The sequence below is a fragment of the Cyprinus carpio genome, chromosome B10 (genome assembly GCF_018340385.1).
Source record: "Cyprinus carpio isolate SPL01 chromosome B10, ASM1834038v1, whole genome shotgun sequence".
NCBI lineage: Eukaryota > Metazoa > Chordata > Actinopteri > Cypriniformes > Cyprinidae > Cyprinus > Cyprinus carpio.
Genome location: NC_056606.1, coordinates 9,020,791 through 9,164,969, shown reverse-complemented (window position 1 = coordinate 9,164,969; position 144,179 = coordinate 9,020,791). Strand labels below are relative to the sequence as shown.

At 35.6% G+C, this 144,179-nt stretch overlaps 4 protein-coding genes and 1 pseudogene across 6 annotated transcripts; 1 reads left to right on the top strand and 4 right to left on the bottom strand.

Moving 5' to 3' along the window:
• Positions 1-48,875: 48,875 nt before the first annotated feature.
• Positions 48,876-52,033, bottom strand: LOC109080227 (uncharacterized protein PB18E9.04c-like). Its single transcript, XM_019095312.2, has 3 exons — positions 51,927-52,033; positions 51,802-51,854; positions 48,876-51,720 (listed from the first exon to the last, which is right to left on the bottom strand). The coding sequence occupies exons 1-3, from the start codon at positions 51,944-51,946 to the stop codon at positions 48,947-48,949; spliced, it is 2,847 nt and encodes a 948-aa protein (XP_018950857.2). The 5' UTR covers positions 51,947-52,033; the 3' UTR covers positions 48,876-48,946.
• A 514-nt stretch (positions 52,034-52,547) lies between these two features.
• On the bottom strand, positions 52,548-61,997 carry LOC122134544 (V-type proton ATPase subunit B, brain isoform). The gene is made up of 14 exons (XM_042732369.1): positions 61,790-61,997; positions 59,871-59,926; positions 59,376-59,474; positions 59,178-59,271; positions 59,018-59,095; positions 58,769-58,908; positions 57,498-57,599; positions 57,326-57,423; positions 56,798-56,921; positions 56,353-56,503; positions 56,177-56,259; positions 55,978-56,082; positions 53,647-53,776; positions 52,548-53,490 (listed from the first exon to the last, which is right to left on the bottom strand). The coding sequence occupies exons 1-14, from the start codon at positions 61,920-61,922 to the stop codon at positions 53,354-53,356; spliced, it is 1,530 nt and encodes a 509-aa protein (XP_042588303.1). The 5' UTR covers positions 61,923-61,997; the 3' UTR covers positions 52,548-53,353.
• Positions 61,998-62,628: 631 nt separating this feature from the next.
• On the bottom strand, positions 62,629-68,886 carry LOC109080246 (coxsackievirus and adenovirus receptor homolog). Of its 2 annotated transcripts, XM_042732368.1 has the most exons (9): positions 68,814-68,886; positions 68,497-68,557; positions 67,165-67,259; positions 65,455-65,624; positions 65,137-65,341; positions 64,449-64,601; positions 63,393-63,515; positions 63,180-63,318; positions 62,630-63,067 (listed from the first exon to the last, which is right to left on the bottom strand). In XM_042732368.1, the coding sequence occupies exons 2-9, from the start codon at positions 68,514-68,516 to the stop codon at positions 62,902-62,904; spliced, it is 1,071 nt and encodes a 356-aa protein (XP_042588302.1). In that variant the 5' UTR covers positions 68,517-68,557; positions 68,814-68,886; the 3' UTR covers positions 62,630-62,901. The 2 variants fall into 2 exon arrangements, with proteins under 2 accessions (XP_042588301.1, XP_042588302.1); XM_042732367.1 differs by lacking the exon at positions 68,814-68,886 and having other exon boundaries at positions 62,629-63,067; positions 68,497-68,745.
• Positions 68,887-70,170: 1,284 nt separating this feature from the next.
• Positions 70,171-102,319, top strand: LOC109071190 (annotated as a pseudogene).
• Positions 102,320-113,040: 10,721 nt separating this feature from the next.
• LOC109061971 (leucine-rich repeat transmembrane neuronal protein 4-like) lies at positions 113,041-143,654 on the bottom strand. Of its 2 annotated transcripts, none has more exons than XR_006155729.1 (3): positions 142,999-143,654; positions 131,210-132,922; positions 113,041-115,354 (listed from the first exon to the last, which is right to left on the bottom strand). XR_006155729.1 is itself a non-coding variant. In XM_042732366.1 (3 exons), exons 1-3 carry the CDS (start codon positions 143,219-143,221, stop codon positions 115,289-115,291), a joined length of 1,935 nt encoding a protein of 644 aa, XP_042588300.1. In that variant the 5' UTR covers positions 143,222-143,651; the 3' UTR covers positions 113,041-115,288. The 2 variants fall into 2 exon arrangements, 1 of the variants encoding a protein (XP_042588300.1); XM_042732366.1 differs by having other exon boundaries at positions 131,277-132,922; positions 142,999-143,651.
• Between the last annotated feature and the right edge of the window lie 525 nt (positions 143,655-144,179).

The following is a 144,179-nucleotide window of genomic DNA, read 5'->3' as shown; positions in this document are numbered from 1 at the left end:
GCTGAATGAAAGCACATTCACTCACTGACAGCAGATGGCACTAAACTCCAGAAAAGTATGCCCTTACCCTGGAAACCCCATAAATAAAGCAGCTGCTACTTTCTAAAACATATTTAAATAATTTTAATTAGCCATTAAGATTTGTATAATAAACATGGTGTTAATCACAGAGCCAAATACTTAAATATTTAGATTAATAGGCTATTTATTTTCAAACATGCCCTAGATATTGTTTTAAAGTTTTTTGATTCTTTATTGTTCATTCACACTTTACATTAGGGCTTCATTAGTTAACATAAACTGCCAATGAAAAATTCTTCTGAACATTCATTCATCCAATATTTAATAACACATTGTTAAAATCAAAAGTTGCAACTGTGTTATTTAATGAGCTAACATTAATATATATATATATATATATATATATATATATATATATATATATATATATATATATATATATATATATATATATGTAAATATATATATGTATATATATGTATATATATGTATATATATATATGTATATATATGTATATATATATGTATATATATATATATATATATATATATATTGAGCAGCAAATCAGAATATTTGAATGATGATTATTTGAATGATTATTATTTTTATTATTATTACGTTGAAAAGAGCGGAGGAGAATTTTTTTCAGTTTTTTTTTGATGACTAGAAAGTTCAGAAGAACAGCATTATTTGTAACATGATAAATGTCTTTATCATCACTTGTGTGCTAAATAAAAGTTTTATTTTCTATATATACTGACTTATTCCTCTCAGCGCGAAGCGAAAAGTAACATGTAAAAAACTCACTGCTTTGTTTGCTGTTATGGGGGCATTTACACGCTGCGTGCTTCATGTGAACCATTATAATATCAATAGCACGCTCGGCGCGTGGGCGTGGTCGCATTAGATACATGAAAGACTGGACATCGCGTTGGTTTCATATGGATTACTTTATCACAAAATATTTGTTTTCGATAAGACTTGCTTAGTTAAAAAGCAGACCTGTCAAGCTTTCTTTAGATATCTCTCTCATGTCTCTGTGTTGAGTATTTGCTGAGTTACAGCTCATTTTAATGATGCGTTTCTAAATGAGGATCACCGCAGACTGAGGCTGCAGACAGCACAACCTGTTTGTTTTCTTTATTTTATAAATGCACAAAGTTTTGTTGTTATTATGTGTGTATACACATAAAATTAGACCCTTTACAGATTTGATTGATGTACTGCTCTTATTTGTAAGATCAAAACTGAAAGTGTAATTTAAGTTATTTTCGGCCTATAATACTGCTAATACTATTACTACTACTACTACTGAAAATATTATTGACAAATACATTTTTGAGGAATAATCTAACAACATTTCTTCCATGTTTATTGTTAATAGTAAATCCCCTTTCTTTGCCAAAAAAATAAAGTTTGTTTAATTTTCAATAATTAAAAGATTAATGAAATTAATGTATTATGCCTTCATTTGATAACCAGCAAAATGTAAATACATAACAAAGAATTTATGAGGGAAAAAAATTCATAAGGTTATTTTAAGAATAAATTTGAATAAATTAAATTGTTTTATGCATTATGCCTATCTGAAGAAAGCATTTGTGATTTTGATAATCCTGGTTCATTTGACTTTTTATATGTACTTTTTGTAAACAGGTTTGATTGAAGTTTTTGCCAATCCATTTATGATTATCAGAACAAGTCTGTGACTAGATATTTCACAGTAAGTAGTAGAGTCGGTAAAGTCATGCATGACAAATAAATGGAAGTCTGGTTCCTGGTTTGACACAAGATGTTTATTTCCATTAAGTATTTCCATTAGGCAAGTTATTACTTTGTTCCCATTATGGTAATTTTGTTATAATACAATAATATTATGATACAACTAATGCATCGTCAATACAAGCCTCACAATCTACAGGAATTAAGACCCTAATGATTGCAGCACAAAGAAGGAACAAAATGAACCAGCAGTTGCTAGGAGATATACAGGAATAATTCTGTTGCTGTGTGGCTTCAAAATAAGATCTACAGTTTTAGATTTTCCGCTAATCTAAATTAGTTTTCCCCTTGTGCTATTATTTTCTCTTTGTATGCGTCAGTAGCCCCTTCCTGTATCATACTGGAGTCTGTCTACCATTACGGACAGATGTATTGTCTTTTGACAAGCTCCGACAACTTAATGGTCCTTCCATAATGTGTATGGTTTCTAACCGCCGACAGCAGCATACAAATAGCATTGATTGCCACGTAGGACTACAGCAGGGTGAAGTCAGGTTAAGTATAGCTGTACTGTACCTGCTTAAGCGTTCCTTCTATTCACAATACAGCTAAGGCTGCAGTCATCAAGGCAACTGGAATTTAGAAATCAATCTTTCAGCAGAGCGAGATTTCTCTTATTGACCACTTAAATACACAAAGTAATGCTGAATCCCTGCAACTTGTTCAATATAGACTGATCAGGGCTGCTGCTGGCCAAATGGGTGCCCTACGCAGAATTGTATTGTTGTGCCCCCTAGTAAAAAAAAAAAAAAACTAGTATGGGGTCAAAATAAAACTTTAATAAAATATAAAAGTAACTAACTAAATTGTAATTAAAGGGATCATATGGTGATAACTTTATAAAAGTTAAGAGTCAACCACAGCCCCCTAAAATGACTCATTCTAACACGCCTCCACATCTCTACATCCCTATGTGGGAAGATTTGTATAAAGCCGCCCAAATGTTCACGCAAAGAAAGGCGGCGTAACTTTTATTCTCTCTGTTGCCGCCACTGCCATGTCGTGGAGTCACTGTGTGTTTCGCTGTGCAAGCGAAACTACTTTGTTTGGCCTTCCAAAAGAGGACAGAAATCAGTGGTTAAGTTGTATTTCAACCTGTTCCAGAACAGTTCAACCCAAATATTCAGATGTGTGCTGCGCATTTTATGGAGGATGAGGACTGATTCCTGAACCAGTAGCCTGCAATGCGTCTGTGGCACAACAGCTGTTTTTATAAAGTTGCGCAGTTGAAACTTTATAAAAACAGCTGTTGTGCCACAGACGCATATTTTGAGCAGTACAGTAGGCTTGTTGTTTGTTGTTTCTTAGATCACAAATGCAGACATAGTTTTATGTTTATGCAGCTCGATACGCAACGCAATGGGTAAAAAGACAGTATAAGTCATTATAATCAGTATAATGCAACAAATGGCTCGTTTGTAATGGGTTTTATTGTTTTTGTCTCGTCTAGTAATGTCCAGATCGCGAACAAATCTTTCTATTTAACCAGATCTTCTTAGTGAACCACTCGAACCAGTTCACCAAATTGAACTGAATCGTTTGAAACGGTTCGCGTCTCCAGTACGCACTAATCCACAAATTACTTAAGTTATTTGGTTTATAAATGTGTCTTACACTCCCTCTGACGCGAAATAAACCAATATCCTGAGTTATTCAGTTACTCCTTACAGTACATTGACTGAACTTCTAAAAGACAACCGATGATGGGATGTTTACGAGCAGAGCAGCTGGACTGAGTCTCCTGCTGCTGGCCTGAGAGACGGCATCACTGTATGTTAAGGGGCGTAACATTTCCGTCACACGCTTGAGGCATTCGGCCAATCACAACGCACTGGATAGCTGGCCAATCAGAGCACACCTCGCTTTTTCAGAACAATGAGCTTTGTAAAAATCGATGCATTTTAGAAAGGCTGGGCATAGAGGATAAACGATAATGTACATTATATGGAAAATAATGTGTTTTTTGAACCTTAAACTGCATAAACACATTGCATTACACCAAATAATGTTCTTTTCAGCAGCATCATATGACCTCTTTAAATTTTATTATTTACAAATTACAACTGAAACAACTGAAAAAATCAGTAAGTAGTAACTTTTATAAAAAAGAAAAAAAAGACTAACGTCCAACTAAAATGTTTCAGAAAAAAAATGTTCCACGATCAACATATGTATAACATTTTTGTGCTAACATTTTAATAATGTTAATAAAGACCAGGGGTCTCATTTATAAAACTCTCCGTAGATTTCATCCTAAAAGTGTACGTATGCACAAAAGCTAGATTCTGTGCCAGAACCTGTGCAAAAATCCCTTTATAAATCCCAGTCAGGGGAAGATTGTGCATATGTGCATCTCCACCCCGACTCCTCCCCGAAATCACCATATATGGAGCTTACAACACCTAGTTTTACTATGCATAACCTCATCTGCATATCATTTCCATGCATATTCCCATCCACGTGACACCATATTTACTGTAACACCGTTAAAGGTACATGACATTAAGGAAATATAAGATACGGACTATAAATGCCATTTAATTTAATTTTTATTGCTAAAAATCATCCAACTTCTGCGTAATGACTATGTATTTTCAGTGCTTATCTCCATTAATGAGAGTGGAATATTTAATGTAAAAGCAACATTTATAAATGAGACCCCTGATATCTTTGAACAAATCTAGTAATATTTTTGGAATACAAGGTTTGCTTATAACTTTGAAAGAACCTTTCCAGAACAGTTGACAAAGAAAGTTTCCTCTTAGCTGGGTAATTCTTTTCAGTGCAAACGTATGTCTTCACTCCAGACAGGTTTAGTTAGTTGGTTAGTTGGCTATTTTTATTGCCATTTCAGCATCTAAAGCTATGTTCATGGCAAAAACTGGGTTGAAATAATACGAGATTTACACAAAATAACACAAAATAAAACCAAATAAACACAAAAATGCAACAGATAAAATTATACAAGATTTAAATTTTTTTGCATATGATTAAAAATCTTTCCAGGTACTTCATAAAAATGTTTTCTAATTGCATTAAAACTAGGACAGTTCAATAAAATATGTTTAATTGAAAGGCCTCTTGCGGAACATGCAATAAGTTGGGTTTTCGCATGGCTCAATCTTCTATGACTTATACATCTGGTAAACACCACTTCTCCAGATAGGGTTATTATAGAATATGTTTTATTCACGGATTCAGGCTCTAACATTGCTAGGTCAAAATATTTGTCTCTTGAAATAGTACCTTTAAAAAAACGCTGTCTGCTTTTGTGGTTTCTTAGAATTTATAACAGTGTAACGAAGAGGCAGATATTGCATTTATACAAAAGTTTCATAAACCAGAACGTAATATTAAGTAACTCACTTTTATTATCATTATTATTTATTATTTATTATTATTACCAATTACTTTAATTATGTTTTTCTCCACCAACAAAGTGACAGAACAGTCTCAGCAGCACACAATACTGTTCTTTAGTGCCTGAATAAACTGTCAGTTTTGAACAAATCAGTTGAACTAATGATTCCAGTGACTCACAAAGAAACTGTCTGTGATCGCAATTGAGTCTGAGTAGGTACTATATTTGATGAAGAACTTACTTCACAACTGTTAAAAAGAATTCAGAATTTTGTTTTAGAGAAGCAAACATATTGAGACACTGAGTCTATTTTTTCTCCTGAATAAATCCAAGCAAACTGGTTGAATTAATGAGTCATTGACACACTAACTGGTTAAACAATGTAACCTGCAGAAGTCGTCGCTGAAAAATCACAACCAGTAGTAGAAAGGTTTGAGGTGGGGGTTGACTGAAAATGTAAACTAAATGCGGGTAAAATGGATTTCAGCACTTCATATGTTCTCTTCTACAAAAATGTGCTATTTGTTCACAATGGAGGTTGTTGTGATCCATCTGTGATGTTTGGCCTTGCAGGACAGTTTGTTTGTAACCAACAATTTTGTTGACAATGGGCTAAGGCAATTGACAACTACTTGGTAAGACAGAGTCTGTTACTGCCTAATGCAGACATGACTTTCTCAACCTTGTGTTCACTTTCCAGCTGATTTTCCTAAAAAGTCATCAGGCTTATGATCAGCTTAAAAAACATGATAGTAAAAACAAACAATACACACAAGGAAATTCAGTAATCTTGTCATCTTAAATACATCTTTGTGAATATTAATAAGCAAAAGCAGCAGACATTTACACCCAAGAAAGAAGTGTAATTTCAATGTAACAGTCTAACAATATATGTTAGCACTTGCTAAGATATTTACCGGGAGCAATGAAACCCAGCCACTGTGCATTTCTTCAAGAACAGCGTGAGGCCTGAGGGATGTTATGGCCCTTTGTTGGGAGTTAGGCAGACTGCTGTGTGTAAGCTTGTGGCTTGTTAATGAGTCCAGTTGTGAAACAGCAAAACTGATTTTTTTGATTAGTAAAATCATGAAATATTATTACATATTAAAAGAACAGTTTTCTATTTTAATATATAAAATAAAATTAAATTAATCTATTCTAAAGCTAAATTTAAAACTAAAATAAAAACAAAATAAATAATTATTACATTAATATAAAATTTATTTAAATATATTCTAACAGTCGGAGCCAATACCCTTGTATAGGCAGAGTTTGGAGATGCAGTGCAGTTGTGCTTCGGGGAACGCGAGGTTGAGTCCCAGCTTAGGGACCTTTCGTGATCCAATTAATAAATATTTAATATCTTCTAATTAAAACAGTAAGGGTTCCTACGCAGTTTAGAAATATGGAAATTGATTTAAAGGGGTCATATGATGCTACTAAAAAGAACATTATTTTGTGTATTTGGTGTAATGCAATGTGTTTATGCAGTTTAAGGTTAAAAAAACACATTATTTTCCATATAATATACATTATTGTTTATCCTCTATACCCCGCCTTTCTTAAACTCGTCGATTTTTACAAAGCTCATCGTTCTGAAAAAGATAGGTGTGCTCTGATTGGCCAGCTATCCAGTGCGTTGTGATTGGCCGAATGCCTCAAGCATGTGAAGGAAATGTTACGCCCCTTAACATACAATGCCATCTCCCAGGCCAGCAGCTGGAGACTCAGTTCAGCTGCTTTGCTCGTGCACATCCCATCATCGGTTCTCTTTTAGCAGTTCAGTCAATGTACTGTTGGGAGTAACTGAGTAACTCAGGATATTGTTTTATTTCACATCAGAGGGAGTGTAAGACATGTTTATGAACCATATCGCGCTGCGTAAACAAAACCATGTCTGCATTTGTGATCTGAGAAATGACAAACAGCAAGCCTACTCTGCTCAAAACTTGCGTTTGAATCATCATTGACAAATTATTTAAATATAAAAAACGTACTTACAGGCTGTGAGTCAGAATCGCCAAACTGTCCTTGCAAAGTTTGAACTGCCCAACTTTATAGAAACAGCCTTTGTGCCACAGACGCATTGCAGGCTACTGGTTCAGGGAACAGTCCTCATCCTCCATAAAGTGTGCAGCACACATCTGAATATTTGGGTTGGACTGTTCTGGAACAGTGTTGAAATACAACTTAACCACTGATTTCTAGTTGTGTCCTCTTTTGGAAGGCCAAACAAAGTAATTTCACTTTCACAACGAAACACACAGTGACTCCACGACAAGGCATCGGCGGCAACAGAGAGAATAAAAGTTACGCCTTCTTTCTTTGCGTGAACATTTGGGCGGCATTATGCAAATCTTCCCACATAGTGGCGTAGAGATATGGGGGCTTTTTACAATTATCAATTTTAGGGGGGTGTGGTTGACTCTTAACTTTTATAAAGACTATCTCTTTGGATTTGAGACTTTAGTCTTTGCAACTTTACAGATCTTCTTTATGCACCAAGAGCGTTTAACACTCGAAAGAGAAAGGAAAAATTGAAATCGGATCATATGACCCCTTTAAGTAATTTCCAGGAAATGCATGGATAAGGCAACTGCAACACTGCTATTTTATGTGCGCTTATTTCATTCATAGAGTTTACACTCATATACTTCACATACTTACTGCATTGTAATTTTAGAAGTTTACTGTATGATAAACAACATGCTTTCCTTTGGCTTATAATTTTCAGATCTGGAAAAGTATGGAAAAAACTATTTGCCCTATTCAGTGTTCTAAGATATAAAATTAATAATTTCTAAAAAAAAATACATTTATCATACAATCAGAGAGATTTTATGACAAACATTTAGTGATCATTTGAATAAGACTGAATTAATTCAAGGCACACATTTTCATTACGCAGAATTCTTTAAGCCAGTCTCTTTTTTTTTTACTTCACTAAACAAACCAGCAAAAGATAAAGAAGCAAACATGTAGGCCTAGTAGAAAATGTATCTGTTTTTAAATTTATTATTAGACAATACACTACACAAAACCTGATTTCTTATGAGAGACAGAGATGCGCAGAAACGGGAACGCAGCTGTTTGATTGGTGATCGGTGTGCTTATTCCATTCATTCGTGTATCATATAGTAGACTATAAGGTTTAAATCATTGCCTTTTAAATATACACCAATAGTAGAACTATCATTTTAGTTGATATTACACTTGCCAAGCTCTGATTTCTGATACATGTAGAGGCAACAGCAATGCTGTGTTTGATATGCAATCTTTTCAATCATAAATTATACATTCATAGGTATTTGAATAAGGTATTTGGCTTTGGCACACCCCTAATTCCTCCAGTCTTCAGTATCACATGATCCTTCAGAAAACATTTTAATTTGCTGATTTGGTGCTCAATTTGGTACTCAATTATTAATAATCATATTTTTCTTATCCGTGTTGCTTAATAGTTTTTGCGGAAATCACAATGCATTTTTTAGGATCCTTTGATGAATAGAAATTTCAGAAGAAAAGCATTTATTTAAAATAGAAATATCTTGTAAAATTAGAAATGCCTTTACTGTCACGTTTGATCAATTTAATACAACCTTGAATAAAAGAATTAATTTTATCTTTTATTAATTAATCTTTTTTTTTTTTTTTTTTGGATGATAGTTATAACATTCTCCACAAAAAAAAAAATAAACAAAAAAAAAACAATGTTTCAACATTGATAATAATAATAATAAATGTTTCTTCACCAAATCAGCATATTAGAATGATTTCTGAAGGATCATGTGACACTGAAGACTGGAGTAATGATGCTGAAAATACAGCTTTGCATCACAGGAATAAATTACATTTTAAAATATATTTAAATAGAAAACAGTGATTTTAAATTGTAATAATATATCACAATATTAGTGTTTTCACAAAATATTACATCAAAGTATTAAACAATCATCCTTAAACAATAAAACTTTTATTACAAAACATTTTAAAAAAAAAAAAGTAAAATAAAAAAATAAGCAAAATTTAACATTGATCAGTGATTCAGAAAATCAATAACTGAATATATTATTAACTCATTTTAACTGCTTCCAAAACAGCCTAGAAGAGGAACCCATGGCAACAGAATAATGATAATGAGGCTTGTCTCTTCATTGAAGCATTGCGTTAAATGACTAGATGAAATAAGACACATAACTGCTCATGAATTATTCTTATGTTCAGCTATGCTGAAGAACACATGATGTCTTATCTTGAATGAATATGAAATTAGAAACAAAAATTTACAAGTGAAATGTGCCATGGCAAAAGGAAGTCTAAATATTGACAGTGTCACCTTAAGAACTGATGCATTTGGGGCACTGTTGTTCTTTAATGCATGAATATTCATAGCATGAATATTCAAAGCAATGCTGTAACTGTGTCCACATTAAGCATTTACTATGCTCCAGTTTGCATAGTGACAGAATGGAGCCTCTTAAATTTCTCACTACCCACAATCAACAACAAAACAGAGCTTCAGAGTTTCACCCAAAAATGAAAATTCGTTCATCATTTACTAAGCTAATGTCATTTCAAACCTTAATGACTTTCTTTTATTCTGTGGCACACAAAAGAAGATTAAAAGTCTTTTTTTTGTCCATAAATTAAAGTCAATGGTGTCTAATGTTCTTCATAAACTCTTCTCTTGTTGTTATGCATCAGTGGTTGAGTAGTACCGTTAATACTGGCAGTGCTCTGTGTACTCAGTTCAGTATGTGGTCCGCAGTTTTGACTGTAAGCAGAAACCTGAGTGCATCTTTCATGCACTGCAATTACTAAAACATCAGTATTGAGAATTTTTTTTTTAGCCTGATTTAAATGTAATAATAGTTGCGGTGTCAATATTTGATTCTGAGAAATAGCAGTCTATTAAATTGAAAATTGCTGCTAGCGTAAAACCAAGAAAGAATAACTTGTGTTTCCTTTAAAAAGCACTAATTATGTGAGCCGTGAATAGTGTGACAGTGTGTCTTGTTAGCAAATTGCCTCATCATGCAAGTCCTAAAGCTGTGATCCAAATGTACAGATATTCAGTTGCCTAAATGGATTTAAGTGTTTAATTATTTGAGTAAGAGTGGAAACAAGCGGAAAATCCTGACAGATTTAAGTTAAATGTTTGAATTTAATGTATTTGTTTAATTCTTTAACTCTGTGTTCCATTTTATGGGCGATGTTTAAAGGAAAAATTGAAAATGTTACTGATCCTCAGGCCATCCAAGATGTAGATGAGTTTGTTTCTTCATTGGAAAAATTTTGGAGAAATTTAGCATACATGCAATATGACCAAAATCTTTTATCACGGTATGAGTAATTTTATTTCATGATAACGATACATATTACAATATAGTTATTTTTGCTTAAATAAGGTCTTTATGATATCTACATTTTTGATAACAGAGAAATTTCATAATTCTTGTCACCACTGTCAATACCACAAAAAACTAATACTAACTTATAAAAACACTCAAGCTCACAGAAGAGAAGTAAACAGTCAATGATTAAATAAGAATAAGAAACTAATTACATGCAATGGGACAAAAACAAAAACCAAAAAAAAAAATACAGTAGAACAAATAAATAAGCAACGGTACATACATTGTAAAGAAATCAAATGTATAAAACACTGCATACTCTTCACTGCGTAAATTAAATCTATATTTCTTCTTATTAAAGTTACAAAAGTGATTTAGTCAAGAGCAGTGAGAGATTTTTGTTGTTTGATTAACATGAATGACAAACAGCAGGAATATTAGACTGCTATGACTTTAAGAGCTGCCCAGATCCAATATACTATTACATGTGTTTTCTTTCCCAGCTGTTTGCTTTTACTTAAAACATGTATTACTGTGTTAATGAGGATACTTGCAAAGACGGGCATTTTGACATAAAAGTCACTAACATAAAAGACATAAAAGAAACTGTTCAAGGCTTATAAAGCAGCAAAAAATAACTCTATGAGTACAGTCTTTCAGACAGTTAGTGCACATAGCAAAATGAGTTCTCCTTATAGCTGATTGCATTTCAAAGGCTTAAAATCACTTGCTTTTAAACTACAAAAAAAAAAAAAATAATAATAATAATAAAAAATAAAAAAAACTGGATACATTGCAAATCGAGAAATGATTCTGCCTCGATTCTGAGATTTTGCGAATGCATCACGATTCTTTCTTGAATCGTTTCTAAACTTTTTAAAACAGATGGCACTGCATGCTTTAGAAACAGTTGTAATCTGCTTGCTTCCAATTTCTGTCACATGCACTACTTGAACCTAAAATAATCATTCGTAAAGTTCGAAAAGGTTGAAGCGAAAATCAAAAGAGTTCACACAGTGCTCTGTTTATATAAAAATCACACCACAAAAAAACAAAAAATAAGATGCAAAAAAAAATAAAAACCACCATCACTAATACACCAATTAGTCTCGCGTAGCCAGACCTTCAGACTGACGGCAGAAGGTCTGGGAACTTTGGTTGCTTTGAATGGCCAAGGCCCGCCCCAAGAGGCCATATGACTGACAGGTAAAGCAATCATGTTTTGTGCCGCGTCATGTTTAGGGGTGTGGAAATGTCGCCACAATAACAGACCGGTGTGTAAAACTCTGACATATTTTAAAGATTCTATGTCACAAATTAAACATTTTTCACATACTTTTGAAAATCCAGCATTTAATTGATCCTGATAAGCGCTCGTCGTCATAATTGTAAACACAACGGCTCTTCTTTCATGAGGGGGTTTGGTGCAACAGCATTTTTGTTTCCAGGCGGAATGTTAAAGAACATGACACACACATCTCCCGGAAATCCTGTGTAATCTAACTTGAGATGCACCGATCGATCGGTCAGGGATCGGAATCGGCCGATTTTCCTCATGATCGGCCTGGATCGGTGACCGGCCAATCAGTCTCACTACTTTCTGATTTCAAGCCGATCCGTTTTGTTACCAGCGGCACAGGCAATAACATCAGCCGCGCATTCTCGCTCTCTTCTCTCTAATGCCCCCTCTCATACACACGTCTAATTCACACCAGTTAAATAGTGCTTGTACTGTGCATTATTTGAGTAATTCCCGCAGGTTTCACGTTTACACCAAAAGCGCGCACACCACCACTGATCTATAGGCTATGAGTGTAGCGCACAAGCCGCACTCAGTCTCAAACAGCTTGTGAGCCACAAATACCAAAATGAGTGGCTAACTGCGCTAAAACGTTCAAATGCATACAAAATTATGTCAAAATGCATGTCTTGGCGAGTATGCAGTTAAACAAAGTCAGTTTTGGAACAATAAATAGTTGAAAAAGACAACGCATGTTGTGTAATATTGAGTCCGTGGATAAACTCTTAAAAGGACCGCTGTCCAATATTCGTGCTGCTGTCTGTCATGTTAATCAAAGAAAAAAAGACAAAGAAAATCACTTTCTGCTCTTGACTGAATAACTGAATACGTTTTATAAGCATTAATTTGTATTTATTTTTTTACAATGAAGACTACAGAAATTTAATTTGAGAAAAAATTAAATTTAATTACTTTAATTTCTGTAATATTTCTTACCTGAATAAAAACTTACTTATCCTGAAAAACTTAGTTTCATCGCTCTCTTTATTCTATTGCAATTATTTGTGCTGTTGTTTGCAATTTTTTTTTTATTTGTTCTTATTTTATTACTGACCTTTTTACTTGTGTTTTTTTTATGAAAATAAAACCTTGTGTTGAAGTAGATTTTTTTTTTTGTATATGCTGTCAGTTATAGTTTTTAGAAAAAAAAAAACGGAATCGGCAAAAATCGGTATTGGCAGATCACACAAACAAAAACTCGAAAATCAGAATCAGCAAAGAAAATTGCAATCAGTGAATTTCTAAACCTAACCGATCCGATGACGACTTTGAAACTCCAAGTATTTCCAGCTAAGTGTGCCATATGCATCAGCTGTTTAGCCAGGGGTTCGTGGTCGATGACGCAACCAAATGCACTCTTCTTCATGAGTGTGTGATTAAAAACTAGCCTAGAACACCATCTGATGTTAAAAACTAAGCTCAGAATCGATTCAAGAGAGAATTGCGATGCATTCACAAGATCTCTGAATCAATCCACGAATCAAGATGCAGAAATTTATAATTCTAGACCTATTAAAATGTGTCCAAACTATACGATTTTGTGACCACGTAGCACAGCAACATCTCATGAGCGTGTCACCACAACAGAGACAATTGTCCAAAATCTTTAATGGTTGACACATTTATACCGGTTAATTGTGGCTACCAGTATATCACCCACCAATAATATCAATTGCTCACAAATGGATCCTCTTGCAGTGAATGGGTGCCATCAAAATGAAAGTCCAAACAATTGATAAAAACATCACAATAATCCACAAGTAATCCACACCACTACAGTCCATCAATTAACATCTTGTGAAGTGAAATGCTGTGTGTTTTTACATTGATTAATAGTCCTAAAACGAAATCTGTGGCAATACTATAGCTAACTGTATGAGGTCACTGTTATGGGCCAAAGAGACCAAATGAGATCATGGATCATAACCTGCCATTTCAAATTCCCAACATACAGCTGATTGTTCACAAATTGGCCTACAGGAATAAAAAGCTGCAGCACTAGCAATGCTAATCACACCATTCCGTATTTCAGCATCAGCTGCAACCAACCATACAGCACATCTTGCAAATCAGCACAATAAATAAAGTCATAATCCAATTTAGCTGCATTCTAACTTGTCTGCACTCGCCTGAGCTCACATAATTATAGTGATTTTCAATAGGCACAAATGTTGAGCACATCAGGCTAGTCCCTCAATTATATTAGCATTCATCCCAAAATATTGTTGAAGCTAGTGGTGGCATTGTGAATTTTCAGTCTACTTTTTATGCTTGTGATTCGCTTGAGCGTCATCTACTCCTCTTGTCACTCACTGTCAAAATCTGGCCATTTATATTTATATCATCAGCATATGTTAGCATAGCACTTGTGACTGAGCCACCATTCTGACAAGGATACAAGAAGATTGTCACCAAAGATTAAAATTTTTCTGCAGCTATAGGTTTCATAAGCTATATGGAACAAGAAATTGCAAAGCTTGTTAGCCGTCTCAAGGCTTAATATATTGTCAATAATGTTGAGGAACGAGCAAGAATTGTTGTATACTCACTTACCCGCTACAAGCTCTGCTGAATAGTTTCAGCTGTTCATTATTCAAACAGCTCTGAGGATGAAGCAAAATATATTTCCCATGTTCGGGTGCAGTATGCTTTAATGAGTTTCCTTAACCAATTCAATAATTCATCTCACCACCAATGCCAACAGCCGCATAAAGTTGTAGACAGCGTGAGCCTGAATCTGCTGCTCCCATTTAATAAGTTCCATAAAGGAAAAAAACAGCTTGAATCAAATCCATCCCATGAGATTCCTAACTTATTAAAACACATTACTTCCAACAATCCCATTCTCCCCGAACTAAATCAGTGAAGAACTTGGACAGTGGGATGTTTTGCTATTTCCATTAGAAAAAACAAACTAAACTAAGACTCTTTATTTCACTCCCTACGGAGCTGGTTATAATTGTGTTGGTTTGCTTGGACTCTGTTTGATCTGCCGTTCTTTAATGCCGGATGCCACAAAATGCTCACAAGACACTCTGTCAGAGTTGATTATGGTAGAAAAAGGTGTTAATAAGAAAGAGACTTCTCCCCCTCAGGATTTTTGATTCACGATACGAGCGGAATTTATAAATGTCAGCATGCTTTCAAGGATGACGTCAAAAAATTATTACTCATTATGCTCTTTGAATATGGCAAGGATTTTCAAACCTATACTGTTAAGTTTAAAGCTATAATTATGCTCTTATTTAGCATACAGACACTACCCAAAGTGCTCTTGTGACTTTTGAGTGACTCACATTGAAACTGCATACAAAAGGTCTGTTAGAATCATCCAGACGTGTGAATAGAAAGAAAAGTGCGCAAAAAAAAAAAAATCCAAAATAGCATTCGTGACAGGTGAACGTTGTCATCCCTGCTATTTTTCTGTGAACTGATTACTTTTGTGTTCTGAAACACTGCTTTAATTAGACACCGCATTATAAAGTTCGTACTCTTAAAGGATGCGTGTGTCATTTGTATGTCATACTGTAGATCACTCTGACCGTGTGGGCTGCTAGTTTCCATTATTAAATCGGACTTAATGACTAAATGATGAATAGGAAGGTCTCACTCAACATCCTGCAGGGATCCAAATGGCACGTTAAGGTGCCAGTTAAAGGGAACTCTCAAAACAAGAGATAATGGATTGGTCGACATCCAACAAACACTAACATTTAGCTGCAGAAATGTGTGCTTAATTAGTCTGGATGCTGATTAGAGACAAACGCACAGCGTGTGGGAGAATAATTGAAATAAAAAGCCTTGTCACAAAGCTAGCGTAAAGTCACAGCCAAAACGTGGTCACTCCATGGGGTCTGAATTTGCCAAGCCCACGCAATAATTGCCGACAGACCACCAGTTCTGGAGAGAATAGTGTTGCAAGTTAAAAAGCTCCAATGTATCTCTGTATAAACATGAGCTACAGAAGTGAGCTGATGAAATAGCCACTCATATATTCTCTATTTATCAGACTAAAAATCATTCTCACACCCACAGCGTGATGAGTCATATATTTAGTTTGCTCTAACAGTGACTTTCCAACAAGCGCTAATGGCTACCATGCAAACACTTTTGAATCTCCCCACGGACCGTGGAAAGAATTAGCCCTACTTTTCTCCTGTAACATGCAGATTAATCCTGAGCCCTTGACCTTCTTAATGAAAAACCGCCATAGAGACTTGAGGGTTAGTGCCTATCGCCAGATATTTTTTACTTTTCTTGATAGACAAGCCCATTCAGCCAGGGAACTTCAAAATGCTTCAGCGTCATTTTTTTCTGAACACAAAAGACTAAAAACCAATCTACTCTTTTAATCAACACGTCTGTAAAGCACAAAGCCACAAAAGGCAAAGACGACTGTGTCACATATTAGAGAATCTCACATTTGTGTGAAATAGCTCTTTTTGTCTGCACAATCGACAGACAGTAAGTCTTATATAAAGGAAGATTATCCAAATCGCCGAAGTACACTTGTTCTGTCGCACAGACTGACAAACCGCCTTTACTTATGTTTCTGAATGTGTCATCGGTAGGTTTTTTTAACGATTTCTCCAATTGTCTGAACAGGTCGGAGCTTAAAATTAAATGGGTTGTGATTGCACCGCAAAAAAAGATCAATCAGTACATGTCAGTACAGATCAATCAGAGCAAAAATGTTTCAAGCGGGTCGCTGGCAATCTAAACGTAAGAATGCTGGAGACAATTTCTGAGGAAATCTTGTGAAGCATTATTCTAAAGATAATTACAAAAGTGAATGCGTCGCATTGAGTTCCTGGATTAATTGTGCATAATTGTGTGTTGTGGTCATGCTACCTTTGCCAGTTTATTTGTTGATGTATTTTTTATTTTTTTAAGTAGAGCACTAAAAAAAAAAAACACAGTAGCAAAAGAAACTTTTTTTATGTGAATCCCTCCATATATTTGATCAGAGTTAGTGCAGCAGGGTTCTTAAATTAAGATAATAAAACATATTAAGTACAGGAACACAGGGAAAACCAAGAAACAATACAGAGAACACAGAAACATCCATGTATCAACTTCCCAGGCTGGACAAGGAATAAATGAAACATTATGTATCTGAAATCACATACTTCCCTACTACAGTAGGCAGAAAACAGCATGTACACCAAGTAAAAATCCTTGGGTAACATACTATTTCCAGTGAGATTCTGGAGTGTACATCTGATGGGCATTTTACTATCCCATGAGGCCACGTGAGAAGTTGTGAATGACAGTGAAGTGACACAACTGATGCTGGTAGTTCATGATGAATTTGGTACGTCCAGATTACATTCATACTATATAGAACATACTTTTTAATGGTTTAACCAGTTTTCTCCTACAATTTTAATTAACGGATGCTAACATTGTCTTTTATGATTTGCAACACAAACACCTCTGCTAAAATCTCACAATAAGTAGGCTAGTCTGGGGTTTCATGACCCTTTAATTACTGACCCTCAAGACGTTCGTTCATTTTAGGAACACAAATTAAGATATTTTTGATGAAGTCCAAGAGCCTTCTGACCATCCATAGACAGCAAGGGTACTATCATGGTCATTGCGCAGAAAGGTAGTAATGACATTTTTAAAATAGTCCATGCGACAGCAGCAGTGGCTCAACTGTAATGTTATGAAGCTACTAGAATACTTTTTATGCACAAAGAAAACAAAAATAGCTATAAATCTAATATTTCCTTTAAAAGAACTTGCCTGAAAATTCTGATGGGGAACATGTTTAAATGAGGATGGCATGTTACTGTAATTCTAATACAGACCTGGTTCCATCATCTGTGCAACACAATTGACCACAAAGTTATTTTGCCTTATTTCTGTTTTGAGGACACCCATTTACACTATTTTGCCTCTGGCCAAGTTCATACACTGAAACTGGGATTTTCCTTCATCTGATAATAAGGGAAACACAGGTGTTTAAAAAATGCAACAGTAAGTTATTAGGTACAATTTTTTAGAGCTGCCTGAGGATTTGAAAGAGGCAGGCCCGATATTCATGCTAAAGGCAACAGTAAGTTATTAGGTACAAGTTAGCTCTGGGAAGATGATGTACAGTACAATGCCTTACATTCATGGCAGAAAATGTGACCATACGACAATGTGGCAATAAATACATTCATTATATGCACTTCAGGCATTTAGTCTCTTATGGGCTTGACTTTAACTCTCTATTTCAAAAGCATGTAAGCCCACAGTATACTACATTGTAATATTGCATATTGTGCGTATGTGTTAACACTGCTGAGCCGTATAGTCCAAAAACTGTATTGTTAACTATGTTCATTATTTCTACATTTGCTTATTATTCTGTTGCATGCTGCTCTGTGTTATAGCTTAACATCATCAGAACTATTTTGCAGGAAACTAGCAGTGTTGGACATTACAAACAAAGCAGAAACCTAATTTACAAAAACAGAACTGATAACCGTATCCTGCTGCTGTTTGGTGAAGGCCTAGAATGACTTCACAACCTGTTGTGCTGTCTGTCCACTGAGCTTAGTGTTACCCTGTCTTAGGACTCGATAAGAACCAAATGTTAGAAAACCATAGGGGGTACACTTCTTTTCATCTGTGCTGATAATATGCTTCTTTTAAACTAAAAATATACTTTCTGTCTACTTTTTAATGTACTTAGAGATATAATTAACAAATTTATACATAAAGGGAGGTGTCACACCTCATGGACCTGTTTTGTTGTATTTTCTTTCTCCATGTGTCCCTGCTCTTCTCCCACCTTTGTCTGAACTCTCTGTCTGCCCTGAAATGTCTGCCCATCCCGAACTGTCTGTATATCCTGAAACGACAACAGAGGTCATTCCCCTGTCACTGGCGCTCACCGTCCCTGAACCCTCTACCTGTCTGGATTTCCTACACACTCTCACTCTCCTGTCATCCCAGTTTCTTCAGCTCCACCACCTCTGCTTCCTGGCAGCCCCTCTGCTCACCATCTGTGTGGTGGGATGGCTGCGGGTCTGCCAGTCTCCATCAGGGTCATGCCTTGAGGATCCCTTGTCTACGCCTCCAGCCTCCGAGTCCTGGACTCCGCCTCTGCCCTTCGACCCATCGGCTCCACCATGGCTACTAGCTCCCTCCTCTCCACTGTGGCCCGTCAGTCCACCAACTCCGCTGGGCTCCCTTGTCCCTCTGGCTCTGCCTTGGTCTGTCGTCGACCATCTGCCACCTCGGAACTCCACTCCTCAGGCTACACCTCGTCCCCCGTCCCTCTGGCTCTGTCAGGCTCCTCCTTCCCTTCAGCTCCACCTTGGTCCTCTGTCGCGCCGGCTCTACCGCGGCCTTCTGGATCTCCGCCTCTGCTCCGCCTTGGCCCTCCTGATCCTCCCTGTCACCCTGGCTCATTTGCTCTCCATTGCCGCCTCGGCTTCCACCAACTGCTCTGCCACCATCGGTTGGACGCCTAGAGCCATCAGCCCTTCCTCCACCATGGCTCCTCCCTCCGTCGGCTCCACTGTGAGTTGCCATCATGGCTGTGATCTGGGTTCTGCTTGGCTCCTCCAGCTCCCTCCTGTCTTCTCCCTGGCTCCTCCCTCCATCTGGTCCGCCCTGGCCCCTCCTTTCTTCTCACTGGATCCTCCCTCCATCATCACCACCCTCGACTCTGTTGGTCACCCTCCTCCCAGTCATCCGGCCACCTCCTGAACCTCCTACTGCCTGCCTTCCTGCTGGCCCTTTGCCATCCAGTCACCATTCCACATCCACTCCTTTTTCCTCCTCCTAAAGGCTGATTTATACTTCTGCATCAGACCTATGCCGTAGCCTTTATGCCGTAGGCTATGCATCAGTTTTCATTTATAATTCTGCATCATTGTCTGCGTCGACGTGCAGTACACATGCAGACCATTAGTCCGCAGTACCACGGCAAAAGCCGAAGAAGAAGCGGCTTGTCGGAGAAGCAGCCATGACGGCAGCAAATAAATATCAAACCATTAAAATCATTATTTAAAACTACAAAAAGGAGACAACAACGAAACAGGAGAATATAGCATTCTTTCAATCTCCACAAGACTTGTCCCACGGCAGATCAACATTGTTTTTTCGTGGACAACTAGAGATGCTATGTAGTATATAATTTAAATAATTGATATTTATAATGTAAATTATAAGACACTTGTTCTTTGCTTTGTTTTATTTTAAATAAGAAGGTGTAACATAGGGCTGTGCGATATGGGGAAAATATCTAATTGCAATTTTTTTTTGACAGATATTGCGATTGCGATTTGATTTGCGATTTTAAAATTGCAAAGTCAAGCTTCAGCTCAATATTGTCAATAATGTGCAGCACAGTATGAGTATCATTACCCTGCTGAAATAAAAGCATAAATTCTTACAGTTTCCGTTAAACCATTACAAAATTCCTTTTTTTGATTTTTGCATTATTCCAGTAGGAATTACTCTTGTTCTATTGGTTGCCATCTGCCATATTACATCCCACCAATAGAATCCATCAAATAGACACCATTATAGTTTACATTAAAACCAATAAAATTCCCATTATAACCCTGAAATCCATTCAATCCATTCAGTTTTGGGAGGAGTTTTATATATATATATATATATATGAATATTTTAAGAACAAGTGGAAAATGTGCTGAATGTTTCATTTCATCCAAGTTAGCAAATTAGCAAGCAGTTAGACTGAATTTACATTCGTTTTTAAGTCGACGCGGGTTGCGCGCGTGCTTCAAGCTTCATCCATACTGCCAGATGCGCTCGTGGAGATTTGCAGTGCAGGTCCGCGCGACAATATAACCGAGCGTTACGAAACAGGCTGCGTGAGTGCGGCAAGTGTGAACGGCTCGTCCGTGATGCAGGATTCGCACCGCGTGGGGAAGAGAGGAGCGAGTATGAGAAGCATTCAGAGACATAGGCTGTGTGTGCGGTCTTCTGAAATGGGAATAGCGAACATGCAATAAGGGATGCTCTTGATATGCATTGTGATGCAGCTCTTGCAAATTACCTTTTTTGTTTGTTGTCTGTCATTTCGAAGCGTAAGTTACATAACGTTTTTCTTTAGGTTTCATTTGCCTAACTATTGATCTGACCCTGTAAACGCCATAATCCCACTCTGTCTCTCTCCGGCTCTGTTTGTTTTTTTTTGTTGTTTTTTTTTTTTAATGGTGGGCGTTTACGCAGTTGGCTAGAGCAGAGCTGATTGGAGAGAACGGAGGTGCGCTCACTCTATTGGTTAGTAAGGCTGCCACTCAAGGCTGGCAGTCATGCATATGTTCTGGAACAGAGTAATATCGCGTCCACATCGCAGGCTTTTGCAATTAGCAAATCGCAACGTCTCAAATCGCGATTTCGATTCGATTTCGATTAATCGCACAGCCCTAGTGTGACATTAAAATATATTAAAGTGCACATATTAAAGTGCACATAAACACACAAAACTCAAGTACATACTAAGGGAAGGGTTCTAGAAGACCAATCACAGCGCTTGCGGTCCGCGTAGAACTGACGCGCTGTTAGATTTTTGGAGAGGTGCATGTCAGGCTATGCTATACTACACATAGGCTTCGGCGTAACTACAGCATAGGTTCGACGCAAAAGTATAAACTGGGCTTAAGTCCCTCTCCGTCCCTCCCTTTATCTCTGTGGCGCGAGGTTGCACCTTTGGGGAGGGAGGCTAACTGTCACACCTCATGGACATGTTTTCTACCCCAATGTGCTCTGTTTGATCTACTTTCTGTCTCCATTTGATTATGGCATTTGGATCAGTTGTGTCTGGTAAATATCCTCATTTGCTCCACTATATTATTTGAGTTCTGTTCTCTGTTTGTCATCCGGTCTACTCTGTCCCTATGAGTGCTCCTGCCTGTTCTGTCCTGGATTTACCCGTGTGTGGATTTCTTAAAGACTTTTTGGATTAATCTTTATCTCCGTGCATTTATCTCACCATAGCTTAGACAGCAGGGTAGGAGATTTGGCTCAAAACCATTTTTATGCTGGTTAAAATTCATTTCATATCCCAAAAGTATTCAGTATTAAGTGGTATAAATGTATTTATAACTATTCTATTCTATTCTATTCTATTCTATTCTATTCTATTCTATTCTATTCTATAAGCTATGTGTACTGTGCTAGACTAACTGAGACTTGTCAACAGCAATTGTATATTGTTGCTCTCTTGTTTGTAAGTCGCTTTGGATAAAAGTGTCTACTAAATGATTAAATGTATGTATTTGTCTGTGGAAGCCATAGGACCATAAACTGTTTGTATATTCCTTGGTCCAAGGGCTACGATATATTGCCCTACCTGCCTGTCAACATATGTATTTGCATACCTCTGTGAAACCTGTTCAACTACAGTAGAGCTACAATAAATAAAAAGAAAAGAAAATTGCAAACTGCGAGCTACTATCGGTGATTTGTTCATTCTCTTTAACTTTTATTTAATTGACAAAAGTACAAAGAGAAGATTTCCAAAGTTTTCACTGACCAATGTAAATGTATTTTGTACACACTACAAAAAAGTTGGGACGGGGCATTTTTAACACTGTTACATCAACGGTCCTTTTAATTACAGTATTTCATTGTTTAGGAATTGAGGATACTAATTGTTAAAGATCTGCAAGCTAAATTTTTGTCCAGTCTTGCTTGATACAAGACTTCAGAAGCTCAGCAGTCTGTGATTGTTGTTGTCTGATTCTCCTTATGATGAGCCATAAATTTTCAATAGGAAACAGATCTGCGGGCCAGTTTAGTGCATTTACTCAGTCTACAAAACCATGCTGTTGTAGCACATGCAGAATGAGACTAGAAATTGTCTTGACATAATAACGTGGACCTCCCATGAAAGACATCTTGATGGCAGTATATATCTCTGTACAATCCCAGTATATGCCTCCATGTCATTGGTACATTCGCGCACATGCCAGTCACCCATGCTGTTTGCTCTGCTGCACCCCCATACCATCACAGACGTTTGCTTTTGCTTCTGTCGCTACTGAAAGTCTGGATGGTCCCTTTGGTCTTAGGGACTGAGAACTCGAAATTCATTTTTCCCAGTTGAAATGTGGACTCACCGGAGTACAGCACATGTTTTCTTACACAGTCTTTTTGACTATTTAAGATGAGCTCTGGCCCGGAGAACTTGGCAGCATCGCTGCATTGAATTTATGTATAGCTTTCTCCTAGAGTAACAGATATTCAAGTTGATTTCTTGATGCAGCAACAGACTGTGGTAAATGACAGTGGTTTTCTGAAGTACTTCTGAGCCCATGTGGCTATATTTAACACCGCAGCATGACGGTTTCTTATGCAATGCCATCTGAGGGCTCAAAGGTCAAGCATATTCAACTGAGGTTTCCTGCCTTGTCCTACATGTACTGTGATTTCTCTGGATTCCCTGAATCTTTTCACAATATTATGTACGATACTTGGTGAAAGACCTAAATTCTTTGCAATTTTGCATTGCTAAATGTGATTTTTGATTTGCTTGACACTTCTCTCGTGAAATTTGCCACAAAGTGATGAGCCATGATCCAGCTTTGCTTGCAAAGACTGAGATGCTCCTTTTATACCCAAACATGATACCTTTACATACTGTATTACAAATTCATCTGCTTACTGTGAACTGTTTCAAAATAGCTTAACGTGGATATTCTATAACCTTTTCACTTTTATTTTGCCTCTGTCCCAACTTTTTTGGAATGTGTTGCAGCCATCAAAAACAAAATTTGTTCATATTTACAAAATGCATTTACATTGGTCAATGAAAATTTTGGAAATCTTTTCTTTGTACTTCTGTCAATTAAATAAAAAGTGAATTAACAAATCAAAGATTCTTGATTTTATTGCATTTTACAAAATGCCCCAACTTCTCTGGAATTGAGGTTGTACTAGAACAGTGATTTTAGTATACTTACTTGGAAAATATACTTTATCTTTAAGCTTGCTTTATAAAATTAACTTGAAGTAAACATTTGTGTAAGGGTATATATATATATATATATATATATATATATATATATATATATATATATATATATATATATATATCAGCTTTAAGATAACAAAAATTGTCCATTACCAAGTAGAAAACAGCCTAAATGAACACTGTACATGTAACACTATTATTTTGGGATTCTTTAGCTAACATATTTTATTTATTTACTTAGAATGTGACATGCTTTCTCTATTTTAAGATTCAAGTTAAGTTATTTGAGCCTTTTACTGATTCTTTATTCTTTAAAAGGTTAAAGGCCACCATAAAATTAATAAAGAAGTCACCATAATGTTTTTCCAACTATTTCATTCTTTTCATTTCAAAAAATCATGTTTCATTTAGTATGTTACTTGCTGTTTCTGTGTAATTGTTTGTGAAATTTACAAAGTAAATCCAAATTTCTTTCAGTGTAACTGTGCATGCACTGAGATTCTTGCTAGTCTTTTTATAAATCATTTTATAAAGAAGACTGTGTCAGATCTAAAGATTATCAACAAAAATTTAATTTCAACCTTCAAATGAGAAAACGGCAAAAAAAAAAAAAATAGAATAAAAATCTGTGCTCAAAGGCAAACAAGTGTTATCAACTTAATTCTGGAGTCAGTGGGAAGCTAATTGACCCCAACAAGAGGCACATTGAGTTGACTCATGTATTATTTGAGCCTGATGAAGCGCTTTATAGATAATCGCATTGAGGCTGTCTAATCTTAGCATGAATGAAAAATGACAATGAAAAAGAAACAACCGGGAAGGCCTGGACAATTTATCTGATGTCTCAATCTGCAAACCTGTTTTAACTAAGCATGTCTTGTTTAGTGTGATCTATGATCAGTTGTTCAATTATTTATAATGGAAGTAGTTTCTTAACAAATGCTTGCATCATCTCTGTGAGCCTTCTCGCAATAGATCACAGTATCACGGGGCAGAAAATGGCATATTTTTGAGTGTTAGCATATGTGAACTCACACAGTTTCTAAAGATATGTAGCCACACAAGCTGTTTAACCGAAAAAGGGGTTTTTCAAAACTGATCAAGGGAACTATGATTAATTAAATATTCCTTTCTTTGACCTTAAACTCACAATACAAATGAGTAGAAATATCTGTATGTTAGTTAAAGACTTTGTTCCTTTCATTACGCTCATTGTCACCTAGTTGGTCATTTTATTGATATTGGGTTGCTTGTCTGTGGGTAACAGGGTGAATTCAGTTGAATGAATCATTGTTTTTTCCATCTTCGTGCCTCTGTTTTTTGAAAAGTCTTTGTAACAATGTCACTTTGTGACTTTCACTACTAGATTAATACTGATGAAATATTGACAGCCCACATTCTAAGCATCTCTTAATAGCTCGACCTTGGTTTCTGATTTCATGTCTTTTGTAGATCTTGAAAAAGGTATTGTGAAAGGAGAGGATGGTGACTGAGAGGAGTGTTAAAAAAAGATTCTTTATTCTTTGACTGATTTAGCTGGGGTCAAGGTTTGGCTGGTTAGCATCAGCAGGCCCTATTTAAGCTTATTTAGGCTTAGTTCTGTTGAAGACTTTGAAAAAGTTAAACAAATTAGCTTTATGTCTAAGGAATTCAACTTTTTAATCAATCTACTATCAGATGGAAAATATTACATATATAAGAATGTTAATTAGATATGTGCAGTAGCCTATTTGAGTTACATACTACTGCACGACTTTTTGCAATAAATAATTTAGTAACAGTAAGTTGTCTTCTTGCATGAGACATTACACTTTTCGATTTAACACTTAAGCAATTAGTGTACTTTCAAACTCAGATCCTAATAAGAAATCCTGAACACAAAAAGTCTAATTTTTAAAGGATAGTTCACTCAAAAAGTAAAATTTACTCGACCTCATGTCCTTGTAAGCCTGTATGTCTTTTTTCTTCAGCAGAACACAAAAGGAGAGATTTTATTGATTTTCTAAATTGCTCTTTGAAATGTTAAAGCTCCAAAGTTTCAAAAAGCACCATTAAAGTATTACAAATATAGTTATGAATCATGAAATATATATTTGAATATATATTTCCGAAAAGCCATTTAACAGCATTGTGCGAAACGCTGACGTAAGTTTAACTTGGTTTTCATCATAACTTAAAATTCAGTTTGACAGCAGTAGTCACCATTCATTGTACAAAGAAAGAAAATCTAAATCTGACAAAAAATATTAATTTTGAGTGAATTATTTAACATGAGAGGCAGTGAAAAAAATTCACACTCAGGAAAAAATATTTTACAGTATTTTTGCCTTGTTGTCCAGTACATATATCCAAACATTCTTAAATCAAGATACATTTACTTGATATGCAAAATGACAAAATGTCACAAAATTTAGTTTTGCTCAAAAAAAAAAGAGAAAGAATATCTTAGAATAAACATAATTCAAAAGGAAAATAATTTATCTTACCCCACTGACAGACATTTTGTTCTTGTTTTAAGCAAATACTCACTTAAAGGGAATTTTCACCCAAAGATGAAAATTACCCCATGATTTACTCAACCTCAAGCCATCATACACTGAAAAAAGTTTTCCAAGCAGTACTTCATCCAAATAATAATTTGTCTTTCAGTTTAATTTACCATTATTTGTTTTATTTTTCAAGTAATATTTTATTTTAGTTCAAAACATTGATAAATGTAAATATTTTTCATTAAGAGCTCAACTAAGATATACAGTATTTGTTTAGACGAATGTAAAATATCAGGTTAGATTAACTTATATTATTACGTTTATATTATGACCGCGGCTCCTCACACTGCTGCTGCGAGTCCGTAGAAGTGTAACTAAACCCCTGGTCAGAGCCTGACTCCACCCACTGGCAATATTTGAAAAATGCTAAAAAGTGGGCAGAGCACAGCAGAGATAGAGGGGACGAACTGAGGGCGGGGCTGAGCGGGTGGGGTGTGAACCTGAGACCCGTAGTAACGGATTTATTGACAGCTGCTGTCAGAGTCGCTAAAATGGAGAGTGACTGTAGTGACGCAAGTAGTTTTGCAACAGAGCATTCATTTAAAGTAGAGGACTTTTCTCCCCCACCTTCACCTGAAGTGGAGGATGTCGAGGTGTCTATGGACACAGGGCCAGGGCCTGAGCCATATCAATTCGAGCCGCTGGCTGAAACTGCGGTCTTAACTCCTGCATCGCGATCGGCATCCGACAATGCTAGCAAAGCAGCCCAAACACTTACTTCAACTAAAAAAGATGGTTTTATACTGCCATGGGCGTGGTAGCTCGTACCAAGGGCGTGGTGAGCTGGAAACTGCTTACGTCACCTGCCACCGCTTACGTCACGTACCACCGCAAACATCCAATAGAAAAAATCAACTGCAGTAGCCACCTGAAGAGGGCAGCACTCAAGACGTTTTTACACCATATATTGTAGAATTAAAACACTTTATACTCAAATGTCAAAAAAGTTACTCGAATCAATGAACAGCACTAATAAAGCCCCATTCTTACAGAACATTAACTAAAAAATTTTGGTTTAGGGTTTAGTTACCCTTTAATGACACCATTTTGTCACCGTAATGTGATTGTGTGTGAATTCAACGAGCTGTCGATGAGAAGGTGGAAACTTAGTTTTAGATAAATTAGGTGTATGGACGTTATTTTCCGCTATCCACCTTTTTTCGCTCTTTCTTTTCCTCAAGAGACTGTTTGTGATCAGCGAAAATTGTTGTTTGTCTAAATGACGGGACATTTCTCATCCGTTAGCTAAGTTAACTAGTTTTCTCACGCGCCTGGAGCGGAAAAAAAATGTGCTTGAATTCCGGATCCAGCGAAATCGACTGAGATTATTTTCGTCTTTTCCTTTTTCTTTTTCCTTAGATGTTGTTTATGAGGAGTGCAAGTTAATTTTACTCATACAGCAGGCGTGAATGCAGCAGAGGAGAGACGATGGTGGCGCTAATATGGTGAGTGCAATAATTTAATGACCACATTTAATAGACATTGCTGTTGTTTGAAAGAGTAAGTTTAAAGTAATTAACGGTATAAATATAAAAACGGATGAATATACTTCTGTTCTGTCTAGGTTCAGAGCCCTCTTAACGACTATCTTGTTTTTGAAGGAAGAAGAAATGGAAGAGATGCTTTGGAATTATAAGTATGGCCCTCATAATCTTCACAGAAAAGTTGTCAACGACAAGCCTGACATCACCCACATCACCACTCATTTTTACAGTAAACCAGGTTTGTATAAGTGCATTCATTCCATGTTGTATTTGCCATAATTACAAGATTCCAACTTGGAAAAAGAATTTGTGTCCTTGTAGAACTCATAATTACTATCTGTAATCTGGGAATTTTCTGAGAGCTTCTACTTGTATCACGTGACTGTACCTGACTGCTGCAGATTAATTTAGGCATCGACAGTGTTGCCATAGAAACACACAGTTCCTGGTCCAAAGACATGAACAGCTCTAAGTAGAACATGGTGTGAACACAGCATATGATCTTAAGTATTTGACAACAGCATTATCTAACTGACTTGATAATGTCTTTATTGATCTGTTTCTTCATCTGTTAGGACGCAGCTGACAGGACAGACTCCAGTAAGAATTCTCCGCATTGATCAAGCAAGTCCACAACTAAACCCGTCTAGAGTGGGAATCATCTTGGAAGAAAACTTTGTAATGAATGAACTGACCGATCTCAGGCCTTCTGTGTCCATTTTTTCAGACTGATTTATGCCCTGTACCTGGACTAAGTGCTTGATATTTATTTTGTGAAGAACAAAATTACTGTAAAAGTGTACAGAATTCAAAAACATGAAATGTTCGTCATGTTCTGACCATAAAGAGTAGTTTAAAACCACAATTAACTCTTTCCCTGCCAGTATTTTTGAAAAAAGTTGCCAGCGATTTTGATGATTTTCCCTAAAATTGTATGGCCTACAGTATATTTTGCTATATGAATATTTGAATATGCAATACACCAAAATGTAACCACTTGAATATAGGTAGGTTTTATAAAAAATTTGAGCAAAAAGGTCAGAAAATCACATTTTTATCAAAAACTACATCTGGATAATATTCAGTACGATTCTCAAAGCATAAATCCAGTAAATAGCTTCCATCAACACCTCCAAAGCCAAAAAACACAAACTGGATCATCATTTCACTCCATAACATTATGCAGCTTTCATTTATATGCTGTCAATTTCTGATCATCGCATTATTTATCATATGCATTTTTGTTCAGGTATGTACATCTGTTTTCTACAACTTTTATTAAGGAGCAAAAATCTGCCTTTAAACTTGAAAGAAATAAAGATTTGAAATGTAATATTAAATAAACCAAAGGAGCAAAAATCTGCCTTTAAACTTGAAAGAAATAAAGATTTGAAATGTATTATTATATTATCGGTATTGACCGATATGAAAATATTTTGGGCCATATCACCTGGCCCTACTTGAGGGTGAGTAAATCATGGGGTTCATTTTAATTTTGGGGGGAACTATCCCTTTTTAATTTTGGTAACTTTTTCTAAAAAAAAAAAAAAAAAAAAAAAGATTTAATATTTGAAATCATTCTGCATCACATTTTTTTTGACAAGTATTGAGAACATTTAGATAATTGTACTTGAAAACAAGACAAAAAAAATCTTTTTTTGCAGTGCAACCTCATAAAAGGTGTTGTGTAACCCTTTTTTTGTAATTTTCATGTACATAATGTTAAAGAGCTGCAAAATGATGTAAGAGTATGACAGCATTTCAACATGAACACTTTCTATAATAACAATGATTATGTTCACATAAGTAGCGAAGCCGTGTCTTTGAGAGTCACTTTTACATTCATGCAATCTGAACAGCATTTAAGATGAGAGCTCTAATGCATAAAGAACTTACATTTCTGTGAAATGTGAAATGTTACAGGATTTCTAAACTTGTTACATGACGCTGTATACTAATAATACATGTATTATTTTCTTAATGTCATTCTGAACATTTTTGATTTCAGAAGACTTGAAATATAATTACATGGACTAATTTTATGGTTGCATTTTCCTTTCCGGTATAAAAAAGGCTGTTCAATCTAAGTTCTTGTTCCACAGAAGAACGTAAGCCATACGGGTTTGGAACAACATGAGGGTGAGTAAATAATGACAGAATCCTCACAGCTGGAGATGACTTAATGGTGAAGTTGTATGAGGTTTTACCATATCAAAAGTTTATCCTGCTATTTGATTCACAGGCAATGGTCTACCGCAGAGCTGAAATGGAGCAGTTTTTTGGCTCCAATAGCACGGCAGACTCTTTCAACCTCTCTGCTCTTGATTTGATTAGAAGGCTGCCATGGTCATGAGAGACGCACTGGATGTTAGCATCTGCAAATTACCACACAAAGCAGCACGAGCAAGAACACTATTTCACCCACAGCTATGCAACTCATTAGCGCAGCACATTCTTTCAACAGCAGATCTGGTGTGCCAACACAAGGTCAGCAGAAAAAAATGATTAAGAACTGATAATTAAAGAAAAACTGTCTGATATATGTGGCATTTAAGAAATATCCACATTAATTGTAGCATGTTTGACCTGCCATTGTAAAGTTCACAAAAATTATTTATTATGACTGAAGCCATCTACAGTACAACCGAAATTTCACACAAAGCTAATGTTTTGCTTCAGGAAACTTGGAATAGAGAGCATGAATCATATAAACTACACTTTTATGGTGCATTTATGTCATTTTTGGAGCTTGATAGCTCTTAGTAACAATTTACTTTTATTAAAACAGTTCAGTCAACAATGACATTTAGATTTTTCGTGTTCCGTACACAATACACAATCAACTGACATGAAAATGACAGAATATTAATTTTAAGTGAACTATTTATTTAAGAATTTTGAATTATTATTAAAATTGAAGCTAAATTAAAGGTGCTGTATGTAAGATTTTGACTCTATTAAAGCATACCAAAAAAAACAACCATAATATGTTTGCAGATATTTAAGAAACATACTAAGTTAACATACTTGTTTATCTGAAAAACAATGCTACAGTCAGTTATTCTCGTTTGAAAATGTGCATTCTGGCCGGAATGTCGGTCTCTGTTTTGGTTTGTGAAACACGCCCACTTGTATTTCAGCACCCCGGGTTGCCAGTTGGCGGAAGACACAGCGTATTTCATTTCATTCATCATCAAGTCACTCGTTCCTGTTTGTGTCGTCAATTTGGCAACCTGTGTGTGCGTCAAGTCTGAGGAGGAGGGGCTGGGTGAAAAAAAAACCCTCCAATATTTTTAATTTGGACTGCAATACCTAGTTCTACCATTCGGTGTCAATCCTAAATACAGCACCTTTAAATTAGCACCAAAATTAATAAAACAGTAGTATATTTTATAATATTTACTGCTATTTAATAATGTAAGAGTGAATGTATAAAGTATTACTGTCGGCACATCCCCTATGTCAATATTTGTGGAACATTATTTTATTTTATTTTACTCCCTAAAAAACTGTATTTCTAACAAAATAAGAGTGGTACATTTTAAGATTGTACATACTGTGTCTACAACCAGCTCCCAACCAGCTCTTATTTTGTTGATGTCTCTTAACTCCTGCAAAGTTGAGGAAGAAACATTTCTTAATTTATTCTACCACTGCAATCAGGTTAAATCCCTTTGGGAGAACATTTCATTGAAAGATATATTTCCTTATTTTTCAGGTAGTGACCATGTTATTGATCTTCTTGTTCATTTCTTTGTGTTGCATTGGAAATGTTTTATTCACAAAAAAACAAATTCTCAAGACATTTGATGTCTTTCCTGTTAAGATTTCCCTTATTGTAAAATCTCATTATAAACTCATTGATAACAAGTTTCTTAAATTACGATCACTTTTTTTTACTAGTTGAGGTGATGTTGTTATTTCTGTAATAGCTATTTCTGTTGTTATGTCTAATCTTTTTTTTTTTTTCTTGAGATAAAACATTAATAAATGAAAATTCACAGCCATTTATCATATTACACTGTAATCAATCCAGGGCGTTTCCCTGCAAATGGATGAACTGATGGCACTTGCAGTAGTGGAACCAAGATATTTTGACCAAGGTGGTGTGGCAAAGGCCAGCAATATTAATTTTTCAAATAAAAATTAATGATTTTTGACTATAAAATACTGTTTTAGTGCTTACACCACAACTGTCACACTTATTGGAATAGATCAACACTGGGTGAATTTGACAAATTTGTCTTATTCATCACCAGGCACCAGGAATATTAACAGAAAAGAAACTCATACTAGAGCTAAAGTTTAATTTGCCCAGCTCAACTTGCAACTTCTTCATTATTGCATCTTCAGGCATACAGAGAGATCGTTTTATTCCACCTTCACTTAATAATGACCTCTTCCATTCTTCTAATTGTGGATTAGACAGTCAGGTCTGTCAGTACTAGTCTTTGAAATTGAAAATTAAACATTCTGTTAGCTATCCAACTAAATGAACTTCAACAGTTCTGTCATACCTTAATGAACTTAGTACAAAGGAAAATATGTTCTTTTCGAAACCCCATGTACTGTAACAAACTGAATCTGATTTGAGTGGCAGAATAAAAGAATTCCTACCTTAAAGCAACTGTAAGTTTTTTCATCTTGAAATATCAATTTCAAAATCATTCTGATGGTTCACTTACTTCTGATAAATCGCCTGACTTCTGTTTCTTTCATGCTCCCCTCCAAACTTCTGTTCTGGGAGGATGTAAGCTCGTTGAGTGGGTGCGAAATTTCTGTGAAAGGGCGTATTGCTTTTCGTCAGTTACAAATGCACGTGTACAGCTATATTTACGACAGTGAATTCCACTTACTCAACTATAGGGGGCTCCAAAGTTAAAAATTAAACCATTTTATTATAAACAAATAAATCAATTTCCAGTTTTATTTTATCCTCTAACACAAAATGATTTTTTTAATGACTTATTTGTGCATTAACTTCAAATCATCAGCTACATATAAAAATCACATGTATTTGTTCCTTACTGTACTGGCTGTTTTTCCTGCTACTTCAGCTCAAAAAGTCCAGTTCAACTGCTGCCTGCAGTTTTTAAGTATAATCAATGTATGTACAAGTCAGATAATTGGTTAAATTTATTTGATGAGTTAAAGCAATGGAAAAAACATATGTTGACAATGATCATAATTTTTATTGATATAAGCATTTAATTTAGTGAGAAATATTCATACATGTGGCACATGTTATGGATAGATGCGTTTGCTATGACTTTTGGTGCGCAGCCATTTAATTATATATATATATATATATATATATATATATATATATATATATATATATATATATATATATATATATATATATCCATAATAGTGTATACTACAGTTGGCCAATGACTAGTACATTAATACAATTAGTATAAATATGCACATATAAATATAAGACAGTTTTTTTATCTTGAAATATTGCTTGCTTAAGCATAAAGGTCAGGTTACCCTTAGTTGTTTTCTAATTGGAAGATAAATTTACCTTCTTTAAACTCCCATTGCATACACTCCAGTGATTCCTGATCAGGCCATTAAACTACCTTGCTGCATGTTGTACTGTGTGGTCAACCAATCAATCACCACTATACATGGTAATTGTGGTTTAATTGCAAGACACCTGCCCAGAGAGTGTGTTTCTTTATATAGTTACCCTGTAAACCCATTTGTAACCATGACATTATGCGTGACAATTACCTGCAGATCTTTCAAACAAATGTATACAAGAATGTGGGGGAAGAAACTGTGTCATAAAGCTTCATCTAATTAACAGAGAATGCTATAAATGCACCCATTGCACAATCAGAGTAAGGGTGTGTGGTGTGTATCAACACAGCAGCTCAAAACACCCATTGGTATTCAACACATGCAAACGTGTGAAATCTCACAATTACCGTGAACCACTGAATATGTGCACTTCGCTCAAATTCAGATTAGCTGCTGGATCTGCTTCTTCATTATTTACGAATTTCACCTTTGAATACGCTTTTACAGCAAAAGCACATGCCTGTTTTTCCTCCTTAGTCCGATGGCAGTTACTCGAGACCCTCTCCTTCACCTTCATATCTGTTGGCAGGAGAAGAGACCATCAATCAAAAAATCAGAGAGCTGGAGAGGAATCTGACAACATTCACCTGTTCTCTTGAAGGTGAACTGACACGGGCAGCGTATAGCCTATTGGCTTTTCCTCCTTTTCCTACTATTCTGTATTCTAGTCTTTGATATTCTCCAATGGAGTCTGCATGGAACATGTTTAAAAATCTGTCTAACAGTCCAGAGAGCTTGGAAAACTGCTGTTGGAAAATCCATATTAAGATGGTAGCTTGGCAGCTCGACAGTCACCTAAATTACATATATAACTGCATTCACAAAATATTTCATTTGAAATATTTTCATATGCATGGAAAAAATAATACTTTGTGATTCACAGAAGAACGTTTTTGAGTGAAATCTTGTAAAGGCTAATGACTAACTGTGAACTAAAGAGGAACTGACTTCATACTTCCAATAAAAATATTGGGACCAGAAGGTTACAAAAAGTAACCGGAAAAGGAATGGCTCAGAAAAGTTAAAAGGTCTATTTTCTTTTGTTTGCACATCATTGGTTTGATATTTTGATGTCTACACCTTTTTAAACATCTTTTCAATATCAAGAACAGTGTAAATGCTTGTAATAGTGACAGTTTATGAAACTGCATATCCAGTTCAGTGGGACATCTAAGGGCTGTTTTTGCACTGAAAAACGTGAGACGCGGGGCAGTGAAATGTAGAAAATAAAGGGTCCAAGTTTTTTAAACTTATTTTAACTTGTGCACTGCCTTTTAAGTTGACATGTCCATTTAGTGCATGTTTAAATAGCAAAGCTATTGAAAAGCAGAGAAGTGGAATGCAATAAATGTGTCCTTTATAGGGGCAATTCGCACAAAACAAACTACTGGAAAGGGTTGCCATGTTTGTGCAACAAAAATAGGCCAAAGACCAAATTAAAAATAGCCCATAACAAGCCCAATGATCCTATCCAAATATCAAAACTCAATGCTTGCCAGCCCCATACCTAAAATAGATATTTTACTGTCACTGTTATGCGTTATACACAATTTCAAATTGAAAATCACTAGTCATAATCATAAACAGTCAGCTTATGGCCCCTCCCTCACAAAACTCATATCTAGCACAGTTTTATCATTGGCAGATTGTAAAATATTTACATTTCAGTCAAAACTGTTCCCAGTTCCCAGGGAAAACCGCGAACCTGGCAACATTGCTACTGGAAACCACTAGGTAATGGTTTTAATCATTAACAATTGATGTTTTGTAATGTTTTAGTGTCACTTGTAGCGGAAACCATTAGAACTTCTGTAATAGTTTCTATTGTTTTGTTTTTTGTTTTCTTTTTCAGCAGGGGTGTTTGAGTTGAATGTTAAAGAGTTTGCACATGTTTACCTAGAACAACAGTGAAAAAGTAGCACAGTTGAATGCAAAAGCGCAGTCTGTGTGAACGGACACTAAGTGTTTTAATACTGCTGAAACAAAATGTGATCTGGATCAAGTTCACACATAGAAGCACCACCATTTTGTCTTTTTCTCTAGTTTTCTTACTGTATGCACTTGATAAGATTGTTCACAAAGGCGAGAAAATAATTAATTTCCCAGTTAATGTCCCTCAACGATATTCCAGCGATAGTGTTCTCACGGCTCTGTTGCTGTTCGGCTGCTTGGCTGACTCTCACTGAGATGGTCTTTTGGATGACACTCCAGAAAATGTTATTTCCAGCAAATGTCACCCTGACTTTGCTGATCTCTCTGACAGTGCTCGGGATGGCTCAGATGAACGCCCGTTCTGGAAAAGCTGATCATGTTCTATGCTTCTGCTGCCCGGAGTACCCTTCTCAACATCCCATTTACTTTAGACTGAATGCTCTGCTTTAGAACAGACTGCCTCCTTTGAGAGGAAAACAACCTTGGAGCTTTCTCCCCATCTGGGATGTGAGAAAGCATTTACACACCCGCCATCCCATTAATCAATGTTTGGAAATTATTTTTGGGGGAAATTTTGGTTGTGCCTGGCAGAGCCAACCTTGTTTGGCCACCTGACTGTTCCCCAGTCAGCTAACCGTGTGCCTTTCCTTCTGCACAGTGGTTGATGATAGGCCGCAGCTCTCTGGCTGATATCCCTTTGGTTTGCAAAGCTGCAGCAGCTGTCAGTAGTGCACTTTCAGACAGGTGGTTATTTGATATCACACCAGAAATAAAATGGGCTATGGCTGGATTTCAGGTTTTAGTGTTCCTCTTTCCATCGCCATTGTTTTCGGCCTCACATGTTTACAGATGTGTGGAGTAAAAGGGTGACCTCAGCTGTTTGGATGAAAACATAATTGATTTCTACAGTCCCATTTAACTCTGCTTTGTGCCTCCATGTTTCACTTTATCTAAAGTTGAAGATTAAGAGCCAAATGTGTGGAATAATTGGTTCAAAACATTTTTTCTTATGCTGGTTGAAAGTCTCTTCACATCCCGATAGCAATCCCTAAATTAATTGGTATAAATGTATTTATATGTATGTAGGACAACAGTGGTGGATAACTGGATAATCCTCTCCATAGTTAAGAAGAAACCTTTCCAGCCGAGTGAAGAACTATCTCCGGGAAGTGGGCATGTCACTGTCAAAGTCTACAATCAAGAGAAGATTTCGTGAGAGCAAATACAGAAGGTTCACCACAAGGTGCAAACAAAACCAGATTAGACGTTGCCAAAAAACATCTAAATAGCCAGACCACTTCTGGCAGAGCAATTTTTGGACAGTTGAAATTAAGATCAATGTGTAGCCTACCAGAATGACGGGAAGAAAAAAGTATGGAGAAGGCTTGGAACAGATCATGATCCAAATTATACAACATCATCTGTGAAACATGGTGGAGCAGTGTGATGGCATGAGCATGCATGGCTTCCCACACAGCAAATGGTCTTGGCCCAAATGTGACCTCAAGCTGGCACTGCTGGTCTCCTGTCGGCAATGGCATGTATGCTTTCAGCCAGAGCTGGGCCATGTGTGGCAATGATGGCACAGCGTGGATCACGGCAAACAATATGAGGGCCGACTGTACAGTAGGTTGGAGGAGTGTGGCCCAGATCAGTCCAGTGATATGTGGCCCAAATCAGGCTTGGGATCTGACAGTATAATATGTGACCCATAATAAACAAGATAGATACAATATTGCATGATAATGGTTAAATGATCACATACATTTTAATGAAGTGTACTATTGTTTAAATTTAAACAGTAAAAAAGTTCAAAACAGAATGAAACATTATCATTTCAAAATTAAGCAAATCAGTAAATCAGTCAACTGCATTAAACTGCACTTAAATTATAATTTCATTAAATTTTATATTATTATTTTCAGTACAAATAATCTTAGAATCCTTACATAGAGAGAGAGAGAGAGAGAAAGAGAGAGAGAGAGAGAGCTCATTTAACCACTATCATGTAATATTTATTTGGTTTACCATGGGGCACATAATTTTATTAGTATGCTGTCATGCACAAGCATTAAATAAAATGATCATAAAAGTATCTCCTTACTCTGTAGCTATAGTAACAATTTAAAAATTTTGCCATTAAGACGTGTACAACAACTTTTATGGCAGCGATATCAAATGTTCATTGGCTCTTGCCGGTTTCGTCATAGATTGCGACATTCTGTGTTTCCGGTGATGTGTGTTTTGAATAAGAAACGCACGCCTTCCACCTTGACGGAGTGGATTGGGATAGTATTTGCAGTGTTTAACAACTTATGATTAAGTTACATGAGTCTATGTGTTACTTTTCTCTTATAGACTGTATACTTCATACGCTCACTCTTTATTGGTTAATTTGTTCTTTATAAAAAAAATCAATGCAATATGTTTTTATTGCACAGTTACATGATTTGTGGGTTTTAAGGCTGATTTTCTATTCAGTTTAATGTAATTTATTGGCATAGTTTGTGTGTACATTACCAAAGCATTTCACAAAATGAATAATGGCGATTGTAGTAATACACAATGCAATAATATCAAATATTAAGATTCTGTATTGGGTCTGGGCTATATAAGGATCAGGTGTGGCTCAGATTTGGGGATTCTGGTTTACTTAAGGCTGAGAATTGGTACCAATAAAACCTGTTTTGGCCCAGATTCAGGCCGGTTATGGCCCTTGTCTTCCGGTTCTGGGCCACTTCAGGGGCATCATCAGGGAAAAGTGAAAGTGACGTGACATACAGCCAAGCCATCCAAAGTGCACACACACAGCAGTGGACATACACACACCGTGAACACACACCCGGAGCAGTGGGCAGCCATTTATGCTGCGGCGCCCGGGGAGCAATTCGGGGTTCAGCACCTTGCTCAAGGGCACCTCAGTCGTGGTATTGAGGGTGGAGAGAGCACTGTACGTTCACTCCCCCCACCTACAATTCCTGCCGGCCTGAGACTCGAACTTGCAACCTTTGGATTGCAAGTCCAACTCAGACGTGTAATCTGGATTATATGAAGTGACGGGAACACTTTTTGTAAGCGAAGAAAACAAAAATAACGACTTTATTCAACAATTCCTTTGTCAACAGTCTCCTCTGTGTCTCTCCATATCACCGTATGCTGCTTATGCTCTTCTGTATCATCCATGCCACAAGGATGTGCTGTTTCTACATGTATTTAGCTTTGATTTGAAATAAAACAGTGCATCCTTGTGGCACTGACATAGGAATTTCTTCATATAACCCAGATTGCAGGTCTGATGACAGATGGAGTATTCTGACAATGACTTTCATACCTTTTATGAACCTTGACACTGTTATTTACTTGGCAGTCTATGGGCCATCACAGACCTCCTGGTTTTCATCCAAAATAATTTAAATTGTGTTCCGAAGATGAACAAAGCTTTTACGGGTTTGGAATGACATGGGAGTAAGTGATTAATGACAAAAATTTCAATCCCTTTAATATTATCCCTTTAACATTACAAATTATAAAATAAAAAAAAAATAATTATACAGAATAAAATTTTCTTTGTAAAATGTGCTGGAATTATGTTAACCTCTCAATTCCAGGTGTTCATGCATCTTAATTTATGACCTTTATTAAGGGTCACCTGGTTTCATAAATCATCCAGAAGAATAATTGACAAGTTCATTGATTTTAAGATTGGAGTCATATCCAAGCACATGATAATGTGCTACTTATTGTATTACGCAAGAAGAAAATGTGTTTTATTAGTTTAGGAAATAATGTTAATTTGACCACACAACTCTCTCTTGTAAGCATGTGGGTTTATTAGTGCAGTGACCAGTGCTACGATAATCATATTACTCTTCCTTTACTTCTGGCCAGTTTCATTACACTCCAAACAAGCTCTAATGTGCCTGCTGAAGAATCCCATGGATGCCTCAAATGTAAATAATTGGAGGAATCAGGCCATCTAATCAGTCATCTGCTAGGCTGCTTAAAGAGAGCCAGATCACTACTCTCCATATGTTTGCAACGGTGAAACTCTGCCAGCTCTGTAAGATCTGTCGCTGTTAGGACGCACACACATATTTCCCATTTTTATCTGAGCATTATTACAGCTAAAGCATTACTACACAACCTTGAAACATGTATCACATTTCTTTATGCCTATGGCACTTTTCCTGGGTTCAACACGCAGTCAAAAAAGGCTGTGATCTTTTCCGAGTTCAGTTTCAGGGCATCATAAATGGCATTTGTATTGCTGGCTGTAGTTTCTCTTACCTCATCTTACAGGCTTCACTAAATGGACAATGAAAAGCATATAGTTGTTACAGAAATATGATGGCTGACACATTTAATTTTTTTGTACAAAAGGCTTTGCTAGACCCTGATTTGGGAAGTTTTTGCCATGTTTTCATCTCAGAATCATGAAAATCTGCTAGTTCAGTCATCAGTGCCCTTAAAAATCTGTGATTATGTCTCAGTTCATGTTGACTAAAACAGAGGCCGAATTGCCTCTTTAGTGTTAAAAACTGTAAAGTTCATTAAATTAAGTATTATCTTTCAGTGACATAAATGCTTTATAATAGATATTTAATAATATTTTTAAATAAATGTGATTCAACACTGAATTTTAAATGAATAATTATTGCTTAAATGTTTTAAATAGTAATTTAAATAATAATTTAAGTGAATTTGATTTATAATACATTTTAACACTGATTAATAAATGTTGCATTTTAAATAATTTTAATTGAACTGATAATTAAAATAGCTTGTATAAATAAAATTTGCATTTAATTTTAATTCACATTTTAATGATTTTTTTTTTACTTTATGTCATAGGTCGAGCAATGCACTTAGGCAACTAATATTCCTCTGAGTCACAACACCTCATGTTCAACCCTGCTTAAACTGAAATCTTTGAATCACCCTGGGCATGAACTTTCCGAAATTTGATTTATTTGTATTGCTTTTTGCTGCTTCATTTCATTTCTTTATGTCACATGCTAACACTGCCACCTCAGTTGTTTAAATTGCTTAAGTATTTTGTTGCTTGCATCAGCCTGTGCTATGGCACGGGGGATTGAATATCTATAATGATGTCTCGAATCCTCAGCTTAAAATTGGCAGTAATCAACCTGATTATAACAGCAATACAAACTAATAAAGTAAAAGTTAAATATTTCATCATTGCAGGCGGCATATTAATGCAACATTCTTGCCAGGGGCTCCATATTAAAATGTATGAGCAAAAGGGCAGCAGACTTAAAAATACACTGACATCATTAGAATTGTTGAGGATGCTCACAGTATGAATAAACATAATCCAGGAGGACTGCTGCAATGAGAGGTGGCATCAGAGCCCCAGGACACCAGGTAAATGATGTGACTTAAAGTACATGGACATGTGATTAATGTTCTCATAAAGTAGGGCAAATATTGTTGCCAAGAGAGCTCATTGGGATTGTAAAGCTGTTAGGGAGGCCAGAGAAGATAATGATGATAACTGTTTCATAGCACACATTAAATATGCTACGCTTTACCAGTTCTTCATATTTAGATGATAATACAATAAATCGATACCTGAGAGGTAGGGATAAAAAGGTCTTTGGTTTTCCACTCCACTCTTCTCATGGACTTCTACTACACCCACCATTCAATTTGTTGTTAACATGTGACAAATCAAAAGGTGATATGTCATGACAATAATCCATTACTAGCTTTTGGCACCAGAGTGCTGCCACCTCCTGAGGGCCCGCTGACACCTCCGTCCATGACAGTGGCCTTAGTGTTTGGCAGACACATGTTGACCTATGGGACGTGACAATGAGGTCACACCGGAGCAGCAGGACGAACAATTTTAATGATGATTACAAAAAAGAGATATGAGCTGTCAAGCGGAGCACTGTATGCTAGGATTTGTCCCTTTGCAAAAGATAAGAGTGGTACAAGAGCTTTCATCAAAAACATTTCTCATTCACAAAAGCCTGCTGGTTGGCTATGAAGAGCCTGACAGATGCTCTGAAGTGAGCATTTAGTCAGAGAGCGGGAAACAGTCTATATGCTGATTATTACGCTCATTTTTATTTATTTTTTTTCAGACAAGATTGAGCATTTTCAGACAGTGATACATGAATTGAGCATATTGCCAAAAGTCTTATGGCAGTTCATACAGAAATCATTTTTGTGTTTACAAATTGCGTGATGAAGTACAGATGCATTCAAAAGTTGGACTTTTAATTTGACCCTACGGTTAAATGCATGTCTCAAGCATGAGCAAGACATGTTTGTGTCGAAAACAATTAAAGCAGTGAATGGTTGCAGAGGTTCCACAGCTGATAAAAACCATGACAAAATCCAAAAGTAATCCACTCAACTCCAGTCCATCAGCTAATGTTTTGTGAAGTAAAAAAATAAATTCATACATGTTTGGAACCCCTAGAGGGAGTGGACATAATTTTAAGTTTTGGGTGAACTATCCCTCAGCACGTCACAGTAAGATTGTGGTTTTCCTGGTTATTCAATGACCATGACTTCTAATTTTTATTAACACAATATTCATAAAATGTTTGCTTTACTATTCAGCAACAATTAAATCTCAGTTTGTGTCCATAGTTTGTGTCCACAGAAGAAATAAACTCCGAAGCCAAGCTTTAGATGTTGAACACACTCTTAAAAATAAAGGCACTCCTCGATGCCATAAAAGAACATTTTTGTCTAAATGGTTCCATAAAGAACCTTTAACATATGAAGAACCTTTCTGTTTCATAAACGGTTCTTTGTGGCGAAAGAAGGTTCTTCAGATTATAAAAAGGTAAGAAAGAGATAGTTCTTTAAAGAACCTTTCACTGAATGGTTCTTTGTGGATTCAAAAATGGTTCTTCTATGGCATCGCTGTAAAGAGCCTTTTAAGCATCATTTTTAAGAGTGCAGATGGCCTCGAATTTGTCCCTAGAATACTTTGGTATACAGTGTTCAAGGTGGACTCAGAGACTGGTAGCTGTCCAGATCCTGCGGCTGCAAAACAAGCCTAAAGCATCACCCTCCAGCAACATGCTTGATATCTCATAACTTTTGTGCTTTTTATGATACCTTTTGTTAGGGTTGTGTTGAAATTGGCACTGTGCATTATGCCCAAACACCTTCACTTTGGTCTCTCCTGTGCAAATGGCATGACTATTTCCATGACTTTGTAATTTTAGATACAAACACATGGACATAATATTCCATTTCTATCAGGAAATGGCCTCAAACACTGAACCCACACATTTCGGTCGCCAGCAATTTCATACACACATCTAAACAGAAAGGAAAACATACACTGCGTGTCCTGTAAAGCAACATTTTGACAGAAGAGCATTACATAAAAAAGAGAAAAAAGGTCTGAATCACATCACAATCGTCAAACTTCTAGTAAATACACAGCAATATTTAGGATTCCGCCTTTAAATTCGTCTCATGTTCTCTCTGTTTATTGTACAGTGTTATCAGTATAGTCAGACGTTAACATTCTCATAATGTTTTATTTTTTCCCATCAACACTAGAAAGCATACATACAATTACGTCCACACTGTTGCCCACTAAAATGTCTCAGAAATGGTCTCAAAGGGCAGCCCAGTGGGAAACGGATTCTTTATTAGATAGTCTTTACATGACTAATTTATGATTTTAATGACCACAGCGCCACTCTGTGGTAGCATCCTCAAAGTCATGCACAACTGTTTAAGGCAGTGGGCAAATGAAATAAAACATTGGAATTTGAGAAAATTAGCCCAAAGATTAAAACCTAATATTACATGTACTACGCAGACTACATTTACCTTTTGTTAAATATATTTATATACAATAGACACAAACCAAAAGATAACATTAGCATTAACAAATTTAATTAAATATATATATATATATATATATATATATATATATATATATATATATATATTTTTTTTTTTTTTTTTTTTTTTTTTTTTTTTACAGTTGATGGATAGACTTAAATTCTGATCGAATGAGCTGCATAACCATTCTATAATATAATATAATATAATATAATATAATATAATATAATATAATATAATATAATATAATATAATATAATATACCAAGGTGAAAAGGTCTATAATATAATATATGCAGACCTGTGACCACTTCGTCCTAAATCTAGTGTGGTATAAATAACATTTTCTACTGTATGACACATTGCTGCTGCTGCACAATCATAGTCTATTATCACAACCAGGCCTGCCTTTATTTATCACAGATTATTTTATACAAAAGCTACTGTTATGCTATTTTCTTTTACTGGTCAGATTTTTTTTTTTTTTTTTTTGTCTGACCAGTAAAAGTACCCCTAGCCACACATTAATATACTGCAATTAAAAAATAAATTGTAACATTTGGTGAAATACTAAGAAGTTTGTGATGAATAGTTCTGTTGTTACTATCAGTGGCAAGTAGTTGGTAGTCACTTTATAAAGAAATGCTACGCACCTGCACACATATGCATTCCTGAATGTATATGTGTGAACATAGCCTGAACACGCAATATGACACCTTTTCTCACAAATATTTTTTTATATATATATATATACATATGATTAACACAGAGCTGTTTTTGAAAATTGAAACTAGGATTTTTCATCTGTACAACCAAATGCTTTGAATTAATGTTGCAATCTATCTAGTTTTTTTAATTTTTTATAATGTATACCTTTCATTTTTCCTTATGTTGGTCAATTATATTATGATAGATTGTATGGCGACTTTGCCATTTTTTTTTTATTTGACTGTATTTTCCCTGTAAATTACCAGCTATGTAAATGGTCTGTCAGTGATTCATTGATTTGATTAGATACACACGTGTTGATATGTGAGGAACTGAATAGAAAAATTAACAATTTCCATTGTATGTGAACACTGAGGAAGGTTCTTAGTGGTGGAAAGAGTACTAAGAAATTATACTTAAGTAAAATTGTTGCTACTTAAGGAATTATTTACTTGAGTACAAGTAAAAGTACTGAAAAATAATATGACTCATGTAAGAGTAAAAAAGTAGTTTGCTGAAAAACTACTCAAGTTACTGTGTTACAAAGTACTATAGTATAATTTTTCTATTTTTACCCAAAATGAGACGATGGGCGCATTATGGAGCAGGGTTAACCCTAATCCTTACACGCATGTACTGTCTGTTTCACAAGTGAAATCCCTTATGGACAAATGCATCAGATATTACTACGTGCATCTCTATATGCTTTGACTGATGAAATGTGGAAGACAATAAACCCATAATTGCAATGCTAAATGACATAGCTTGTATCACAGTATAAAATTTTATATATATAAAAAAAATTCTGTCTCACTGTGATAAGAAGCAACATGGAACCACAGAAGCTAACTGTTTCAAACACGACTGATGTTATATAGGGATTTTGAAGCAAAACATGATATTAGTCTCATAAATTGTCAAGTTTGATGCTATGTTAAGCAAACATACTACCTATCCCTGTTGCCAGGAGCAACTGTTTTATAACTAATTTGGAAAAGTACATTTATGTATAAGATTATGTGGTTGTTTTTAAGAAGAGCAAAAGAAAAGAAGGGTAAATGAAGGTTTAAAAGAAAAGAAAGGGTTTAAAAAAGTGTGAATAGAAAGGTGCCAGTAAAAAATAATGTGGGGTGTGGGTAAGGCGGGGCATCATTTGAATTTTTATGATTCCGATTCTTGTCAATTCATAATTTTGATTCCAATAAGGTAAACAATAAATAAATTAAATAAATAAATAAATAAAATATGCAATATCTTATTGCAAAATATTTCATAGTTAGCCCATTACTATGAATGAAAATCAACAGGCGGATGATGTGACGGCAGCCACAGGACAATGGTGCCAGTGTGCTCACTACACACCAGCTACAGGTGGAGAGGAGAGAGAGTCATATAGCCAATCAAGTGGTTGGGGATTATTAGGAGGCCATGATTGTCAAAGGCCTGGGGGGCAATTTGGCCAGGACACCAGGGTTACACCCCTACTCTTTACGAGAAGTGCCATGGGTTTTTAATGACCACAGAGAGTCAGGACCTCAGTTTAACATCTCATCCGAAGGACGGTGCTTTTGACAGTATAGTGTCCCCATCACTATACTGGGGCGTTACGACCCACACAGACCACAGGGTGAGCACCCCCTGCTGGCCTCACTAACACCTCTTCCAACAGCAACCTAGTTTTCCCAGGAGCTCTCCCATCCAGATACTGACCAGGCTCAACCCTGCTTAGCTTCAGTGGGCAACCAGTCTTGGGCTGCAGGGTGATATGGCTTGGGAATCCAAAATCACCTGCAGGGTGATATGACTTGGGAATCCAAAATCTATTCCAATTCTGGAAATTTCTTTGTGCGCATTTTAATATGACTTTAAATCATTCAAGCACAAGAAGACTCATGCTCTGTTTTCTGTACTGCACACATAGGGGTGTAGCCATCATTTCAGAAATGAGGGGGACAGAAATGTAAAAAAAAAGGACAAATTTTGATTTTTGTCTAATTGACAGGCTTTATTTTTCCTTGTCTTTTAATGGGCTAAGAAATCAAATCCACTGCTAAAGGATAACCAATCATTTGTATTTTATATTATTTTTTTCTGTGTTTTACTAATTACAATTTTAGGATTGGCTTGGACACATAAAAAGGCAGAATAGTTTCTATATTCTTATAAATATTATGTCAGTTAGCACTGCATTATTCATATATTATATTTATTACCTGGAAATATCCTGAAGGTGCCCTTTTTTAGCTACAACCATAGCTGGTTGCCTTATTAGTAATGTCCTGCATGTCATAAGTTATTATGGGCCGCTTTGGCTACTTTATCACTGTTGCTGCAGGTTAAAGCGACCCCGATAACGTGATATTTAGCTGCTGGAGTGTGATTTTTACAATGGGAACCCCGCCAAAAATGTGTATTTTACCCCCCGGAACGTGATTTTTAACGGGGAGCCCCCCTTGAAATGCGATTGGGCTAGTTTTGAGTAGCCATTGGGAGGGTTTTGTTGTGAAAACCTGGCAACCCTGGCCCTCTGGCTTCGAGTATGAATGAAACATGCACTGCATGTTCACATCGTCTCGTTTTGGATATGAATACATCGTCTGGTCATATTAAAGATCATTATTTTGTGTATTTGGAGTAACAGAATATGTTGACATGCTTTAATGTTCAAAAACACATTATTTTTCAAATACTGTACATTATTGCCATGCCTTTCTCAAACGCGTCGTTTCCTAGTCCCTCCTTCTGACAAGCGCAGTCTGCTCTGATTGGCCAACTGATCCAGTGTATTGTGATTAACCGAACACTGTGAGCACTTGTCGGAAATGTAACACCCCTTTCCATAATCGCAAGCTTCATCTTTCAAAATAAATGTAAAGACAGTTAATAATGTCCTTAGTTTTACCATCAGTTCAAGCCCGAAAGGGGAACAGAGTTGAGTGACAGACACAGTGATGAAGCTCCTATGTGTTTGCAGTACACAAGCCACGGACGGTTAAGACAGCTGACTCCACTGTGACCCTGTCTCTCTCTCTCACACACACACACACACACACACACACACACACACACACACACACACACACATACACGATGCACAAAACTCCGCATTTGAACAGTCAATAGCAAATACTTAAACTAATAACAAAACATAATTACAGTAGCTGATTTAGAAGCGCCAGATTGTCTTAGCAAAGTCAGAATTTCCTCCTCTCCTAGGTTCACGAAACGGTCATCCATAAAATGCATTGCTGTTCTGTTGTAAGTAATCTTAAAGATTCCTAAATGCATCTACTTTTGGAAGGCCAAATAAAGTGCTTTTGCTTTCGCCTAGAACTAACTGCGGTTACTGAAACCACGCCTTCTTTCTTTGCTTGAACATTTGGGCGGCATTGCGCAAATATTTCCACATAGTGATGTAGAGATGTAATAATTTTATTCAAAATATCCAATATGTGTATCTCTTCAGGGAGAAACACCTTTTACATAATCATGCTTTTATATATTCAACTTCCTTCATACATTTGAAACATACAATATGAAAAAAGAATGAATGAAACATTAAAACAAACAAAAAAAATACCTCTGAAACCTCAACTCATTGCTGGGTAGACAGGCCGCAGAGAAAATGGCAATTTTTTGTCCTCTTGCAATACTGTTCATGACATCAATGGCAGAGAGGCCAGTCTGATCATTTCCTCAGGATAAATATGACACTGAGGATTAATCGGCTAACCTATCGGAAGCAGGGGGAAATTGAATGGTACACATATTATCAATATTCAAAAATGCCACTGATGACAATTTGTGAGCATAATTTATGTGCCTTACTGTCTAAGTAGTCCTCCACCACAGACCCTCAGTCAATCTGCTTTTCTGAGCCATAGATGCAAACCAAAAGATAACATTAGCATGAGGCAAAACAAAATTCAAAAGTTAAACAAGTATTAGAAAATTGATAGTTGAGACATACATTCTGACTGAATGAGCTGCTTAAGATAACCATTCTATAATAGTAGATATATGCAGACCTGTGACTGCTCGTCATTTTGTCCTAAATCTACTGTGGCGTAAATAACATTTTCTACCGGATGATGCCACTGCTGCACTAGTCTATTATCACAACCAGGCCTGCCTACACACTAGTTATTACATAGACTATATCATATAAAAATGCTACTGTGCTACTGCTTTTACAAGTCAGAAATTTCTACATATGTGAAGAGTTCAGATGCAAAACCTCAAAGTATTGTTTGAAATTTTCGTATAAAATGAGCATTTTTATCATGTTCCTATGTGTAGGTTCAGTAATTTCACTTTTTAATTTTCAAAAATTTTTTTTTCTTTTTTTAAATAACAGAACATAGGAGACTGAGAAAAATGCTAATTTTAGAAGAAAATTTCAGATGGCACTTAGAGGCTTATGCATCGGAACTCAAGTGTTGCACTAATGAAAAAAAAAAAAAAATTATATAGATCACTGATATTTTAATACCACGATTAAACCTACACCAATATCACATTTTTTAAACTTGACCCAAGCCACACATTTAAAATACAGCTTTAAAAAAAAAAAAAAAAAAAAAAGTTACAATCAGTAAATCAGCCACTTTGGAAATAAATAACTTCTATAGTATACCTGCACACAATGTTTTTCTTATAGCCTGAAAACACAACAGGTGTCCTCTTTTCCATAAATTCCCATTTTCATGTGTTTGCTTTTGCAGCCCCCCCCCCCCAAAAAAAAAAACCATGGTCAGGTAACATGCAAAACATGTTTACTCCCCCCCCCAGGTGGGCATTAAAACCCTTGGTCAGTATAAAGAAATCAGAAAGCAAGTGGCATGGTTCCAACCCTTCAGCATATTAAACCAAAAGTTTGCAGGAAAGCAGTTTAACCATTCATGGCACCCTTTCACACTTACAGCAACTAAACTAGGAAGACTCCCACCATTCTTTAAATAGTAAATTTTAATATAAAACCAAGACAAAGAAAAACATTTTCATTGAAAGATTTATTGGGGTTTGCTCTGGAAGACATTTGCATCTTGTGGCAGTTTACCAGAGTCTCTTATCCCTTGATAGAGTAGAAGCGCCTTGAGGAAGAGCTGCGGGATGGAACCGGAACATTCTGATTGTTCATGGAACTGTAGCTACTTGAGATCTCAGAAGCTGAAGCACTGGATGTACCTTGACCAGCAACACTTGGATCATAGGACAAGAGCTGGGACCCAGGGGTATACTTGGTAGAGAGGCTTTGAGATCGGAAAGAGCCATCATAACTGGTGCTACCACCCAGCGCAGAAACAAGTGGACTAGAAACTCTTGATGAGCCTCTTGCAGATGATAGGGAGGAGACATGCATTGGAGAGCTTGAAGATGAACTACCCTGTGATGCAGCTGCATCTGATGTCTGAATACCTTGTGTCCAATGAGCGGCTAAAGGCTGCCATCTTTGGGACTTCTGGCTTTGGGACACAGAATAGCCTTGATATGCTTGGTTGGACTGACTAGCAACACCTTGAGGTGAGGGCAATGATACACTTGCATATGGGGATGAAGACCCAGGGACAGATTGACTAGCATCTTGGGGAGATGATCCACCATAGGCAGTGCTTCCCTGCAGGGTGAAAGAGGACCCAGCCTGGGTGCCAGAGCTGCCATGGGAGGCAGAGGTAAACTGCTTCCATGAACTAGATTGCCTGGCAACACCTAGGGGTGAGGACAACGATAAACTTTGATATGAGGATGACAACCCAGGGCTAAACTGGCTAGCAGTATGTTGAGGCTGAGATGATCCACCATAAGCAGCATGATGCAGGGTGACGGGAGTAGAGGACCCTGCCTGGGTGCCAGAGCTGCCTGTGTAGGTAGACGTAAGCGGCTTCTGAGAATCCCGAACAGTAGTAGACTGACTGGCAACACCTTGGGATGATACACTTGGATATGATTGAGACACCAGTGCAAACTGACTTGCAGCAACTTTAGGCTGTGGTGATCCATCATAAGTAACACTTCCTTGCAGGGTGAAGGGGATAGACTCTGACTGGGTGCCATAGCTAGATGCAAGACGCTTATGTGAACTGGGAGTAGTCTGACTGCCTACATCTAGGGGTGGCAATGCACACTTGCAATATAAATCTAAGGTACCTTGAGACTGGATCGAACCACTGGAAGAGCTGCTCATTCCCTGCAAGGCCCCAAACTGAGCCCCAAAGCTGCCCTGGGAGGCAGAGACAGGTTGCTTATGGGAACTCAAGACACTGGCAGACTGACTGGAAGTGCCCTGGGGTGAGGAAATGGGCTTGGAGTAGCCAAGAGCATATTGACCAGAGGCAGCTTGTGACTGTGGAAGCAACCCACTGTAATGGTTCCCTCCCTGAGATAGAAGTGGACCAGAAGCTTCCATTTGAGACAGAGAGCCAACCTGTGAAACTGCTCCATAGGTAGTCCTGCTACTTGTGGGACCTTTTATATATTTGGTAGGGGACATGGGAGTATACCGACCAAGTGTGCCCAGAGGCTTGAGAGATAATGTTGAGCTACCTCCTTGTACAGGGACATAACGACTAGAAGTTGCTAACTGCGTCCCAGACCTGCTCTGGGTGTTTGACATAGAAACAATAGGTGAACTTTGAGCATTTGTGGACTGGCTAGAAACCTGCAGGGGTAAAGCATCAAGCTTGTTAGACAAGGATCCTGGAGTATACAGACTAGAGGCAGTGAGAGACTGGGACACGCCACTGTAACTGTCACTCCCTACTTGTGTGGGGATAGATTGGACAGAACTTGCTGACAATTTAGCCCCAGAGCTGCCCTGAGAAGTGGTAGAGCCTTGAGCCTGGCTAGACAAGCTACTGTAAGGGATAGTGCCCCAAGTGTATGGAGATGCAGCAGCAGCACCTGTTGACTTTGAATCAGAACTGATCTGAGGGCTAACTACATGCAAACTAGGGGAGCTTTGACCACTAGTAGAGTGGCTAGATACCACCAAGGGCAGAAGCTGACTGGATGTCTCACGAGGACTAAGCCCTGTCACTTTTGCTAGAAAGGAACCAGAAGCTAAAGGTGCACCAGAACTATCCTGAGATCTGGAACTAAACCAACTGGGGGAGCTCTGGCCACCAGAGGACTGGTGAGAAATGGTTGAAGAACTGAGCTTTGTACTTGAGACTGAGGTATATGGACTAGAAGCACCTCGAGACAAACCACTGTAACTACCTTCACCCCAAGACACCGGTTGACCTGAACTTTCTGGAAGTAGTACAGGGCTACTTTGAGAAGTGGAAACAGCACCTGGAGCAGATGAACTGCTGTAAGAGATACTTTGAGAGAACACAGGCAAACGGGCTTCTGCTGATTGATGAACAGAGGTTCCCTGGGAGCTAGACACATGCAAACCATCACTGGTGGACTGACCAGAAGTGCCAAGTTCTGCAGCGTAGCTACTACTCCCTCCTTGCATAGAAATAAGGGATCCAGAACCACCTGTAGCATACTGGGTCTCCAAACTTAATCCACTAGCAACACCTGGGACGGTTGATCCAGAGGACATCAAACTACTTGAAGGCTTTTGAACTGGGGGCAGAGGTAAGGAAGCTGAGGCATAGCTGCTTGGAGCAGTCTGGGCATGGGACATTGACTGATAGCTACTAGAACCACCTTTAACAGACTGGAGTAGATTCAACTTTGACCTGCTTTTTAAGGGTTTGTTAGGGAACAAAGTGGAGCCCACTTCTTCAACAGGCAAAGTCCCAGTCACATGGGTCTCTGACATAGAAGACTGGACCGCAAGAGGCAAGGTGTCAGGAGGCTGATCCCATGGGTCACTGGAATAAGCAACCCCTATAGAGTCAAACAGAAAAGACTCATACACAACCCTAATATACAAGATTACTTGCAAGACAAGAGTGGTGGTTACCTCACCTTTAAATCCATCAGCATTCTTCCAAAGTAGCAAGACTACCATCAAGGATAACCTACAAATAATAATAAAAAAACTAAAGCATCTGCAGAGTCATTGACAAACACAGATCAAATGAACAACTCACCTTTTCCATCTTTGACCCATAACAAAAACCCCCAATAGTCACGTTTTCAAATCACTCCACAAAATCTACAAAGCCCAGCATACATGCAGCTACAGGTATGTGTATTTTATAGGCCTTCACCAGTCCAATTAGAGCAAATGACTAATTACATGAAATATTGTTCACCTGGGAACCTGGTCATTAAAAGATAATTGATGCTTGTTTTGTCAAGACTCTGATACCCTCTGCAGTTTAAACATTTTAAAGCAACTAATTAATCCCAGAACATTATTTTCACTGTGTAATGTCTACATAAGATGTGTAAGACACCTTACACAAAATATACCACATCATGTTTTATATACTATATATATATACACACACATACACACACACACACATACATATACACAAACAAATTTTCTCTCTCGCTATTTTGTTCATATTTTCATTTGCAATATATATATATATATATATATATATATATATATATATATATATATATATATTACTTGTCTTAGTAGAACATGGCTAAGCAATACTACAATATTTTCTGGTTAAATGAGTATGCAATTCATATTTTGTAAAGTACTGTTGCGCTAATTACACCAGTATCAAAATAAATCAACACTAAACCATTAATTATATTTGGTTACTATCAGCATGACAGTATTTTATACCACATCAAGGTTTATTTCATGAAGCGAATGTTAACATACATATTTTCAATATAGCATTCATGCATTAGGACAACAATCACTTCATTATGAATTCACTTGACACACTTTAACACAGTACATATATTCATGGCACCAAAATAAATAAAAATAAACATACTGCTTACACAATCATAAATTACACATTTTTTCTACAAAATGTAAAATAACTAACCATACACGACAAAAGATAAATCTATTGCTCAGTGTTTGGTTTTTGTCCTTTGATTTGATTGGGCCACTATGCTTTTCTATTCCTTTGTAATGCATTCTAGAGCTTCTTTTCATACTTCATGTTAAATATGTACTTTTATATATAGTGTATTCAATATAACGATGAAGAATTCATAGAATGCATTAATCCATTATACATTCAAATTGGCACTTCTGAAACATTGGCTGCTTTGTAGTAGCTTTGTCAGCTGCTCTAAAATTTTGCCAGCAAAGAGAAAAATTGGCCTTTCCTGCATTGTTCAGAACACAGTTTGACACTGAGCTACATACACACACAAAACTTTCACACTGCAGTGTAGCAACAATATTCATATAATATTTGCTTTACTATTCAGCAACACTTACATAATAAATCAATACCAAGAGCAGCAATGAAAACTATTGTATTCCATCAATGTACTTGATCTGAGCAGAAAGAGCGAGTAACATCTAAAAGTATAGAGGACAGATTCACAGTTGATTGAGAGACAAAATGAATAAACGTGGAAGGAAGCAATACTAATGTTTGGAGTCTCGGGGATAAAACTCAGCTAGAGTGTTCTGAGGAATCCTCTTCAGCATCTCCTTGGGGAAGATTCTTAACAGCTGCCAGCCAATGTCCAGTGTTTCAAACACAGTTCGGTTCTCATATGCACCTGTGGCACAAAACATGTTAGGAAGTCTGAAGTCACATAATAGTGCTGCCCGTTGCCATTCACATAATTATATATATTACTACATATTAGATATTGTCTTAAGACAAGATTTTTTTTTTAATCATTCCACAGGCGATCTCCTATTGCTATACTTACCCTGGGAAATAAAATTCTTCTCAAATTTCTGTAAGAACTCCAGGTACAACAAGTCATCTGATGTCAGTGCTTCTTCCCCAACCACAGCCTTCATTGCCTGCACATCTTTCCCAATGGCATAGCAAGCATACTGCAAAAGATGAGAAATAATTGAAATCAAATTTAAATCTCGATGTGCTCAATGTGCTCAAAACATCAGATGGATAAAATAAACTAATATTTAATATTTTTCTTTATTTATTTATTGAGAGTTTACGCTACAGTTTAAAGGTTTGGGGTTAGCAAGATTTTTTTTTTTGTTTGTTTTTCTTCTTTTTGGAAGAATTTGATTTTTTTTTTTTTTTAACAAGGAGGCAATAAATTGATCAAAAGTAACAAAAAAAAAAACTACATATTTCTTTCAAATAAATGCTGTTCTTTTGAACTTTAAATCCATCAAAGGATCCTGGGAACTTCATCCCTTTTCCACAAAATTAATAAGCTACACAACTGTTTTATACTACATATTAAAATGATTTCTGATGGATCACTTGACTCTGAAGCCAGGAGTAATGATGCTGAAAATTCAGGTTTACACCACAAGAATAAATTACATTTTATAATATATTCAAAGAGAAAACTATTTTAATTGTTATTAAATATTAATTAAATTATATATATATATATATATACACACACACACACTGTGAAAAAGATGGGGGATGCCACACACACAAACACACATCACATATATATATATTATGTATATATACACACATATATATTATATATATATATATATATATATATATATATATATATAAAAAGTGTCTACACTTAGACATGTTAGTTATATATATATGCGATCACCGATACAGATCATTTAAATTGATACTCCTTTTATAGTGATAACCATCATTTTCATCATGTAAAATTATTTATAGTGATACTCTTTTTATAGTGATACTCATTTGTAAAAAATATATATATTTATCTCACCTAAATGTTTGATAACGCAGTGCTTTTTTTTTTGTTTTTTCAATCGTGCAATTGTAGCACAATAGCACAAGCCTGATTCTGTGAGCTGTATGTGAGGCGGATTTTTATGCCAGGTTCACACATACTCTTGTTTGCAGTGCTTTGTACTTTCACACTGGCTGTTTACAACCAACACAACATTTATCCATTATTCTGATTTCAAATCCAAACATTGTTACTGAAAATACATTTTCAGCATTGTGTTTCTTTTTTTTTCCCACAGTACAGTAATACAATCTTTCATAGATGTGTTTAAACATAATAAATATAAGCAACACATCATTCAATGCTTTTTACTTTTGCATCTACTGCTAGATTTACATATTAAGTTGCTCAAGCAAGTGGCAAAATATTTAAACTACTTTTCTTATGTTATCACAAACATTCTAAATGAAAACTTACCATTTACAGAAACCGTCAGCTCTACTGCCTTTTCTTTTGCATTTAAATCTTTATTACAAGCAATCCAGCGGTTTATAAAGAACTTTGTTTTCCTACCTCCACGGGTGCCATCTATTATTGCCTTGTTCATCTAAAAATGCTCTTTTCCTTTAAACCTACCCAAAAAGACATGTGTTGACTGTGAAACACAGAAGACTTTAATTATAGGCATTAATGGTGCAATTACTACATTTTTGTGTCAATCCATGTTCATATTTACCGCAAACAATGCACTGTCACTTTAATTCAAACTCACTTAAACTCGGCGATGCACCGCTCATGAAACGCACTGCCAGACCGGCAACCGTGTGCAGTGTGAACGCTCTGATCCATTAACATGAGCGCAGAAAAAAACACACTGCGCATACACTGCTAACGGAGTATGTGTGAACCTGTCGTTATGTGTGTGCACTTCAAGTTTGCATGGAGAGCGCACGGGTGCTGAATGGTTAAACACTGGCAAGAATTGAAAAGAAATTGAAATTACGTCTTGCATAAGGTTTTCAAATTACTTAAGTTATTTAATGAAGAAATATGAATTGTACCTCAACCTTCAGCATTATAATTATTTCACCCGCGCCGGACAGAGACTGGGACGCACGTCGTGCCAAACCTCTCACGGCAGGCACGTCATCAGCTTGAGATCGGTTACTGAGATCGGCCTTTATAGAGACCGCCGATCAAAGATCCCAAAGCGATTATCGGCAGATAGTGATTGGTAGCTGATCAATCGGGGCACTAGTAATTATGCATAATTTATTGCTATTATAATAGTAAGTACATGTAGTGTGTAACAAGGACACCTTAAATTGTTACCAAAAATTTAAATATTGTAAGAAATAATTAGCAAATCTAAAATGAGTCCATACTTACCAGCTGATTAGAGACATCTGAGTGGTCTTTGCGTGTCATTCCTTCACCAATGGCTGACTTCATCAATCGAGACAAAGAAGGTAGTACATTGATGGGAGGATAGATCTGTATAGAAATATCAACAGTTGCTATTAAACAGCACAAAGGATTCAATAATGTTCAAAATAAATAATATTCAGACTATGTTTCCATTACTCGCCTGTCTGTTATGAAGCTGCCTGTCCACATAAATTTGACCCTCAGTGATGTAGCCGGTTAAATCGGGAATAGGATGAGTAATATCTGTGGACAGGAGATTAAATTAAGCAAGTAAACCATTTATGATGATTAAAGTATTAAAAGAGGAGTAGGAAAAAGTACTGTAGGTTTGCTAACCATCATTGGGCATAGTGAGGATCGGGATTTGGGTGATGGAGCCATTGCGTCCCTCTACACGTCCGGCCCTCTCGTATATTGTTGCCAGATCAGTGTACATGTAACCTGGGAACCCACGTCTACCAGGAACCTCTTCTCTAGCTGCTGAGACCTTCAAGATGATAGGGGTTAATGTACAGTCACGAGTAGCATGTTTAGCCCTGACGCTAATGGCTGACAGTATAAATTCACTAGGGATGCCAAAACGATTAATCGCAACCAAAATAAAAGTTTACGTAATATATGTGTGTGTACTATATATATTTATATGCATATATAAATATGCATACACATGTATACTGTATATTTAAGATATGTTTATATATTATGCAAACACAAACTCTTATTTTGGAAGAGATTAATCGAAATTAATCGATTTGACAGCCCTAAAATTAACACATCGTACCTCTCGTAAAGCCTCAGCATAAGAGCTCATGTCAGTCAATATGACCAGCACGTGTTTCTCACACTGGTAAGCCAGAAACTCAGCTGAGGTAAGCGCAAGGCGAGGGGTGATGATGCGTTCAATCCTGCAACAGGAAATCAAACATTTTGGTCCAAGTCACATTAAAATACTTTTTCTGAATCATTATTTACTCACGTTCATGTCATTCCAAACCTGCATGACTTTCTGAAGAATTGTACTGGTTGTTCTTCTGTAACGCATTTAATTTTCGTTCACTTCGAATCATTTAGACCAGCGGTTCTCAGTTCCAGTCCTCGGAATATCATGGCGGAATATCCCGTGATGCCCACTTCGCAGAGCACTGATTTAGACTATGGATGTTTTTATGGTGCTTTTATGCATATTTGAATCCCAAAAGTCTATATGTGTTTGGAATGACATGAGAGTGACGTAAGTAAATTATGACATTATTTCATTTTTGGGTGAACTATGCGTTAATCGTTCAAGAATATTTGAGAGGATACTGACGTGGGATCATTGGCCAAATTTAAAAAGAGGCACACATTGTCCATGGACCCGTTCTCTTCGAAATCAGACTTAAAAAATCTTGCTGTCTCCATGTTGACCTAAAGACACAAGTAACTTCATGAAGATTTCCCATTGGTATGGATGTAGACTTTTAATCAGAAGTGCTCCTCACCCCCATGGCAGCAAACACAATGGCAAAGTTCTCCTCACTGTAATCCATCACATCTTTGGACTTCTTCACCAATCCTGCCTGACGACAGATCTGTGCAGCAATCTGAAAAACAGTTAAATTACAGTGTGAGAGAAAAAACAGGTTCAATTGTTAGGTAATTAGTCTTGAATTAAAATGGCCATTTTGGGTATTTTGCATAATATTGCTAATTATATTGTTAATTACCATTAACATCAAGATGGTGCCACAAATGGCAGCCACAATGCTGAGCTTCACAATTCCTCTGCTGTTTTTGTTTGTTTTTTCTGTGTGTTTTGTCATTCTTCTTCTATAAGTTTTAGTTTTAGACAAACTCCTTAACATTATGCAACACATCCCAGACAGTATTTTTCTGTTTTTGAATTATTCAGACGTTTTGTTGGACCATCATGAACAGCACTTTAACAACAGTGGAGTCATTCAGATTCCTGGGCACCACCATCTCTCAGGACCTGAACTCACATAGACTTTAAAAAGGCCCAGCAGAGGTTGTACTTCCTTCGCCAACTGAAGAAATTCAACATGCCACAAGAGATGCTGAAACAGTTCTACTCGGCCATCATTAGGTCCGTCTGTGTTCATCCATAACTGTCTGGTTTGGTTCAGCTACCAAATCAGACATCAAAAGACTACAACGGTCAGTTAGGACTGCTAAGAGGATTATCAATGCCCCTTAGCCCTCCCTCCGAAAACTTTACATCTCCAGAGTGAGGAAAGGGGCTAACAAAATCACCTTGGACCCCACACACCCAGCCCACTCTCTCTTCCAGCTGTTGCCTTTTACCAGAAGAACCAGGCACAAGAATAGTTTTTCCCTGCAGGCTATCTTCAGCCCGAACAACTAAAACTTCCATAACTATACATTGTTCATCATAAATGACACATTTATGTTTATACATAGAATTCAAAATTTCTACATTTGTAAACTGCACACTTGTAAATAAAATACTTGCACACTTGTAAATAACATATCTGTACATCCATTGAAACAATTTAAAAACATTTCTACACTTCTACGTCTGCAGCTATATAGTGCATTATTTAATTTAAAGTTTTTCTTATTAATTATATTCCATATATATATATATATATATATATATATATATATATATATATATATATATATATATATATATATATATATATATATATAACATCCTTCTTACATTTAAGATGAAAAACAGAAGAAAATAAAACATTTAAAAAAACAACAACAACAGCAGCAGTCTTACCTCATTGTGCGGTAGACCAGCTGCAGAAAAAATTGGAATTTTTTGGCCTCTTGCAATACTGTTCATTCCATCAATGGCAGAGATGCCAGTCTGGATCATTTCCTCAGGATAAATACGACACTGAGGATTAATCGGCTGACCTACAGGAAGCAGGAGGAAATCGGATGGTACACATATCATCAATACTCAAAAATGCCACTGATGACTATTTGTGAGCGTAAAAATTTATGTGGCCTCATTGAAATGTACCATTAATGTCTAAGTATTCCTCCGCCAGCACCACAGGTCCTCGATCAATTGGCTTTCCTGAGCCGTTGAAGACCCGACCTGTAACAGACTTATTGTTTTAGCAAGTACACATGATAAAAAATATCACCTGGCTTCAGCATGTATCCTATTTTCTTCTTACCCAGCATATCCTCAGACACAGGGATGCGCAAAATGTCCCCAGTAAATTCACATGTGGTTTTTTTGGCATCGATACCAGATGTTCCCTCAAACACCTAAAAATGAAATAATGAGGGATGATACTGATCAGATTTCCGCAATGGAGGATTTAAAAAAAAAAAAAAAAAAACAGGTATTTCAGAAGGTCTCGTTCCCTGACCTGGACCACAGCTTTGGAGCCTGTGACCTCCAGCACTTGTCCGCTCCTCTTGGTGCCATCAGGTAGAGTCAGATGAACAATCTCAGCAAACCTGGGGAACTGAACTACATGTTACTAAACAACCAGTTAACATTACATCAAGAACTTTAGTGTAATCCAGTACTTTCCAAACAAATGAGATGATTGTCTTCTCTTCTGAATGCATGGTTATAAAAATAATTTTCTTAGCTTCTGAATGCATGCATATAAAGACAATAATGAACATCTCAGTAATGGTACATCTGTACAGCTGTAACTAGATGGATTATTGAGAAGAAGTGACCAAGTTGTCCTTACCATTTACATGAAAATATTTTATATAGGTTTTTATTTTATATTTTATACTCTATAAGCAAGCAGACAGCTGTGGTGCCACATTTGGATGCATTATGTTTCTAAAACACAATAAAAATCAGACATGTAACAACGGTAATAAATAATATAGAAATCCAATACCTTCACTTGATCCAAAATCACCAGGGGTCCATTAACACCAGCAACAGTTTTATATCAAACAAAAACAAAAAAAATAAACTTCAAAATATTTTATTACACAAACAAAAACAAACAACCTAACAAAAAAAAAATTATAAAATTTATAAACTTAATATCATAAACAAAAATTATTAAACACTGCATTAAGAAAAATAAATACAGTAGAAAAATAAAGCACATATCACCTAATAAAATATGACATCATGTTATGGTCAAAGTGTCTTAAAAAGAAAAATAAAGAAAAAGAATGAGAATGTCATAACATACAAAAACATAAAACCTAAAAGGAAATAAATAACATAGATGCTCATAATCAGAAACTCAAAAGTCATGATGCTTTAAAAATGTGTTTTTCCTAACATTTTATTTATTTGCTCAAGTTTAAGAAAATAGCCTAGGGTTTTTTTTTTTAAACTAAAAACCATATTTGAGAATTAACCAGTTTAAATATCAAATCTGTTGAAGCTCCTTGCATGTTGTGATGTCATCAGTGCATCTGATGATGCTGCCATCTATGGCAAGCCAATTAAACATTATTCCTTATAATTAATCTGTATATTTGTTGTAAAACAACAACACAAAATTAGTAACCAGGATCATACTCTCTAGCAACTAATCTTTAGATACTAATACCAGACATTGTAGATATATAAAGACGGTGCACTCATATTACTCATGAATAGCTTCAATGATCATCGATTCACGCTCATCACAGAGCGCTCACACAGAAACACACAAGAGCATTTGAAAGCCACGTCTATCAGCTGATCCATCACCGTCAGCAGATCCCTAATATATCTGCACATAGACGGATCCACTGATATACGCGGCTTTCAAACACTCCCGTGTGTTTCTGTATGAGTGCTAGGTAGGGATGGGTATCGTTTATGGTGTTATTTTAATGACAAATGTCGAGAGTACAATTATTGTAGTGCGAAAGCACATTAATACAATGCACAAGCACAAATCTCTCCGCTCAAACGCGGATTTCCTTTGCTCTCGCACAAAACCGGACGCGAGCCCTCAGATCCAAGCTGCTCTTGCCCAGAGAGAGTGTGCACACTTAAAACATGTCTCTCCTCTTGCTCAAACCTTGTCCTGTGCACTCACAAATCTTTCTATGCCCATGCGCTAGATATGATTTATTTTCACACTTGAATTAAACATTGTCAAAATGTATCAACCAATCAGATTTCAAAGATGGGTCTGTAATTTCTTTACAATTTAATACTACTTAGTCATAATAATCAAATAAATCAATTGGGTGCTTGGATGATTTGGAAATAACCTAGTTTAACAGTTTGGTAAAACCTCTCTGAACGATTTATCTAAACACATACTTTTTCTTATAAAGTAACATACTCCTGTAATAATTATAGATACTATTTAAAGGACTACTCTAAATGTTAAAACGGCTTGCCATGAAGCCGTCACGATGCAGATCGTGCATGCATAAACCTAAAACCTGCACCATGTTGATTTTTTTTTAATTATTATTATTATTATTATTATTATTATTATTATTATTTAACGTCATATGTGGTGAAAACCAAACCAATCATAAAATTGATGTTAAGATCATGCAATTAGACGTAAACAATATGCATTTGCAAGGAAAATATTCTCTAGTTAGTAAGCTGGCCCTGAATTCACTTGATTGCATATTTGGATCACAGGTGTAACATTACATAATATGAAAAATGCTACGAATTAGAAGCTAAATGTCTGCAGCTGAAAATAACGTGATGATGATGATTAGCAGATGCAGTGTAAATACAGAGCGCGTCATTCATTCGTTGCGGCATACACACATCATCTGATAGCTACGGGGATGGGTTTCTGTTTGTGCGGGCCCTTTATAGTCAGCACTGGTCACTCACTTAATCTCGGCTGAGAAATGTAGTCACGAGTCACGGCGAGGACATTTTCCCGAACGGCGATGTGTTTGCTCCCGGTAACAGCAGATGATATTTCACTCACGGCTCCGCTCACCATTCCTCTAAGAGCCTTCATGATGACTATACTACACAGAAAAACACAGCTGTAAACTCAGCGTGAGAACACGGCTGCTCATGCGCAATAGTGCTTATGTGGTTCTCCCCCTTCCCTTTTCAAAAATCGACGCAGTGAACGATGACGCCCTCTAAAGGTGTCAACTTGTGAACAGTATAATATGCTTTATTATGTTTCATATTATTAGAATAACAACGTGAGTAAAATATGATATGAATTGAAAATTCAGAAAAAAATATTTCAGAATTTAAGCGTATTTCTGTTTCCATTTTGCTAAATTATACCAGCTCTAAATTAACTTTGATAGATAGATAGATAGATAGATAGATAGATAGATAGATAGATAGATAGAAATTCATTATATATGTACTTCAAAATTAGTTTAAATAATATAATTATTATTTTTACAATTATTATAAAATTATTAAAAAAGCCATATTTACGACTACATATTAATTTACAAAAAAAAATTCAAAGTGCTTAAAACCGCACTACCATTCATATTTTAACAAAAAATATTGATATTTAAAACGTTATGTCTTTATTTGTCAACAACTGATTTTCTTGCATGTTTTATTGCAAATTCAACAAACAAATTCCACTTTTCATAATAAGTCCTAAAATTGTTGAACAAAAAAACTATTACTATTAATTGGCAAAACCAAGGATATTCCATCTTTCTTGTAACAAAAATAAGAGAAACAATCAAAAGCATTTCATTTCTTTTGGGTAAAAGTAGAAAAAAAAACAACAACAGCAAAACAAACAGATTTTATAATATAAAAATCAGTCTACACATCCAATTTAATGTATCCTTCTCTCATATTAAACCTATACTGTATAATTACATTGAATGTTACACAATTACAAGGCAAAACATTTTGATTCCATTTTGTATCTTGCAACATGATCAAATCCAATAAAAGGTCATTCTTTTACTAAACTAATGACAATTTATAATACAAGAATGACTAGTCTCTCATACAGCATAACCAAACCTGCTGTCATATTTTGCAGTGCTGTAGCTGGTGTTAGTGGAGGGCGGATGCTCATTTTGGGTTTGGCCCACCTGGCTGTAGGCCACACCTGAGCGGAAGCTGGAGATTCGGCTGGTGGGGCGACTCTCAGGTGCAGGAGCATCCTCTCTTTAAGAACAGAAAGAAAATAAAAAAAAAGATCAGAGCCAGAAAGTCTCATTATCTTCATCAAACTTCACATAACTGGATTCATGAAGAAAAATGGAGGGGTTGATATCACCTAATCTCATTGGAGAACTCTTTCTCATGTTGATTCCAGTTACATTTGAAGATTAGAAGCCATATAATGATCAGAAGGATCATGATGAGCAGTAAACATCCAACAACGGTTCCTGTGATGACCCCTGCTCTGTTAGGAGCTGTGGAAGATTGAGAAAATGATTATGAGAAATCAGCATAAAATCACCAGAGTGTGTCTATGTGCTTCACTTACGCTTCATAGCTTGAAGGTTAAGCCGACAGCTCTCTTTCCCAACAGCACTGGAAACTTCACAGGAATAGACACCGGAGTGGCTTACAGAGTGATTACTGATCAGAAGTTCTCCTGTGACGGAGTCTAAATGTATAGAGAGAATAAAAAAAAAAGATTTTCAGTCATCCATAAATCTATAGGGTTTTATATACATTTATTTTTCTCATATGTAGAAATGTTATTATAATGCATATCGATCACCAGTGACAGTATAATATGCTTTATTATATTTCATATTATTAGAATAACAACATAAGTAAAATATTAGTTGAACTGAAAATTCAGGAAAAAATAATTTCAGAATTTAAGCATATTTATGTTTCATTTTGCTTGAATGATACCAGCTCTAGATTACATTAACTTTGTACAAATCCAGATGATCATGTTCTCCAGCATGATTTGACAATGAACATCTAGCCATCTGTACAAATCTCTCATTTTGTAATTGGCAAAACACCCATTTGGACTATTATATATATATATATGTGTGTGTGTGTGTGTGTGTGTGTGTGTGTGTGTGTGTGTGTGTGTGTAAATGTGTATATATATGGTGTATATAAACGATTAATTGCCGATATATATATGTATAAAAGTCTATATTTCTGTTTGGATAATATAACTGTATTATTGTAATCCTATTGAGCTTCAATGACAATTACATCAATTCCACCACACACAAACAATAACACACTTAAATGGTATAAATTTTTTTATTAAACAAATGTAGATTTTATATTTTTTAAAATATTTTTATATATTATATCATTGTTTATTTTATATTATTTTATTTTAATTAGGTGCTAATTAACTAGGTTAATTAGGTCATTTCAATGCATTCCAAAAAAAAAAAAATAATTCCACTAGACATAAAACAAATAATTTGCGTGATATATTATATCATAGGCTCAGCATTGTTCTGCAAAAGCCATAATTTAGATATTAAAACATCACTAAAGAATCACTGGAGAAGAAAGAAGCATGTCATTACAATACTTTACCAGCAGAGGTAGCACTTACTCTGAATGGCATCTGGAGGAATGGGCCCTCCACTCTCTCTCCTCCATGAATACATCAGAGGTGCGGTGCCTTCATCTGACCTGCAGCGGAGAGATGCTGGTTCACCCACAGCTTCACCACCATCAACCCAACACTTTGGCACAGATGGCCTCACTGCCACAAAGAAAGGTGAAAAAATTCTTGCATTCACAATCAACTCAATACTTCAGCACAGGTGACCTCACTGCCACAAAGAGACTGTTATAATTCACCCATACAAATTCAAAACTGTTTATATAATTGCTTTGTGCAATTTTATAGGGAGCCAAAAGAACTTCTGAGTAGTGGTACACGGCTATTATCTTCAAGGACCGCTCTTTAAAATAAACCTTTCAGAGGAAAAATCTTTCTCAAACTGTTTGGCCCTTTTCAACAGCTCTGAGTTTGCCTGAACACATCTCCGTTTCTATTGATCGAATGAACTGACAGCCCCGCCCCCAAACACACACCATTGGTTGACCCCCTTTGTTGCCGTGTAGGGCTGGTCAGGATTCTTAAACATTTCGCTTTGATATTATGGCAGTGGTGTCCTTAAATGTTGTCTTTGCATATTAAGCTGGGAAACTGAGTCTCACACATTCACAGAAAATAGCTTACTTCCATGTTGCAAAATAAGGTTGATACAAAGACTGGATATATGTGACATTACCCATCACAATCAGTGATATTTTCCAGCTGTCAACTCCAGGTGCCTTTTTGACTTTGCACTGATACGTTCCAGCATGACTGACTGACAGCGAGGCAATCGATAGAGATGCATCTCCCTGGGAAGGGTCTGTAGCTGTGAAGTCCACTCCTTTCATTAAATCAGAGTCACCATGGGTGTATTTCCTTCCACCTGTGTATGATATGATCTAATAATATTGAAATTTAAGCATCAGTGAGATGTTCAAAACAGTGCCTATAAGGGAGGCCAGTTTGTCATTTATTTCAAGGATAGGAAGCAGTGACAGATCGCCTTACACACCATCTGGTCTTTTTTTGTGGTGTCTGGGCTGACAACTGACCACTCAATGTCAAGCTCGCCTATGTCTGCTTGACTTGACGTGTAGGTGCAGTCTAGATTAACCGGATCCCCTTGAGCCATCTGAATAGTTTGTGGCCCACTGGAGGTCACTTTCATTGCTGCTGTCACATCTGCAAAGTATGGCAAGAGATTCATGTGCATCCATCTGCAAAATTCTCAGAATGAGTTCAGTCATGACGCCAGTTTATGTGCCATCCTGCAAGGCTAATCAGTATCATTCATTTTGAATACGTGTTTTTTTTTTTTTTTTTTTTTTTTTTTTTTGAGTAAAATAGGGTTGTGGTAAACATTATGTGAAGAAACTTCAGTGTTTTGATACATATTTTCTATGGAGGCCTATTTCCACCACATGAGAAAAAAAAATCATGCTTTGGTAAATTATAATTATGAGATAACAAGTTACAATTACAAAAAAAAACAAAAAAACATAATTATTACATAAAGCCGGAATTATGAGATCAATAGTCATAATTATGACAGAAAAACAATTATGACAAAGTTGAAAATTATGAGATAAAAATACAATTATGACAGAAAACTCAATTATGACAGTCAAATTATATGAGATAAAAAGTTATAATTAAAAAAAATATTACATAATGTCAAAATTATGAGATAAAAAGTCATAATTTTGACAGAAAACACACAATTATTACAAAGTCAAAATTATGAGATAAATAGACAATTATAATAGAAAGTGCACAATTATGACAAAGTCTAATTATATGAGATGATAAGTCATTATTATGAAAAAATAAGGATTATGTGATAAGGTCATAAATATCACATAAAAACGTATAGTATCTAATTTTGGCTTTTTATGCCAAATGTGACTTTATAGGTCATAATTTTGACTTTTTATTGACTTTTTATTATCATTATTACTTAGTATCTTAAAATGTTTACTTTTTCTTATAAAAATTACTTTTTTTCTTACATGAAAGAAATTGGCTTCCATATTATATACATTCAAACCTTCAATATACAGACTACAACAAAACCTCACATCCTTGAAAGTGGACTTGAAAGTAACTTTATAAACTTTACATAAATTGAAAACTGCGATTCAAAAAAAAAAAAATAAAAAAAAAAATCCATGGCTTGAAAATGCCAGCTGTCTCGTTTAATGAATTACCAATGGACTACAAACATCTTCAAACTGTACCTGTAAATACAGTTTACAGATAATTTTCTTTTAAATGTGATATATTGAAGCTTCAAACCAGAAATAATTCATAAGCATAACTATAGTCTTTGGATTGTTCTTTTCTTTCTAGGTCCTTTTTTTCTCTGTCATTCAAAGTCCAAGGATGATCATTTTCAATTAGCCTGTAATTCCCAAATCTCTCATATTCCTGGTTTCATGCTGACAGTCTGACCTGGTGCTCACTCATGAATGATTCATATGAGCTCATATAATGAAACTCTCCAAATGACTAATATCTGGATTTGGTCCAAATGCTTGTGAATAAATCCCATCATACATCCATGACTTGGATGAAGGAAAACTTTCAGGCCTAATTGAGGAACTTTAGCTGTGTTGTGAGCAGAATGTCAAATTAACCTGGCCTAGAATGTGCTGGAATTCAAGTTTCAAAGTACATCAAGTATTTTATTTTATTTATTTATTTTTTTTGCGAAGAAACTTACTTGCTTTGAGAAAAAGCATGGCGAGCGCAGTCAGTATCATAAATGAGGACGACGGGGACAAACTTGTAAGTCTAACACAAGGCCATTTCAGACATCTGTGAAAGATGAAAGCAAAAAGACAGCAAAAGCTAAGAAGAACATGACTGAAAGTGGCTGTGAGGAAGATAATGAGCATGTCTTGCTGGATACCATATTTTGTACTTTCAATGGTAACACATACGTTGTGTTGCAGCAGTGTTTTTGTACATTCCCGTTTGAACACCTTTCTTTGTGCCACTTTCTCCCATTCAGCTGATTACAATTTTTAAGACACACGCTTGAGCCTAGAAATGAAAAGAGACTGCAAAAAGGATATTTACACCAATAATTCACTTTACTAGTGAATTTTCAGAAACCTTTAGGTTCTCTCAAAGTTATGAACAAACATTCTTCTAATAATGTTTGTTAGAATATTTGTTCAAAGTTATCTTAGTAATATTCTTCAAAAGTTTTCGCTCAAAAACATTATTTATATATTTATATATTGCTATTTTATATATATATATATATATATATATATATATATATATATATATATATATATATATATATATATATATATATATATATATATATATAATATATATTTATATATTTTTATTTTTATATATTATATATTTAGATTTTCTTTTTTTTCTGTAACATTTTTGTTTGCCATTCATCTGTTACATGTTCAGTGTTACTAGTTTTACAATGTTCAGAATGACCATTTAAAAGCAACGCTCCCATAATGTTTGCAAAATTATAAAATGGAAAATTCTTAAAAAAATTGTTCCCAGTCAAAAATAACCAGGCTTTCAAAAACTGCTATATTATCACTAAATCTGTGATTCAATTCAGGTGTTTGTATTTCAATTAACACAGGCTTTTTGGAACTGATTGGTTGTAGGCCTCATCGATCTGAGCTGGTAAACAAATCCGCAAAAAAGTTACTGATAAGTTGTTGAAATACACAAAATGATGACATTTTAGGAAGTTGTTATACCCTGTGTGAACAAAGTTAGAAGGTTTTAGTCCAATGTGATAACATTAACTAGCATTTTTGGGGAAAAGAATATCTTCTCTTGGTCAAAATGACTGGAACACAGCAAAAACAAAACAAACAACAACAACAACAACAAAAACACTACATTTTAAACGATTAGATAACGTTTGGATACATTAGCAAAACATTACAGCTTGTTTTAAAGCACTTCAATGGTAGTGTACATGTATCTTACATATAAAAAGCAAAAATAGGACACAAATCCTGGAAAAAAATGTTATATCACAGCAAAAGTCAAAAATACACACCTGTTGTGACCCGAAGACATTTTTCCACAATCACAAAGCGAAAAGTTTCTTATCTGCTTTCCTTTGATGAGAGAGAAGAACATATCTTTGTTGCTTTTCTTTTTGTAAAAAACTCCATTCTTCCTCCTACACTATTTTGAGAGCCTGTAACCTCACTGTTCAGCTAAATCTATCCTGTACCATACATTATACAACACAAGAAGAAACGTTTTGGCTGCTTGTGCTGATTGACCATAACAACAGATTCCTCTGTGTGCAAAGGTTTAAAGAAAATAGGCCCTAAAAACAGATATTTTTGCAATTATACATAGACTTACACATAGAGGGCCAGTCTCTCTGCATTAGTCGTCATGCACGTCACCTTCTGAATGGCTCCACTGTGAGACAACAAGCCTCTTCTGGTATCAAGTGAAGGTGGTGCCATGGTTATGTGGTCCATAGAGACTGGTCTCAGGTGACAACTGGTTACTCCACTCAGAAAAACAAAGGACAGAATAATAAATTATTGGAAAGTTTCATTATATCAACATGCAGAGGGATTGTTTAATGCAATGTGTTTATTGGCAATAAAGGTTTATTTTTTTTATTTTTTATTATTTTTTTTGCTATGCACAGTGCATCTTTACCAAGCTAACATGCAGTGAAAGTTCACCTAAAGGTGGTTCCTTTACAAAGAACAGCGAGGCTCATTCATGCCAACCTAAATAGGCCACTGCAACCTTATCTTTAAGAAATGCCCATGCTTTTTAAAAATCTAACTAGTATTATTAACATAAATGAAAATGTGAATGAAAGATCATGAAAAAGACATACATTTAGGACATTTAGCAGCTGCTCTGGCGACTTTGGCTTCACATATGAGACTCAAATGGTTAACAGATGGCAATTATGCAGCTCAGTAAGACTGCTGGGAAAAGAAATGTTTCCTAAAATTATAAATAAACAAATTACACTGTTTGGATCAAAGGTTAGCAGGTTATTCATATAGTTATGTGGTAAATATAAGAATTTTGTACTTATGTTTACAGTAGCACATATGAACACGAGATCTCAACTTTTACTGTGCAGGTAAGGTAACCTAAAAATGTTTTTCTTGCATAATTAAATTTATCAAAAATTCCCTTTTTTTCCTCATATTATTTAACATGACAAAGCTACAGTACATGTATTTGAAAGTTAGCAAAAATTCCCTTTTTTTCTGATGGTTACAGTTTCTGTTGGCCAAATCAATGGTTTCATATTTTTGTAAATGCTAAATATGTTGTTTTACATAATTGTCTTACTATTTTATTACTATAACTATTTTATTACACCATTTTAGTACTATTGTACTTACTATTGCTTTATTTTCTGTTTAAGTACACATTTTTGTTTACATTGTTTGCAATTGCCATTTGGTTTGACATTTTGTTGTCTAATGTATGCAATTCACTTTTTTCATGTCTTTTCATTCATATTTGTTGGGGTGTTTTATATAATACTTCACACTTTTTGGCCTCAGTGTCTTCTGGTGTGCCCCAGTCAATGTTCCGCTTAATCAGGGCGAAATGCCAAGTGTGTACTTTACATGTCCAGCAACAAGTGTGTGTAATAAAGCCGTTAATTCAACTTTCTTGGCTTAGCAGTTTCTCTGCAGGACAGTCGAGGTGTTTTATTTGCCCGTGCAACGGATCTGACTGTGCTGTTTGCTCAAGCCGCTGCAGGAATGATGAGTGAGGAACAGTTTGACGTGGTTGTGGTCGGTGCAGGCCTTTCCGAACTCAGCATGGCCCGCAGGCTGCAGAAGAGACACCCGCAACTCAGTGTCATGGTTCTGGAGGCCAGAGGTGCGTCGAAAAAAGACAAAAAGAAAAGAAAGACTTTATCTTAGATATCCTTGTTAATGAGCTATATACTGTAGGTCCGCTTTCATAGCTATACAAAATGCAAAGTTTTTTGTTGTTATTATTATTATTTTTATTATTATTATGTTGTTGTTTTTTCTTATTTGCTGCACACAGACCGTGTCGGAGGATGAAGTGTAAGTAAAGACCTGCCAGCTGCGAATGGCGTTGACCAGTGGGACATGGGGGGACAGTGGGTGTCCAGGTAAGCATTTCACATTTTAAAATAACTGTTATTATTATTGCATGTTTCGGGGAAGGTTTTTAATGTCACTTTATGCAGAGTTGAGACACACTTTTAGACTCACGTTTTCTCTTCACAAAAACAAATCTCATGCATGTTCTCCACGCTTTGCTTTGGGTTTCCTTCTGGTGCTCTGGTTTCACCCAAATCCAAAGACTTGATAGCTGAATTGGAGACATTAAATTGTCCGTAGGTATGCATGCTTGTGTGTGTTGTCTCAGTGTTGGACTGGACAAATGTCCAGTGTGTTTCCCTGTCCACGGCCCAAAACGTTGAGACAGGCTCCAGCATTGCAGCAGAAGACAAATGGTTTGAAAAATGGATGGAAGAGGCTTGATTGGGCTAAGTGCCAAAAGAGTTGTGTGACCTCAAACCAGGTATGAATTTAAAACCTGTCAAAAGCCAAATGCATGGAAGTTGTGGGCATTATTATTTTCAAATTTCAATGCCTTGATAAATACTTCCTGCAGCGCCCAGCTTTTATGATTTACTATTATGTTGCAGATTCTGCCAATTATATGAATTGGAAGTAATACTTAGCCTATGTTTCCATTCCAAAGAAGTCATAACAGCATGACAGTCGTTGTTCAATGAAGATAATATAACCAAAAAAAAAAAAAAAAAGTAGACTAAAATATTTCATTAAATAGCCTACGTTTGATGTTGGACAATCAGAATTTATAGACAAATAGCCTATATTTTAAGAACATTATTAAGCAGCTTACTGGCATACAAAAAGTATTTTCGTAGCTTCATAACATTACAGTTGAACCAATGACTATTTAATCAATATCTTTACTACCTTGCTGGACCTTGAATGTGTCAGGTGCTGTCTGTGCAAGGTCAAAAAGCTCTCTAAAACTAAAACCATCCCTTTAATTTTAGGCTTAAGGATCAGATTTTTATTTAATTTAACAGGAAACAACACACATTGGTGTAACTGGCCTTCTGATCCAAAACCTTACTGAAATATAGTGTTTGTGACAACTAACCCCAACTTGCTTGTTTCTGAGGTGTAATAATTGGAACATCCCAAAAGCTTGTTTAAGCCTAGAGGCATTAAAAACGTGTTTCCAAGCAAGATGTTTATAGCAGTAATCCACCACCCGAACTATTAGAAAAATACCCCGAGCTACTCTCAACATCCACCGAGATCAATAAACAGTCTCGCTGCGTTGTCTTCTGTTGTGTGGGCGTATTCAAAAGCCGCGCGCTTCAGTGAAACATTTGAATCTCAAAAGCGCGCTCGGCGCGGGGGCGTGGTCGCATTAGTAGATAGATAATGAAGGGAGACGTGAAAAACGGACATCGCGTTGTTTTCATATGGATTACTTTATCACAGAATATTGTTTTCAGCAGCACTTGTTTAGTTTAAAAGTAGACATGTCAGGCTTTCTATAGATATCTCTCTCATGTCTCTGTGTTGAGTATTCACTGAGTTACAGTTTATTTTAATGACGCATTTGTATCTGAAGATCAGCGCAGACAAAGGCTGCAGACAGCACTCCTTGTTTGTTATCTTTATTTTATAAGTGCACAAAGTTTTGTTGTTATTATGTCTGTATACAAAAAAAAGTAGACCCTTTACAGATTCGATTGATGTATTGCACTTATCTGTACGATCAAAACTGAAAGTGTAATTTAAGTTCTTTTCGGGGTTATCAGGAGAAAATACCCCAAAACGCGTATACGCGTTAATCGACTCCAGAGGGTTAAATGAGGGCAAGCAGGATTTTCATGAACTTACACAGAGTTGATTTAAAGGAGGCATCTGGCTGCCTTTAGATGTCCGAATGTGTGCAGAAACACGCTTACTGGTAATTTATTTGTAGCTCGCAGACCCATGTCACGGAGCTTATTCGAGAGGTTGGTCTGGAGGTCTTTCCACAATACACTGAGGGCAAGAAGGTGCATCACGTGGGTGGTCCGCATGCCAAAATCAAAACGTACATCACTAGAATACTGTCATACTCCCCCTCACCCTGCTGGACTTCACCCAGATTCTGTGCCTTCGTTTGAGAAACAGCACCATCTCATCTGACAAAGTGCCGGTCCACAATAGAATTATTCGTTTTTTTTATTGAGTGCTAGAATGTGACTAAAAGCCATCATTTCATATCTTAATGGATGAAGACTTCAGGTTCCATATTGTATCTAAGATGCATATTTACCTTGCACGTTCAGCCACAATAGATCTTGTAGATCTGTATAAATGTATGAAAGCTTTTTAGCTGCTATTTCTAAGATTGGTTAATTGATTAATGGGTTTCTCCAATCTACTGAGCTCATTTTTGACATCATGCTATAGTTTCAAGCTTAACCATAAGGTGAGAAATGTGTTTATCGCCTAGATTGACCATCTTACTCAGAACATATCAGTTGAAGACCCAATGAGTTCTTCTAATGCCGAGCTCTATGAAGGCATGATGCTTCACACCTTCATGGAAAAACATATCTGCACCACACGTGAGCATTGTGCATGTCCTGCATTTTCAGTTCACTGCATTAAGCAAAGTAGTCCTTATCTATCTGTGTGTCCTATAGAGGTAAAAGAGGAGCTGGCCTTGTGTAGCCATATTGTGTTTGGCTTGGAAGCGTCTCAGGTCTCCTTCCTGTTCCTTCTGATGTACTCCGCTGCAGCAGGGGCACCCTACGACTCCTGGAGACCACACCTGGCTCGGGTCAGGAGTTCAGGGTCAAGGTGAGGGAGAGAGATAAGGTGGATAAACAACTCCGAGACACGACAGGGATTATTCTCACTATCTACAATTGTTACTTGCACAGTTTCAAGGCCAATTGTAGCTTGAAATCCCAGCTTTTGTAATACAAACTGGTTTAAAAGGAATAATTCATACAGAAATTATTATAAAAGTTTGGCATTATTAATTCCCTCTTATGTATTAATGACTTGTTTTCTTCCACTGAATACAGAATAAACCAGGGGCCTGTCAAGCTCCTAAAAGTATTAAAACCACCGTAAAAGTATTATTAAAGAAGTAAGAAATAGAAATTTCAACATTTGCCTGTGTGCTTATGGAATCCTTTTTTAAAAAAATCTTTATGGGGTGATTTACAGCTGTGGCTATTATTGACTAATGTATGGAAAATAATTGTAATAAATATTTTTTTATGTGTTCCACTAAAAAACACACATCACACATGGGTTTAGAACAAACTGAGGGTGAGAAAAATTTTGTGAATTATCAACGTTATAATGCAACCAGTGCACACAAACGATCGTGCATAATCAAATGGTTTTAAGCTGTTAATATAATATAAAATGTAAAGAAAGGGAAGGTATTTATCTCCTCTTTGAAATTAAAATGATTAAATAAGATTAAGATTAAGATGTGTATTTAGCAGGAATTGGATTTGCTAAATATGTCCATTTAGACAGACCTATAAATCGGAATAAATGTATTCTGCAATTTTGAGTTGGAAATTGTGAGCTAAAAATGTGCAATTTCATTTTTATTTTTAGTTTGTGGCGGAAATTAGCTTCTATATAAATGTGAGCACCCCCAGTATTAATTATTTTTTGATAATAATATAAATAAACATAATTCAATGATACAAATAACAAAATATAAAACTAAATAAAAATATTGTAGAAATAACAAAAGCATTAATAAAAAATAAATACAAATACTAATAAATAATAAAAAAGATTGTATGCATAACAAAGTGATTAATACAAATAAATAAAAATACAAATCTTAAAAATGTAAAATAATAATAAACATCAAGTTTTAACAAAAATATCTATAAATAAATCTTAAATTAAATATCATCATTGAAAAAACTCCCAAATGGCTGTGTGGGCCAGCTTGGAACTTAGCAAAAGCATCAGATATCAGCAGCTGATTTGGGGGAAAGGGTGTAAAGCAGCTCATTTAGAAGAACATTTATCTTCTGTTCCTCTTTTACCTACTTTCTGTCAGCACTGACTGTCTTGTTTATCTCTCCACCAGATAAGATCTAACCATTGAGCACTGCATATTATTACAATGCATCTTTGCCTTAGCATACAGGCAATGCAATCTCATCGTCTCATAGAACAAAACAACACAGATCTATCACCATGGCATGATACTTTTTTGTACACCAGATATTTTGAAAGTAATTTCACAATCACTGTGGCAGAGAAGAAGCCCAGTGGGGCATCATGCCACAAAACACAGACATCTGTAAGGAGGTGTTGTGGTGGTTTTTGTGTGTAGAGAGCAGCAGTGAGTGAGCTCAGTGTGATGGCTATCTCTCTCCACAGGGGGGCACTCAGCAGCTGTCAGAGAAGCAGGTGGAGTAGATCGGCAAAGAACGGGTCCGTCTGGGCGCCGCCGTAACGACCATATGTCAGGTAACGACTCCATCAGCGCGAGGCTGACACAGAGATAACGAGCAGTTCTCCACCAGCGGTGCGAGTGATAAGTTCCTTTACTTTAAACAAGATACTACTCGGAAACCAAGACTTGGGTCCCACTATGTGCTTTTCGCTTGTTTTGCACTGCCTCTTCCTTTCCATTTCTGTATTATACATTATGATATGCTGAAGTGCTTGTCATGACTAAAATATTTAGATAAGCTAAATCAAATCCACTCCATTAGATCGCTCTCATTTGAGAATTGGTGACACAAAATCTTTTGAAAGCCTAACGTCTGGGAATTAGCCTATAATGTCGCTCTCACACATAGAGAGGTAAAATCCATTAGCCATCTTAATGGTGTTACATGGACATGCCTGAGTAGAAAGTTTTACTCACCCCCACTGTTTATCAAGAACTCATTGACTTCTGTCTTTATATATATAAAGACATATATGTATATATATTTATATATATATATATATATATATATATATATATATATAATATAAAGACATATATATATATGCAATGTAAAGTAACATATACATATCTCTCGAATGTTATCTAAATATATATTATATCTATATAATATTACAATGTGTGTAACCCCACATCTCTCGATATGTTCTATATATACAAATTATAATGTATTCATTTTAACTTTTATATATATATATAGTATATATATTTAATATTAATAAAATTATAATGTATTCATTTTAACTTTTATGTTTATTTTTATATGTGATCTTTCTCCAGTTTTTAGAAGTCTTGGGTTACACATATAAAGATATGTATTCAACAGCCTTTTACTGAATTAATTTGATATCAGTTTCTACATTTATTATTTAATTATGAATATGCCTAGCAAAACTAGTTTGGAGTCTGTGTGTGGAGTATGTTTTTGAAAGAAATCTCTTATGGTCATTACAGCTGCATTTATTTGATCAAAATTACAGTAAAAAAAGGCAATTTTGTGAAATATTATTATAATTTGAAATAACCTTTTTTTTATTTTTTATTTTAAAATGAAATTTATTTTCAGCATCATTCCTCCAGTCTTCAGTGTCACAAGATCCTTCAGAAATCATTCTAATATGCAGACTTGCTGCTCTAGAAACATTACTGAAACAGCTGTGCAGTTCAGTATTTCATGCAAACATATTTTTTCTGATTTTTTGATAAATTGAAAGAACAAAAGAACAGCATTTATTTGAAATAGAAATCTACTGTAACATTACTGCCACTTTTGATAAATTTAAGAAGATGTTTTATTTAAGTGATCCAAGGTCGCTTAACAAAGGTAGAACACTGAAGAAAGCTTACAGCTTCCAAAAAATACACACACACAAAAACATCAAATACAAGTCAGAGAAAAGTCATCAAACAAATACGTTTTAAGCTAAAACTTAAAAGCAGATAGATAAGAGCAATTACGAAGAGAAAGAGGAGAGTTCCAGAGCTTGAAAGCTATGACGCAAAAAGATCGTCCACCTACAGTAGATAGTCAGACTCTAGGAACGGATAATATGCCAAGTTTAAAGCCTTAAAGGTGCCATAGAATGCGAAAATCACTTTTATAAGGTGACTGAACACAGTTGTGTGGCCGCAGTATGAAAAACAACTGACCTATAATGGTAAAAATCCACCCAATGTTTTATAATCCTAATAAATCATAATCAGTCTCTCCACATTAGCAGTTCCAGATTTCTCACTACTATGACGTCATAGTTGCGCCCATTTGCGATGCTCTCGGCCCTATTAGCATATACACTGCCCTGAGTGAGAAGCAGCGGTCCGCCATTACAGCTGCTGGAGGTACAATGTCAGCGCAGAAGAGCCACTAAAGTTGCTGGAATGCACCAACGAACATAGGAGTCTCCATAGGACACTGAGGACACAGTGGTTAAATTTCATTTTCAAAGGAAATGTCCCGAAAAAAAAAAAAAAAAAAAACAGAAAAGTCCTATATGTTTGTGCTAACATTTTACGCCAGACTGCCTAACAAACGAGGGTCAGTTCAGCGCTGGAGTTGTACAAAGATTGCTTCTGAAAGAGGGATAGATAACAAAAGAGCTTCTTGGCTCTCTGTAAGGCTAATGTTGCTAAAGCTACTATTGAGTCTGCCTGTTTTCACTAATGCTGCCTTCACGTGCTACCAGAATGATCGTAAATAAAAATGTGGTAGTTTTAGCATTTGGAAACGATGTGAGGATCAGTAACACGGTCACCACCAGTTAAACCGTAACACCGGTATGCCCGCGAGCATGAGCTCTTAAAGCTCCGCACTCTTCTGAAAATGGAAGTGGGAGCATCAGCTAATTTTCATTTAAAGGGGCCAAACACAAAAAACAGCGCATGTTGGCTCATACCCTAAAAGTGGCAATTTCAACAAGTTATAAATTTTTATTATTAGAGTTATTGGTAATTATAGTTACCGTCTTCCGCCATTTTGAAAAGTACCCCAGAACATAATCAACATTGTTTATGTATAGCGGAAATTTAAAAATAGCGGAAGACAGTAATTGAGGGAGATGATCTGTTGAATAAATTATGTTATTATTGTTTTCTTTGCACACAAAAAGCTATTCTCGTAAGTTCGTAAAATGGACTATTTTACCAATGTCCTTGCTACGTTTCTGGACCTTGATCATGGTAAAATCCTTGCTGTGTACAGAGGGTCAGAGAGCTCTCAGATTCCATCAAAAATATCTTAATTTGTATTCCGAAGATGAACAAAGGTCTTACGGGTTTGGAATGACATGAGAGTGAGTAATTAAAGACAAAATTTTCATTTTGAGGTGAACTATCCCTTTAATGCGCCCACCTATAGCCCAGGATAACGTTCATGAATGTATTGCATGATGAAACGTCCAGGCATTTTGCCATAGATTTGGTAGCTGGTCTCCATCACAAATAGTTGTCTATTAAAAGAAGCACTCATATTTCTATCTGTGGCACCTTTGGGAGTCCTACATACTGTAACAGCCAGAATTAATTTATATCTCAGTCCGGTCTGTTTGGGACGGCTTTATGACAGGAAGCCATATTAATGCCAACATGCCTCCCAAGTGCTAGATCTGTGTGTGTGTATTGTATTTAGTCTCCATGTTCAATCCATAATTCCATGTATTTCTCCACAGGGATCAATAAAGTTCACATAACAATGCTCTTATTGTGTTGAGTACAGTTTCCTTCACAACAGGCCCCTTGTCATTCTAGTTAGTTTCAACCTCACAATACCAGCCTTTATCGGGTTTCAGTTTTTAATCAATTCTAATATGTTTTTCTCTTACAGGATTCAGAGAACATGAAAGTTACGACTTCGGCAGGCACAGTCACTTGTAAAGCTGTCATTGTTGCGTGTCCTTCTCACTTGGCAGGTTAGTGCACATACACACACTAGTCTAGTGAATCACATGGTTCGTATAAAACAGTCTGTCGAACTGACCCCAAAACAGCAGTCAATCATGTGCCCCCTGTAGTGCACTTCCTCTGGGAGTACCGCCATCCTGGCTGCAAGTTTGGCTGCCACGTTTTGTTTAACAGATAGTGTGGCGCAGTCTGTTGCACAAAGTCTGGCGAGGACACTTTTAATGTGACAGATCTAAGGACAGCTCTGAATTACGCAGAGTGCCTGAACTGCCATCGTCCTTCTTGCTCTAAATCAGAATTCGTGGACGGCAAGCTGACAGTTGACGGGAACTCTTAAAAACTGGAGACACTGTTGGGATTAGACAGCCGTCCAAAATGCATTCAGCGGTTAAATAATGAAGGCAGCGTGGCTTGAAGTAAACCCTCAGGCTCTTCTTCTCCTGTTAAATAAACAGAAACTTTTTAACAGTCTTACTGGGAATCAGAATGCATTATACAATCTGTTCACATACACTTGTATATATTACGTAGTTTTACTTACAGTTGCTCCCTGGGCGCTGGATATAGCTGCCCACTGCTCTGGGTGTGTGTTCACGGTGTTCACTTCTCACTGCTGTGTGTGTGCACTTGGATGGGTTAAATGCAGTATTACCAATTCTGAGTATGGGTTACCATACTTGGCAAATGTCACGACTTTCACTTTTTTTTTTCACTTTTATTTTTTTTTTTTTTTTTTTTTTGGTGACACGCTTTAAAAAATAATTCATCCAAAATGCTGTTTTAGTGCAAAATTATTTTAGATCTTAAGCAGAATGTCCTTTGACAGCTTTTCCATACAGTTCAATTTGATGGCGATTTTATGCCAAAAAAAAAAGCCAACAATCTTATAAAAGTTACGCAAATTATATTTGAGAGTAGGCATGGGCCTAAATTATAATCAATACTAATAATCAAACATAATTTCAGTAAAAAAAAAAAAAAAAAAAAAAAATGCATTCATTGAATCTGCAGCTCAACAAGGTTTTTGGAGACATTTGCAGGAGGCTTAAAAGTATAAACATGATTCCAGCTAAATTTAATTATTGTACTAAATCACAGAAAAGTACAGTACGTACTTTAGTCTGCTATTCCCCGCTCTGTGAAGTAACGTGAGGGAGGAAACTATTTGACATTAGCTAGTTAAGGTGGGTCCGGTGGGTGGGGCTTTGTCTTGATTGGAGGTAAAAGAGGAAGAAATGAGGATGACACAGATATGTTCGATCTGGAAGTATTTATTTAGTGATCGGCGCTAAAACATCATCTGTACGGAACATCGTTGTGTACTGAACATGGTTAGTCTACGTAACCTGAAAAAAATAAATCAATGTAGTTGATTTACAATAGTGTAAGGCATTTTGTAATAGTATTATAGTATATTATTCTAATATTTTATAACTATAAATGATTACTATTTATTATTATGAATAATATACATAAATATGTATATTATAGACTTGGGTGAAATCTACTTTGAGGCTTGTTTTCAGAAAATGTCTTAATTATAGCTGCTATAAATTAGTGTAAATGTTGTACTATTTTATAAATATTGATATGTTATATGTCATATATACACACATTAATAAGTTTGAGTAAAATATCCATTGAAGACTTATTTTTACAAAATGTTCTAAATATGGTTGATTTACATTAATGTTAGTACTGTGATATTTTGTAAATGTTAATATTTGTTATTACTAATAATATTGTTTTAAAATGTCCTAGGTTTAGTATTAAAAAATCATAAATTCTAGACTATCAACATAAAAAAAAAAATATCAATATTACTATCATAATATAAAAATAAAAAACTAATTCTAACCATATATAAATCCATGCTATCCATCAACCTGACATAATAAAACTGTCTGTCTGTCTGTCTGTCTGTCTGTCTATCTATCTATCTCTCTAATATCTATCTATCTATCTATCTATCGGTCTGTCTCTCTGTCTGTCTATAAAACGTTTGGACACCCTGGACAACCTTTTTTGCAAACTCTAATCGTATACCTTTCTATCTTTGGTGGTCCAAGGTTTGCATCTTGCTGTGTAGCCTCTGTAATTCTGTGTCAAAGTCTCCTGCGTACAGTCGACTGTCAGAGCATCACCTCAGCTTTGTGGAGGTTGTTGGTGATTTTACAGACAAGTATTTTAGGGTTCATTTTCACAGCTTTTATGTCTGTCATCAACTGCTGTTGTTTTTTCTCAGCTGATTAGGTAGTTGTTGGCTGCTGATGTCTCCGGTGGTCACCCAATAATAAAATGTGATATTCTGTAGCTTTGTCTTGTATGTATGTATATATATATATATATTAATACTAAATAATGTTTTCATTTAATTCCATTGGAATTAAACACCGGGTTTGTAATGCCTATTAACTCACTCACTGGAGTGTTAGCGTGTCCCACTGTGTGTCGTCTTGTCATCTGGGCTGATGGAGACCAATGTTTTAACCTCCCATCCATCTATCTTTTATAATGAGTGAAGTCACTCCCCCACCACCATTTCAATGATTAATGAACTGCTTGACTTGACAGTACTTTATTGTGCTTCATTTTGCCATGCCAGGTAATAGAAGACTTCTCTTCTACTGGCGGCCCACAAGAGCTGCCTCTCACTGTATATTCTCAGTATTTTGTTTCATATTACATTAAACATTTAAAGGAATAGTTCATCCAATAATTTAAAATGTGACGTCCGTATCATGTATAGCAACATACAGGACTGGAACAACATAAGGGTGAATAAACAAAGACTGAATATAAGGTTTGGTGTGAACTATTCCTCTAAGAGGACTCAATGTGAATTAGACACTCTTCCCTTGGCTTTACAGTCATCGTTTTTAGATATTTGTTTACTTTAGAAGTCACAGGGAATGCCTGTCATGGGGAATGTCAGCGAGACCGACGTCTTCTAGCGATCGCTTTAAATAAGCATGTTAAACCTTATACTCAATCTTGGATTTCTCTGTCAGTTGGGGAGAGGACAGAATATGAAGTGTGGGTGTGCGTGGGCAGCCATGAGAAACGAACGTGTGTGTGTTTGCTGGGATTGTTGTGCGTGGGTGCGTGTAGCTGTATAAACCCATGAAGTATTCGTGCTTTGCTGCACCAAACCTACAATATGCCTGCGATTAGTCAGGTTGTGGGATGTATGTGCTTTTTGTCTTGGTATTTTGGTTGGCGTTTGGATGCTCAATCGAGTTTGGACGCGTTCCTTCGGTGGGTTTGTGGCATGTCGAAGCATAACCGGGTGCAGCTGGTTAGATGCTATATTTAACGCTCAAGTCTTCCTCCAAAACGCTGTACCTGACTAAGCTGGCACTGCAGCTGCATGCAATTTGAGCTGACTGGCAGAGAAAACGGTTCCTGGCCCGGCCTCCCATCGACTCTCACTTTGATGAGAGAGCATTTCCAGTGACAGCGGACTACAGCGGTGGCAAGAAACCTCACAGACGCGTCACTCAGAGTTTCGCTTAGAGGCCTGTTTATATTGTAAGAAAGCAGGGAAGCATTAGCATCCGTTTGACTGCCATGACCTATTTTTAAGGGTGTTTACAACAAAGTTTAAGCAGATTTTTTGGTTTAAGAGTGCCGGATTGTTTCCAGTTTCCCAGCATTTTGGGAATGAGTTCAAAAGCACAGGCTTTACACCTAAACCTTTAATTAGCAAATTGATGGTGTCACTTTGCCATTTACAGATGAATGAAGGCAGGGTGGGTGTGTGAATGGGAACAAAGGATGCTACAGATTTTGGCCAGGAGTTTGCAGCTGAAAATGGCATTTTATGACATTTTTGACAAAAAATAAAAAATAAAATTACATTAACACCTAATAACAGAATATATTTTATGGAAGGAAAAGCAGTGTTCACTTTGAAATATCAAAGGTTAAAAAATGCTTTGACATTGATTGATAGGTGCAGTTTTCTTTCCTGTGTTGACATATTTCTAATTCAAACTAGAAGTTTGGGCAATGTACAGGACACATTAAAAGAATTCCAAATAAATAAAAAATAATTGAAAATTGTATTTGTATTCAAATTGCATATAATAGTTCCATACACAATTACCTTAAACTAATAAATTAATCATGGCATAGTTTGCCTTTATTTGCATGCATTTAATTTTATTTAAATAATCATATTTTCATAATATAACTACGTAACTTGCTGTTTGTAAGGAATTCAAATAAATGCATTTGTTAATTGTAAAAACATGAACATGGCTATGAATATGACTAGCTGTAGAACAAGCAATATTCAGTTAGTTCAAATGTATTAAATCTGGACATCCTGTAAAATTACATAAACCTGGTTATTGTGTATTTAAAATGTATTAGTACTATTACAGCAATCTTATCTCTCATACCTTACCTTTCATTTATGTATGGGTAACAAATATGCATCACATTAAGCATGCATTTATTGATGTGTTTGTTAAAACTATAATTCAGCTGGATGGAAATTTAATATGCAAAAAAAAAAAAAAAAAAAAATCTTCAATTTAGACCTAAATATTGTTGTGTGAAAGAATTGGTATTGGGGGAGGGACATTGTCATTCCTGGGCACATTTGATTGGACAGAATTCTGTAAAATTATAAGGTGGATGACTCATCAGTATTTTTAGTCTGTGTTTTTATATCTAAACAGTAATTTTTTATTTTTTATTTTTTAAATTATTAAAACATTTTATACAGAAAGTATGCAAATTTTATATTTATAATATTAATTTATAATTTGCTTAGTTATTCAAAACAAAAGCTAACTGAAAACAACCATTCAGCCCAGTATGTCCAAAATTTTGTTTTGGTGCAACAGTAGTGCGAACCAGTGTGTTTTTTTTTTTCCTTTTTTTTTTAAGTACAGTTTTCCCCAAGGCTTCAGGCAAGTGGGAGAATCCAACAGAAATGCTGAGAGCACCTGTGGCCCATTAGCCTGAGGTTATGCTATAAATGTCTGTTCCACCACTCACAGTTACCTGAGTAACAGAGGTGACAGATGCCAACGAGTGAGGGGGAACAGAGACAACACAAATATAAAAATAAATAAATAAATAAATAAAAAACCCGAGGGCAAGAATGAGAGGGATAGACTGACAAAAGTGTAAGAGGAACTAAAATATGGGCTGAAAAATATTCCGAGAATTCACCAAATAATAGAACTGCAGCCACAAAGCGTGTGTAGTATTATTTATTTGTTTGCATTAGTGCGTTGTTTTAACACACAGGTCACTAAAAGAATCATGCAAATCAGGTAAATATCAACTTTCTCAAATAATTTGCTGAATGCAATTTGCACAAAACAATTTCCATCCTCCAAGCTGTTTTTGAGTGCTCAGTTGTTGTGGAGGATACAGCAGATTACAACAATTTGGTGTACTTCACTGGCCTGTACAGCATCACTCATTGAATGCTTTGTTAAAATAGCGGAACTGCACTTTTTCAATACAGTTTATGTCTATTTAACACTCACTCCATCATTTGAATGTTATTAGATGAATTACTGCTGCCACAATCAATGTAAAACATACACAAACATCTTATTTCTTTAAAAGCTGCGCAAATGAATTCAACCTTCTGTCCTTCTGTTTGGCTGCCAGAAAGGTGGTGTTGCGGCAATGCTATTTCCTAACGTCTATATTGAAGTAAGCAGACAGCCGCTGTCGCTTACAAGCACATAGTTATGATGGACTGCCAGGCGCAGAGCGATTGCTCTCAATCAATGAGAGCAACTCCACGGCTCAGTCACTGTGGCTAAATTGGATCTGTTTCCCCCATCTGCCATCACAACCCTTCAGAGAGACAGATTCGTGTGGGTTGACATGGGATTGTCGGTCGCATGTAAACAACTGCACATATAAATTATGGTTAAGAAAAGATGCATTGGCATGTTGTGTGGTTTGTTGGAAAGTTCTTTGGGAGAGAGTTAACCCAACGTAAATGTGCTAATCAGTGCCTCTTGTACAATTAGCAACGTTCGTGAAACATAATGTAATCAAAATATATTTTTCTGATTGCCGTCGCTTAATAAAATTACACGCATAATGCTTCTCCGCTTTGCTTCTCTTGTTTGATTTTTCATTGTCAGGATAGAGACATTTATTAACATCCGCTCCAATTAAAATGCTTTTCTGCGTAGCGCTGGATCCACTTGAATGATGTTGGTTGATCTGCTAAATGTTTTACAGACGGACTTAGTGACAATTTCCTTCCCAACAGTCCAAAGCTCCCTTTTTTGTCCCTTTTGTTTCAGTAACCCTGGTATTATATATTTCTGTATTTTTAGATAATCATATTCATTTAGTTGATATATTAAAACACATTCAGCTGGCATAACAGTGACCTGCAGCTTTTTAAGTAACGTTCTGGAAGTATTTTTTTTTCCTACTCATTTTCCTTTTTAAAAAATTCTTCAATGAACAGTTTGAAGCCATGAACCATGCAAGCCAGCTCCCAAATGAATAACAACATTAAAACATTTGACTCACAGCTGAAAACTGGAAAATAGGGAAGACTGTACATAACATCTTGAGGGAATAAACTAGTCCATTTTCACTCACAGTGTTTTTTTTTTTGTTTTTTTTTGTGTGTGTGTGTGCTCATGTGTTTTGCTCATGTCTGTTTACATTTGGTGTCAAAACTGGAGAAATACTCTCATGTTTCTTGCATTAACTGGTTTTGTTTTAAAGGGTTCATGAACTGAGAAACAAAAATTCCCTTGCTCTTTTGACATATAAGAGGTAATTTTTACTATAAAAACATCCTGTAAGTTTCAGAACTCAAAACTTTGGGTGCATCTCAATGAGCTCCCAAGCTCATGAACTCATGAACTACTTAGTGTACATTGATTTTGGTCACTGGTAAGTATCTTGGCTCACTTCACATTGGGACAGTGATCACCCAGTTTCCGGTGACATGACTACATACAATATCTGACAACTGACAACATAGAACGTCCCCACTGGAATTAATAAACAACAGGCAGGACTGATCTCTTTTTGATATTCGTTTTTATTATCTTTAGACAGATTGTTCTGTTACATGTTCTTACAACATTTCAGCCAAATATTAATTATAAACGTTAACTAGAGGTTGTTCATTACCTGTCTAGCGATGTGTGTTTATGCTGAAATATCTTTAAAAAAACAGTTTGTCCTTTCAAATATGTTAACGCGTTTCACGCTTAAGAAATGTGACACAATTTCTGAAAAAGGAGCATAGTAAGCACTGATGCTCCCTAGAATTTGCGATGCACTGTGGGAATTTTTAGGTAACGAACATTCCAGTGCACTGAAAGGATTTCGCAATTTAGACAGCCCTTAAAATGGCAGACTGACTACTTACAAGAGAGCTGATGGAGATCCACACTTTGTCATTAGCCTAAAAACAGCTTATATTAGGCAGTCTGACAAAACTACATCTTTTGGAATGTTCTACCCTATGATGTAATAGTGTGGATAAGCACCACCTCCGCAGAAGATTATCAATGCCTGCTTCAGCATCGTTGCCTGTTTAGCCCCACCCACCAATTCTACATCACTGTCTGTTTAGCCCCGCCCACATATTCTGCATCACTGCCTGTTTAGCCCCTCCCACCGATTCACACATGTAGGCCGTTTCTCAAATGGAAGGCTGCATCCTCCAGAGGTCACATTTGTAGGCTGCATACTGTACATAATAAAGAAGATCTTATTTTAGAAATATTAAGAGTTAGGTTATAAATTTAACAATTATTCTTAGTTCAGTGTAAATTGCTGTAATATGCTTATGACTCACAAATGTAATGCTCAGTTAGTTAAAAAAAAAAAAAAAAAACAGACTTGATGACGTATGCAGCCTGCAAATGCGACCTCCGGAGGATTCAGCCTTCCGTTTGAGAAATGGCCGGTGTGTTTTTAAGAGAGGCAAATGCACAGGTTTCCGCAGAAACCAAATGATAAAGATGGCTCTGAAGACAACAAGATGCAGTGCCAAGTTGTGTAAAAACAGTCTATGAATTGCCTTCCTTCTGATCCCAGCATTTGGAAAGAGTGAATTAACTTAATTTATAATGAAGGTCCAGACTGCGTAAGAACTTGGTCCTTTGTTCACTTAATTTCACAACAGATTAATTTACAAACAAGGCACAATTCGATGCAGGATTTAAAAACAGGACAGAAAATAACTTATTCTAAATTACAGTATGATGTTTTCTGATGTAAAAATCTTCATAACATTATAAGTGGACCACAGAGAACAGTACAAAATAAAAATCAAAGGCAGTTTATGACCCCTTTAATAGCTTATTGCTCTCTGATTCTTTGATTGGTGGATCTTGATTAAAAATTGTGGGTATTGTACTTGTGGCTAAGAGTAGTGTTAAAAAGGTTTATACATACTAGGAATGGCTCGATACCATAATTTTGGCTTCGGTATGATACCAGAAAGTAATACCTCTGTATCGATACTAAATCAATACCATAGGTGGCAAATAACCAGCCTCAAAATAAGTGAACTGAAGAAAAAAAGAAAAAAAAGTGAATGATCATCATTTATAGTATTTACTACTGTAATCTTGGTTAATGTTAGGTACCTGTTTAATGCATAAAGTAATGTTAACATACTAAACATGTATTAGCAGCCTACATTTATCATTTATAAATAAACATTGACCTACTTAAGTGCTGTAATGCTGTTGATGAATTATAACAAATGTTTTTTTTTTCTTCAAGTGTTATTCTAACGGTCAAAGTAATATTCAAAATCAAGTTATTATTTCTCTCTCCCTCAGATTGTTTTCAGATTTCAGACTCATAGATAGACAAAGAAAAGGGTTTAAATATAAATCTCTCGCTCTCTCTCGGCTGCTTCATGTTAGTGGTCGACATTGTGGCAGAAACATTCCCTTCATATTATTGATACTAAAATTAATATAGCAAAACTGTTCATTTGAATCAACTTATTTCATTCAAATTAAATTAATATTTGACTGTTTGAAATGCAAGTGCCAATATGTGACCAAAATGTCACTGGTTCTATCGCACATGTTTGAGCTTTTGTGTTTACTGCATCACATCTTATGTTTGTGCGTTGATAAGTTGTGAATAAAAGTTCAAATTAAGTCTGAATTTATGAATGATGCACTAACCTGTCGATCTCTTAATTCTCTGAAAAGATCAGGATGAGCATGGGACAAATGCTTAGCAAGATTTGATGTGTTGCCGCCTGTGGTCAGTTCGTTCACCTTTATCATCTGTTTTGTATGCAAAGTAATGCCATATTTCACTTCTACTGTTCTCTTAATTTATTAGTTTCGGGCGTGTTAATAGAGTTTCATCTGTTTGATCCATGGCATTGTTCTTGAGGTTTACCAGTTTCGCATGAATTTTGGAAGCATTGTCACCTACAGGTGAACTTCGGAACAGCAACGCATGAAATACCAAATTGAGCAAAATTATGATATCGTACCATTTGAAATATAATAGATACCAATATTTGTCCACTACCGGTATACCGCGCATCCCTAATACTGTACATACAAAATTCTCTTTGACGGAAATAATTTTTTGTTTGCAGGGAAAGACTTATTTTTGTATTGTGCTTCTTGATTAAAGCCAGGGTAGGTGATTTGGTTCAAAAACATTTGGGTTTGGAGAGTGATTTGCAGGGAGGGTGGGATCTTATGCTTTCAGAAAAATAAAACTAGAAATCACCTACCCTACCTTATTTCAAATCTCTCTTGTGTAAAAGAAGCATGCTTGTATTGAATGTGCGCTTGTAAGTATATATTTATTAAAAACTTTGCTTGCATATAATATAATATTAACAAAATAAAAGTACACTTTTATGACTATTTCTTAACAAATAAATGCTTTTAATGTAAATTTTACCTAAAATACATTTTCATTTCATTATAAATAACATGCATTACGTATTAAAAAATGTTTTTGCTCAGTTTGCACTTAAATATGTTCTTTTAAAGTGTATTATTTCCAAGTTTTATTATTAGGCTATAGAGTTATGTTTCAAGTGACTGACTGGGCAGCAGACAACAATTTATTTGTGTGCCCCCTCTTCAAAAGGCTAGCTGACATGTTGGCTTGTCGCCAGATGGCTGTCTCGTCAAAAATGAGGTCAGTGTCCCTTCTGGCAATGTTTGTGTTACTCAGACATAGAGATGGCCTTGAGGGCTACACATAAAGTTATTGGATACCCCACACTTACACTCGCAAAATGGCTAAGCCATAATTACGGCTTTTAGGAAAACAAAGTAGTAGTGTTAAATCGCAGTGATTCTTTAATAGATTGGCAATTTCATGGAGAGCTAGTCACTGGGGTATTAGATCCAATTTGTGAAAGTGCTGCTTGATTAGAAGGTATAGCCACCTGAATCAATACCAAAGGATGATCTGAGACCTATGAGTTATTCTATACCATGTTCTTCCTGTCTGTGTTCCTGCAGTCACTATTTTTCCCTTTCATATCTTTGAATTCATTTGCTGTTTTCCATTTCTCTTTAAAGCACATATTTCTATTCAGTCCTGCCCTCTATAACGTCCCCTAAATCCAATGTATAAACAGTATCCCAGAATCCTCTATGATCAACAGTGTCAGTGAGACATTCCAAAACTTAGTGAGCTGCCTACGTAGGCAGAATTTTAAGGCATCGTAGATGTGTACCTGACTCTGAGACTATAGTAAAATGTACACTCTAAGAAAATGTATCCAATGTACTGTTAAGAAAAACACAGCGAAGAGATTTGTGAAAATATAAATCCAAGATGGCTGCTGATGAGATTGTTAACAATGTTGCATTTTAACATATACTGTATTTCATTCAGTTCTGAGAAAGAAAGGATTAAGCTAGTTACCATTTTAGCCAATATTTCTGTCTATTTTTAAGCTAGAGTTTCATAGCATTAGCTTAGCAACATGCTAAAATCAAACTCTATTAAAATCAATTATGAGTTGCTTCTTACATATGGAGTACAACTTGATGTTTCCAAAAAATTTTCTTCCTAATAATGTCATCATGATTCCTCATAAGAAAGCAGCCTACTAAGAAAACAATAAAACACACAAAAAATACAACATTTTATTAACAATCACACGAAAATATTTCTCAATACTTGGGTCACCTTTTCAAAACTCTTCACACTTCTCCTTACCAACTTTCAGTAATTTCATCCAGTAAAACTACCAAAACACTTCATACATGTCTCAAATCAAGTCTTTATTTCATAACGCTAGCAAGGTTAACACTCAACAACTGTCCATAAAACAATGCCTTAAAAACACTAACAACAAATAGCATTATATGGTGATTTCTTTTGTAAAGTTATTCTTTGACAGCTCTGTACTGTTTGTAATTTAATGCAGTATATGTTACATGGTCCATTGTTACATTAGAGTGCAAAAATTATACCTACCCTTAAGAAAATGAACCACGGTTTTATTATAGTACAAGAGTACTGTAATTTTTGTAAGGGCAAGTCCCCTAAACATTATATTGTAATAAAACTGAAAGCCTAAAATCATTTTTCTTTCTACACATTTTTTTTGTACTAATTGTTTGACAGAATTTATTTTTCTTTCTTTCTTTTTTTCTAAGATGTGGAATTATTTCAATATAGTCTTACTGTAAAAATGTAGCAGAATGCAGCCTTATTTGGTTTTGTATTATGTAATTATGTAAATGTACAAATTGGCCTCCAGGCACAATGTTGGTGGTTGTGTCTGAGTATGAAAAGAATCCATGTGATTTGAAAGACAGTGAATGTATTTTGTGCCACACCAGTAAAAAAAAAAAAAAAAAAAAAAAAAAAAGGCCTACATTGACTTATTTCACATTGACTGCTTTTGTGATAACTGCACTTTTTTAAGTTTTTGAAGTTGTAAATAAAACAAAGATCACTGAAGTATAATATGGTAATTATATCTATAATTTCTATCAGTCTTTCTAATTCAAAATTTAATGTGTTACTTGCCATTTCCTTGTAATTAGTTGGGAAATTTGCTTGGAATTTCTGAGTAAAAATTACTTCTACAAATGGGAAATCTAGAAATGGGTCCTAGCAATTGACCATTCACACAGAGCTTGATTGACGATCTTGAAAAAAGATTAGTTCTGATGTTCATTCCTGTTTATTTCATGCTTTAAGTAAATATGAAAAGACGTTTGGTTCACATGTGTCGCTTTAACTAGGGCAATACAGTGATCTGTCAAAACACATTAAAGAGCCACAAAACCATATTTATTGTTTGAATTACTTAAAAAAAAAAACACACATTGCGACCAAGTTTTTCATAGCAGAAGGATCCTGCTCTGTACTGTCTGTTGGCACGTTATCAGTTCCCTCTTTGCTCCGCGATGTATTTTCACTGCATGAGAACATGATGTGTAGCGTGAGAGAGGCATGGCTTGTCGGACAGAGCAACAGTAACTAAGAAGGGTGGGTTTTTGTGAAGGTTCAACTGTTAGAACAGAGCTGTCTTGCCTATTTAATGTCTGTATCATTTCTCTGTTGTTTTCTAGCACTAAATGGCTCTTATTTAATGTAGTGCCTCTCTGATTATGCCCTCTCTTTCAAGCACAGATCCGTTAAGAGCCTGCCCTGCCGGCTGAGCACCAGCGCCTCACCCAGTGCCTGCATGTCGGCCACATGACGAAGTTGATCATCACGCACCCCACTGTGAGTAACACGCATAACCCATCCACTTACCCACAATTGGCATACCGGCTTTTCCAGCACAGTGCAGTCACTTCCCCTACAGCTCTATTGCATTAAACTCTATAATGAAGTTAAAATGTGCAGGGGCATGGAGAGCTGCCTCCTAGTGCTCTGACTAGCTTATTCAGTATAAGCTCTCGCTTTAATTTAATATTTAATCTTGGCTCTGCAGTGACTGGAGATGCCACCTTAATCAGAGGATAAGATTTGTCTGTCAACTGTGAAAGATGTTTTTGAACATCTTTTGCATATTAAATAAGATAATACATTTTATTCACTCACTACTTGTGCATAAAATGTAAAAGTAACAATATGTTTATACAATTAGAGCCCACTGAAAACCAAACATATGCAAAAATCACTCCAAGAGTTGCCTCTAAAACTTAGATTGCGTTAATATGAAATGTTTGTGTTATCATAAATTTAATAACCAAGTAACTCTGCAGTAAGTTTTATTTCAGAGTAATAATGATCGATCAACCCTGTTGTGAATGTTTGCGTGAGAACATTTTCTGTTCAACTCTTACTCAGTTGTCCATGAAACTTAGTGCTTAAAAATATGTTTTAATATTTTATTATCATTTTTAATTTCATATATTCATGAATTATGTATAACGCATTTATGGGTGCAGTGGAAGTTATATATGGGAGCCTCATAAGTATGCAAAGCAGTCATTTACATTTTAGACTTATTAATTTAGCAAATGCTTTTATCCAAAATCGTTTTACAAATACCACAGAACACATTTTGTTTTACAATGTTGTCATTTAAATATAATATATATTTTAAATAGCTAGTACTGTGAATTTTACCTCAAAATAAATAAATAAATAAATAAATAAATAAATAAAACCTATTTAGTTATTTAATTATATTGGCATGGGTTGCACTAATTTTTTCAGGAAAAGCAAAACACTTTTAACAACAAATTAGTTCATTATATGCATTAGTGTGTTAAATATTTTAGTCTAAAAGAACTGTTTTATTTAAAGGGATCTTTCACATAAAAATGAATATTCTGTCATCATTTACTCACCTTCATATCGTTTCAAACCTCTTTGATGTTTGGTTGCTAATCAGCATGTAGATATTGTATATAACTGCTCTACAATTTATGCAAATATAGTTGACATTTATGCAGATAATGTCCATTTTCAGAATTGCGCTGATCTCTTTTAATAAAGAATGAATGCTTTTCATTTTCAAAGCTGTTCATTCCCTGCTTTTTTTATCTGATTCACAGGCGTTTTGGAAGGAAAAGGTTTCTCATGGGAAATCGTACCACGTCCCTCTGAGGACTGCCCTTTAAGCGTCACATTTGATGCCACCAGCCCCAGAGGCAATCCTGCGCTGGTGGGGTTCATCACTGGAGTGCAGGCCTGTGACTGGTGCGACAGAAAGGTGAGAGACACATAGAGAGAATGAGACTGAGGTTTTGGGAAGAGAGCAATGCATTTTAATAGCATATAGCAAGAGTGAGAAATGGAAAGAGAAAGTGAGAGATACAGAGAAGTAAGTTTAATGTGTCGGGTCTATTCTCAGTTTCACACTTTCAGGGAATACTGAGACAATGAGTCAAGAGGTGAATATATATATATATATATATATATATATATAGAAATATATAGACATTTATTTGCTCAAAAACCACCTTAGTAAAGCATAACAGTCACAATTCCCTGCTGAAGAGGCCGACAGAGTTGCTCATAACCATATGTTGTGTTTTGGAAGCTCATGTTCTGGTTATCTTCATCTAGCTTGAAGGTCTATAATATTGAGAAAACTGGTAGCATTCCCATTTCAAAGTTCATTTCACGCTTTTAGGAGCCTTCAAAACCATGCACTATAATAAATGGGTGGTTATTTGCAAACAATGATGAAATATTAGCTTTTTTGTATGTACATTTCAAAAGTCATTTGATCCCACTTACAGCATCTAGGGAATAACTGCTAAACGCTGAACAATTATTGTATCTAAAATAGCAAAATTTTCTTGCTCAACCAGCATGAGATACATTTTGCTGGAGAAAATAATGACTAGTTGGTCCAGCAGCTAGACCTGCACCAGCATTGTTACTGTTAGCTATGGAATCAGCCTGAAGTAAAATGTAAATGTCAGATAAAAAAAAAAAAATCAACTTAAATGCAATTTAGAAATGTTGCCTTACATGGCAACTAACTCAAATATGTTTTAAGTTGAAGTACTAAAATGACTAAAACTGAAATAGAAATAAACCTATTAAAGCTAAAATAAACAAACACTAATAAAAATTATAAAAGCATAATAAAAGAAAATTCATAATTAATTGAAATGATTAATCTAATATAAAAATGAAAACTGAAAATACAAAAAATATTACAAATATTAAGACATTCGATAATAGTATATATATAATACACAGTACAGTATTCTAGTCTTTCAGCAACCAAATTGTCTGTAAACATGCAATAGCAGATTAACGATTAGACAAATGTCTTTGGCACAGATTAAACTGGAACTGTTATCTTGGGAAAACAAATATTTCCAGCTCTGAGTCTTTAAAGAGTCTTTTCCTGACTAATAATGTGGGCAACTATTGATTCATCTGTCACTCGTCACTCAATCAAAGAAAGATGGCCACACATCTTGCATGCAGAAAATAGCTAGCCTACAGCTAAATGTATGATGTATGTATTTCTATGAAAACCAGATGAGACCAGAATTCCCTTTTTGAGATAAACTGGTCTGACAAACACGTTTCCAATCACGCTTCTTCCCAGACCGTCTGTAGTCATTCATAATAGACAAGAGCAGTGAGTTTATGGACGCTTTATTCATAATGAATCAGATGAACAAGCCAGCTCTGGTTCTCATTTGCTAATACAGCATTACTAGTTTGTATCTGGTAATGTTTTATGTTGAAATACCCAATTGTCACCTCCATTAATTGAGATTCTTCCATAAAGTGAAGAAGAGTAATGTACTCTGTAATGCATTTGTCGACAAGCTCTGGTTCTTACAGATGTGTGAAGAGCCCAGACTGACTACTCAGCGCAATACGCCCGAGTCGGGTGCTTTCTGCCGTTATTCGACATTACCTTCACATGCTTGAGCTGGCAAACTTTGAAGTGTGGACATGAAGTGTAATTTTGTGCGGTTTGGTTTATGGCCAGGCATTAGAGAAAGTGACTATCCCTCCAACTCCTTATGGGCACTTTTATAACACCCCTGCAGATGCTTCCTCTGCCGCCCCACCCCCTACCTGGAGTGAAGCCATAATTGTAGGCTGAATTATGGGCCGGGACACTCGGTTCAAGTGGAAGTGCACAACATGCAGATGCAGGGTTTTATAGGTTCCCTTAACATCTGTCATTTGCTGACGTAGTAACAGCAAGGGTGTGTGGCCTGGCCCCTTTCTGCCCATAACTCATGAAGAACAGAGACCAAAGAGGGATTGAGTTATTCGGATCGATGGAGGTTGGAGAACCGGACTCAGCCCCTTGTCAAAAAGAAGTTGAGTTTAGCATAATTTGAAAAATAATACTTATTAAGGAGATTATGTACTGTACTTTAGAAGAGTGTAAGTAATGTGTTTGGAGACGTTATTTGCAATTAAATGAAAATGTATTAAAGTTTAGATATATATTTCTAAAGAGTGCTTTTTTTGACCCTCTTAAGTAAGATGTACACCTTTATATGTAATACTTATGTTACGACACTCATGTAGCCTTTTATTTTCATTAATATTATATAAATATTTAGTAAAGTTTTATATATATATATATATATATTTAGGGACACTGTACAGATTGTGTGTAATATATATATATACTTTTAGGATTTAAAGTACACTTGAAGTGCACATTTTCACAAGGATGGAAGCACAATTATATATACAAACCGATTCCAAAAAAGTTGGGACACTGTACAAATTGTGTGTAAAGGAGGAATGGAATTATTTACAAATCTCATAAACTTGTATTTTATTCACAATAGAATATAGATAACATATCAAATGTTGAAAGTGAGACATTTTGAAATGTCATGCCAAATATTGGCTCATTTTGGATCCCATGAGAGCTACACATTCCAAAAAAGTTGGGACAGGTAGCAATAAGAGGCCATAAAAGTTAAATGTACATATAAGGAACAGCTGGAGGACCAATTTGATTGGCAACATGATTGGGTATAAAAAGAGCCTCTCAGAGTGGCAGTGTCTCTCAGAAGTCAAGATGGGCAGAGGATCACCAATTCCCCCAATGCTGCGGCGAAAAATAGTGGAGCAATATCAGAAAGGAGTTTCTCAGAGAAAAATTGCAAAGAGTTTGAAGTTATCATCATCTACAATGCATAATATCATCCAAAGATTCAGAGAATCTGGAACAATCTCTGAGAAAGGGTCAAGGCAGGAAAACCATACTGGATGCCCGTGATCTTTGGGCCCTTAGACAGCACTGCATCACATACAGGAATGCTACTGTAATGGAAATCACAACATGGGCTCAGGAATACTTCCAGAAAACATTGTTGGTGAACACAATCCACCGTGCCATCCGCCGTTGCCAGCTAAAACTCTATAGGTCAAAAAAGAAGCCATATCTAAACATGATCCAGAAGCGCAGGCGTTTTCTCTGGGCCAAGGCTCATTTAAAATGGACTGTGGCAAAGTGGAAAACTGTTCTGTGGTCAGAAGAATCAAAATTTGAAGTTCTTTTTGTAAAACTGGGACGCCATGTCATCCAGATTAAAGAGGACAAGGACAACTGAAGTTGTTATCAGCGCTCAGTTCAGAAGTCTGCATCTCTGAAGGTGTGGGGTTGCATGAGTGCGTGTGGCATGAGCAGCTTACACATCTGGAAAGGCACCATCAATGCTGAAAGGTATATCCAAGTTCTAGAACAACATATGTCCCTTCCAGACGTCGTCTCTTTCAGGGAAGACCCTGCTTTTCCAACATGACAATGCCAGACCACATACTGCATCAATTACAACATCATGGCTGCGTAGAAGAAGGATCCGGGTACTGAAATGGCCAGCCTGCAGTCCAGATCTTTCACCCACAGAAAACATTTGGCGCATCATAAAGAGGAAGATGCAACAAAGAAGACCTAAGACAGATGAGCAACTAGAAGACTGTATTAGACAAGAATGGGACAACATTCCTATTCCTAAACTTGAGCAACTTGTCTCCTCAGTCCCCAGACGTTTGCAGACTGTTATGAAAAGAAGAGGGGATGCCACACAGTGGTAAACATGGCCTTGAGAATTTTTTTGAGATGTGTTGATGCCATGAAATTTAAAATCAACTTATTTTTCCTTTAAAATGATACATTTTCTCAGTTTACAGATTTGATATGTCATCTATGTTGCATTCTGAATAAAATATTGAAATTTGAAACTTCCACATCATTGCATTCTGTTTTTATTCACAATTTGTACAGTGTCCCAACTTTTTTGGAATTGGGTTTGTATTTTTTAATACTTTTGTGATACGTTGATGAACAAATGTTTTTGTTCTCATTTTAGAAGGAGGAGAGAAGAGATGCTGTGATCTCCAGCCTGGTGAAGTACCTTGGTCCGGAGGCGTCCACCTACATTCACGATGAAGAAAAGGTGAATTTCAGCCAATATGTGCGCTGAGTCACAGAAAGTATAGTCATTGTCTTCAGCTTCAGCTTTATTTAGTAGCATCTAGGAGCACCTGGAGTGTACGGGGAGAAATCAAAAAATTATGCAGAAAAATATTTTGTGGCGGCATGTAGGGCTGTGCATTATGGGGAAATATCCAGTTACGAGTTTTTTGATAGATATTGTGGTTGCGATTTGATTTGCGATTTTAAATTTGCAAAGTCAAGCTTCAGCTCAATATTGTCAATAATGTGCAGCACAGTATGAGTATTATTACCCTGCTGAAAAAATCACAGAAATTCTTACAGTTTCCATTAAACCATTACAAAATTCATTTTTGTTTTTGGCATTATTCCAATAAGAATTCATGTTTTCTATTGGTTGCCATCTGCCAGATTACATCCTACCAATAGAATCCATCAAATAGACACCATTATAGTTTACATTAAAACCATTACAATTCCCATTATAACCCTGAAATCCATTTCAATTTTCGGTTATGTTTTGAGGGGTTCTATATATATATATAATATTATTATTATTTTTCAGCAGGCAAGATTATAATGGTATAACTACTTTTGCAGAATTAACTTAATTACTGAATTTCACTGGAAAGATTTGTTTATTTTTTATAAATAAAGAAATGTATTTCTTTAGTCAATTATTAAAGTATTACATATGTTACATTGTATTTGGGATTTTGAGAACAAGTGGAAAATGTGCTGAATGTTTCATTTCATCCAAGTGAAAATTTACATTCGTTTTAAACGCGGATCCAGTCGACTCTGGTTGCGTGCGTGCGTCAAGCCTCATCCATGCTGCCAGATGCGTTTATGGAGATTTGCAGTGCGGATCCGCGTTCGAGTATAACAGACTGTGTGTGTGCGGCTCGTCGTTTAGAGTTAATGTACAGTAGGTATCCTTTATATATAAACAAAAAAAAATAGGGGAAAAAATCTCTCTGGACAAGTTATATAATTTTTACAATACAGTGAGTTAAAAATAGATTAAAAAAAAAAAAAACCTCAGATTCTCTCAGCCAAAGCTGAAAAAAAAGGTAGATAGCAACAATTGCTAAGGTTGGATTAGCTAGTAATGTTCTGTTTTAAATGTTCAGGATCAGTTTTAACAGGTTAATTTCAATAAACTCAATTCAACAACAAATTATTCCAACTGTATTCATGGAATGCAATTTCATTTAGATGGCAAAACTAGCTTTTCATACATTTATGAATTGGACCACAGGCAATGTCAACAGCATGACCCAATTCCATTTTTGGAAATTATATTACAAATGCCATTCAGACAGAGCTACAGAAATGTTTCATATGCAGTATGTAAAAATAATGCTGCTTTTTTTTTTAAGACTCCCTCAACCTTTCATTTTGATTGGTTCAGTGTTTAATACATAAGTATGATTTCCTTTTATATTAACTCCGCTGTACCAATAATTAATACATTACAGTGTGCGGCCTGAGATACAGGGTTACACCCAGCATCCCCACGACCCATATTGGGTGAGTTTGGAAAATGGATGGATGAAAGAGTGGCACTGAAAACATTGTTTAGTCTTGAATGGATCCAAATGTCAAAGCTCTCAGTTTGCAGTTCCTGTTCTCACTGAATGAGTCAGCATGTGAAAATAACACATTATCTAGAATCAGGCATGAAACCTATTAAGACGAGCTAGAGTTCATCACCTCTGTCAAATCTCCTGTATGACTCTGACAAGCCTCCGTGTGACACTCGCCAAAGGCATCAACTGAAAATGGAAATCTCTGCGGCCACCTCAATTCTTCATTGACCAAAGCTGAGAGCCAGTCCACCACTGTACCTAAAACGCACCATTTCAAAAACGAAATGGGAATTTATTTCCCCCTGAGAGGTAAAAAGGCACCATAGACCATGCTGGAGGCATACATGAGATTGACAAACGGGCACATCGGTTTGACAGCCATCAGCTTCAACAGTATGTTAACATTTTACCACCTTGGTGCAAAAGGGGTGTCAGGCCACTTTAGCACTGTAAGTGAAAACGGAGAATAGCCTTAAGCAACTCTGTGGCCTGTGGATAGAGAGAGCAGGAGAGGATGATGGGACTACTGATGGCAAGGCCATTTTCCAATGAGCTGCAACTGAGAAAGGAAATACGCTACCTTTTCAACTAGAGAATTACCCTTAAATACACATTTGGTCTCATGCACTGGGCTTATGTGTACACTGTGGAAAGCAAAGCCACATCAACTCAAAAATATCCAGATGGTGTTTAATGCATATAGTGTAAAGCAGCTAAAGCACATTTGTTCTCCCCTAATAGGCTTTAAATAACTTAATAATAAATTCATTGTATGAAGGACCATTTCCACCACAAAAACAAAAATAATGCTTTGGTAAATCATAATTGTTACATAAATTATTAAACATTAAGTCATCATTTTAATAAAAAATGCTACTTTGTCAAAATATTTTTTGTAATACATAATTATTATATCATAATTATGATTTGTTGTAATTATGACTTTTTATCTTAAAATTAAATTCAAAATGAAAACAAACTGAATAAACCAGGAATTTAAAAATTTGCGAAATAGATGAAATAAAAACAAATACGGGTAAAAATTTAATTCAATTTTTTGTAATAATTATTTTTTGTAATACATAATTATTATATCATAAACAGTCATAATTACAACAAATCATAATTATCTCAAAATGTTTTCTCAAAATTATGGCTTTGGTAAATCTTAACTATGACAGTTAAATATTTAATTAAATCATAATTATTACATAAAGCTGAAATTTTATATAAAAAAAGCTGACATAACTCATAATTATGACAAAACATTTTTATGTCATAATTATGACTTTTTATATTTTCAGTTGTTGTAGCCTATCCCAGTTTTGGGGCGCAGGTTAGAAAAACAAAAAACAAAACCTGGACCCATGGCCAGTTTATCTAATAATTATTTCTCATCTCATAATTTCCACTTTTTATCTCATACAGTACTTATGACTTGTTAATTATGACTTATTATGTCAGTTTCAACTTTTTTTTTTCTCAGAATCATAACTCATAATTATACATTTTTATCTCACAATGTGGACTTTTTGTCGTAATTTTGACTTTTTATGTAAATTATGACAATTTCAAATTATGTCATAACTATTTTTTTATTTTAATTCTTTTAATGGAAAAAACGTTTATTAGTGGGCTTGCATATAATTTGTATCTAGACAAAAAGTTGAGGCCTTTTATCCCAAACCTTTTTTTTTTTTTTTTTTTTACATATTTTTTTACATACATTTTTGCCAATGCACTTTTTAAAATCTACATTAGTAAATAACTCCCACTTCCTGCGTTCAGGCAGTTTTATTCACATTGGTTTACCATTGCTGTGTCTGCTATTGTTAATTTGTTTGTTTATTATTATTAATTTTGACAGACTACTGTGTGTATATATAATTAGAAAGGTCTAAATGTCTTTGCACAGATACTACAAGTCCGGTCTGTCACTTGGGTAAAGGGTCTGTGCAGAGCATCCGGTGCATAATGTCCAGCTGCAGTTTTAATACAGTACATGAAAAATGATAAATCAGAGAAATATTGATATATTCTCCATTGTTTATTTCACATTTTGTCCAAGACAATTATCCTGTATCATAATTCTCCAACAAATTATCCACTGCATTTCTTTGTTAAAACTATATTCAGTCTTATTCGTTAAATACACATTTGAGGCAGTGTGCAATTTATTGAACCATGTTGAAGGGTCCATCGCCATCTACATCTGTTTTTTGAATCCATGTTGGTATGTATTGTATGTTTGAGGTTTTACATTTATAAAGTGAAGGGATTATATTATTTTTTGTGTTGTTCTGGCCAGTGGTCTTAGACCTATACTGACACCTAGTGGTGTGGAGGTATCATCTGTTTTTAGTAAACAGCTAACCAAACAATAAATCTCGACAGACTCCCAAATCAATATCACTTATACATCACAAAAAAAAAAAAAAAACAAACAAAAACAACAAAAAACAAACAAACATTAAATTTCTCCAGTCTTTGTACTTAATTTCTGTTATTTTCGGAAGCTATTGGAATAGTGATAAAGAAATATTATTAGCTCTATAACAAGATTTTAAGAAATAAATTTGCTTGTGAAAAAAAATGGTAATCCTGTTTGCTTGTGAAAAAAAATGGTAATAAAAAATTATGACCAGTGTGTCGCTAATTACAATACTAAATAAAGTAATCAAATTGACAGTACAACCTGGGCTGTCTTTTTCTATCAGTTCTTCAATAGGTAGATCTCGTCTTTCATAAAAGACGAGGTAAGGGATCTTGGGCTTAAAAAGGTTGGTGACCACTGTATTAAGCTAATAATGGTTAACTTTAATGGTGTTATTAATATTTTCATAGAAAGGTGATGCTAACTACCAAGAAAGCTGCTTGGGAAGACACAGCCTTCTTTTAATATAATAATCTAAGTCCAAAAATATATTACTTACATGTAAATCATTCTAAGAGTCTTAGATAGTTAAAGGGTTTTGCTTCAAGTACCTTTATAAAATCTACAGGCGCATTTAAGAACATTCAACATTAACCAAGATGCCTACTTAAGACCATCAGGGCTCTAATGATGAATAATTACATGAATAATGAATAATTCTTCATTAATTTAAATTATAAATAATTTCTGCACCTTTTTTTTTTTAGTTTGAACATGAACTGAAGGGAACATTTAGTCTAATCCACACAGAATTCAATGAGGTGACCTTATTAAAAGAGAGAAATAGGAGGTTGCAGGGAGTTTATGATGATGTGAAGCTGCAGTAATATAAAAATGCCCTGCTCATTGTGAATAGAAACAAGAAGCCTGCCTGCCAAATGTTGTCTGCCAGACATCGAAAAGTTTTGTCAGTGTCAATGCAAATAGCACCTGCATCTTAAATCTGCCTCTCCTGGGAAATAAAGGCCGAGACACATCACAACCATCTTAATCTTAATATCTCCCAGATCATTTTTTAGCCCAAAATTAGAGTTCACATTGACACTGACTGCTGCAAAATGTTAACTGTTGTGTTGTGTTTTCAGGACTGGGCAAAAGAGGAGTGGAGTGGAGGCTGTCCTGTGAATGTAATGACCCCTGGGATGCTAATGTATTACCACCCGAGTCTTCGAAAGCCTTTCGGCAGGTACACCACACCACTACACTAGCCAAATCCCTTCATGTTCAACAAAGCCTCTTTCAAAGCTCCAGTGCCTCATTTCCTTCACATTCTCTGTCCTATAAGGAATAGTTCACACAAAAATGAAAATTCTGTCATTATGTACTTACCATCATGTCATTCCAGACCCACTGGTTATTTCTACAGAACATAAAATGAGTTTTGCTCTTTTCCATACAATGGCAGTTCATAGAGTGCCCATAGCGGTCAAGCTGCAAAAAAGCACCATAAAAGTAGTCCATTCGACTCCAAGCCTGTATTAAAGCTACTGAACACCTTCTGAAGAATACAGAGCACGTGTCATATAGATTACCTTTATGGTCTTGGAGTGAAAAAACTAGAATGAAAAAAATAAATAAAATCCAGTTCTCTTTGGGCAATAAAAGGGGCTCAGATCTAATTTTGGTTTTAGGTCAAAATTAATTCAGGTCTTAGTCCGGTTTCATTTTTGTGGCACCAAAACACTACATAATAATTTATATTATATTATATTATATTATATTATATTATATTATATTATATTATATTATATTATATTATATTATATTATATTATATTATATTATATTCGTTTAGATTAGATTAGATTAGATTAATAATAACAGTAGTCCAGGCACCAAAAACATTGTAACACTATATTTAATAACAATAATAATAATAATAAGAAGAATAATATTATAAAAAATAATAAAAACAACAATAAGCTAAATAACAAAATGCATTAATAATATTATATTTATTATTATTATTATTATTATTATTATTATTATTATTAACCACTGTTATTAATAATGACAGTACTCAAGGCAACAAAAAATTGTGATACTATTAGAGTATTTAACACTGCTACTACTGATTATTATTATTATTAACCGCTGTTATTAATAATAACAACAGTAGTCCAGGCACCAAAATAGAAAAATATACTATATAAATTGTGATAATAATAATAATAATAATAATAATAATAATAATAATAACAGTAGTCCAAGTACCAAAATAATTTGTAATATATAATATATAAATTGTGATAATATTAAGAATAATAATATTAATAAATGTTGTTGTTAATTTGCTTATTGCTAATAAACTAATTATTCTAATTATACTAATATACTAATTATATTTATTAATCACTGTTATTTAGAACATTTAATAATAATAATAATAATAATAATAGTCAATAATAATAATAATACTCAAATTATATAATAATAAAAGAAATAAAAAAAATAATAATAATAATAATAATAATAATAATAATAATAGTCATTATTATTATTATTTCTTCACTTTTTTAATTTTTGGAGCATGACAGACATTACCTTTTTTGCAATAAATAAACAAATAAATAATAAATAAATATATTTAAAATATATAAGAAAATAATAATAATAATATTAATATATAATAGCATACAAGTTTGGAATGACATGAACAAGAGTAAATGTTAATTTTTGCGTAAACGATTGCTTTCATCACAGATCTCCTTGACTTCAGCACAGATTACCTGTAAATAAAGATAAAAGTGAGAGTAGTACATAAATGCCCATTTTACCTTGAAGTGTGAATGCTACCCGAATGCATGACTAGATGTTAAAAGGACAGCACTCTTGGGGAAAACATCTCAAAAGCTATTTGAAATGGCCCGGTTAAGCGATTGACAGGGCTGAACTAATGCTCGCCCAAGGAGAACGTACAGAAAGAGCGTGCAAGAGAGAAAGCAAGAGCGTGCGGTGGCTAGAGTGCGGGGGAAATTTCCATAATAGAATTAAATCCACAGGGAGAGGAGTGAGTTCATCATATAAAGGTGGCTGAAGCATGTACAGACTTCCCATTTTGTCTGGTACCTGTGCGGGCGATGAGCTGTTTCCTGAAGGAGGGCTGTAATCTGTCCTTGACCCACTTAGAAACAGACGAGATCTTGAAGCTCTTGATCTTTGGGATGCTACAAGACTCTTTCATGCAATAAATCTCCATCCATTCTTCCTCACTGTAGCTTCTGAAAATTTAAATGATTTCTATTAGGTGTGAATAATTAAAAGGACTAAAGCATGAATTAATCACTGGTCCACTAGCACAGAGTTCTGAAGCATCCCAGTCAAGACGTCTCGAGAGAGTTCTGTAGTACACTGTAATACATAAAAAGATTCTGTAAAATTATAATACTTCAAAATTAGGGCTGTCAATTTAACATGTTAATTTAGTGTGTTTAATTCCAAATAAAAAGAGTTCTGCTCTATGAACAAATTTTATTAAGAACTACATCTTTCTCAGCTTGTAAAACTGTATCTGTCTTAAATTTTAGTTACTTCTTTATTTCAAGTAACAAATGCTTTTTATGATTTGAGTTTTAGTTAAATATAATAACCCTGGAGGGAGCAATGTTATGACAAGGTGGTACTTAGATGTTCTGATTTTGTTTTAAGGTGATACTCGGCCTGAAAAGTTTAAAAACTGTAGGACTAGACTCTAATATATTATTCTGGCTTCTTTTGATGCAGTACTTCCAAAGTTAGAAGAGCATATCTCGCCTGCCATAGATGGTGGAATAGAAAACAAACCGCTTTTATGTCTTAGTGATTCACACTGACAAAGAGCATAGGTGAAAAGCACTGTGGGTAAAGGATATCCCTGAGGGTTTCATGAACAACTAAGTCCACGCATCCATAATGCATGAAGACTAAACTGCATGGTGGATGGGAAACTGCGTTGCATGGGAAATAGGTTGCTGAATGCAGCGATAAGCATTTTTTGAGAACCCAATTAAAAGTTATTTCTGTTAAATTCACAGCAGACATGAATGTGTGCATTGTCTTCTGGAGGTTTTCTGATCTGTTTTATATGTGCATAAATTAACCACGCTATTGAGTCAATAGGAATAGCTATTTACTTGTTTAGTAAATGTCTTCAGTTCTTCTTCTTTTTTAAGTCGCTTTGGATAAAAGTGTCTGCTAAATGCATAAATGTAAATGATTAATCTTGCGGTTTTAACTACAGTTTACCTCAGTATAAATTTTGCTTTTCATTTTACTACACTTATATTTTAATTATTACTTTGAATATTAGTAATATATAAAGTAAGTACATTTTTAAATTAATTGTAGAATTATGTTAATTTATATTATTTCCAATATTTAATTACTGTTCAAAAGTTTGGGGTCAGTTACATTTTTAATGTTTTTGAAAGATTCTTTTTCATGCTCAGCAAGGCTGCATTTATTTGATCAAAAATACAGGAAATAGTAATATTGTCTAATATTTTTATAATTTAAAATAACTGTTTTCTATTTGAATATATGTTAAAATGTGACGTTTAATGCTTTATTGCTGAATAAAAGTTACTATATATACTGTATATATAGTTTATTTATTTTGTAGTAGATACTATAGATAAGTTTAAGTTCTTTTGAGTGTTCAATGAAAGTGAAAAAAAAAGCGAAAGTGACGTGACATACAGCCAAGTATGGTAACCAATGACATACTTACCTAAAGATTCATGAATGCTATTAGCACAAAGTAATATAGCCATTATTCATTTTGATTTCATTCGTTTTATTCATAGCATCAACCATGAAGTCTTTATTTTACCAGTCACCTTGACATTTTCCACATCCCGGGTCTTGATACTCAGTCATAGTGGTTTTCAGATGTGCCCTTCTTCTCTGTCCATGAAGGAACTGGACTCAGTGTGAGCTTCCCTGAAACACAGTGACACAAGAAAGGGTTCAAAGTGCAAGTCGTCCAAGTGTTACTTACTCTTCGGTTTGGTAATGACAGCAGCTGCTCTGGTGACGGCCCACTTGTTGGCCAAACCAGAATTGGGATTTTAATGGACTTAAAAGGATTATTGGCCACACTTATCCATTGTGCCTTAAAATACACAACGAAAATAACAGTAATTTACAGATTCATGTCAACTTGACCTATTTTACTTGCGTAACATGTATTTACTTACAATGCATTTCTCAATGAAACAGCATTTTCAAAGAAAAAACTGAGTGGGACTTGATTGGATAATTGAAAGTTGCATACCAGAATAGAGCCAGGTGGTTGGTGGGAAGGTGTTGAGAAATAAGAGGGCTTGGAGATGTCAGCCAAAAAGGAAAGAAGCATTTCAGATGCACAGCAAGTTTTTGCAGAAAGTTTATACCCAGACATTTTTTTTTTTTTTAACTTGTGCATGCAAAGGAAATTAATAATTAATTAATAAAGTAAAATCCATCAGTCGTTGAGTTTCAAGTATTCTAAAATCAAACATCATTACAGTATAATCACTTGTGTCTTGTACTTAATAATGAAGCTGACTTTGGAAATGTCCTTATTTGATTTTCTAATTTGCTTTTGGTGCCTAATATAATTGTAACTATGTGATATGTGAAGTGAATATGAAACATCAGAGCACAGAAGTGAACACATAATGAGCTACGTGAAGTTTTTTTGTCAAGCACAAGTGCCACTCTTCCTTTCAACTCCACGAGAATCTGTATTGTTTTTAGGAAAATGTAGCATGTCAGACACTTAAGTTTGTCAAAGCCTTTTTGAACATGTCAAATGAGTTTAATGGCTCTCGTTGTGCCACATCATTTTAGTTAATATCAATAACATGGTCAGTGAAAATGTGTTAAAACTATAATAAGCCAACTGCAACCAGACAGTTTTGAAAAATGTATAAACATGAAATGCTAACATATACAATATACCAGAAACAACATCATTATACGATATCATCATTAACAAGTAACAAATATTCACTGTATACTTGCCTACTTTATTACATATATTATTACATTAGGTGGTACTGGATGTTCTTTACAGACTTTTGTTAATTGTTGTGTTTGTGTTCACCTGTGTTTGTTAACTTTGTTGCAAATGATAAGCTGCAGCTAATATTACATTTATGCTGTCGCATTTTGTGACAATATGTTTGGAAATGCACTACGTTAGCCAGTGAATACATTTCTAATCCGTTATTGATGTTTTTTTTGTTTGTTTTGTTTTTGTGGTACAGTATTTGTAATTAATGCGAAATAATAGTGCATACTATTGATTTATATGTAATTGCAAAATAAAGCACTTAATCTATATTGTGTTTTTGATTTTTACTTCGAGTGGGCGGGGCTATTATTACGGTTTTCTGATTGGTGGAGATTTTTGCAGAATCATGGGTAATGCAGTTTTTCAGCAAGAATTCCACTGTTAAAGACAATTAAATAATAATAATAATAATAATAAAGCCTGAGTGGGCTGACAGCTTCAACAAAAACATTGAGGTCTGTCTTTAACAATTTAGAAGATATCTTTAAAAATCACTTCCCTTGTGGGGAAAATAAATGAATGGGATTTTCACTTCCAAGACCTGACTGTTGTGCTCTATAGTTCCAGACAATAAAAGTAAAACAAAATAAGTGTTTAAGATGTGCAGCAGCTTAAACTGTTGACTTTAAGCACGAATCATTTAAAATCAACTTAAACCGGAACATCAGTCAAATTATCTTATTATATTGTGAAATTTCCATATTTGATCTTCTAAGCTGCTTTCGGTGCCCCACCAAATAATTATGATGGTCTTATGTGAAGTGAATATAAAACATCAAAGCACAGAACTGAAGCAAACACCGTGAGCTATAAAAGTTATTGTCATGCACAGTAAGTGCTCTCTCTGTCAACCCCATGGGAATGTCAATTGGTTTCAGTGCTTTAGTAGAATAAAGCACGCTAGACATGCAACAAGTTTGTCAAGGCCTCTTTAAACATGTGTAATTGCTCTTGTTGCACGCAGACAAAAAGAATAAAAGAAGGCGAGGGGTTTAAATATAGACAAACCCAGATCTGGAAGAAACTTCGAGCAAATCTTGCCACTGCGACTTTGAAATAAAGTCATCCTTACAGCACAGCAGATCAAACACTCGCGGACACACGTGTGGCCGCCCACACATGCAAGGCAGACACGTCTCAAAGAGTGTGAGAGATGGATGAGCCATTCATACGGCACGAACGTCCCTGTGAAAGTGATTTAATCGCTAGTGCTTGATTACACAGATGATAGAAAAAGCTCAAGCTCAGATGCTCTCCAAGGAGCTATTTAACTCCTCCGGCGGCCCCTAACCGAGCATTATTTGTCTTCGTTATCGCCGCCTCGCGGGGGATCAACTCTTCATTTTCCCTGCTTGCACGCCCACCCCATCAAGATCAATCCCTAGCCTGACCGACATGTTTTTGTAAGCGTCCAATTTATGGGTTCCAGTGGTGGCTAGATGACACAGCCGGCACTTCCTCTGCTCGCTTTGGCCAGGAGCCACGGGAAAGATGCGTCTCTTGTGATTGTGAATCTGATTTTCCATTCCATTTGCTAGATTACCTCGACGTCCGGCCACAAGTCTTCATTTAGAGCCACTCCGCTGCGTGGATTGGCTATTATTTTGGACGTCCCACAAGCAGCTGCGTGCGTCTCAAAGGATCCACCACCTAAATATTGCATAATGTAACAACTTGTCCCAGGCTTTGGCAGATCGCCTGCATCGGTTCAAAGCAATGCACCAACTTCAGATTAGGTGTATCCTTGCCAAGACGGAAGGCGGCCCCTGAGGAGAATCGCAGGGTCATTTGGGCTCTTCTTTTGGGATATGACGTGTTGTACCACACGGCGGTTTGTAATATTCATAATGACAGGCTTATGAATGTCTGGGGGGGTTGAACTCGAGCGTGCACACAAGAGCCATCACAGACACTTTCTGATGTGCGAAAAAAAAATGAGTCAATCACCTACAGTGATGTATGATGTTTTTGTTGCATTCAATGCATTTTAGATTTCATGCAATGTAATGAAAAATTTATTAAAAATATTTATATTCCACCTGTAAATTGATGTTCCATCAAAAAAGATTTGGTAGTCTGAATGTAAATATTTTAAATGAATATTGTCACATTCCATACCATCCAATCTTTTTACAAAGTTCAAATCACTCAGGACTCTTCAAATAACTTCATATTTCATTGTGATGCAAAAGACCCATAGAAAAGACGGCTCACAAAGCTGGTTTTCAAAAGAGAGCCTATATGCGTATTTCTTTCTTGACTAGCCTTGCAAACCCTCTTCCACTGACAAGGAGCCGATGGCCGATCTGGAAACGCTCCATGTATTTTCACTGCAGAAAGAAGCAGCAGTGCCTAAAACCTGCTGGTCTTGCAGCAGGAATCCATAAAGTGGGGACACAAAGTTGTCAAAGAACCTAACTTGGCAAGACTGATTCAAAAGAACAGAAGAATGGAAAAAAATAAATAGTCTGTGTATATACAGTATAAACGCCTGATGCAGCATGTTCAGTTGAAGGACGTCTGATTTCTAAACACTACTGTTTAAAATTTTTGGGGTGGGAAAGACTAAATGTTTACCTTACCCAAGACTGCATTTGATTAACAATAAAACAACCTTCAGGATTTACTAAAGAAAAATAGTTAACAATTAGCAATGAATAGGTGTGGACAGTCATTTTTGAAGCTCACCTAATTGCATTTGCAGGAGTTTCCCTTTTAGACCAACATTTTTAGGAGGAGTAGTTATATCAAGCAACATGATTTAGTAAGGTTTGTGGTAGATTACTAGTATTTGCACTATTATTCAATGCCCCAAAACCATTTTGCACTTAACATGGTCATTATGGAAATGTGCAGGCCGCGTCTGTGTTCTTTAATTTATGCATTGTCAGTAGATCACAGCAGACCTTTCCACTCCCAACTGCTTCTATGGAATTGCACTGTCGTGCTAATTTATCCTGTTTAGTAAATTTCGCCCGTAGTCTCTTTTTGATTGAATTAAAAACATAAGCTAGTTCTGATGTGTAATAATATATTGTTGAGTCAATCGGTTTTAGTTAAGCTCATTTAAATAAAACCTTAATAAATCTATTAACACAAAGTACAAAGAACTTCACATTGTTACTTTGTGAGCATTGTGACTGGAGGGAATACCCATAAGCCCTTGCTCTTGAATAATTATTAAATCAATAATTAAATGTATGCTCAATAAAACACAGGGATTGGGATATGTAAAATGTTTAGAATTATTAAAGGCTTTGAGCTCTATTTAATATTGTTATGTTTAGTTAGTAAATAACTGTAAACAATATGTTGCACTGAAGGAAGCAAGTCATAGCAGGATGAAACAACATGAGGGTGAGTAAATCATCACAGAACCTTTATTTTTGGGGGTTTAAAGATTTAATCTCCTTGTAATATTAAAGGGATCTCATCCTTTTCCCATGTTAAAGGAATAGCTTATCCAAAATTGAAATTTGCTTAAAATGTACTCACCCTCAGGCCATCCAAGATATTGATTACAGATCATCTGATAGATCATCTTCATGTCTTCTCAAGTGAAAAGCTGAATGTTTTTATAAACAAATCCATCAAGACATTTTTAACTTCAAATATCCCCAAATCTATTCCTAAAGAAACAAATCATCTAGATATTGGATGACCTGAGGGTGAGTAAATTTACATCAAATTTTCTTGTTTGGCTGAACTATTGCTTAACCACTGCAGCCTTATCTGCTGGCTTGTGGATAAAACAGACTATTGGTTTTCATATTAATTAATAGGTCGTTGGTCTTTTTTAACCATATCTTGTACTGTGTGGGTGAACTGGGCAGTCTAGATCATCTTCGCTTTTAATTAGCTATGATATGTCTTCTGAAAAGGCTATTTCTGGCTGGATGTTGCATAGGTTTTTCCAACCTTTTGTTTCCTGGAAAGAGTGCAACCATGTGCTGCTAAAGATCAAGAATGGGGCAGTTTTCTTCCTCACTAGATATATTCCCTTGAGGCCTAATCTTTCCCTGCAGTACTGTCACTTGACACCCACATCAATCTGAGATCATCTGTCAATCATCTGTGATGCAATCACACTTCTTAAATTATACTCTGAAATCTCATCTATCCATAATAAGGAGTATTTTTAAACCGTGACATGATCATGTCTGTCTATTCCTGTACCTATGGAATGAAAGATACATTTTTATCGCACGGTGAATTGTGTTCTTTTGTAAGCATTAACTATAATGTACTTGAAACCACAAATTAATGTATATACTGTGGCTCCATGTAAAATATATGAATTTGTATGCATTATATAAGTAAATTTCAAACCAAGTAGCTTTTATTTAAAAACAAAAACAAAAATATTACACAAAAATATTACCTATACAAATAATTTTGATTCCTATTGACTTGGACAAATATTACAAATGCTATTATAGGTAACTGAAACCTTCCCTTTTTGTGTGACAAAATGAATACATAATTTTTTTTTCTGATCACGTCAAGAACAACAACCACTGAATGTTTTAATGCTGCAATTATTTTGTTTCCATCCATATGCAGTAGCCCATATTCTACATGTCCAGTAAAATCTAAGCAACTTACATTTTACAGACTGGCTTGTTGTCAGTTTTGTGTCACAGCGAAAGATGCAGATGCAGTCAAAGCAGCCATGCAACACAGTAGTGGTGTTCCTAAAAAACAAAAAAACGTGCTTTTAATGAATCAGTCGAGAGAATGATTCAATTACTTGCATATAAGGACAGAAACCTACTTCTTTCCTTCATAACTGAATGAGCATTTTGAACAAATCGGTTCAATAAATGCTAAAATGACTTACTCATAGTGGAGCATCAGTATAACCTGGAAAACAAGTCAAACACAAGTCCGGAACAAACACAAACAAGTGAAGTGATACAAACATTGAAATGTCACAGTTCTACTGGACTGGACTGGAACATTAGTTGTATAATTACTAATGAAATATTATACAATACTGTAAAATCAGTTTGAACACGTCTCATGTTTACATAGAAAAACATTGAAAAAGCAGTGCAGTGAGATGCATCCCATAATTACGATTATTATTTTTTTTACGAAAAAAAAAAAAGGTATTTTCAACTTCTGACAATTTTATCGCAATTTTCAGAATTGTAAGCTTCTGGCTTTTTTTTCCTCAGAATTGTGAGTGTGTAATTGTGACCCTTTTTTGAGACCTCCAGTTCTGAGTTTATATCTTGGAATTCTGAGAAAACTGCAAGAAAAATGTCAAGATTATGTGATATAAACTCAGAATTGCAAAGGATAAAAAATGAATTGTGAGATAAAAGTTGCAATTACTATTTCTTTTTTTTTCCTCTCTCAAGTGGTAGAAACATTCTTCCATAGTCTAGCATGTTTAGCCTACATAGAAACTTTAGATTAGGGAACTCATATTCACTTTATTCACTTTTAAAGGGTTCACCCAAAAATGAAAATTATCCATTTATTCACCCTCAAGCCATCCTTGGTGTGTATGACTTTCTGCTTAATTCAGACAAATACAATATGGATAATTTTAAATATGGATTTTTTTTTTTACACAAACACATCGATTCACTTAAGAAGGCCTTTATTAACCTCCCAAGCCATGTGGAGTACTTTGGATGGATGCACTTTTTTGGGCTTCAAAATCTCGACCACCATTAACTGCCATTCTTTTTTTCATCTGAAAGAAGAAAGTCATATACACCTAGGATGGCTTGAGGGTGAGTAAATCATGGGGTATCTAAGAGTAGCAAGGTACTTGTTAGTAGTTATGTTTAGGTACTGGGTAGGGTCATGGTATCTAGAACATGGTCATGCAGAATAAGCCATTAATATGTGCTTAAGTATTAATAAACAGCTAATATGCTAGTAATAAGCATCTTAATAAGCAACTAGTGAACAGTGTTTCCTAATCTAAAACTTCCTTTGAATGATTCCTTACACTGTAAGTAGTATCTTTATAAATCAGTCTCAACAAAATTTCTACAGTAGCACACATGCAATAGAAAGTGACGTCTCCGCTATTTACTACAGAAGGTATGATTTGCATTTTAAAAACAATTATATGACTGCACTCCAAGAAAATACTCCAGAAATACAGTAGATAGATATAGAGCATATAAACCGAAACCAAATCAATGCACGAATTTAGTGTATTTAGCTTTAATTTGGCCAAGTTTTAGTTTGACATTTAACACAGCTTTTACTTCAACTCATACAGACTATTTCACAATGCTGATTTTTTGGGGGGGTCTTTTGTGCCTGTGCACTCTTGGGGCATCATGATTGGGGTTAATAGAGCACACAACAGCCAATATCTGGATGCAGTCGGGTCCTCTGAACACAGCACTCTTCCAGTAGTAGGCCATTGACTGGGCGAAATGTCAAGACTCCTTTCCGAACAAGAAGGGATGGGGGCGATGAATAATTCATGGGGGGAGTTCGGTCGAACACAGTGCTGTGTCTGTTTAGCTGTGGCTTCAGCAGGCAAGAGAGAGAAGGGGGAGATACAACACTGTAGGAAAACACCGAAGCTAATTTGCCATCTGGACCTCATATCAGACAGCTTGACGTGTTCCTGGAGGACTCTACGCGGGGCGAACTCTTCATGTTAACCTCCTCTTGAGAAATAGCATATTTAGCGCTGATTATGACATGCCCGGATGAGGTTTGAACATCCAGAGCTTTGTTTGTTTGGACAGGGCAGGGTTGGCACAAGTCGGAGAGGCTCTCCTTCAGGGTCATGAGGCCGATATTGATCTGACAGCATCTCAAAGAAGAGATATATGGAAAGACATTTCCTTGAGCGTGCGGATGCAGCCAAGTAGCTTGAACTTTCTTTTACTAACTTTTTTACAGTGACAGATTGTCATCGCTGAAGGATGCAGTACTGCTGGTCGCTGGTAGACGATGCTGCTGGGAGTGTGGAATTGGCTGTAGATTTTAAAAACGAATCACAAATGAGAAAAATGCCGACATCGTCACCCATGCTGGCAAAAACTGCCAGCTCTTATTGAAAGGGAATGACTTACAGTGATTTTGTCGCTGCAAATCATGGTCAGTATGAACACCCCCTTTAGTCAAACAAAGTTTTGAGACTCAGACTCAGCCAAATAAGCTCTAAAACAGAAACACATTTACTTTCTGATTAAACACGGAAATTCAGCTTTGCAATCACAGGAATAAATTACATTTAAAAACATTCAAATAGAAAACTGTCCTTTTAAATTGTAATAATATTTCAGAATACTTACTTTTTCATTAAATAAATGCAGCATTGGTAAACATAAATGACTACTTACCTTAATTATGTCTGGGATTAATTGTGGTTATAAATATAACTTCAGAAATAATCTTAATCATTCCAAACTTTTTTCAAATTAATGCTTAATTTTACCAAATTACAGTTTTTATTTTAATGTTCATGTACAAATGAGCTACATGAAATGTTCAAAAGGTGAAAAATAAACTCCATATTGTTAAATAAGTAATAATAAATGCATAAAAAATGAATAAGCTGATCAATACTAATTTCCATTTGACAAATGTATATTTCTCATCATTGATTTTGACAGTGTTCTCATTATAAACAAGAGCTTGGTGGCGTTCAATTAATACAGTTTGGTTACAAAATGTAATTATTAAATCAAAATGCGGGAGCATATAAATAAATGACACTTTCAAGTTGCAATATTTGAAGATTGAGGGGCTGGTGGAACCTGAACCAATCTCAAAGCTAACGCCTTTAAACTAGGACTTAAAAAACATTCTCTATATTCAGATCCTGACATTTCCTTAAACACTCTTCTATAAAACGAGACTACATATGTACACTCAAACATTTCAAACAGTGTTGGCATAGTCAATGAGATCACAGGTTGTGTTTAAATTACTCAGTATAACAGTATGAAGTTTATTACTGTTATGAAGGGCAGGTAAACTTGAGAATCTCTTCAAATAAATCTGTACAGAGATGTTTGCAGAAACGCAAAGCATAACAAATCCAGTATTAGGCAGCAAAGATAAAGGTTTTAACTCATCATTTTACACAAATTTTCCAAGGATGTACATTAAATAACAAAGGAAAGGGCAAGTCCTGTTTTAAATTCGAGGGTATATTAACAAAGTTTGTAGTTTATTTATAGGTCCACACAAACGTCAAATGACGCTGGGCGATTCGTCAAAGGCTGGATAACTTTCATTGGTATGTTCCACCGAAGGCTTCCAAAATAAACCTGATACATGTATCCAGGCGCATTAAAGAACAAAGTGAGGCATCCAGATGTGTTTTAGTAAAATGTGCATCTGAGGCATCTGTTCCCACTATCTCTCAGATGTCCGTTTGCAGTGTCTGACTGAAGAATATCCACCACAATCCATTAAAGATGCACTGAAAGCAGGAGTGGTATCATGAGAGCAAAGCTTGATGCAACTGATGAAATGCAGGTAGGCACAAATCCTCCGCCGGTGGATTATTTTGAGCAACAAAACAGTTCCTTCAGTGTATGGTGGGTATGTCTCCAATCCAAGCTCCAGGTAACGGTCTGGGACATGTGTATTCATTCTGCGGGGAACAAACAAGATGTAAGACGATTACTACTGTACAAAAACACGAGGTTCAGCTTAGTACTGACACAGGGGTCAATGACATTAGGGGATGCAAGGGGAAAACACAACACAATATTTTTTCACTTTTCTATGTAGTTAATAAATGTAAACATAAAAGATGTAAATGTAAGTTTCTCAGTACCACATGAATCCAATGAGTACAAAGAGCACATTTCTAAAATCTCAGCGCTATACTCCATTTTCTGTATCTTATTTGTCATTGAACCACAGAGCAAAACATTAATTAAAGATACATCTGATTATAGAAAAGTGTCAGGATAATAATACAGACACACCAATTCAGCCACATGCAATTTTAGTGTAAAATGAAACGCTCATGCATGGCCAAAAAAAATAGTTTGTGAAGCAGTACTGGATGATTTGTCAGCTATCAGTTAAGGAAGTCAGAAATCGAAATATGGCAGCACATTGTGTGCCATCTTTGTTAAGATGTTAATTAGAGTTGAGACGTCCTTGCTGTCATGAGCACTTTGTCTTAAATGGATTAAACAAACCGCTGCGGATACTAATTAACAATATGTATTGAGCACAATCATCATCTCAATTATCCCAAGTTCAACTAAGGTTCTTTCAGAAACCATGGGAATAACAGCTGTACTGCCCACTGAGTCAACTTGAAGACATCTTTTCATACAATATTGAAGTAATTACTTGCTAAAATGAGGACAAAAAGGGATGCTGCGTTTCCTGAGAATAAGAATGTTAATGGATGAAACCTTTCTTGCTATTATATATATATATATATATATATATATATATATATATATATATATATAAACAGCAGTTTATAACACCAGCTTATTCCAGTGGACACTTTTATTGTATGGAAAAGTGCAGCTTGAACATTCTGCTAAATATCTCATTTTGTGAGCCACGGGAAAAAAGTCAAACACACACAAACAATGATCACTTAAATGTTTTCTGAACAGAGAAATGGGACACAAGTTTCATAGTTTCTGCAAACAATGCGCAAGTAGCAGATTCTTCAGGAGGAAGCTCTCGGAAAGAGAGAAATATGCAAACGTAAGGGAATCTGTTTTTTAGTTATAAAGACATTGTTTGTGTTTAACACCTCAGAAAACTAAAAATGGCAGCTTTTTTTACCACCATTGCGAGACTACGTTTGAGCTGCCTGAGGATGAGCTTTGATTTTCTTGTAGTCAAACTGGCTGACACAAGCTGTACCCCAGACTTACAATTGAAATGAACTTCTAGTGAGGCTGCAAGTGTTTTCAGTGAGTTCTTTCATTGAGATACAGCAGCCTATGCAGGGCTCTATATACAGCCATTGAAAATTACCTGTGTATGTTGAAAATTATTGAGCCACACCGGTAAGAATCATGGATTGATATGTCATCAAAACGCCATAATTCATCTGACTTTAAATGCAAATGATGTTTCAACTGCGCATTCCGCTCCATTAAAAACGGCATCCAGTATGTACGCCCAAATGCAAAATTAAAGCATACTGAGTGCATATTAATTGGGTCATGCAGATGTTGCTGGGTAACCTTCCGAGAGTGTCCAGTAACTCATTAAATATTCATGAGCATACATATTTATTAGTTAGTGAGTGGATTTGCAAACACCTGGAAATGTCAAATCAACCACAGACAGATTGCAAAATGCATTATTGTTGACTGTAGGCCAATGATAGACTTGGTTTTTGAATAATCTATCCATCTGCAAATTTTAATCACTTAAGAACAACAAATGCTCTTACGCAAAAAAATGTAATGTAATGTATGGAATGAAGAATCCTAACAAAATAGCAAGCACTTCAAGACACTCAAGACAAAAGCCGGGAGCAGATGCACACTCTAGAATGCTAAAAACAGACTTAGCATAATAGATGACATTTATTTCCTTGCACTGTGCAGCTGAAATCAGCATTCGATTGGCAACCTTTGAGTTTGACCTTTAACTTCATAAGGATTGTAATGCAACATAGATGACATATTTGTTATTGGATGTGTTCGGAAAAGATTATACAAGGAATAACTGACTACAGACTGTTGAATTACTACACAAAATAATACTTGCTTGGTCAGTGTCATTGTTGGTTTTGGTTCTTTTGCTGCTGCAGGCTGAAATGACCTTTAAAACAACTTTGAAGTGGTATGGCACACTAGCGTGGTAATGTAGAAAAATAATTGCAGACCTTAGGAATGTTTAACTATATTTATACGTGGGAATGCTTAGGAATGTTTAACTATATTTTGTGTGTGTGTGTGTGTTATATATATATATATATATATATATATATATATATATATATATTAAATCAAAAAACTACCACAGCAATACTGCTTATTTCTAATTATTATTGTCATTGTTATTATTATTATTTAATAGCTATATTCACATATAATCACAAAATGTTGCCAAAATTATGTAGCATTTCAAACAACCACTGAAAACCTGGATTTTTAAAAATCTAATTAAATTTTAACACCATTTTTTTGACAATTTTAAAGCACAATTATATTATTTCCCCAAATCATGCAGCCCTTATAAGCATTTTAAACTGTTATGTGCTACCTTTTGCATGTTTAATTCAGCAAGCACTTCCCATTTATTATCTTGAAAAATAATAATAATACTAATTGCACCTTATTCCAAATTTTGTGTTAAAACGTTTTAATGGAGAAAAAAAAAAATAATAATAATAAAAGTCCCAAAATCCTCAGTGATAACACCTATCACAGGAAATGAAGAAAAAGTGAAGCAATGCACTGTGGGATAAAGTATGGCAACTCGTTTTTGAAATCTGCATAATCCACAATGATAATAATCAACTAGTTTTATTAGCAATTATTAAGGTCTATGCACTACGCATATTTCTATGACAAAATTTTTTTTACAGTTATATTCTTACATTTTGAGTATTTTAAGCAAATGAATGAAGTGACTGGATGTTACTTTCCTCATTAAACTGCAAATTCATCTTAACTGACACTTCCTATCCATTATATTTCTTTTTTATATTATTTTTTTATTATTTTGGCACACAAAACAGCATAAATGACATTCACAGACTTCAATATGGAATATTTAATTGTTTAGTTTATCAAAGACACAATCAACTGATGAATCAGATATTAAAATAGTTGTTGCTTACAGCTCTAATGCATAGTATAAATGCTTCACACTGCAGAAATAATAATAGCAGTACGGTAGCATGCGATTGGAAACATATGTATTGTTATGACAGCAGTGACACAATGACTGCACAGTCCTGTCATTACTGACAACAGACCAGCCACCAATCAAAAATGACGCGGCAAAGATGCGATAAATCAGACAAGGTGAAAGATATTTAACACGGAGATGAGCATGGCTGGAAATTCCAACAAAGAGACACACAGAAACCCCCGGTGATAATGCTGACTTAACTAATTAGTGTGCTAATAAGTTTTGCCTGGCTGAACCCTCAGAGCACCTCCAATTATCACAACACATGCGGTTTAAAGCCAAGTTAAATAATGGATGATCACTTAGACTTCCACTTTGTAGGCCAAGGTGATTACCTAGACTGCGTTTAGTCTTTATTTATGAAAGTAGAATTAACCTCACTTCCTCGTGGGCAGAGCGGTAATTAGATCATATTAGTGAGGTTTAATTAGGAGCAGAAATATATAGCAATTAGCTTGTATTGTGTCGGCAGTATGAAGCACTAAGTGAGACATATGTCAGACTAAACCTGTCAGTAAAACCACGCTGTTTCTCTACTAGTTTCCAGCCCAAGGCTCCAATTATCCCATTGTGTCTGCCAAACAACGGGAGGTCAGCTGCTGTGCACAGGGTCTCCTGCTTTCCTTTTTCGTAAACATGAAAGAGGGAACAAATGAGAGAAGTTTTAGACGAAGGAGAAAAGGTTGCCTTTGAAAAGTGCTCCAACCTTACAGTGTGTTTTGCTCTTGTTGAACGCTCTTTCGAGATGACTGGATGTGTGATCGTTTGTTGATTTTTCAAATAGATGTGCAGGTTTTTATGTATATGACTTGTCAGAATAACTTACAAATCTTGAATAAGTATCATTTTGAATCAGTGAGTCAAGTTGAGCCAGTTACATTCAAAATTTTAAAGTTTATGGATCATAAAGCTAATCTAATCAAACTCTCTTTAGGTATTTAGGAGCTTAATTATTGAATCAAAGTTTTGAAATGATTAATTCAAAATGATTCTCAGGAATGAATCAAACTTACCAACTCTAACAGCATTTTGGACACTCAATTTTAAATCAGGAAGAATCATGAAACTAATCTAATCAGTCTCTCCTTAAGAAACTTAATGGCCAAATCAAAACTGAACTTAATGTATGACCAACAAAATGACTGAATATATCCTGAATTTTCAGTTGATCACTCACAGCCCTAGTGTCTTATAACAGGAAGAAGTAGCTCAGTCTTCGTTCTGCTCTGGTGCCCTTGGACTCATTCACTATCTATGACAAATCACATTACATGGGACATTTCCACCCTCTGATCTCTCTGATCCAAGGACAGCGGCGGTCGGTTTGAACCCCGGGGCTGTGTTTATATATTTTTGCATTATTGAGCTCATTACTGCTGAGCCACCTCTGAGCGCCCGGACACATTATTCACCACAAGACAGATATCGCTAATCTTTCTTTCCTAATCTTGAGAAATGCAATATTGAAATTCAGTAGAGAGGGTTATTATGATAACAACTGGACACATTTTCTTCCACTAACAGTAGTGATGCTTCTAGTTTGCAGTATGTGTCATGGTTTCCATCAAATGCTATTTTCTTGGTCAGCTGCACTAAGGAAAGTCTTATTTTGCAGTGGTAGGGGATTTTCAAAAGTGTAATTACCCTGCTTTCAAAATAACATATAGACTAGTGTGCTCTTATACACATTTTGCCATAATTTCATATATTTTAGTGTGGGGTACAGTTTTTGTGTCTCTGAGCAATCCAACATTTTTCAATTACATGAATAAAAGCCGTTCTTCAGCTCCTTTCTTGAACTTATTTTAAAGCACTTATCTAAAAATATTTTCTGACTAAATAACCTTGACTAGATTGACTGGAGACCTAATCAAAAGCAATACTTGCTGCATGTACTGTATCAAAGAGAATAAAAGGCATAAAATCGGACTTCGAGAACATTATGTGGCTTTTCCAAAGTAGATCCTTCAGATAAACATTAAAGTACAATACAGTTGAACGACTCTCACAAATACACATGTACAGTATACAGTAATGAACCCCATAAGACCAATGTCATACATCCACGAAAAGAGTATGGATTATTTCCCATTAGTCATTTCAACAAACCCTTTTTCATAAAAGTACTTCTGTGAGCCGAAAAAATTGTGGCATGATATGAAAAAAAAACCCTTTTTCATAAAAGTACTTCTGTCCCTTGTGGCATGATATGAAAAAGAGGTAGAGAGAGAGAGAGAGAGAGAATGTGGATTGTTTCATTTCGCTGGACTGCAGCCTCCATATGTGAAACATGCATACGTGCGCCCACTGGCAATAAAAAAAAAAGCATCTCTTCAACCTTCTTTTCACTGTTCATCAGCCTTCAGTAATTCAAAGATTTGTGAAAAAAGTTGATAGAAGGTAGGTCTATGAAATATGACTAATAATCTATTTTTTTAACTAAAGAACTAACTGTACATTTCATAAAATCTATTGATTATTTCTGTTAAGCTGTATAAAATGCGTAAAAAAGATGAAGCTATAAAGCTATAAATTAATCTTCCCAGACTCAACTTCCAAAAATAAAACATAACACAATAAAAATTGTAAAATAAAATAAAATAATAAATTAAAATACAAATAAAAAGACTCGCGGAAGAAGTTGATGAAAGTTACTGTATCTCTATATAAACAATATTTTTTTACAATTAGAGAATTAACTATAAATTCTATAAAAATTATCTTATTAATAAATATTAAAATAAAATAAAAATTGCAAGTTGTATATTGACTGAATCGAGGAAATTGGACTATGGAATATGTACAGTTTAAAGGTTCTTGTTTGAGTTGTCACACAATGGGACGTGTTTGTTTGTAAAAACTGAATCTTTGCCATGAGAATGATGTACAGATCAGCTGAATTGTACTCTGTACTCAAGACAAAAGCTGAGGAATAACAATTTTTGACCTTTGATGCCTTACTGAGACTTACATGGTAGAGCAACCACTCCACACAATTTCCAAACTAAAGTAAACCCAAGTCCACAGAGATTAGAGATCTTTTTCTCTGTATTCCTTCCGCACACATTCACTGAAGCTCTTTGGTAAAGATTAAAGCCCTGTTCACACCAAGAATGATAACTATAAAGATAACGATGTTACCGTCCACACCAGTGAACGATATTGTCTGTTTATTCTAAGCGCACGCTCATCTGCCGCTTTAAATTCACAAGCTTATTACTGCAGGATGGATTCTGATTGGCTGTCAATGTTTTTATCATTCATCAGCCAAAAAAAAAAAAATCGTTCTGGAAGTGATTCCAACTATATTGTTTCTCTGTGCCTTTATCGTTAACTGTGGTGTGGACTCTACTATTCTTTAATATTGAGAATGATTTTTAGAACTTTTAGATCTTTATCTTTATAGTTATTGTTCTTGGTGTGAAAGGGCCTTTAGTCTGTGAACTCATGGTTGGAAGCTGTATACCTTGAAAACCAGAAACCAAGATATCAAAAATCCAACTGTGTAGCCATCAGACTTCACTGACCTGTTCAAATGAAAGTTTGCTAGGAAGTGCACAAACAGAAGATTAACAGAATTCAATGATTAAATATGCTTCCTGTATTTAATAAGAAATATGTATGGGCAAGAGGCTCCACAAAGCTGCAATGGACTGTTAGATTGGCATGATGATGGGGCTAAAGTGTGCATCCTCCATCTGTGTACTCATCAAATGAAAACTTGAATGGCGTTTTGAAAGAGTTTAAATATTTCAACATGCCCAGAGTGAAAGCGGCATGTCAGTTTACGTTTAATTTGGTTGTTTATTCTGCCACTGCAGTAGATCAAGAGCATCTCTTTCTCTCTCTCTCAATCGCTGCTGTCTCACATTTATTTTAAAGCTCTACCAAGAAGAAGAAAATCAGGCTCCCCTGTTGTCTTCGCCTGAGGACTGTACATGGTTCCAGCTGGGGCTTTTAATAAAACGCAAGACCTTTTGTACAATAAAATGTCCATTTGGGGCAAGCCTAGAGTAATTTACAATGTACAAACAAGATGATTTAAGACTTTCACGCTTGGTTCACTAGAAGTGGAAAGGCATTTATGTTTGGCCTAATTTGTTAAATTCATCCTACACAATCATTACCACGTGTCCTAGTTTTGTATTTATTTTTGAAGAGACGTCTGTTTAAGGGTAGAAGGAGACAGAAGTTTGAAAGACATGTTCTACTTCTCTAGTTACCTTTAAACTTTTAACTATTTTTACTCTTTCTTCACTTGCTTTTACTGTCTCAAGTGTCTTAAAAGTCCAGTCTACTATTAATCTCCACAGATGATCGATTTACATATCAATGGGTAATTTGGGGAGGTGTGAAAGGAAACTGGTCTTAAAAGAAAAGCTTTTAAAAATATAACAAATGTGAATCATAAATTTCGTTGCCCCGTTTTGACATCTAGAGGCATTACGTATTTAATGGACATTTTAGTCTGATGAGGCAATGAGAATCAATGTGCATGTGCTGTATCTGGTTCATATGATGAAAAAAAAAAAAAAAAAAACTCGCTTACAATAAAGAGATGAATGATACAGTATGTCACTATTGTCTCAATAGTGAACATACTGTATTTCAATAGTTTGAAAATATTTCTACAGTACATAGTGAAAAAGTAATTATTTAAAATACATTTATTTCATACTAAGCACACTTCAAATCTAATAACATATTTACTGACATATCGCTTGGGATTTACTGATAAAAATTAAGATTACATTTTATTTGGAGTACTAATTTCTTATTATTTATCCTAAGATGTGTTTTAATGTCACTATTGATGAGGAGTGTATGATTTTTGAATAATATTGGTCTTCAAATGCAAGATATTTAAAGTGTACCTGAAGTATACTTGCAATAGTTCCACTTTAGCACAATCAAATATACTTCATTATATCTTTAGTTGGACTTGAATTAAAGTGCATTGAGTACATAATGAGTTGTTTTAATTTAGCAGACTTTAAGTATACCAGTTTAGTACACTAAAAGTACAACTGCACAGCGTTGTACAAATACATTTACATAAATGTGTAAATGTATTTGTAATAACTTAGCATGAAATAAATGTATTTCAAATACAAAGGGTTAAAAAAATCATTAGAGCATATCACTAATTGTCTTAAATTGATCCTACACATACTGTAATTTCTTTCACCAGACTTAGCACATGACCTAGTTTTTTTTTTGAAGAAGAAGAACAGTAGCATAGTTGCTCTTGCCTAAGAGTTAAATTTCAGTCCGTTATGTATTTATTTATATAAAGCTTCATAATGCTATGCCAAAAATGATTTTATTTTATGGCAAGAAAAAAAAAAAAAAAAAAAAATTACCACTCTTTGCTAAACTTTGAGTAAAATATATGAAGAAATATTGTGAGTCATCCAATTTCAATTACTAAACATATTACAGTTCAAATAACCAAATTTGTTGCAGAGGTGTTGGAATGTGAACTTGTTGTACAATTTCAATAATATTCAATATGTTTTTTTTTTGTTTTTTTTTTTTCTAGAACTGTTCCTGAAATGCACTACAGTATTATTTAACTGGTTTAAAATAAGAGTTGCGATTTTGCTATAGTTGATTTTCAAGGGTTAAATATGTTCAGAACTTTATGTTTAGCAGGAATGTCTATTTATCACATCAGGGCCATGTTTTTATAAGGATTTGTCCTTATTACTTATTACTGACAGCTATATCTTTTGTTCATGTGTTAAAGTCTGGCAGGATCTATTCAGTAGTCCATGATTTTGAGCGAGAAAAATATGCCAGTGTCCTTGCATGTTATTGGGCTGACAGACTGCCAAGGACTGAATTTAAACACACAATAGATATGAAGTACAGTGAGTTCAGTACACCGCCTATAACACAAGTATTATCAACTAGTATTACAGACAAGTGTATCTATGCAATTTTCATCTTAAATATTGATAGAAAAGGTTGGGTGAGTAATTGTTAAATCAGAAAATAAACTGGTTGTATGAAACAGCACTCATTAAACAAGGCATTGCATACTAAGAGCATCATTGGCTTTGTTATAAATTGTGTATATTCCTCTATTGTATTGTACTTTGGTTAAAAGTTTTTGGTAAATGCATAAATGTAATGCAAATGCATCACTGAACAATTTTGCCAAGTCCCGCACTATAAAAAAAAAAGGTTTGCTCACTCACTCACTAAATAAATCAATAAATAAATGAGTAGTTATAATAATTTTCATAGTTGTAAAAAATATTACTGGAGTACATTTGTATAATACAATACTTTTTCGAAACAAGGCTCATGCGTGCTTCTAAATGTATTTCTGCAACACTGTAATTACGTACCTTACTGCATGTTTCACGGCAGTTTCAAAGTGAAACGTCCAGTGAGTGACGCTAAAATGTGGATTCAATACGTGACCCTGGCACGTTTTTGTTAAGTTGATATAGGCACGTATTGCTGTGTTTTTATTACATTGCTTCAGTTCAGTTCATAATTCAAATATCCAGGGAGTGTCGCTAAAAGTTAAAGGGTTAGTTTATCCAAAAATAAAGATTAGGCTGTGTTTTACTCACCCTCGAGGCATCCTAAGGGTATATGACTTTCTTCGTTCAGACGAATCCAATCAGAGTTATATTAAAAATTGTCCTGGCTATTCCAAGCTTTATCATTGCATTGGGTAAGTGTTTCTGTTGATCAGTCCACAAGATGTCAAATAAAATGCATGCATCCATAATAAAATGTGCCTCACACAGCTCCATACTGTGTGAGCTCCTGAAAAAACCTACTGAATATAAAAACCCACAAGGATATGTGAGGCTAACATTCAAAAGTAACAGTTTTCAGATGTTGCAGCATATTAAAATTGTTTTGAATTCATATCATGATATTCTTTAAGTAATTGAATGGAAATTAGGCTTTATTAATCGAAACTGTGAACTTGAAAATCATACTTTGTGTGTAAAAGTTTTACTGCCTCTAGTGTTTATTTCAACTGGAAACGGCAGCAATTCATAAAAATTTTTTTTTGTTTTTTTCATTTATTCATAAAACTCTGCGCACGTTTGCTTGTAGTTATAACACACTTCGAACGTTTCAGTCTTTGGGCTTCAAAATGTAACATTTAATTTAATGTTTCACCAAAAATCCTGAATCCTACAAATTTTATTAAATCATGCAGGAGCCTAAAGAGCAGCTGACTGTATCCCTGAGATATCTGAACCATGTTCCCCGTCCACACTGTGATTTTATTTTCACGTATTGAAAATTGAGAGCCAACATATCTGAATCTTACTAATGCATTCTGTGGGAAAGGAAGAGATGAATAAGCTCATTCAAGTCCAAAGAGCTGCCTGGGCTTTCATTCCTTCTCTCCTTCCTGCTCGCCACTGCAGATTCTATTACAGACCAAAAGCTTCAGCACACTGTGATACATGGGTACTGCTCATGATCAGCGCATCTTACCAGCATCCACAGGGACGGCCTCCACTGTGCATGGCCTGAAATGAAAAGCTCTGAACCCGGCACAGCAACACTGTGCTCACATAAGCAGAATAGACGCCTGCTCTTGTATTATTAAACATCACGAGAAACCGGCACAATAACAAAAACAACAGTTTTACTGAGACTAAGGATCTGAATGATCTAGTAAGTGATGCTGTTATATTCAAAGTATGTTTTCTGTCACACACTTTTCTTTCATCTTTATGTGCAATTTATTCTCAGTTCTTTTGACAATATTCAAAGGAGCTTTAATCATAGGAATAAAAAGATTTTATATTGAGCAGGCTCATTCCTTAAAAGTTTTACCCCTTTCATTGAGGTTACAGTATGTTCATTATTGAGTCATAATGAGTTGTAAGAATGAAGACATTCAATTCTAGAAGATGACTAAGATGATACCTGGACTAAGACTTAAAAACTAAACATAAGGCAAAGTAAGCAGCAAAACATTGGTAAAAAAAAATAAATAAATGGGAAATTTCAATTAAACTTTTATGAATTGTAATGCCTAAATACATCAGTAGAAGTAAAAAGCTAAAGTTAGGCAATAAAGAACTACACCATGGCAATGTTGCCAGATCCAGTTATTATAAGCATCTTTAGACTTATTTTTCCACTTAATGTGATGCTTTAGAAAGTTAATAAAGTGGGAATTTAAAGTTTAGGCTTAGTTATTTATTTATCTTGAACTTATTTTGGTATATTCTATTCTATTTTTTTTTCTTTTTTTTTTTGCTACTGTAGCAATATCTGGCAACATTACTCCACGGTAACACGACTTTAACGTTACCACTTTTTGAGTTGGAATAGTTTAGAAGAGTTTAAGTATAAAAACAACAAGATTGTAAAAGCAAACTAGTGACAGGATTTTGTGTGATATTTTATAGACTGAAATAACTTGTGACAGCACTAGTTTTTAATAAAACTAAAAAAAAAGAAAATTATGAGGCGGCCACCAGAAGCTGTTGAGAAAACAGAGGCATGCAAACTGCACTGGACAGCGTCCATTAGGGCTTTTATTCCAACAGTTTCCACATTTTGCACATTTACTTCATATTTCTTTAGACAGAATCCTAATTTTTGTTGATTTTCCACTTAATGTTGCAATCTGATGAGCATTAGTGGCTTCTTGTGCTGTCTGCCTGTTTTCTCTTTCACAATCGCTGTTGACTCAATTGAAGATCATTTGCTGCTCACATCACTCATTTGTGACTCATATAATGTGTATGTATCCCCCCTTTCTCTTCCATGTTGAACTTCCACGTTGTTTCGAACATAACAAACCCAGAGAAAGGTATGTGAAACATTAAGCTAATAAACACAATTATGACAGTATATTATTTGTATATGGTTTTCATGCAATTTGGGGTATTTTCATAATAACCGATGTTCATGAGAGAAATACTAAGCAGGTGTAGTGATTAGCTGATTATAAAAGGCTACTAATAACATTTCAACAACATTATATGACCAAAAATAAATAAATAAATTGGAGGCTGAAAAGTTCTGGCTCTGGTTTTGCACTATAAAAATGACTTTGTGACGAGTGGGGCGGGGCCGAGAGCCGTGAGAGTGGAGCGAGGCCGGTGGAGTAAACGATAATGTGTGACACCTGCGCCACTCACCGGTCTTGAGTCCCACATAGGAGCTCCGGAAGGATAAAAGGAGGAGTGACGACAGCGCAAGATGAGAGGATTTTATGTTGTTTTGTTTCTGTTTGTGCACGGCAGTTGTCCGTCAGGGGCTGTCGCAATATTTTCAGTTTGTGTTTATTTTGTTATTAAATTAATATGTTTAAATGTTTGCCGGTTCCCGCCTCCTTCCCGATGTTAGAAGTTTGTTACATTGGTGCAGAAACCAAGGATTAAGAAGGGACACGCTGTCAGAGAGCCCTCGCTACTGAGGGGGATCGCGGTGCTGAGGAGGTCGGGCAGCAGGGAGAATTGGCTGCCCAAGGCGGTGGTACTGGAGCGATTGAAGATGAGGTGGGACGCAGGGCTCACTGATGCTCTCCTGGGCCGAGAAGGGGTGGCTGCCGTCCAAGAGGGAGCCAAGGAGCCATGCCGTTCGCCAAGAGGCCAGAGCCTGCTGCCGTCCGCCATGTTTGGGGAGAAGCAGGGAACAGGGGACTTGCTGCCGGTTGCCCTCGACTGGAGGAGCCATCGCCATCTGCCAGGAGGCAGAGGAGCAGAGCTGTCCACCAAAGATGTCCAGTACCATCGCATGGCACCACAAGTGAGAGCCTCTCAGCTGGTAGAGGACCAAGCAGCAATGTGTCCAGGAACCAACCAAGAATTTTATTTTTTTCTCCTCTCTCGTCTCTTTCGTCTCTGTCTCCCCTCATCCTTCCGTCTCCTTTTCTCTCGCCTCGTCTTTCCATACCTCCATGTGCTGTGGCTGCTGTGAAGGGGCCCCCCGATGAAGTAAACTATAATGAGTGACACCAGCGGCACACACCAGTCTCAAGTCCCACAGAGGAGCACTGGAAGAATAAAAGGATTATTTAAAACATTACAATAATATAAAGGACAAAGCCTTGATTAAATGTTCTCCTGTTCCCGCCTCTTCATGGCAGTCGTCCGTGAGGGGCTGTCGCACTATTTTTAAAATTATGTTTATTTTGTTGTTAAATTATGTTTAAATGTTTGCAGGTTCCAGCCTCCTACTTTGTTATAGACTTTAATGCAATGATTAATGTTTATTTTCAACTACTCTCCAAAAGAGCCCCTTTTAGCTGTTATTTTGTATTTAGTGTTCAGCAGGCTTTAACTATCATTCATTCATTTTCTTCAATTATCTAATTATTAGAACACGCCAGTCACAAATTATGCTCTGATATGTGCATCCATAGTGGCTCTGGAAGCCCTAATGGCCGATGCTTTTTAATGCTGGACAATGGAAAAAAAATGAACACACCACCGTGGGGGGTGGGGGGGGAGAGCGATAGTTCGTATTTGGTGTGAATAGCTCCATGGGAATCCATTGCCTCTATTCAAAATCTTCTTCTAAGACTTAGACTAAGGAACGGTAAGGAGACTTTAGGAGGAAAAGAACTCCATTCACCATAAATGGCGTAGACATTGGGGTGGAATAGCCCTACATGGGGTCCTCCTGGTCAATAAACTAGAGTGGGTAGCAAAAACAAACTCCTTGTATAAGAAGTGGTTGCAGTACCTAGGCAGGAGGTGCCACAAGGCTCTAACTTAATCAAGAAAGGTATTTCAGTCCAAGACCAAACCTCATTCTCCTACAGGTGGTGGTTGAAGGCAATGCTGTCCAGGCTTTAAGAAATCATGAAAAGCATCCATATCATGGGGCTCCACTGAGTCCCTTCTTCCCTGCTGCCATTGAGGTGTGCAACTCTCTCAGATGAATATGTTTAGAAAGAAGTATAGCTGCTGAAATAACTGAATTTCCTTTTTGGGATCAGTTAAGTGTTCTCTTGCTTTCTCACAATTCAAAACAAGATGTATCTTCTTGGGGTAACACTAAGTGCACTGACAAGGTGCAAATGAATCTGCCATGCAACCACCCACCTTGTTATGGAGGTGGTGTTTTACACAGAATCTCTAAAATAACACTGAAAACTTGTACAGAAATACTGAAGCATCAGTTAAAAGGAAACTTGTATTGTGTAGTATTGTATTAGCACTTCTTATTGTTTGTTCTATTATGGATGTTCATTGTCTCATTAATTCAAATCAGTGATTTCATTGCTCAAACTAAGCATTTACAGAGTTTAATAGCTTTTCTTATTCACTGATGTTTGGTTACTTCCATTAGCTAATTTGAATAAGTAGATTGCTTCCAGTTGAGTATTTTGGTTTCCTTGCTACATACAGATTCCCTTTTAAGTGCAAATAAACCTTTTTGTTCAAACATGCCCTGTGCACGTCCATTGATAAGATTTATCTCTTTGCGGTGAGACATTCTTTACAACATCAAAGAGGGGAAGACGGAAATCGTGATTTTACAGATTTTTACAGACTATTTCTGGCTGAACTGAAGCAGATCCGCCTCATGGGATTTTGCCTGACTGTTAAAAACAGCATATTCACTTCATACTATGAATGCTGGTGACAAACTTTACTATTTCCCTGCCTTTCATCACCTGTGTCATCCCAGCAAGATTAAAAGATAACATTCATTGCTTTGCACATTAAATATATCCCAAATTAAAATGCAGCCTTTAAAATCTTTCAAAAGAGCTGAATAAAAACCAATCATGGACTTAGACAGATAGAGAGACTGATGCTTTTAAACACATGACATTAGAGGGTAAAGTAGGAGCCATTTTGCAAGCTCTAATGGGTTGTGACAATCAATATATCATTAGCCTGCACTGCAATTTTAATTATCGACAGATGTCTTTTTTAAAAGTTCTTTATGCTGTACTCTCAGAAGCTAAATGATGCAAACCCATTCCCAATGCAACATGCTGGATTTTGCCTGTCTGCAAGTAAATAATAATAATAATCAAATCAGAGGTTTTCAGAAACCCTTTTACATCTCAAGTGAATATCAGTGTCCCAAACACAAAGCATACTAATCATAATCATTAGGACAAACAAAATTAATAAGCCTTCCACAAGTGAAATGAGGCCAAAACCAAGATGCAGATGTGTGCTGCAGGGCAGTGCTTTTTTGGTAAAGAAACCATTGACTCCTGGTTTAGGGTTTACACTGTATGACAACATTAGGGATGCACAATGTTTATGTGGTCATATTGGTATCACTCAATAAATGTGACTGTTTATCAATCTGATAATTAAAAAAGGCAGATATATTTAATATAATGTTTGGTTTACATTTAAGCATGCAGATGTCTGGATCTTTAAAGTAAGATGTCAACCATTAACTAATATCATCCAATATACCAGTTATCAGCTTCAAAATACAAACAATTATTGGTATCAGCCAGATATCCCCATATAAGTGCATACCAAGACAGTATATCTATTAATTAAAAAAAGTGGAGTCAAGGAAAGTAGACTAAATGAGACATTTCAAGAACCTTAGGAGTCAAGGGTGCTTACCCTTGCTCTGATGGATATTTGCAGCATGCACAATGAAGAATTACCTCTATTTCCTGAGTCGTTCATTTGTTTTGATCTGATTTGATTTTAGGCTGCTTTCACATGTCATACCTCACATTCCCGGGAGCCGGATATGGTGCAGGTGCAGGTACCTGTCCCATTGCCCAGCACCTCCAAGGCTTCTGGTGTGGCTGCAGGGTTGTAGCTCATGTAATATTCCTGGAGCTGGGAGCTCAGGTTCTGTTCTGGCTCCTGACTCTTTTTCCTCCGCTTACGGCCCACTGTACTCTGCTGCAAAAGCCGAGAGGCACCAGGGTAACGTTTCCAGGAGACATAAATTACTGACAAGACAAGGGACACTGAGAAGAACAGCGCCACCCCACCCATCACTACTTTGTGGAATGACACGTTGTCTTGCTCAGGAGCTGGCGTGACTAATAAACTGTCAGATGATGAGGGTGTCCATTGATGGGAGTCTCTGGGATCTGGATTTGCACGGCTGGGGAAGGTGGGGCGTTGAGGCGGTCGAGGATGGGGAGGTGGAAATGGCGCCTCAGAGGCAGGTGAAGGCAAGGGTGGAGGTGGTGTTGTAGGAGCCATTGTCGGGTCAGTCGTTTCAAGGGTAAGGTCAAAATTTGGATCAAAGGTCTGCAGATACAAAGGTGATTGAGCAGTAATTTCGTAGTCATCACAGTCAATGTAGGTCTTTGAAGCTTCCATAACCTTCTCCCCTTGAAGGTGCTTAGGACTGCTGCAGATTATACTAGTGTCCTTGGTGCCTCTGAAATTCTTGAGCCAGACAACAAGAGGACAAATGCCTGGTCCACAATCCCACATATTGCCTGCAAGGCTAATGGTTGTTAGGGAGATCCAGGCAGCCACAACATCCTGAGACACATTGGCCAGTTTGTTAGACTCTAAGTTGAGGACCTGAAGATTGGGGAGGCATTGAAATACTACAGGATCTAGTACCTGTATCTCATTGCCAGAGATATCAAGCTTTTGCAAGGTGTACCAGCTCCACGGAAGGCCTTGGTTGACAGCTCGAATACGGTTCCATTGTAGATACAGGGCACGAAGGTTAGCAAGGCGAGGAAAAAGAAAGAAGTTGATTCGTGAAAACTGATTATGCTCCAGGTGGAGCTCCATAAGTCGAGACAAACCCAGGAATGCCGTACGAGTAAGAACCCGAAGCCGATTATAGCCCAAGTCTAGAAACTCCAAGCTTCTGCACTCTAGAAATGCCCGGACAGGGATCGTTGTCAGCCCGTTGGAGCGCAAGTGCAGATTCTGCAGTTTTCGAAGACCAAAAAACTGGCCCGGCTGCAGCTCCTGCAACTTGTTGTAGGAGAGGTCGAGACTGCGTAGGTTAGGTACTCCGTGAAAAGTGACATTATGAAGCTGTGAAATTCTATTGGAGCTCAAGATCAACTCCTTCAATCGGCGCACCCCTTGAAAAGCACGACTATCCACAAACACGATTTGATTGTGGTCCAGGTACAGCCACAGTATCTGGTTAAGATGGGCAAACTGGTAAGGGAGCATTGTGTGCAGGTCATTGTAGCGCAGGGATAGACCTTGACAACTAACTGAAATATTTTCTGGGACGTCTTGGAAGCCAGACGACTCACAATGGACAATCTTTCCCTCGCAACGGCAGCTATAGGGGCACATCCTTTCCCCAGTACTGAACAGCAGGAAGGAGGAGGCTTGAAGGAGGAGGAGGCCTGCTAATCTCTTGTCACAAATAACAGAACCTGCAGAGGGAAAGAGCACGACATCAGCTTATCATGTTTAACAAGAAGCCCAATTTTATTTGGCAAAATATTCAGCTGTCGAGGCTCATATGATTAAATTGCTACCACCATCCACACTTACAATATTTTTCTTAGGTCAAGAGATCATTATCTAATTTGACATAACTGTTTGATACTCTTCTGTATGACTCATCTGCAATCTTGTTGAAATTTAATTAGCATTCGAGTGAAACAACAAGTTCAAGTCACATATTACCCAGGACTGAAATGCTGTCATTCACAGAAATGTTAAAGGGATAGTTCACCCAAAAAAGAAAATTCTGTCATTAATTACTCACCCTCATGTTGTTCCAAACCCATAAGACCTTCATTCATCTTTGTCACAAATTAAGATATTTTTTTGATGAAATCCAAGAGCTTTTTGACCCTGCATAGACAACAGTGGAACTACCATGCTGTGGTGGAATTGTGTAAATTTGAATTATTGACAAGTGTTATTTAACGAAACTGAATATTATGTGTCATTTAACATAGTTCTAACTTTAGATAAAAAAAAAAACTTTAATATTGAACATTTGAAATTTAACACAATTGAATTGTTAGTTTTATAGACATGTATTTTCATAAACTGCAAAAATTCAGTTTTAAAAAATACAGCTTTAAGTTTTCAATATGAAGAGGAAATTCTGATCTTTAAATTCAATATTCTAAAATTCAGTATGCTGAAATCCAGATCGAACAGAAAGTTCCACATGGAAGAGTAGATGATCTCTAAAAAATGAATGAAGCATTTCGACCAACAATTAGTAGTTTTCTGGCGTGAACATGCGGTTCAAGATCTACCTCCCATGAATCGCCCGAGAACACTAACCTAACATATAAATATAAACCATAAATGTTTAAGAATCACTTAGGCTACCTCTGGGTGATTCATGATCAGGTAGATCTTGAACCGCATGCTCATGCCAGAAAACTACTAATTTGCCAAAATGCTTTGTTTCGACTTTTCTGAGATCATCTACTCTTCAATGTGGATAGCCTCTGACCTACTTTCTATCTAAATTTCTGTGTACTATATTTTAGAATATTGAATTTAAAGTTCAGAATTTCCTCTTCATCTTGAAAACTTGAAGCTGTATTTTTAAAAACTGGATATTTGCAGTCTAAGAATTCAAAATGTGCTGTTTGAAAATACATGTCTATAAAACAAAATCTTTAATAAAAAAACAATAAAGTTAAATTAAATTAAAAAAAAAATTCATTCATAACAAATTAAAATTAAAAACCAAATTTACTAAATTTATTTATTTATTATTTGTTTGTTTGTTTTTTCTTTTCTTTATTTCTTTTTTTTTTTTAATTTGGAGAACAGCAGTTGTGTCATCAATGGCAACAATAATGAATACTTTTTGAACTTTTTATACATATTCAAGTGAGGAAATGTATCTCCCGTCTATCATCATCATCACCATCATCATCACTAATATTTAATAATCCACTTATATTTGTTGAAAGACTGTATTCCTTACATTATTGTTTGTGATCCTTCTGCTTCATTTTTTAAATCCTTTCTCTCTCTCTCTCCTCTTTGCATTAACCAAATCCACTGGAAATATTTCTAAGCAATCAATGTCATAACAAATGTGTCTATATTATATTTGTATATGTTACAACCGACTACTACTATTATATTATTGTAATTTTTTCTCTCTCTTGCTATCTATCTATCCATTTTTATTGATGTTGTCGTTTGTTTTGTTACCTTCTATTATGAAGGTGAGAAATAATGACAGAATTTAAATTTCTGGGTGAACTATCCCTTTAATGGTAACAGTAGTTAATAAAAAATGGTAATTGATAGGACAATTTTCTGTTTTAGTCTATTGCAGATTTATGAGAAGCTGATTATACATGATGGGTACTCACCAAATAAATAAATATTTAATTAAATGAAAAAAAAAAGAGAATAAAATAAAACAAAAAATTGCACCTGGTTCTTTTGAATTAGGTATTTAGTTAAATGTTACTCAAAATGATTTGCATATAGTGACAGATTATGTCACTTTTTCAATTGTGCAGCTCAATCAGTATTAAACAGCAAGAAGTATATATATTATATACTTATATATTATATACAACAGCATATATATATATTATACACATATATATCATAATTTTCTTTATAAATAGTTACATAAAGCACATTCTTCTTTCAGACTCTTTGTTTGCGATTTATTTCAGGACTGGTTGACTGCATAATTTGGATTTGCGGTTTGTGTGTCTCTTCAAACTGAGAGGTAATAAATTAATTCATCATGAATAAAACCTACTCACTCCCCGTCAAGATCATCACACACAGCTCTTATACATCTGATTTGCTTGCATCTGACATCTGTCTCAAAATATGAGATATTTGTCAAAATATAGATATTTATATTCTATATGAATATAGGATCATATAGATCTCAATGATTTCATATTCTAGGAAGACCTCAAAACGACCAATGTTGTACACATCCAGCTGTCATGACATCTGCACATATATTATTCAGAAACATAACACCCAGGATTTAGAAGTTCTACAGCTCACAGCTCTATAATCACTATAAATCTGTTATTTAGCCTTTGGCACTCTCTTTTGAATTACACCAGAATTACATAAGGAGTCTCAAGAGAGTCATTTGGATTAATTTACTAGGAACCATTTTTAAAGCTTTTTTTAAAGTAATCATCACCTATGCACTAATCAACTTTAAGATGTGTCTAATGTCCGGCTATATCTTTAATACCATATTTTATACTGTTCTATGGAAATTGATTAGTCAATTTAGAGCTGAATCTTTACGTCAAACATAATTACCTCTATTACCTCTGCTAGCTGAAATGTGTTTCATATTGTGTTATCCATGCCAGAAAAGATGATGCAAAATGGACAATTTCATTACCATCTTTTGCATCTCATACGTTTTAAGTGCAACAGGAGTTTTCTTTGCCAGGAAAAAGAATACAGCAATATGCAGAACAAAGAAGAAAAAATTGATCAAAGTTTTAATGTATAAGCATTCAGTTGAAGATCTGCACTGCGTGTACCATGAACTCATTGTCTACTGTAAAAAAGGAGGACGGAGGCCATCCAAGCATACACAGAAAATTACAGAGTCATCAGTTTTACCAAACTATAATCCCACTGATGCTGTTAAGAAAATTTCAGAGGAAGACTGGAGAAAAGAAAAAAAAACCTAGAGATCAGTCATTATATCTTCAAACAGTGCAGACTCTTTAAGGTCTCTTTTTCTCCACAGTCCGAGCAATCAATCTCATAATTGCATATCATTGTGGTAAGCATGCAGTGACTCAGTATAGATTTCCAAGTAAACATATGGATGCCAATGAAAGCAATCACACCAGCTATATTAACTGTCATCTGAGGTTTTTGAGGAGATAAAAAAGGACCCAGGGCCATTTCTCTGTGTTTCCAAATGACTTGTTGACTATTATCAATTCTTATGCTTCACTATAGTCCATTACACATACTTATTATATCCCTCTCTACAAGGAGGACACACATTTGTGAAGTGACACTATGTTTGGGTCATGCTTCCTTAGGTGTCCATGTAACCCAAACAAGAGCAGATTAACCTTCCCAATGATTCCCTAAAAACACACTGAAATGTCCACATACTGCAGCCAGAATAATACTAATCTAGTCCTAAAATACCCAGCTTCAAATTCAAGGAAAAATGTACAAATGAAAAAGTGTAAGAATTACCTGTTTGTGTGCTTCCTACAGTAATGGACATTATTAATCCAAGGGGTCAGGGTTTGGCTCGAAAGCATGGCCTTGTTATCTTCGGCTCGTACGTGCCCTAACTAGACCATCTGGCTGCAATGAATATATTTCTCCTGATTCTCTAGTTCCACAGCAAAACAAATCATAAATTACATAACCTGTGAAATGTGAGTTGCCAGGCTGAATTAAATGCAATAAGATAAAGAAAAAAAGACATTGTACTGCAAAATAAAAGAAGAATTTTGTCTTTTTACTGAGCTATCCTTGCGAGCAGCATTGTAGTTTGATTCACTGACAGATGACTGTTATGGGCCATTCTTTTAATGAATAATAACAAAAACAAGAACTTCAGACTTGTTACAAAACAGAAGTCTGATTCAATGAGAATAGTTACCCAATTAACATGAGCTATATAGACTAATCTTGCATTTATGTAATTATTAAGCCATAAAAAAGTCAAAGGCTAACCAAAATAAAAAAACTGGGTAAACTGTGCACTAAAGAGGCTTCAAAAACAAAGACGACACTGATCAACTATAGATAAATAAAAAGATAATGAGAAAAGTCTCACTGATTTAATCAAAAGAAAATATGTTAAGGAGATAAATACTGATAAAGAATTTATTGCTTATATATATATATATATATATATATATATATATACATATATATATATATATATATATATTTTTTTTAGGGCTGTCAAAAATGATTAATCACGATTAATCACATCCAAAATAAAAGTTTTGTTTACATAATATATGTGTGTATACTGTGTATATTTATTATGTATATATAAATACACACACATGCATGTATATATTTAAGAAGAATATGTTATGTTTATATATTAAATATATTTATATATAATATAAAATATAAGAATATAAATATATAAATGTATATACATGTAAATATTTTCTAAATATATAATTTATGTGTGTGTATTTATATATACATAATAAATATACCCTGTACACATACATATATTATGTAAACAAAACTTTGATTTTGGATGTGATTAATTGTGATTAATCATTTGACAGCCCTAATATATATATATATATATATATATATATATATATATATATATATATATATATATAAATTAAATAAGTCATTTATTCTCACCAAAGCTGCATTTATTTGATCAAAAATAAAGTAAAAACTGTAACAATGTGAAATATTATTAGCATTTATTATTGTACCTTCAGAAATATTCTAATATGCTAATTTGGTGCTTAACTATTAGAATCATTTCTGGGGGATCATGTGACATTGAAGACTGGAGTAAGGATGCTGAAAATAAATGAATTTTTAAAATATATTAAAACAGAAAACAGTTATTTAAAATGTTTAACATTTCACAATATCACTGTTTTACAATTATTATCATTAATATATCAAATATATGCAGCCTTGGTGAGCATAAGGGAGACTAAAAAGCATTAAAAATTCTTAACTATTCCAAACTTCTGGCAGTATATACACATTTAAAAGTGTGATACAACATTTTTACCAATTTTGATGGTTTTTCATCAGGCTTACATTAGCCTGAGTTTAATGTTGCAATGCAAAAGGAGTGGCAATCAGTGTCACTCAAGTTTAAATATTTACAATACCCCTCCTAAACCAAACCTCAGACTCTGTCTATGATACAAATCAAATCAAGAGAACAACGAACAAGCCACTTACAAATGCAGCGGCACAGTAGTGTTTGACTGCAAATGTCATTCGGTGTTGAACGAATCAGAGATCTATGGCAGACAGTGGTGGCGAGTCTGCCACCTGTGAGTAATACTGCAGATAAAAATCGATCCAGACACTTTTTTACTCCGCGAACTAAAATACTTTGAAGGTCCATGCGCCATAGCTCATCCAAGGTTAGTTCATTTAAAAGCCACTCATTTAAAACATTGTACAACTGTGGCAGGCCCCTATTCAAACGGCTAGGAAGATGCTGGCACATACAGCAGAGTCAGCTGTCGTATTCCTTGGTACTGTGACAAGCCTGATATTTCATATAAATGCTACGGTGAAGCTAAGGCTATTACCCAAAGTGCCAAGATAATGGCAAAACCTGGATGAAACATGAACTTTTGTAACTGAATGGAATCAAATGGTTTTGATGCATAAGTTTGCTTATTTATATCAGTTTCAGTAGACTAATACTTAAAAAAAAAAAAAAAAAATAAATAAAAAAACATTCTATAACCGACTTCCTGCTGCTTGCATCAAACTCTGCTGTCAAATCAACACTAATTTTAAATGGCACGTCAGCTGTATGATAGACTGTGTAAACATTTAATGGAAGAACTGCACTTATGACTCTCTACACTAAACTTTGAGTAAAAAAAAATGAGTGCAAATACAATATTAATGACATACCTGGGACCAAAGTGGCCACAGGAAATGCAAATGTTCATTCTTGGAATGTAAAATAATGGTAATTTTCTTTACAAAGTTTCCCCTCGTATTACAAGTATGATGAAATATGACACACAGCTGCTGCATAATGTGTTTAAGCTCTTATTAAGGATATAGGATCTATAGGATCCCCCTTTTGAGCATGATTTGGTTCTAGTTATTGAAAATATACAAGCATACAAAAACTAAACAGTCAAAGTCCTTTCATCACACTGATTCTTGAGTACCGGGACAAGAATGAATGAATTTCTAATCTATATGAGGTATTACTTTTTTGGTCCTCCACATAGTTTTAGGGGTGAGTGACAATATAATGTCAATTGTAACAAAATAAAGAAAATCCAATAAAACTGTACTTTTTTGTAATGGCAGGAGAAGTATGGCAGGATATGCTTTAAGAAAAAAATGCATGTGTTCTGCACCCAAAGTATTTCTGAACAGATTCCAAAACAACATCTTGAGAGAGACTCCAAGTTTATTTGGACGGAGTGCACAGTGGCTCTTCTATAACAATGTTAAGCACCTGCTTAATGTGTTTCAAGATCATAAAAAGTTTTAGGATAATGAAATTTTAGGGTGGTTAAATAAGAGATCACTCAGCAGGATGGGATACATCCAGTATTTAACAAGAGATAGCAACTCTCAACTAAATCCAAAGCTGGGATGCTGGATTCTGTCCATACGAGACTACAGCTCAAGCACATAATTCACCCGGTCAAACCAAAGCTGCAATAATGAAATGATGGACCTCCTGCATACTTAAGGCACATTATTCAACACACATTAATTGTGAGATTGAAGAGTGCTGTAACTGTGCCTCAGTCAGGATGTGGAGCGCCGAACAAAAGTGTGATTTACTGTATACTAAAAGCACTATTTACGGCACAATTGGGGTTGTAAAATCAGCATAATCCACTGCTATAAGATATAAGACAGGGACATATACTGTACATTTGAATTGTACACATTAAGCAACAGGCTTCACGATGGTGCTCAGGATTAAAAATGCTAAAAGCTATTCACAAATAAATTAAACATGCTCCAATAAGATTAAAAAGAAGCTCATAACTGTAAAGACAAGCATGCAGAGACCAGTCATCTTTCTGCATTCAATATTAAGAAGAGAAACTTCACTATGCAGCTGTATACTTTGTAGTGAAAGATGGTTCAACCAAAGTGAAAATTCTGTCATCATTCCAAACTTGCATGACATCTTTTCTTCTTGTTTTCACTATTTGTGTCCATATAGTGAAATTCAGTGGGGATCAAAACAACAAGACCCCACTGACTTCGACTGAATGGACAAAAGTTTGTAATGAGGCATCTTTTTTGTGTTAAACTGAAGAAAGTAATTCATACAGGTTTGGAACTTGATGAGGGTGAGTAAACAATGACAGGATTTTCACTGTTAGGTGAACTGTCCCTTTAAGATTCGCAAGTCTTGCAGCAATTTTAACACCCTTTCTCAGTTATATTTACTTAAGGTATTGCATTAAAAGGGTAAATGAGTATGATGATATAACCAAGTGAAATATTTGAGCCTTCATTGAAAACCAAATGGAGCTAGAAATACCAGCTATGAAAGGAACAAGGTATGTGTAATGAAAGCAAAGTACGAATGCTAGTCACTTTACATACCTAAAGGTTTTCCTTATCTTAGAAAAGAGATCTTTAGTCTACAGTTGGATTTAAATCCTTGGATCTTCTCGGAATGCATGGGCTGACATATTAAAGAGTCATTTTCAGTATAGTAAAGTGATAAAGCACTGTAGTTTTAATATAAGCCTTCCCTGTAGGCTTTTGAAGCATGTATGTAGAGCTAGTGATCAACATAATGGCCTCAAGAATGGATCTGATTCATGTAGACGAGTATTTTCATGACAACTGGCAATTTCTAAGTGCAATCCATCATCCCGACCCCGCCATGGCCCATCTCTACTCTTCACTCAGCAGGAATAAATGTGAAATCATGTTAGCTTGGTTAGAATGTTTGGGACTCTGGAATCGAATACAGAATTAGATAGAGAATTAGAATGTTTAAAACATGAAGAACCATGTCCAACAGTCGCTAACCTCACTGTAAAAGCATTACAAGCCATAATACAATTGAATTTATATAATATGCATAAAGACATACAGTACAAAGAAGTTCTTAAAAGGACTTTATCTCATTAAGTAAACAAATTATGTATAAATAAAACCATGCTGGCATAGATTCAGACAACAGTTAAAGGACTCAACTATAAAAGGCTGAACTGGGAACTCAGGACAAGTTATTTTCCATAAATGTCAAGTCAGGCAAGATGTGTTTTATGTTATAAATGTATAGGCTACTATTTGGCAAAGGTCAGTGAGTCTTTACAGTGTGTCTGTCTTTTTCTGGGCAATAACAGTGGAAATGTTCACTTTTTTTTTTTTTTTTTTGTAAATCAGGCTTTAAAGCAACTACTCAGAACTTGTATTTTTAAAGAATAAACTTACCCTGAGAAATAATAGAATAACTAGCCCCAGCTCTCCCCTGTAGGCTACATATGAAATTATGCTGCACTGTTAAAACAGTATTTTGCCAGATAATCTATATCTAAATCTACATTAAAAGAAACATCAATGAAATATGAATGTTTTTAAAGACCAGACAGAAAAAAAATCTCTAAGATATCACATTGATTTCATTGAAAATGAAGAGTGAATGGAACAGGCTAAAATCTTCCTCAGTAACTTGATGCTCCATTGAACTATTAAACACATTTAGGACATTTCTTATTCTATTTAAAAAGGAAAGGCGATGGTGATCTTAGGCCTACTATAGTCAGTTATATTTACTTATGTATGTATGTATGTATTCATTCATTCATTCAGTCAGTCATTACCTACATTTCGTCATCTGTCAACAACACATTATATGTAAGATTCGTGAACGAATCGTTTTCATAGTCGGATCTTTTAATGAACTGTTTAAACAGTTGACAAAATCGGTGTGGACCACGAACTGAATCAGTAAGATCACTGGTCGCATCGGATATTTCGGACTATCCGACTCCAGTGATCCAGTTAACAGCTCACCAAGAAAACAAAAATATTTATAACAACAATAACCAATAATAATAACAATCATTAAAAATAAAGAGCTCAGCAAGTGAACTGAGAGGGAACCGAGTGGAGTGAGCCGATTCTCAAGAGCCATTTTATAAGTGAGTTCAAACAGTAGGCTATTTTTTATTAAAACATGCTAACTTTTTTCATAGGAGACAAATTTTAGTACAGTTAAATGCTAATTATATGTAGGGTCTTTTGATGCAAGCTAAATTGGGACAAGAAATAAAAATAAATACACATATTAAAAACACAATCGGAAGAACAGTAATAAAAAGAAGTATGTGCATAAAAAGAGATTTATCTTTTTGTTGCATTAGGCTATACCATACTGTCAGAGACCACGTGCTTACTAAAACGCAGTTTTAATAACCGCTTCTTTGAAAGGATTTGTTCGAAGGAACCGATTCGAGAAAATCGAACTTCCCATCACATATCCCTATGTTGAAATGACAAAGGCCAATCATTTTGACAGACAAGCCAACATTTCTTTGAAATGCGACGCTATAATAGCTGTGCCTGAGATGATTTTCATATTTCCATTAATAATACCTGTCTAGCAAATACAGAAGAAGAAAATTTGTAGTTTCCTAATTTTGGATGTTAAGATTTAAAAGTGCATTTTACAGCCCTCTTTCATTTTCCACAAATGAACCGAATAATGTTTTTAAACTGCAAATGATATAACATCGATTTGAAATATAAAATGAATGAATCCTCATCAATACTAATGGATAAACTTTATCCCAGGATGCCAAGTACTCACCCATATCAGCCGCGCGCTTTTGATTCCACTCGCGTCTAATCCCTGCGGTTACTGCACAGATACTCAGTCTCTCAGGATCCACTCCAACGAAGACTTTTACCTTTAGTCCGAGCAGTATTACAGCCCAACTAAAATCGTCATCGATACGACTCCATGTCGCAAAACACTTTAGAACGTGCTGCGTCCCCCGTTTAATCCAACAACACGGCAAACCAGTGTACATCCAACAGCAATTAACATGATCGCCTTCCGCCGTTCAAACGGAATATGGATGAATTCTCGTTACGCAGCAAGCAACTGACTGAAGATGAGGGCAAAAGTTGTTCTGGGTCGCATAACTGGCACAGTGATGTTTAAATCATGCGGAGCTTATCGACCGGAGGTACCAGAGGTAAGCAAAGCCAAAAAAGACTGAGTCTTGAGGGCTTTGCGTGAGAGGAAAGCTGTGCTCGCCGCCGCAGTAGAGAGTCTCTGAGCTGCTCCGTCCCTAAGAAATATCACAGACCGTGATGATAGTGCGCTCCCGCCCTCAGGTCCTCTACAGTCATAATAAAGGTGACCCGGAGGCAAACCTGCTGCGGTAAACACTAGCAGAATACCAGAACACCCCCTACACAACCAAGACTGTTGATGAATGTAAATGACACCCTGCTAATCATTATACAATAGCAAGAGAGATCACCATTAAAGGTATGGTCAGCAGCAACGACTGATTGACTGACTATTTTCTTAATATAAAAGATACTTTTTTACTATATTCCATTAATAAGATACTAGATTTGACCAAACTATTCAATTACTTTACATTCTAATGTCTGGAATTATTGTCTGACAGAAAGATTTATGATTAGGAAGGTTCAGCCAGACCGTACTCCACAGAATGAATTAAAATAGATGGTCATTGCTGTTGAAAATACATTTTAACCATATTTAAAAAGGAAATGTTTCAATATTTTATGAAATTTTTTAAATTGATATTTTAAATACATTTTATAGTCAATGGACCCCTTGCAATATGGACCCAAGGCTTCACAGAGCTATTTCTACCTGAACCTCACCTTAAAAATCGCTTTGATCAAAGCAATGCTGTGTATTCAGGTTCATTTAGGCATATGAAAAATAGTTCTTGCTTTAATAAAATCAGACAGCTCCTGAATATTTGATTCTGACTCAATCGTGGA

What these genes read in the sequence shown, in the direction of transcription:
- LOC109080227 (XM_019095312.2), bottom strand. Translation starts at nt 51,946, where the DNA reads ATGGGTCAAAGATGGAAAAG. An exon ending in ATGGGTCAAAGATGGAAAAG is followed by an intron (nt 51,855 to 51,926) that starts GTGAGTTGTTCA and finishes TATTATTTGTAG; the next exon opens with GTTATCCTTGATGGTAGTCT. An exon ending in GAATGCTGATGGATTTAAAG is followed by an intron (nt 51,721 to 51,801) that starts GTGAGGTAACCA and finishes TTGACTCTATAG; the next exon opens with GGGTTGCTTATTCCAGTGAC.
- LOC122134544 (XM_042732369.1), bottom strand. Translation starts at nt 61,922, where the DNA reads ATGAAGGCTCTTAGAGGAATGGTGAGCGGAGCCGTGAGTGAAATATCA. An exon ending in GCTCCAAAGCTGTGGTCCAG is followed by an intron (nt 59,272 to 59,375) that starts GTCAGGGAACGA and finishes TTTCATTTTTAG; the next exon opens with GTGTTTGAGGGAACATCTGG. An exon ending in CCTCACTATGCCCAATGATG is followed by an intron (nt 56,260 to 56,352) that starts GTTAGCAAACCT and finishes TCCTGTCCACAG; the next exon opens with ATATTACTCATCCTATTCCC.
- LOC109080246 (XM_042732367.1), bottom strand. Translation starts at nt 68,579, where the DNA reads ATGTTCTTCTCTCTCATCAAAGGAAAGCAGATAAGAAACTTTTCGCTT. An exon ending in ATGTCTTCGGGTCACAACAG is followed by an intron (nt 67,260 to 68,496) that starts GTGTGTATTTTT and finishes CATCTTTCACAG; the next exon opens with ATGTCTGAAATGGCCTTGTG. An exon ending in CATGCTTTTTCTCAAAGCAA is followed by an intron (nt 65,625 to 67,164) that starts GTAAGTTTCTTC and finishes CATACTTTGCAG; the next exon opens with ATGTGACAGCAGCAATGAAA.
- LOC109061971 (XM_042732366.1), bottom strand. Translation starts at nt 143,221, where the DNA reads ATGTACACTGGTTTGCCGTGTTGTTGGATTAAACGGGGGACGCAGCAC. An exon ending in AAAGCGCGCGGCTGATATGG is followed by an intron (nt 132,923 to 142,998) that starts GTGAGTACTTGG and finishes TTCCCTCTGCAG; the next exon opens with GTTCTGTTATTTGTGACAAG. An exon ending in CCGGCTCCCGGGAATGTGAG is followed by an intron (nt 115,355 to 131,276) that starts GTATGACATGTG and finishes TGTTCCCCGCAG; the next exon opens with AATGAATACACATGTCCCAG.